At 43.7% G+C, this 141577-nt stretch overlaps 8 protein-coding genes across 12 annotated transcripts in view; 6 read left to right on the forward strand and 2 right to left on the reverse strand.

Annotated features, from left to right (window-relative positions):
* The first annotated feature begins 12393 nt into the window (after positions 1 to 12393).
* Positions 12394 to 22605, forward strand: klhl21 (kelch-like family member 21). The gene is made up of 5 exons (XM_071902630.2): positions 12394 to 12523; positions 17153 to 18237; positions 19548 to 19953; positions 20509 to 20581; positions 21169 to 22605. The coding sequence occupies exons 2-5, from the start codon at positions 17211 to 17213 to the stop codon at positions 21502 to 21504; spliced, it is 1842 nt and encodes a 613-aa protein (XP_071758731.1). The 5' UTR covers positions 12394 to 12523; positions 17153 to 17210; the 3' UTR covers positions 21505 to 22605.
* On the reverse strand, positions 22459 to 27844 carry zbtb48 (zinc finger and BTB domain containing 48). The gene is made up of 11 exons (XM_071902627.2): positions 27722 to 27844; positions 26399 to 27173; positions 25974 to 26275; positions 25785 to 25890; positions 25531 to 25623; positions 25322 to 25408; positions 25056 to 25210; positions 24682 to 24818; positions 24217 to 24381; positions 23944 to 24032; positions 22459 to 23864 (listed from the first exon to the last, which is right to left on the reverse strand). The coding sequence occupies exons 2-11, from the start codon at positions 27098 to 27100 to the stop codon at positions 23427 to 23429; spliced, it is 2274 nt and encodes a 757-aa protein (XP_071758728.2). The 5' UTR covers positions 27101 to 27173; positions 27722 to 27844; the 3' UTR covers positions 22459 to 23426.
* Positions 27845 to 27998: 154 nt separating this feature from the next.
* Positions 27999 to 35556, forward strand: nol9 (nucleolar protein 9). The gene is made up of 13 exons (XM_071902628.2): positions 27999 to 28329; positions 28730 to 29262; positions 29451 to 29661; positions 29807 to 29937; positions 30151 to 30286; positions 30456 to 30552; positions 31085 to 31182; positions 31557 to 31724; positions 31823 to 32075; positions 32687 to 32801; positions 33178 to 33352; positions 33540 to 33673; positions 34378 to 35556. Exons 2-13 carry the CDS (start codon positions 28789 to 28791, stop codon positions 34495 to 34497), a joined length of 2112 nt encoding a protein of 703 aa, XP_071758729.1. The 5' UTR covers positions 27999 to 28329; positions 28730 to 28788; the 3' UTR covers positions 34498 to 35556.
* A 2774-nt stretch (positions 35557 to 38330) lies between these two features.
* plekhg5b (pleckstrin homology domain containing, family G (with RhoGef domain) member 5b) lies at positions 38331 to 95616 on the forward strand. Of its 3 annotated transcripts, XM_071902636.2 has the most exons (21): positions 38331 to 38457; positions 53788 to 53864; positions 72732 to 72873; positions 73317 to 73416; positions 73672 to 73732; positions 74199 to 74290; positions 74438 to 74574; positions 75407 to 75573; positions 85523 to 85714; positions 87021 to 87191; positions 88510 to 88605; positions 89027 to 89227; positions 90080 to 90190; positions 90337 to 90486; positions 90643 to 90780; positions 90903 to 91022; positions 91239 to 91371; positions 91567 to 91682; positions 91859 to 92016; positions 92386 to 93462; positions 93672 to 95616. In XM_071902636.2, exons 1-21 carry the CDS (start codon positions 38376 to 38378, stop codon positions 93679 to 93681), a joined length of 3531 nt encoding a protein of 1176 aa, XP_071758737.2. In that variant the 5' UTR covers positions 38331 to 38375; the 3' UTR covers positions 93682 to 95616. The 3 variants fall into 3 exon arrangements, with proteins under 3 accessions (XP_071758737.2, XP_071758738.2, XP_071758739.2); XM_071902637.2 differs by lacking the exons at positions 38331 to 38457; positions 53788 to 53864 and adding an exon at positions 62954 to 63179; XM_071902638.2 differs by lacking the exons at positions 38331 to 38457; positions 53788 to 53864 and adding an exon at positions 64028 to 64135.
* A 3671-nt stretch (positions 95617 to 99287) lies between these two features.
* Positions 99288 to 113082, forward strand: LOC139914351 (ankyrin repeat domain-containing protein SOWAHC). The gene is made up of 11 exons (XM_078288363.1): positions 99288 to 99573; positions 101906 to 101967; positions 102967 to 103203; positions 104034 to 104138; positions 106114 to 106170; positions 106690 to 106791; positions 107023 to 107043; positions 110663 to 110755; positions 111561 to 111633; positions 111820 to 111915; positions 112056 to 113082. Exons 1-11 carry the CDS (start codon positions 99441 to 99443, stop codon positions 112226 to 112228), a joined length of 1152 nt encoding a protein of 383 aa, XP_078144489.1. The 5' UTR covers positions 99288 to 99440; the 3' UTR covers positions 112229 to 113082.
* A 5856-nt stretch (positions 113083 to 118938) lies between these two features.
* Positions 118939 to 120620, forward strand: irx7 (iroquois homeobox 7). Its single transcript, XM_071902646.2, has 2 exons — positions 118939 to 119160; positions 119651 to 120620. The coding sequence occupies exons 1-2, from the start codon at positions 118939 to 118941 to the stop codon at positions 120437 to 120439; spliced, it is 1011 nt and encodes a 336-aa protein (XP_071758747.2). The 3' UTR covers positions 120440 to 120620.
* A 1393-nt stretch (positions 120621 to 122013) lies between these two features.
* cd40 (CD40 molecule, TNF receptor superfamily member 5) lies at positions 122014 to 126566 on the reverse strand. Of its 3 annotated transcripts, none has more exons than XM_078288046.1 (9): positions 126438 to 126566; positions 125167 to 125254; positions 124688 to 124810; positions 124447 to 124593; positions 124235 to 124328; positions 123796 to 123851; positions 123131 to 123229; positions 123001 to 123032; positions 122014 to 122756 (listed from the first exon to the last, which is right to left on the reverse strand). In XM_078288046.1, the coding sequence occupies exons 1-9, from the start codon at positions 126468 to 126470 to the stop codon at positions 122475 to 122477; spliced, it is 954 nt and encodes a 317-aa protein (XP_078144172.1). In that variant the 5' UTR covers positions 126471 to 126566; the 3' UTR covers positions 122014 to 122474. The 3 variants fall into 3 exon arrangements, with proteins under 3 accessions (XP_078144172.1, XP_078144171.1, XP_071758727.1); XM_078288045.1 differs by having other exon boundaries at positions 125167 to 125257; positions 126438 to 126555; XM_071902626.2 differs by having other exon boundaries at positions 125167 to 125272; positions 126438 to 126555.
* Positions 126567 to 127221: 655 nt separating this feature from the next.
* The window catches only part of LOC139914344 (uncharacterized), a 22835-nt gene continuing 8479 nt past the window's right edge, over positions 127222 to 141577 (forward strand). The window contains exons 1-11 of the mRNA XM_071902633.2: positions 127222 to 127443; positions 128380 to 128508; positions 129585 to 129659; positions 129768 to 129941; positions 130138 to 130295; positions 130502 to 130690; positions 130989 to 131739; positions 132061 to 132223; positions 135788 to 135899; positions 137169 to 137259; positions 139611 to 139697. Of these exons, the coding sequence (XP_071758734.2) occupies positions 127369 to 127443; positions 128380 to 128508; positions 129585 to 129659; positions 129768 to 129941; positions 130138 to 130295; positions 130502 to 130690; positions 130989 to 131739; positions 132061 to 132223; positions 135788 to 135899; positions 137169 to 137259; positions 139611 to 139697 (2004 nt within the window). The 5' untranslated portion in view covers positions 127222 to 127368. The remainder of the gene's footprint in view (positions 127444 to 128379; positions 128509 to 129584; positions 129660 to 129767; positions 129942 to 130137; positions 130296 to 130501; positions 130691 to 130988; positions 131740 to 132060; positions 132224 to 135787; positions 135900 to 137168; positions 137260 to 139610; positions 139698 to 141577) is intronic.

Consider the following 141577-nt stretch of genomic DNA (forward strand, 5'->3'; position numbering starts at 1 on the left):
CATATTTTTCACAGCAAATGAGGAGGTTGTGGCACAGGAGGTCCTTGGTTTGATATGCAAATCATCTTCATCTGTGGCAAATCTTTCTGTGGTGACAGCCCGGTGGCTGCAGATGTTGAACTTGATTCATCGTGGCAAATGCATGACAAAGGGTTGGCTCACTCAAAGCTATGCTAATCAACATCAGCACTTCCAAACTTATCCTGGGGGAACTGATGGGAGGATTTCTATATAGTGAGTGTGTATCAAGGGTATGTGTGTGGTATATGTGTGTGTTTTTGCGCGTGTGTGTTTCATTGTCACAATGTGTTAATCAAAGGTTCTCAACTCTGCTGTGGGGCAATGAGAAAAAAAAAATTTCTATTTTGACTCATAGTTAAGCTCATTAGTAACAGTCTTAAATTGTGTAAGCGGTATTTGATGGATGATGCTCTGCAGCTACAATAGCGCAGATGAAGAGATGATCTGTGAACAAACACATCTGCCAATGAATATCGCACAAAAGCCTGTAGGATTTACAACTGAATACAGCCATGCTATTTCAGTAAGGTCCTCAAAGGGGCTTAAAATACTTATGGAGTCAAATCATATGTTTTCCAATAAGGCCTAACACTCAGCGCAGTGATGAACGAGGGTGACATTACGTCCAATATGGATAGGGATCAGCATATTTATTCTGTGTCCAGGTGAAACGTGCACGGAGCGGTATCTCATGCAAACATGCCCTGAATGTCATTGAGGTGAGGTGTTTAATTGAGCCCCTGTCAGCGTGGGCCAGAAGACTGATGGACTCCACAAGAGTCAATTCCCTGCACCCCGTGTCGCCCATATCAATCCCAGTAAATGTTAGCCATCAGCTTTTTTCCAATTCATTATGCTCATAATTGCTTTACACATAGAATACAGAATACATTCAACAGAAGGCACAGACTTAAAATTAAAAACAAATCAGATATTGTAAAATATATTCACCAGTTGAGCGTCTTAAATACAGCACGCCCTGCGGTATGTTACTACAGTAGATTATTGTGGCAAAGTAATCATTAGCCTTCAGATCTGAGAGCAAAATGAAGGCGGGGAGCATCAAATGATGTCTTTGATCTATTCTCTGGGTTTTAGAGAAAGACAGCGAGAGGTAGAACAAATCAAAAGGGTCGGCTTTGAAAGTTAGAACCTAAAGTACAGCAAAGTGTCGGCACAGCACATCCGCTGACACTAAGATGGGAGAAGACAAGGACGATGGAGCCAGTTTCACCTTCCACACTCTTGTCGACTGCAGATCAAAAATTCCAACATCCTGACCACATTGTTGAAATTACCACTCGCCTGTAATAGATTATCCCTGATTTCTGAAATTTGAGACATTTCACAAACTTTTGCTAACAACACAGTCTCATAAATCTTTCATTTTGAGTGACACACTTTAAAACAGCAGGACTCCAAGTTACAGCATAAATAAGTATTTCATGACAGAAGTCTAAAAATCTATTTGCGATATCAGCAGATACGCTGTAAGCCTTATTCCAGGCCGAGCATACCTGTAATTCCTTTAGAAACCGACTGAATAGAATCAATCTCAGGAGCTCTTCATTCAAAATGGCAGATGAATGGAACAATATTACAGCTTCTTACCTCCATATTAACTCTCCATTTCTCATTCTAATGGACATCCCTGAGGTACTACAATTACAAAGGGTATTAGTTCCCACCAAAACATGGGGCTTTGTGCAAAACGGTCTGAAATATATCCATTGTGCTTTTCAATAAAGAGTTTGAATCAATCTTATTATTTTTATACCCTGAGGTACAGGCAAGAAAATGCAGTTATAGGTCTAAGAATGCAAAAGAAAACCTCTGTTCCAAAAATGAAATATCAACCATTTTACAAAGTGAATAGGCTACTAAATTATTTTTTTTTCCGAAGTAAGACCTTTTTCAAAATCTTAAGACCTTTGCTTACAACATAGTAACATTTTATCAGGTATAATCATCTACATTTTAAATACCAAGCACAGAGCATCAGTTATTTTTTATCAAATAAATGTAAGATGATGCATTCTGCTTCCATTTGTGTATGAATGTAATGTTTCCATCCAAGATTAAAGGAATAGTCCCCCCCAAAATGTAAATTCAGTCATATACTCTCCTCCATGTCAGTCAAAACTTCACTGAAGTTCATAAGAGATGAAGAGGTGAATATTGGACTTAATCGTTTGGCTTCAGAACACTTGGATTATGCTGCACGAGCTGTTTGAAGAAATTTGATGGACATTTTATGTGTTGGGGCTGTAAAAAGATGGCCCTATTAACTTCAATGGTTTGAGAGAAGGCTGAGATGGAACTATGGGGGATAACTTGGGATGAACTATTCCTTTATTAAGTCTACATCATAAAGATTGCAATTGTCTTATCTGTTGAACATGCTGTATGTGTACAACCACAACAAAATTACAGAAGATCCCACTCCATATTATTAGGTTAACTCAGCAGGTAGAATGAACTAAAATAAGCCTTTTCATCACAAATTTGACTACAAATTGAAACTACAACTACTCTATAAACTGAATATTTTTTTCATATTTTGAATGTGGATTGTCCTGTATTTCAGTGTAGCCTATAATGGTCAACCCTAATAGTACACCGGTTCAAAATATGACGATTTCCATGAGATTAGCCTGGTTGTGGTGTAACATACAGCATGACAGACCTCTCAGAGCGTCCTCTAGAGTCCAGTGTACTGTGGGTATTGATATGGAGGCTGCTCCTAGATGGTCTCATAGGTGTGTGCTAGCAATTTAACATGTGTGTGGCCTTATATTGAACAGCTGCAGACACATACAGCCAGGAGATGAAAGACTAAATGAGCTTGTTTTCATTCCTCAGGAGGAAATGTGATCTAGTCGCCACGGCAACTGAACCCAAGGGTACATGCAGGATCAAGAATCTCAAATCAAGGGGTCCAAGAGCAGAAAGAAGGCTCGTGATTTGATTAGAAATGTGTCAGGAAAAGGGAATTATATCTGTCATGTGTTTCAGGCGTTTCACCAAATGAAATTGTTTCAGATGTGGTGGGTTTCATGCGATAAATCCATGACCATTATAGTCCTACTGTAGCCTTGAAAACACAGATATGTTCTCAGTCAAAGCCCCCATCCAACCCAAAGCAACCATCTGATTCAGCCAATTATCGTTTTGATTGAGGCTATTCAAATTCTCAGGGTTTAAGTGAGTGAGTCAAATAGCTCACGGATCCTTTCAACCATATATACCAAAGTGCTGTAATAACAATGTAGAAACTAACAGCCCTGGCAAACTGCAGAGCAAAACGCAGACGATGTGCCCGCGCTGCAACATGGGCACAGCAGGCCAGCTTGTCTGTCTGCAGAAGGCGCTGCCAACACAGAGTCCTTACTGCCCCTTCCCACCTGATATAGCCTCTCTAACCTCGGCTTCCCGGAGCATGAAATCGTTCGGGCAGAATGATAGGATGTTTGGCTGTGGAGCGGGAGCGTGAGATTTGTTTCTGTGCGGATAAACACAGCCTTCAATGTTGTCTCGGCAATTGAGAACACTTTTCATTTCAATTTCAAAGTGCGCTTGGCTAGAAAATAATCACACGAGGGGTAAACAGGTTCAACTCCTCGCCTAATTGGCCTTGGATATCTCAGCTGTTAGTGTTAAAAAATATATTTTAAAAGATTTCTTCTTCTTCTGATACCGCTCTGTCATAGCAACAACCATTTTCACAGAAATGATACATTATTGATGTATTGGAGAGAATGGTGCTGTGACCTTTTAAATGTCACTTTCACAGTCAGAAAGTCCTCCAGGTTAGCCTCTGTCTAATCCGAAGGTTAGACATAAGATAACCTCAGTGGTGTTTAGCTGAATCATACTCTCTTATCTATCAGACCAGTCTAGTGAGTGCGTTCAAGCAGCACACCAGCAGGCCGCCCTATTGGTTAAGCAGGCAGCGCTCTTTGTTTCCCTAATGACCAGTTGAGGTCGTCTCCAGCCCACCGAGGCTCAGCAGTCTCCATCCGTAATAACACAGCTGCCTCTGAGATGTGGCAGGAGGCAGGAGCGCCCAAATCTAAGCGCCTTTTGGTGAAGAGGAGGTAAAGCCGCTCTTCGAAAGACAGGCCGCGAGGAACATAAGGCTCTCCAGCCCCCCCAAGGTTTAACGTCTTATTATTTTCCGCAGACGGTACCAAAATGAACAGTTTTGGCAGCAGGGACGCTGGCGTGTTGGTGTCGCTTCCCCTGTACACGCAGCGAGGGAGGTAGCTGGCTGCTGGAAAAAACAAAAAAAATGGAAATCGGGAGAAAATTTCCCTTCTCATTATTAACTGTTCATTTAGCTGGCATCTTATATTCGAAAATGATTCGAGAGGATGATGGCGGGGGATCAGTCATGAACTCAGTGAGAATTAAATAAGGCAGAAGATTAGAATACACAAATAGAGAGCCTCGTTATCCAATTATTTTTTCCAAGTCCCTGTCACAAAGCTGAGTGGAAGTGTTGGCTGCATCTTGAGACTGTAGTGTCAACACATCAGTGGCTCTGCACCTCACCTAACACTTTGACTTGTTGAACTCCTATTTAACTCGTTGGGTCAGGGCAGCTTGTTCATTTTAACTAGATGAGTCACACGAAGCCTGGAGTCCAGGTTATCTATGCATGGTTGCATGATCCAGGCCTTACTGGGTTCATGAGCACAGTTAGCCTGAGATGCTGTTCTCAATTCCCTCCTTAAAAATCCATCCTCAAATTCTTCCTCGTCCCATCTTATATTTTTTACTTGGCCCACTGGAAGAGTTTGACGTCTTTGAAGGCAAATGATTGACTGACTGGAGCGGATTTTGCAAAGCGTACACGGTACATAATAATCATGTAAGACAGGATGAGTAATACATACTCCAAGATTTGCATACTTCAAGACCCACATGGTCCCAGTGATAATGAAGTATAATTTTTTGCACATAAGGCTAGAGCGGTTAACCTCCCCTGCTATCTTGTTTGAATGTATCACTCTGTGCCTGGTAACCCCGGGCCATATAGCACTCATGCATACATTGTGTGACAGCATGATTAATTGTGTCGTGTTAGAAGGCAAACTAAACCAGCGGATGGATGTGTGAGGAGTCTTCAGCAGTGGGAACTCTTTATTCCTTGTGTGAAAGAGAGAACTGGTATAATGATAAATGTGACTTCGAAAACCAGAGGAAACATTTTGCTGATGTCTTAGAAAAACGCTGTCTAGGAATGTCCACATAATATATTTTTTAGAAGGATAAATGGGTTCTAATGTTCCATTTAGGAGCTTTGATGGCCCCAGTAATGGCAGCATAAACTATCTTGGTCACATTCCATTTGAAAGACTGAGAAGGGACATCAGGCAATTTTACTGCAAATGCAGAGAGAATAGAGAGGATTTTGCGAATTCCATCTATATTTATTCCTCTTACTGTGCACTCAGCGGATGCAGATGTGCCAGCAGAGGTAATATCCACAAGTAGTGTCCCACTCATCAGCAGCATATGATTGGATTAGGCTGCAGATTATGATGTAGGCTGTGTGCACCAGGCCAGCAGATAACCATGCCTTCAGAAATTATTAATCACAATAAAGCTACACTAAGGTGTTTTTCCCCCAGTGAATACATCAGCAACAGAAAATAACCGCCTTACATACCGTATAAGATAAACCACAATATGCAACTGCAAGCAAAGCACAACCAGGACTGATGACTGGGTCCAAAACATTTGTGTGCGTGTATGTCGATAACCCATACAGTGCAAATTCAGAGCAACCAAGTCCTATAAGAAACGCTCTACAATTCAGTCTGAATTTCAATCTCATCACTGATTGCTGCTTCCATGATTATGCTACGCAATTTTGTTTTCCTTTGCAACTCACTAAGCAGAATAGTTCAGCAGCCAGAAAGATGGCATCCGATAATGATGATTTGCAGATGAATGACAATAATACAATGTAATAATTATGTTTTCCCATTTGTTGCGATCTCAACATGGTGTGTAAACACCGGTTGGCAGAGAAGAGAGAATATTGCAGGAATAGGGAGGTGGCCTCAATGTGTAATTTGGCATTAAACACGTAGTCATGGAAATAATAGGTGACAACGCCAAGGTTTGACAGTGAACAAGGGCAAAAGATTTTCAGACTATGATGGGATTGTACAGGGGGTCGCACAAAGGCTGACGCACTGATGCCTGATTGAAAGATGCTCTTTATGGCACGGTTGACAGCACATTGGCAGTATGGCCGGGCGCCGGCTACATGGAACAACAAACAAATGCGGGCTGATGTGGATCACCTTCTAGCACAGGACATTATACTGTGCTGCTGTGTCTCCTCTCCTACCGCCATGTCAACCATTGGGACAGCCGCAAGACGTCCAAATGTCAATGCAAACTGTGTATTCAGTGCAGTTGTAATACTTTTGGAGATATCTGTACAAATGGTTGTGAATTCAGTTGTATAAACCAGGGGCTGTGGATTAATTCCAGTGTTAACTGAACCTTTAAGGCATTATAGTTTCATCAGTGGATGCATTGTACGTGGGAATACAATTAACTTGCATAGAGAAATAATTGGTGTGTTCTTTTTGGCATGTCTATTTAGCTGAAATTCGGGTCCAGAGAAAGTAATTTAGTCGTAGATGTGAAATACGCCTCTTTCTCAGAGCGAAATAGTAGTACCGGCCTAATTATCATGGACAAACAAATGGATGGTGGGGTCACAATAAAACAATCTCTGAAACCAGCACTGCACCACCGACTGCAGATACATCTTGGCTGGAAAATAATCTGCTCTCACAGGTATATTTAGCACACGCTGTGGATAATCATAAATAATCCTGCAAGTGTAGGCATTCATTTTTCTACCAAAGGTCATCCATCAAATAATGACTTCATAAAACTTTGAATGCTTGAATAATAATAGCTTGAGAAAAGAATGCATATGAATCCACTAGGAACTTTTTTTTAACCTTTATATATCCAGGGAAGGCTTTGCTAACCAAGCCTGCTCTGTTTCAGCAACACACTCCTTTTCAATGATACAGTTAAACTAGGAGGAGAGCGCAATAAAGTTGAGTTTGTTCAATGTTTTAAGGCGCTACCGTGTGTTATGCTTTTTCCCTGACACCCGGATTCCCAAATAATTCAATAAACCCAGGACGCGTTATTACCGACGGCCTTCAAAGCTGCCTTCAAAGCTGCCACCGCACGGGGAGGCCGCTCTGTAAGACAATTTTCTTGGAATTCAATTAACCAAAGTCTTATTACATTATGTCACAACACAACATAAGGCGTATTGTCTGGTATCAAGGTGTGTTCAGATGTGACATGTAAGACTGTACATGCAGGTACAGCTCTGTTCTCTGGCAGGCACGTGGGGTTGACCTCCTGCCCCCAAAACTCTCTCTTAGAGTTCTTCTCTCTTCGTCAGCTTTCCTCTCAATTTTTTATCGCTCCTCTTCTTCTATCTCCATGTTCTCTGTCTCTCTCCACTTCTCTCAAGCCATCCCTCTGTCTCTTATCGCTCATTCTATGAGGGTTTCTCTCTCTGTCTGTCTGGCTCAAGGGGGATCTATTGACATTCAGGGCTGCAGTCTGTCATATCAATAATTTACACATTGACTGCGCTACGCCTTTAAATATGTGATGGAGCATCACAAGGACAAATATCCACAAAGCATAATCACTTGTACAGATGTAGCTACTGCGTTGTTGAGGTCCAGTTGATTTACTGCCACACTACTGCTCCACCCCCAAGAGGATTTTTTTAAACAAACTATTGTTCGCTTCTAACCCAAACATCAGCAGCATAATAATAAAGCAACCAGTTGACTGACTGACTTATTTCTGATGAAATACGTAATTTAAATTCAATTTAAAGATATTTCCAAAACAATAACTAGGCTACAGAATGAATGTAGGATAAACACAGAATACAGCAGATGCTTGGCAGGGACTTCAATGATGGCTTCTATTGTTCCATTTAATAGCATACAGTGTGTGTGTGTGTGTGTGTGTGTGTGTGTGCGTGTGTGTGTGTGTGTGTGTGTGTAGGTGTGCGTGCGTGTGTGTCTCATCCATGAAAACACTGATTGATCTTTAGAGAATATTGATCCTACAAAAAATGCTACAAATCATATCAGCAAATTCTAAGCTTACATCTTTATCTCAAGGCTATTCTTTTTTTTCTAGTTAACTATCAAAAAAGCTTTTTCATTTTATTTAGTTTCTGTTTTAGATTGATTTCCCTTACATACAGTAGCATTTCAGAACGATAAGAAAACATTTGAAACAAAGGTTTAATTGACTCTTTTGGTAAATGTATGGTCATACCACTTTTTAATAATGAAGACATCCATGTTGTTCATATACAGATTTTAAGAGAATATCATATCATAAGAATCATTACATACATTCCACTCTGCTAACATGACAAAATCCTTGAACTGCAAGTTATTCTGGCCTGGCTTTACATATATATATATATAGCAGTCACTAAATGTAGATATTAAAGTACAGAGAGAACAACACTTTTAATCTGCTCAACACACAACCTTACACACCAGTTCATTAATAAAGATGATTATTATAGGAGCAAAGTCTTGTTTACAGACAGGCCAGGCATTTTAGTGCCAAGATCATCTTTGTCCCATTATAAATTGATGAGGGAGAGATTATTTTTGTCCTAAGAGCTTCTGTGAGCTTTCAAGAAATATAACTGTGCCTACAAACCAAAATGTATAGAAGGTCTCCATCTAGTGACTGAACAGGGCCACACATGCCTGCCTGGCTGTCTCTGGTTCAAGGCTTGTTGGTGTTGCACTCATTTCTCCCTGGGATATTCTTTGAGCTCTACTGCCGCATGAATCACGCAAAGGAATCATAAAATCTTGGCCTGATCATAGCTAGATTATTTCACCAAAGTCTTGGAAACGACTTTAATAGGCAACAGGATGGAGCCAGTAATGAGGAGGTTGGCTCTGCACTGTCTGGGACGTTCCCTTTTTTTAATCAAGCAAATGCACATTATGTTTGTTGATGGTGTTCGATGAGCAGATTTAAAATTATTTATGTTAAACTGAAACTCTTGGAAATCCTTTAGAAGAATACGACTGGCCAAAATTGTAGCTCAGATCCCACTTTGTACACTGTAAAGAAGATCAAATTTGATAGTCAAGCAAAATCTAGCTGAAAATAATTTTCATAATTAATACATCTAAATCTATTTATATCATATTTTGATTACAATCTTGAAAACACTGCCTATGGGTAATTGGGCACCACTGGTGCAATGTCAGTGTGACCCCTGGAAGAGATGTCTGTCAGCATTTCCCTGGCCTCCGCTGCCTGAGGGACACAATGAGGCCACAGAAAGTTCAACTGCAGGCCAGTCATAATTACACTGCAAAGGGTAATTCACCCTTTATTTTCCATTCCAGCCCCCATCTCTCTCTCTTGCCTCCTCATTATCCCCTCTTATGGATGAGAGGTAGATAGATGTATGTATCCTCCATGGATTGAATTTTAAGCAGTTTTCTTGAATTAAACATGATGATAGTGTATAGTTCCCTATCATTGCTCTGCTTGTTAAAATCCGTGCAAGGTGACTGAGGACACCTGGAAGATGAACTTATTAATTCATACAGCAATCACTTCAAATTAAAAGACCAATCCCATGTCCATATTCTGTAACAGTTTTAGTAGTCCAGATTATGACATACCTTTCTAACATAATAACCTATAGGTCAACCTATGTAAAAACATGCTTGTGACAGTGTTGCAGTGTACTAGAATAGTAGAGTCGTCGTGCTTGAGGCTTCATTGCACAAAATTCGTACCTGTCAGAGCTATCAAGTCTACCCGGTCATTTCCAATGTAAAAGTAACACATGACACATTGAAGAGCAGAGGAATACCATCAGTGTAGTTGTTGTTCTTCAGGCCTGACAAAACAGCATACCGCAAGCACATATCAAAATCCAGCCAGAGCATTGATTAAATGCTTTTGACACATCCTCAGACATCACTAAGACAGACAGACAGTCTATCCCTGCATCAGGAAAATCTGAGTGGCTTTGACATGCAGTCTAGCTATAATGATGGGCGGTGGATTCCCCTTTAAGCAAAGTCTATATAAACAAATATTTGTCTTCCAAAAGTGTTTTTTCCAAAAAAAATGACAGGATGGCCACCCACTCCAAGGCATCCTGAAGGACAGGAGGGATTTAGTGAATTCATACCCAAACTGAAGAGTTACAAAATATGAGTTTGGCTCCCTGGTGCTGTCAGCAGCATTTGTCAACACTGTTGCTTGATGGATTGCATGAATTTGCCTTTTAAAACTGAAATGCAACAGACTCTTACCACAGTCTGAGAAGCTAAGCTGGCACAGCTCAGTATAACTTATTTGTTATGAGGAGGTTAATATTGTTGTGACTGGAGTTTGCCATCTGGAATGGAGCAATTGTGGATCCTGTTTGCCTGGCTTCTGCAAATATGTCACTTCCCTCGACGAGGATTGGATGTCAGCTGCCACAGCTTACTTGCAAATGCTTGACAAACAAATTAGTCATAAAAGTTGAGCAGAGTTTCATTGGGTGAAATCATACTGCAGACTACTGTGTTTTGTACCTGCTGTAGAGGCCTGTAATATTTGAATAGGTGAAGTGAGAGGAGAAGATACACTACTGACAGTCCATTGTTTTGCGGCTTTTCATGCAGCTGTTGTTACTTAAAATAGCTGTAGGTGTGATATAATATAGTCTGCTGTTCATTTCAGATGAGAAATCACCTTAACCTTTTACCAGTAACATCACACACACACTTTGTAAAGACTGGCATCGTTCTTGATCTCGCTATTTTTACACTCATCATCCATCAGGCTCAGCATGTCATAGAGTCAGCTGCCACTCTCCTCTTTGACAGGGCCTTCAGGCTGAAACTACACTTGAGGGAACATCAACTGCATTTTCTACCTATCTTTAATATAAAAACATATCAAACATTCATATTTTTATTTATAAATACATATATCAACTTGGATCCCCTCCTTTGATCTGCAAAGTATACTTTTAATGAAATTCATGTTACAACAAATGGCACTTTGATGACCTGCACCTTCCCAGATTCAACCCACATTCATCAGTTCTCCAGTAGAGGATACAGAGGATCTCAACTGTGAAATAATTATATTCACATTGGCAATGATTCAGCATCTCAAATCAATTTCAAATATAGTTTATGGCTTATCAGGGATCGCATGATCCATGCTTCTTGGAATTTTCTATTCAGCGCCTTTATTTTTTTCCCTTAAACACACACACGCATTGCGCACACACACACACACACACACACACACACACACACACACGCACACACACATACACACACACACACACACACACACACACACACACACACACACACACTTCCTTTCAGATTTTCTGCTGCAGGGCTATTATAATTAATTTTATTTCTCTTACTTGTCATTTATGCATTTTGACGTTGCTATATTGTTTTCTTCCTTGTTGTGTTTTGTTGTTATTTAGTTCCAGTTGGATTTTGAGGCAAAGGTTATACATAAAAAAATTACAAATGTTCCTCATTAAATTGTTTTTGAGTTAACATTTGTTGCTGCAATGTTACAATGTTATATGACTGCAACTTGCTAGCCAACGTCACTGTGTTCTAGCCAATGAGGAGTGTAGAAGGGCGTGTATCTAATGCTGCTTTCAAGTGCTCCTCGTAAGCTTCCACTTGCAACTTTGGAAGTACAACTAAATACAACTTGTTGTGCCTTCAAGTGCTTTTTGGTATTTTACTTTTTTTTATACTTTATTTATTGTTTGTCCTTTTATTTATTGTTTTTTTTTATCTTGTAAAACACTTTGTAACTCAGTTCAGTCATATACAACAACAACAACAACTGCCACTACTACTACTGCTAATAATAATAATAATGATAATAATAAATGGATCAAGGAGCAAAAGTAGTTTGTTGGTGGCTGTTGTTTATTTTACAAATCAAGTGCCACAGAGCTACTTTATAGCCTACAGCAGCGACAGACTGAGGAGCAAATACATATCAGTTTAGGCTATGTAGCCTATTAATTAATTTACTAGCCAAAATTCGTTGAATGTGTGTGACAACCAAAAGTTAAACAAAGTGAAGAAAGAAACATACACCAATACTAATTATTTACAAATACGGTCAAAAAACAACGTAATAATAAAATACATCCCTTCTACCATCAGTTGTTGCCACGTGCCCAGTTATATTTACCACTTTCTTGGCGTTTTTATTTTCCCGATATTTCCGACAGCATTTGAAGGCAGCATCTATTACAGTACAGAGAATCATGGCGCAGTGGAGACCGGAGATCAGCGGCATCAAAGTTTAATTTCAGCTTGACGTGTTAGATGTTTATGCGTTACACTCCATAAAACTATCATCCCAACGTGAAGTCAAGTTTTATATATTGGTAAGTAGACAAAATCTTATTTTACCCGTCCGTTTTGTCTCCGAAGAAGGTCGTTGTTTCCTCGAAGCGGAGCACAGAACGTTAGACATAAATAGCCTGTCCGATAGAAGAAAATAAGCTTCGTATGAATATGACACTAGTTATAGATAATGTTAGTCAGTAATGAACATACCATGTGTATGCTAATGCCTTCTAATCTTTTTTGGTACGTGGACTATCACCTATTTTTAAACATCTTACATGCGTAGTGAAACAGCGCTGTTGTAGCCCATAAGCGGGCATTTTGAATCACTGTAATTATAAGGAATGTTTTTGATTAGGGGGAAATGAAGTGAACATTAGGTACAACTGTCATCACATTATATTATTATTACACTATCATAACAAGTACGTGACATGGCTTTCAGTTAGACTGCATGTCTGTGTGTGGCTTTGGGCCTACATGTGAGATCTACTAGACTTGAATATTGTCGGGGGCAAAAAGCTTAGGATGTGAAAGAGTGAACATTTTCAAAGCAACTCAGAACTCCTGGTTTACTGTGCTCAATAATTTGGGGTTAGTATGGCTGCATGGCCAGAATGATACTTTATCTTACCATAACTCCTAACTCTCTAGCTGCAGGAATTGTAGGAATTCAGGGCCTGATGAAAGGACACATTACTTTGGCATTTGAAACCATCCTTGGCGGCAAAGCCTAAGTCATAACACACAGAACAAGCGCCCAAACTCATCCTGCCCTTTATCCCTAATATGGGGCCTATGATAATAATGAATTAAGTGCTACTTTATTGCCCCTCCCCCCTCCAGGCAGGTCAGAGTGTATGTTCAGCTACAGGACAGCACTCCTGGAGCTGGTAGGGATTCAGGGACACTTCAACAGGGAGGTGTTAGCTGACACAGGGCTTGAATCTGGGTTATCCAGTTGAATGACCGTCTTTTAAACCCACTATACCATCCTGCCACCTCAGATAGTTACTTCACATTCTGTGTGTGTGTGTGTGTGTGTGTGTGTGTGTGATGGGCTCTACAACCTACCAGGACGCTATCTGTTTAGTGGCATCAACATAACAAGGAGCGCTCCATTCTCACACTGAGTCCCCTTATCAGAGCAGTGTTGCTGCTGCATTCTGGGAGCCTCACGCTGGCCCTGCTCAGATGGAATGTGACGAGTGTGGCTGCCTGGGGTTGCCTTTTTAGGGCCAAGCCAGGCTGTGCTGTGGAGAACCAGGGGTTGTAGATCGCTCCACTCTGATGGTTGCCTTGGCCCCAGTATGCAGCCCGATGCAGGCTGGAGAGACCGTAGAGCAGCTGCGTTGTTGTGGACATCTGTCTACCAGGTGCAGCGTTAGACTGTATTTCAGAGTGGGTCACTGTGTTGTTGATCAGTCATCTGTAATAGTTGTTGCACAGAAAGAGCCCAGCTATCCAGCTTAGAGGGTACACACTGTTTTCTTACCAGCCCTAACCTAACCCCAGTGCTTTATGTATGCATGGTAATAACCAAGTTTCAACAGTAGAGCTACTATACTTTTACTGTTGATAACGCAAAATGCAAAACAATGCTGAAGCCTGTCTGTAACTTCCCACTGGTGGTAATTACAAGCTCATACCGGCAAGGGGCAACGCTAGTTGTTGTGTAACCAAGAGAACACACTGTAATAAGCACACAAGTGCAGTCTGTTTTTGATTTACCCTGTTCACTTGCACAGCTCCCAGATAAACATACTCTCACAGAATCCTTGGACTCCGAGAAGCCACATAGTTTTATGAAGTTGTGGCACAAAGTTATGCCTTGCAGTGATAGATTCAGTTCAAAATGTTGCCAGATGCCTTTACAAAATGAAGTTTTTTGGGGTTTTTTGTATTTTGTTTTTGTTTCTCTTCACTCTTTTGCCTTTGTTCTGTATGTTTCTTGGATTTAAAAAAATCGTATTGCTTCTTTTAGTCAGCGCCTTGAAGCCCAAGTAATCCCAAAGAGCGTGTTCAGACTGTTATCAGTGTCATGTCTTGTTTATACCAGCCCTGTGCTGACACTGTTGTCCGATTTGAGCCTCTGTGTGACGTACTAAAGTACTACCGATTACAGGAATAGACCTATCTCATCAGCCATTTTAAGGCGTAAACGTAACGTACAAGCCATCCTCTGAGTTTTGGCTGGGACTTTAGTAAGACCTCTGACTAACAGCGTTGTACCTCTGTAAGGGTTTTTTTCCTGATAGGTCATCCTCTGTAACTGTAGGTCATGAGTTCAGTTCCTGGGCCAGACAGGCTACTACTGTTACGGTACGTGGTGAAGGAGGGGGGGGGGGCATGTGGTTGCTTCTCCCATATAGCTAGGCTAGTCTAGGTGGGCGGGGTACTTGGCAGGTTGTGTCCACATGCTGGACGTCACACTGGTCTCTCTGTGTTCCTCACCCCGTCTCCACATACCAGAGAGTTTGTTCCCCCACCTCTGCTCCTTTCCTCCTTCTCTCATTCCCTCTTTCCTTCCCTCTCTCCCTTCCTTTGAGAGTATACATTTCTGTCAGCTATTCTAGGGGCCGGTTGGTAAACACACTGATCGTTAGTTGCGCAATACCTCAGGTTGTTGAATATATATATACCTACTCTCTGTAGAAGGACTTCTGAAATTCAGCGCTTTGCTGTTCTTTACTATAGTAAAAGTTAGGCTAAAACAGGGGCTGATAAAGAACAGATGTGACTATTCACATATTATGGTACAGTGCCCAGTAACACAGGGAAACCGGGGTCGGAGAGCACAGACGTGACTGAGTCAAAGGCATGGCTCATCATCTCTATGTAAGGAAATGCCATTATCCCCTGTAACATAAAGATAATCACTTACACAGAAGCGAGGGAGATGTGTGTGTGGTGCAGGTCTGTGCTGTGCAGAGCGGCTCCAGAGGCCCAGTCTGCCCTTCAGGAGAGCAGTCTGATCCCTCACAGAGCTACAGTATGTGGACCGCTGCATTGTTGAACCCCGGTGTGGAATGTGTGCTGGGCTCTTTGGCTCGGTGTTGCCGTTTCGACTGTGGAGGATCAGAGGCTTTATTACAACCTTTCAACAAATCTCTGTAAGGAGATACCTCTGTATTTTGAGATGGAATGATTATCCCCAAATCTTAACAGGGCGCTTGGATAGGCAGTTTTTTTTTTTTGTGCCTTTAATGGACGTTCCCTCTAGTTGACTAGTAGCTCATAAATACTGTTCAAGTGCTGTTATTTATCGATATTCTGATATGTCTTGCAATTCGATACTGCTATATATTGCAGTTTACTATTCTATTTCTCCTTTTCACTTTATTAACTGGAATGAAGAACTGAAATTAAATGCCTTACTTTCACAATTTTAAGCAATCTTATAGAGACCTTTTCATTTCAAGGGTCAACATTAGATTAGGTTAGATAGGTTATTAGCCTATGTGAGCTTTCATTAGCAGCTTCGAAATGCAAACAAAAACACCCACATCCAGCACCATAGTATTTAGTGTCACAGTACAATAACATGGGAGGAAGCGATGTGGTACTGTATCATATTTTCCCCTGCCTGTACTATCCCAGCACATTAAATCTGAAATTTTATAATCTCTTATACTATATATATTTATTTCTAAATATATCGTAAATTTTAAGTGGGTATAAATGCAACATGCAGTTAATATGACATTTATGTCCTTAACAGATACCACACTAATGGGTCATCCAGTGATTAACATAGCCTGCTAGAGTAAGTTTCTGACGCACTTTTAGCCCTCCTCATGCCTCTCTGTTTGTCTGATCAGAGCAGCTCTCTGCTACTGTGGTGCTTTTACAAGCTGATTGGTGGATATTATGACAGGAAGCTCTGTGTTTTGGTCTGCTGCTGTGCTGACAGTGGTGAGGAGGCCCGGGCTCAGCTGGCTCTTGTCTCAAAGACCAGTTACTCAGGGGGCTGATTGACCACAGAGACATGGCGGTGGGGAGAGAGTGGGCGGGGGGGTTGTTGCTATCCCCACAGCGCGTTAGGTGTTCTCCCAAAAACTCCCCCCCACCCCTGCCTGGAAATGGACACTGCCGGTATATTTATAGCCCCAGAGCACAAGCGAGCTCTCTTTCTTAAACACGGGTAAAGAGCTGGTCATATTCACCAGAGCAGTGCTGCGCTGTCGTATATTCTAGAACGTAGACTTGTTTTTACTCTGTCACTTTACTTGTGCAACACGCCTGGTACGGCTCCTCAGGTAGGGGGAACAGTTTTGGTGATTGGAAGTTGAAATCCTCTATTTATTTGCTGGTCTGTTATGTTTCTTGCAGGTTCGGCTGTATCATTACTGAAATAGCTGATCGTTGTTTGCCAGTGAAATTAATTGGTTGGAACTAATTGGTTGAAATTAATTTGACTTGTTTGCCTCTGGGATTTTCATCTGGTATTGGGGCTGTATAAATATCAATTTATGAAACATGGTAAGCCCCATTCCTTCAAGATTTAAATAATGCCTTGCTTTGAGTCTGTTTATCATCTGGGTATCGTTTTACCACATTCTATTACCTTTATAAAACACTGTGAATAGATTCATGTTTGTCGATGGCAAATAACAAATGTTACATTGGAATTGTTGACAAATGTTTCTTGTGTATATCTGTTGTAGATGACAGTCGCATTCTGAACACAACCACTAGAGACTGAGACACCCAGAGGGAGGAGAGATGGAGAAGCCAGTCCTACAGACGCAGCCATCCACGCTGCCTTTCTTCGACACGGCCCATGCCTTCAACCTGCTGCGGGGCATCCACGAGCTCCGCGCCGAACGCAAGTTCTTCGACGTCACTCTGTGTGCCGAGGGCCGGGAGTTCCACTGCCACCGCACGGTATTGGCTGCTGCCAGCACCTACTTCCGAGCCATGTTCGCCGGGACGCTGAGGGAGAGCGCCATGGACCGGGTGGTTCTGCACGAGGTGTCGGCCGAGCTCTTGGGCCTGCTGGTAGACTTCTGCTACACGGGACGGGTCACCGTCACACAGGATAACGTGGACCTCCTGCTGAAGACGGCTGATCTGTTTCAGTTCCCCTCTGTCAAAGAGGCTTGCTGTGCTTTCCTGGAGCAGCGGCTGGATGTCTCCAACTGCCTGGAGATCCAGGACTTTGCGGAGGCCTACGCTTGCCGAGAGCTGGCCAGCAGCGCGCGCCGCTTCGTCCTCAAGAACATAATGGAGCTGGCCAAGGGGACGGACTTTGAGCGGTTGCCGTGGAAGCGACTCCTTGAGTTTGTGTCAGACGATGAGCTATGTGTGGACAAGGAGGAGACGGCTTATCAAATCGCGGTGCGCTGGGTGAAGGCCGACCTCCAGCGGAGACTGCACTACTGGCCCGAGCTCCTCCAGCAGGTCCGACTCCCTTTCGTCAGGAGGTTCTTCCTGTTGGCCCACGTGGAGAGCGACCCGCTCGTGTACCTCTCGCCCACCTGCCTCCGTATGGTCAGCGAGGCCCGTAGCTTCCAGTCCTGTGAGTACGACCGCCACGACAGGCCCTGCCACCGCATGCGGCCGCGGCCATCCACGGGGCTAGCAGAGATCCTTGTGGTGGTGGGAGGCTGCGACCAGGACTGCGATGAGCTGGTCACTGTGGACTGTTACAACCCCCAGACTGGACAGTGGCGCTACCTGGCCGAGTTCCCCGACCACCTTGGAGGTGGCTACAGCATAGCCGCCCTGGGAAATGATATGTATGTCACAGGTAAGTTGATTGTAGTCATTCAAGCACTTTTCTGCACACTTTTTCAGTCATAATAAAGGATACCGACGTAGCATAGGATTTTTGGAATAGAATAGGTTTTTGGTAATTTTAAAGTATCAGAAGACACTGGATGGTATCAAAAGCCAAGTTTCAAAATGTTGAATTCTTACAATAAGAACTCCAATTTCATTCTTGTTTATGGTCATTTGCATTGAGGAAGTATGATGTGGTTCTATGTATAAAAGCAGATGGTATGTAACGTATAAACGCTGAACAGACTAGAGAATAGTTAACTCCATCGTATAATGAAATCAACAAAAGGACTGTTTTAAAACCATTTGAAAATATCAGAACCCATATTCTAATTTCCAATGACAGTCAGCCCTATTAAAGACATCACAACATTCTTATTGTAAGTTACTCTAACTTTAAGTTCGGTTACATGTGGTGTTCCACTTAAAGGAGAACAGGGGACAGACAGTGTGCAGTGGTTACAGTTGCTGTGTATATTACATTCACTGTAACTTGAAAGCTCCCATCAGTAGATTTCCAGTCCTGCTCCTTCATCTTATGAAATGGCAGTCAGGCAGAGTGCTTATAAATAAACTCCAGGCTCTTTGGCTAGTGGCTATATGTGTGAACAGGGCAAAGTGAGGCAGGACATGGTGTGCTGCCAGGACTGCAGTGATGGGCTCATCCACTAGAGACCATCATCATCATCTTCATCATTATCAGTGACCTGTCCCGGCCTGCAAAGAAGGACAGTATAATTTCCCTTGAGGAATCGTCCCAGGCCTTCACACCAATGACTGTAAAATCAGAAATATCACACAGCCAGTGATTGGGGGCCAAAAATTATTAGGAGTGCTCACTCTTTCCCTCCTTGACAGAATGAGCGACAGCAGCAGCACATGATAGGGTAATGTTAGGAAAAGTACCCTTGCTGACAGGCAGATTTAGTATTTTACCTTTGATACAATGTCCTTGTGATAATATTTTCACAGTGTTCATGGAGTCCGGGCTATTTTCAAGTTGAGCAAAGCCTGCCCTTGGTACAGTGAGTTTATTGTAGGCAGCAAAGTAGTTTGAAAAACGATATCCAGTTACTGTGGGACTGCACACAGGATAGTGCCATGAGTCAAGAAGATTGACTACGTACAGCTGCAATACAGGGGAGTCAGAGTGTTTTCAACTGTATACTTCTGAAAATACAGGAAAATAAGCTGCCCACAATTGAAACTGCTGTTTTGGGAACTCTGTATGCCTCATGCACGTTATACCACTAAGACTGTATTTCTGTGTTTTCCCAGGCGGTTCTGATGGCTCGCGCCTCTATGACGGCGTGTGGCGCTACAAGTCCAGCGTCAACGAGTGGACGGAGGTCTCCCCCATGCTGAAGGCCCGCGAGTACCACAGCTCCTGCGTGCTGAAGGGCCAGCTCTATGTGGTGGCCTCGGACAGCACCGAGCGCTACGACCACGCCCTGGACTGCTGGGAGGCCTTGCCGCCCATGCTGCACGCCATGGACAACTGCTCCACCACCACCTGCAGCGGCCGCCTGTACGCCATAGGCTCTCTGACCGGGGAGGACACCATGGCCATCCAGAGCTACGACACAGACACCAACCGCTGGGCCCTGCTCAACTGCGGTCAGCTGCCCCCATGGTCCTTTGCTCCCAAAACAGTCACCCTCAATGGCCTCATCTACTTTGTCAGGTGAGGAGAGTAGAGACTCAAGTAATGTCTAACCACATTTTTTGGATTCTGATTTGCCACCTATTGCCTCCATGGGCAATCTGACATTTATTTAGAGAGTAAGGAGAAGAATCGCCTTCAAGGATATATTAAGAAATGGATCGCCTTCCTTGGTTGCAGTAAGAACGGCAGCCTATCTAATAACAGTATATACAGTATAAAGGTAGCCTAAGCATAATGAAGGGCATTCTCTTGTTCTACCACGTGAGCGCGCCAATACACTCATGCTCATCCCTCTCTGCTCAGCCCAGTGCCCTCTTTACTGGCAGCAGAAAAATGACAGGAAGAAATCAATATGAGAGAATGGAAAAAATGTGGGACTTTTTTCAATGAAATGAATAAACAAAATATGCAGTGCTAAGTCTGCAAAAGCAAGTTGTCTTTGCACAGCTCAACCACTTGCGTGAAAGAGCATTTAAACAGCAAACAGCCTAACACCCTACAACCACTGCATCTATAGTCCCAAGTTATGTCATTAAACAGATTCTGTTTCTTGTGCCTGTTTCTTTTTTGTAGGGATGACTCAGCGGAAGTCGATGTTTATAACCCTCAGAAGAACGAGTGGGACAAAATTAGTCCGATGACTCAGGTTTGTATCTGACATCAAACGCTTGTCTTCTGGCATGCTTTCTCATGAAAATTGGATTGACAGTATTATCTGCTGGTGATTGCGTGTGCCAGATCATCGCTTATGCCGCATTCATGTCCTGTTGGATTTACTATAAATACTGTGAAAAAATGTTCATGTCAGCCTCCGACTGGTAATTACACGTAGGACGTGAGAATTTTAGGCTCAGATATCTCCCACCCATATTTTCCACCACAAACTGCTGAAATGTGTCAACACAGGTGGCAAACATGGCAGAAAATCCACCAATGTTGGCAGTTTAAGATAATAAAAATCCAAATTATCAATTATATTCACACTAAGATATTCAGCTGTACTTACTAAAAGCAAGCAGTATCTGCTGCCGTTCGATTATGGTTGATTTTAAAGTTATGAATAAAATGTTTTGGATGTGGGCGTTCCAACAAGTTTTAACACATGAATGCTTCCAAGTTTTAGCGACGAGATGTCATCCCGCTCTTTCGTTTTTTCCAATATGACGTGAAAGTGGCATTAACTACAACGTGTGTTTCCAGTCCTCTCCTGACTCAATTTACCCTCTCTTCCAGGTCCATGTTGGAGGTAGTGTGGCAGTCCTGGGCGGCAAATTGTTTGTGTCTGGTGGCTACGACAACACGTTTGAGCTGTCAGATGTGGTGGAAGCCTATGACCCGGCCACCCGCATCTGGACCCCCGCCGGACGATTACCCCAGCCCACCTTCTGGCACGGCAGCGTCAGCATATTCCGCCAGTTCATGCCCCTGGTGGCCAGTGCGTTTGAACCCGCCGACATATCCGCGTCGAACGCCATCCACCTGCACCGGCACCATCGTCACCAAGCGCTCCACAATCTCAACAACAATCTCAACCAAAACCAGAACCAGGATGTGAACGCAGCGCACTGAGTTTGGACTCGGATATCACAGTCACCCGTTCAGTCCGTTCTCCCCCCTAGTGCCATCGTCGGTTTACTGTGAATCCACGTTATCACGATACTGAAGCTGATAAGGACAGAAGAGAAGGCACTTTGTGACTGAGCATGTATACAGTTGCCTGAGCTCCTTGTAATCCACTTGCCTGCCATGCTGTCATACAGATAAGCCCTCATTTCCATGAGTGCGGCTATTGACTGGATGAATAACAGTGGCTAGGTGTTTCTGTGTATGGACATCTCTATGACAGCAGTGGATCACTTTGGATAGGTTTTCTTCATACAAAATCACTTTAAATTTGAATTGTTTCTTAATTTGTAGTCAAGATCAAGAGCCAACATTGGTCAGAAACATCATTATCCCGCTTACATTCCAAAAGCTAAAGCAATCAGAGTTTTTATTTAGCACTAACCAGGCAGATGGCTTAATTGGGTTCAGTAAGAGAGATTTATCAGGAGAGATAGCTTACACTCCAGGCTGCACTGAGGAACCTTCTGTTATCATAGTTGAGAACGGTTGCATGTGATGTAACTTGTACTGGGTTGAGATGTTCTATCGCTAGTGATGAGCGCTCATAGGCTGCACACCATCTCCTTGTCTCAATCTATACCTGGTTTCACCACTCCTGACCCTTCACAGGGCTAAATCTGAGTTTATAACCACCAGTCTAACGTGCATGAAGCAACATTTTCTTTGAAAATTGTTTATGAATGTTTTACTGTTTGATATGTTTATTTATGGATATATTTATGCCTTTGTTGCTTAAGATGTTACTGCTTCTCAGCTGCAACAACAACAGTGAAATGTGGTACATGGTGGTGGAGGGTCTGCAATCACAACTGGAAGTGCGAAAAATCTCTCAATTTGCTCTTATGTCAAATATTGTTTGGCTTTAATTGAAGTAGTATTTTTAAGTGTTTTTTCAGTAATAGTAATGCCATATTGTTTTCTTAGTTTTCATACAAGTTTGTGTTGAAACAATTTTGTAAATATATCCTCTCCCTTATGTAATGGGTTTGTATAGTGATAATGTCCTTTACAGTGTGGTTATCATAAATAAAACTGCAGGCAGGACTGTGAGTTTATTCCGCTGCTTCACATTTGATGAGTTGTCAACAGGCTATTTACATTCACAAATATTTCTCTTGTACTTGTGACAGTAGGGTGTACAGTGTGAAAAGACAAATGAAATGCATTAAGAATCTTTTTTTTGAAGATAGCAAGAGTAAGCCCTTATCAGGCTGCATATTTTAAAATACATCTGTTAAGCTTTCTGACTCCAAAGGAGGATGTAAAGAAGGCCCACATCTATGAAAAATATTCATGAGTCATGATCTACAATTGTTTTTTGACTAAGGACATTATGAAAGAGATTCTCAAGAGGACTTGGTCAGTAATCCTAGACCAGGACTCCTACATAGAAAAGATTCAATCAACACATATTGGCTCTGATAAGTGCTCCTTGATCAGCACTCTGCGGATGAGGGCCCAACCAGTTCATCCCTTCAGTGACAAAACTGTACAAAAACACCACTTGTTACAGACTTTCCAGAGTCCAGTTACACTTGGCCCATGGATAATAGGAGGCTCAATAAAACAAGCCGATAAAGGTAATTACACAACAAGCAACCCTCACAGGCATGCATTTCACTTATTTACAGCAACAAAAGCATAGGAATAAGTTCCTACTGTCAATTGCATGTCTGGGAATTTAACAGTAGCTGAGTTGTCTTCCAATTTCTGTGCCTTCAGATCACTAAGGCCAAATGCTGCAGGCTGAGCGTCACCGTCTCTTATATCACAAATCAATTCATTTAGAGAATGGTTGTAAGAACGACATTCCCTTATGGTCACCTTACTGCTGAGTGGGTTGCACACAGTCCCCGGTCTTTCACTCAGGTCTTGCTCTCCGTTATATTCTCTACAATCCCCTCCACAACCATCGTAGACTCGTACGCCCCGGTGACCAGCTGCGTTTGCTGCAGGACGTCCGATACGGTGAAGCTCTCCACCGCCTGGCCGTGCCCCAGGTTCTGGCTGGACACCACTTCCTCCATCACCGGGTCGCCCGCCTGGATCACCACCCTCACTATGCTGCTGGGATCCAGGCCCGACACGGAGACGGACACCGGGTTCGCGGCTTCCTGGATGACGGGGTTCTCCGGGACGTAGTCCGTCTCCTCGGTGACCAGGGAGGCTTCGGCCGTTTCGGTCGCTTCGGCCTCGCTCTGGCCTTCCTCCCCTTCCTCCACTATCACATTCCTTAGCTTCCGCTGCCGGGGGTTGTAGTTCTCAGTGCGTTTGTGGATTTGGGAGTGTCGTCGCAGGTGAGCCTGGAGGAGAAGCAGGTAGAGTTATGTGGGTGAGCGCTAGGGGCAAAGGGGGAAAACGCAGTTATCGTTCACAGCCTACCTGTCGAGTGAACTTGTAGCCGCAGTCTACACACTCAAACTTCCTCATGCCCTTATGACGACGCAGATGGACACGGAGCTGCTCCATAGCTGGTGAGAGCACAAGGAACACCATATTTTAAGGGATTGCATTCATATTAGTGTGTCCTTGACCAGACTCCATGTTGACATTGTATAAGGTGCTGATCATGTGCTCAAAATATGTGTGCATGGATTATGGACCACTTTCTGACCCAATGTGAACACAGCCCATCAGCTGCATGGCATGTCTTACCTTTAAAGGTTTTGCCACATATGTGACAGCAGTGGGGGCGGCCCTCCTGGTGCTTGCTGGCAATATGGCGGACAAGGGGGCCTTTCTCTGTGAAGCGCTGCTCACAGAACTCGCAGCTAAAGGGACGCTCGCCCGTGTGCGTCCGGTGGTGTTTGTCTAGACTGGCTGGTATCAAAGAGACACAGAGATTAATGCAATTGTGGTAACTTGAATGAACGTGTATAAAATGCGCCGCTGTCTGACAGAGAAAGAATGACATCGTTTTCGATGACGTTAATACTGAGGGGAGTGCGGGGGGGAACACTGATACCCGGTTACCACTGGATTTGGCGTAGCATTTTATAGGAATTATCATCCCGATTGGAAAGCATCTTTGACTACTCAGATTACTTGGCTGAAACGAATTGCAGTACAAAGCTATAGTCATTTTCATAGATGATGGTAGATGGTAGGAGGATGTATTACCTTGCGTCCTGAAGGTTTTGCCACAGAGGTGACACTGGTAGGGCCTCTCACCAGTGTGTACACGCAGATGCATGTTTAGGTTGGTCTTCTGGGTGAATGCATGGCCACAGTGGTTACACACAAATGGGCGCTCATTTCTGTAAGGCAGAACAAACATAGAAACTCACTCAGGCAGTCTGGACACATTCAGATTTTCCCCTCCCTACCATTCCTCCATACTCCCACATACGCCTTGGCCCCTCCGAGAAGTAATGGGGCTTTTTGCGCTCACATTATTAACTGTGACAGATTAACTCTCCCTTTTTCCAGATTGTTCAAATCCTTCTGATCTGATCGAACCTGTATTATAAAGACACAGAGCCTTGTCCCACTACCTGTGAATGGCTTTGATGTGCATCTGCAGGCCGTTTCGGCTAGAGGCTCGATGGCCACACTCCTCGCACACAAACGGCTTCTCACCTCGGTGCTTGGCTGCTTCATGCACACGCAGCTCTGTCCGAGTCAAGAAGGATTTGGTGCATTGGGCACACTAGAGATAAAACATTATTTTCATAAAATCAAAACTGCAGTTAAGATAGAGTTCAAATACAAATATACACATCACCAATCAGTCAAAAAATAAATAAATAAAATAACTTACTGCATGTGGTTTGGGAAAGCCATGGATCTTGATCATGTGAATCGTCAAGTCTCTCTTGTGCATAAATTGGTCAGGACATGACGAACACTAAAAAAGATATGACACAATATCAATGCAGATTTTATTTTAAAAACAACAAACAAAACAGCTACATTTTTAGATTTATTATAATTTTATTGTATTTTATGTTTATTATGTGTAACACATACCTTATTGGGCATATCCCCTGTGTGGGAGATAACGTGCAGGCGTAGCTCTTGTTTTCTATTAAATGTTGAGGAGCATGTCGGACAAGAGTACGTCTACAACAGCAACACAGCACAGACCCATTAACATGACAGTTTCACAGTTGACAATGAGGATAGAATTCATTGACTGCTAACTGAATTTAATCCAATATACACAAATGTAACTTGCATCAATACTGGGGACAACTGAGAGAGTTGGCTCTTTCCTCACTCACCTGCACTCTTGCGCAGTTTCTGGACTCATGTTCCAAAAGATTCTCTTTCCTGAAGTACCTCTTTCCACACTTAAGGCACACAAACGGCTTCTCGCCCGTATGCCGCCTACAAACAGGACAAAGCAAAATAGAGGCCGTTCTTTCCACAACAATCTGGGGGGAAAATGCTGAAACTAGTCTCAGTCATACCTGTTGTGGACTTTGAGATAGTATTTGCTTCGGAAAGCTTTGTCACAAGTGGGACAGTGGACGGAGCCCTTTTTGGAGTCTTCTTCCACAGCCTCGCCATTCTCCTTTTTGTCTGCTTTACTCTGGGCTTTGCGTCTCCTAGTTGTGGATGTGGACGGGGCTATGGAGCCGGGCTGGGCAATGGGTACATACTCCTCATCTGAGTCTTCGTTGAGCCCCTCAAAATCCCCATCGTCCTCTTCTTCATCCTCATTTGCTTGGCTAACACCATTGTCATTTATATCAATCTGGAGCTCAGCCATCTGAAAATAGCAAAATAAACATAAACATGTAAAAATAATCACCATCTTTATCCTCCAAATCATCATCATCATCACATTTGCACTTTCTTTTGTACTTTTTTCCCATATGCTCATGTATTCTACCTCTGTTTCACCAGTGGGCTGAAGTGGGCTTTGACCCTCCACAGCAGCATCATAGCTTTCTTTCTCCACAGGTATAAGCAGGGCCCTCCTGCTGGCTTTCTCAGCGGGTGTAAAATCTGTGGAGGGGCTCTCACCAACCAGTCTCCTGGGGCCCTTGACTTTGCGACCGGAGCGAGTGGTAGTTGTAGCAGCAGCGGCGCTGACGGCTGTGGCAGCATCAAAGCTGGGCTCATCTTTTGTGATTGCAAGCGATGTCTCTTCTTTAACTGGACAATGAGAAGCTGTGTCTGATGTGGACTTTTTAGGTCTCCCTCTTTTACGCTTCACAGGCACAGTCTCCGTAGAGCTTTCTGTGAACCGCTGACAGAGCGCAAGTGCTTCTGGTACACACAGGCTGGCCGCGGCACGCTGCACCTTCTCCAGGTTGACAGGATCCAGCTTCAGCTCTCCAGTGTAGACAAAGTTCAGCAGCAGTTCCAGGCCATCGTTGGGGCACTCCTGAAGGCAGACCTCCATACACGGTATGGCGGGCATGTTGGACTCTTGGAACAGTTCACTGAAACAGGCGAGGACGTTGCGATGGGCCAGGTAGACCACCCCACCTCCCACATTCAACATGGCATCACAAAACCGCCCTACCGCCCTCTGCTGGTTCAGGGAGGACAGCACATGCTGTGCATGGCTGCTCTCCTGGGCAGGCATCCTCACACTTCAGTGTAGACTGCTGCTACATGAGGCACATGGACGTGACTGCACAGTACAGAGCTGGGATTTTCTGAAAAGTCAAAAATGTATATTTCAGTAACTGATCAAGACAATAAAAAAGTGGTCTTGTAAATTGTGTGAATTAAAATTGATATGCAGTCACATCAAATAACATAACTGACTTTGAATCAAAAGTATAGATTTTTCTTAGGCAGTGTATTTGGTATAACACAACAACATAAATTACACCATATAGCCTATGAGGAAAATGGCTTTTGAATAAATTTGGGATATTCGAGAGCGCTTGATATCACTTAGCTATCTTGCAACTAATTGATGTTAAGTTATTCACCTTTAAGGCTGTTAAAGAGTATAAGGTTAGGTAAAGTGAGGTACACTCCCTTTGGAATATTTTCGATTACATTTTTGTCAAGCTCTGAATTTTCCATATATTATCACATTCATTATGTTAACTATTTAGAAGTTTAAATGCTTGTGTATTTTCTGGCAGATAGACTGCTGCGACTGGTTTCTTCAAATTATTGCAAACCCCTAGCTACCTCGACGTTTATTTCACAACACATATTTTTAAAGACGCTCCCTTAGCATTGTACGCACCCGACAGCAGCATTTTGAGTCTCGCAATTGCAGTATGATGAAAATTTGTTCTTTACCCTCATTTGTTGGGAAGCTGCATTCGCTTCAGTTGTTTAGTAAATAGGTTGAAAAGTAGCTAAGCTTAGCTACATGCACCTTGTTTCGAGCAGGCCCCTGAAAATTGCAAAAGGAAAAGGATGTGACGCTGTTGACTCGAGCGAACTCCGCGAAAAACGCCTATTGTCCATTATTAACCAGTTACATGCCTAGCAATAACAATAATTTTGTTACAAACAAAAATATTCTTTCAAGCTAAATAGTTTTTGTGTTAGTTTTAATTTGATGTTAGCATAAGTTTGCTGAGATACCATGATGATATCGGATAATAACGTTGTTGTAGCTGACTGCACTCCGTGTAAAAAATGGTCGACCATCTGGACGCGGCGTCTGTTTTCGGCTCACACATGTTAGCCAAGGTTAGCTAGCTAGCTTGTTAGCGCAGCCGGCTGTAAAAACGTGTCAATAGCTGGCCAGCTCCTTGGATTCACTTTCCGATTATAAAGGCTATCCACTCAGTATAAAGGCGAAGGGCGATCCCAGCAATTTTGCGTTGTTTTCCCAATCGGGGGGTAAGTGTTCTCCATCATGCCTGAATACAACCACGTTAGCAACTGGCTGTCTGAAGTTAGCCTCGGTAGCTTTGATAACGTTACGCCAAGTTTAACATTAACGTTACATTGTTGACTGACAGGTGGTTCCTTATTGTCAATTAATTCTAAACGTGTTGGCTATCCTAACATTTAGTCAACGTGTGTTGACCAGGTAACTGATATTATGCGTGTTAACTTGGCTAGCTCATCAACTGCTATAGTCTGGCTATAATATCAGTCTATTAACCCTATAATCCGCATTTGTTAGGACATGTTGGTGGACATTTTAAGGTACTTTGCTACCAATGCTTCGCTCACAGAGCCAGGTTGTGATGAAACTTGTCCTCTTAAGATTTGCATCTCCCCTCTCTCTTTCCAGGCTCCCCCCTTTGTTTTTCATCGGCAGCACACACAAGAACAGTTGTTTATTGCAGAATCATGAAGGTAAACAAACACACAAGTCAAGTCAAGGGCCATTCAAAGTCCCTGAAGTGGAAGGACGTGAGGGGCAAACGGTGCAGACCCCCCATCACCTCGTCTGAGCTCAACTCCAGCCCTGTCATGGCCACCATGATAAAGGAGCACCAGGCAGCTGTGAAGAAGAAGCCCGCTGTCAAGAGGCTGAAGAAGAAGGCCAAGTCTGTCTCTGGCTCTAAGAAAAGCACTCCTCAGCCTGGATTTAAGAAATCTCACACTCATGCTAATGGGAGCTCAGCGTTTACAATGGACAACGAATCAGATGACTCGCAGGACTGGAAGGCCTATGCCCAGTCCATTCAGGGCAACGGTGTGGAGACCTCAGATGGCCCGGAGACCGTCAGGTCAGGTAGATTGGAGGGAGAGTCTCTCCATTACTGCGCAGAGAGAGATGATCGTCGAAACCATGCAGTACTGGTCATGCAGAAGGGTCAGGTATGTGAAGCATTACAGCTACAGACTGCATCTGTCCACATTGTGTGACAAGAAATCACAAGCTTCAGTTTCTGCATAGGCCACCACTCAATGAGTGAGATGAATCGGGCTGCTTCAGCAACTATGAAGATGTACTTTTAACATGTGTTTGTGTGATTGAACAAGTGAGTTATACTTCTCTCCTCCAGACCCTGTGTTTCCGCGGGAAGTGCTTTTTGACCTGCCTGTACGGTCGAGTGGAAGTGATGGAGTTCACCATCGAAGAGGGCCAACAGTCATATCCGCTCTTCTCCCCTGCCTCCCATTGTCCGCTGACCATCACGGCACTGGGTAGCACCGACGACACCAGAGATGAGGGAATGGAGGCCACAGCTATCCTCCGCAAGTATCTTCCACCAGGTAAAAGCATAAGGCACCTCTGTCTGTCACATTAGCGATTTCTTTTCTTGGTGAGCATGGTGAGCTGCTTAGTAGGAAAAGATTGTACTAGGGAACTGAACATATTTTTCTGTCCTTCTACACCTTTTATATGCGTTTTCTCCAGCGTCGCGCAAGAAGCTGGTAAGAAGGATAAGCACAAACTCGACTGTGATCCTCCTGGAGCCTATGGAGACTTCTCTGACACGGTTTCTGTCGAGCTTCACAGATCTCAGTGAATTGTTCAGCCCGCCAATGGTGAGTTGACTGACCTTTTTTACGTGTGGCTGATGCTAATATTCACCATGTCGCAATAAATCCAACCACATTTCATTTGGAATAGGACCCGAATTAGCAGATAATCAGAAAACTAGCTGCATCATTTTTATAGGTTAATGTCGGGTTAATTTTGATAGGTTAATGTGATACTGACATGTCTGACAAAAGCTTTCCCTCCCTCCTGACTTGTAGAGTGAACTCATGTCAGCTGTGCTTGACACTCCACTCAATGGTCTGGGTATGATCCCACTGGTCAGCACCATCGAGGGCCTGTCGATGTCAAAGACCTACAGAGATGCTCTTAGTGCGGTGGTCAGCGCCTGCAGAGGTACACAAACACACAAAACGTTAGAAATTAGGTTTAAAATCACAAATGCCATGCACGGATTTTAGAGGCTCCATTACCATGTTTTTACTGTTTAAAACACAATGAAAACTTTTGATATTCGACGCTGCCCCGGCAACTTATTGGAGACGTGTCATTCATTAATTTATAGGGGACATGGATGGTTGTGCGGTGATCCTTGTATGTGGGACTAAGAATGTGGGCAAGTCAACGTTCATCCGCACCCTCATCAACACCTTACTAAATCAGTAAGTTCTCATCTTGTTAACATGAATAGGGCGCACATTTTGCACATCATGTATATCATCATGTAAATTCACGTATCTGCTTCTCATTGGTATATACAGTATTGCATGTATATTGATATTTTTATAATGTTTTTTTATTTTTTTATTTTTTGGTATATTTTTATATTGTACATATTTGCATTCATTTTTTCTTTGCTTCAGTAAGTTCTAATGTTGTTTTGCACATTCTAATAGCGCAGTCCCTACTTTTCGCTATGCGTTTCATTCATACATGATTCTACTTAACATGTTCCAGTGTTGAAATTGGTTTTTATAACCCCGTTTGCTATATCCTTGCTTATAGTCTATTTTTCTGTTTATCTTCTATTTTTTTTTTTTTTTTCTTAGTATCATTAAATTTTCATCTTACGACAGCAAAGCAGTGTGGTATACATGGGAGTGCTTTTGGTATTGACATGGTGGTATGCTCTGATGTTTTCAAAGTAGGCTAAGTGTGTGTGTGTTGTGTGTGTGTGTGTGTGTCTGTTTGCAGCACAACTAGTATAGATTACTTGGAAGCTGACCTGGGCCAAACAGAGTTTACCCCTGCCGGCTGTCTGTCTTTGTCTACTGTCAGAGAGCCACTTCTGGGTACGCTGCGTCCTCCCTGTTACTTCACATCACTTCTTTATCCTGTTAATTAAAACATAGATTCTTTTTACTTTATCCCATCATTTTTTACAATTATATCATTTTATCATGTGTTACTATCTTTTTATCTTTTAGTGCCTTCTTGACTTGTTTTAATATGAGTGTGATGTTCGCTGTTATTAGATTGTTAAAGCAGTTTTCCAAAAGTGCTATACAAAGCATTAATTATTGTTAATACACAACCTCTTTATAGATGGTGCCAGAGTATCTGTCAATATTTCTGTCGGAGATATATATATATTTTTTAGCTTATATGTCTGTACTATTTGTGTGGGAGGGAAGAAGTAGGAGACTTATGTTGAGTTATTTTCCAGGTCCTCCTTTCACACACCAGCGCACACCAGACCACATGATCTACTATGGCCAGTCGTCATGCGAGTTGGACTTGGACCGCTACCTGGAGTCCCTCAAGTCCTTATGGCGCCAACGCTCCCAGAGCAGAGAGACCCCCATCATCATCAACACCATGGGCTGGGTCAAAGGTCAGCTCTGCCCCCTTCCATGAACAGCTAAAAAAAATGGGTAACTTCATCTTTTTGTAAACAATTCCTAAGCATGTGTTTGTCCTGGCTTTCCACAGGCTTTGGATTCCAACTGCTGGTGGACATGATCCGCTTCTTCCCCGTCTCGCATGTAGTGCAGCTCGGTCACGGTGGGTCCACCCAGTGTCCCGCCCTCACCCCAGAGTTTCTGCGGACAGCACATGGGTGCCAGACACACCCGCCTGCCCAGACTGCTCTGGACGAGTTTACAGAGAGCCACAGCCCCCCCAGAAGCTACGTTCACATCATCGTACAATCAGACTTTCAGGGAGTAGGACGCCAAGGAACAGCGTAAGTATTCCAACCACTTCCTTATGTTGGCATGAACATTTGAAAGCTTTCATTATTCCAAACCACTAGCTCTCTTATTGGCCACCATTCCCTTTGTGATAAGCCAGTAGAGTAAAGACTGACAGATGATCCCAGCCTGAAAATATGAATATCTTGCAAACAAAGATCTGTAGTTGGTTTAGGCTACACTCAACGTTGATGATATTCCATAATGATTTATGCTTTTACAGTGTTATTATTGGTTCTTAGACTCAGGTTCACTCCTGCCCTCATTACAGTATCAGTTCCAGTAATTGTTACAGAAAGAATGGATTTTATTTGAAGATTTATATGGTGATATATGGGCAGTCATGCTATAATTGCAGTTGTATTAGGATTGTTTTGTTTTTGTTGTTTTATTGTAATTACATTTTTTTGCTGTGGGGGGCACTGCAGCCAAAGTAATGTAAAGGCAACACTGTTTTATGCCATATTTACTTTAATTTTGTAATGAAAGTCTTCACGTTTAACTTATGTAAGCTATACATAGGAGAATAAAGCAGATGTTTAGTTAAAGTAAATTTGTGTGTGTGGGTGCATGTGTGTCCTCTGGTGTGTGTTGCATCTGACAGGAAACACCAGCGCACTAATGAGCACAGAGAGCTGTCGCTGCTGGCCTACCTCAGTCAGATGCAGTCTCCTGACCCAGGCCCCGTCAGACCACTACACTGCCTCACCCCGTACCAGGTACATGAGAAGGCTGTGCTTTCAGCTGTGTGAGGTGGTCTTGATATGGAGTCCCAGAAAAATGTTGGATTTTCCCAAGGGTGGCACTGTAGCAATGAATTGAAAAGCCTGTAAGAATGCCTGTTTGTGCTTCATATTCATATTTTGTACACATGTGTAATTCACTATTAGAAAGAAGTTTCCTAAAGACCTACAAGCTACTCCCATTAGATTAAAAAAAAATTCTTCCACAATGGGAATTTTAAGTGTGTCACTAACTGGCCCAAAGAGGGAACTGCATCTTTTGCACAAAGACTGTAACTGTAGACTTACTCTTTTTTTTTTTTTCCTCAATCTCTTATGCATAATCCAATTTCATTTTTAATTTCCCCTATAGGTTCCCCAGTCAGCGGTGGCTGTAGGTGTGACCCATTGCGAGGTGGCTCCCAGTCACATGCTTTACGCTGCCAATGCCAGTCTGGTGGGGCTGTGCTGCCTGGGGGAGAAAGTAACGAGTAGGGGAGGCCCGGTCCTGCTCTCCCAGGCACCCATCTGCCCATGTGTGGGCTTTGGTACGTATCCTGCCTGACTTTTGTGTGGGCATAAGTCATCTTTCACTCCTCACCACCGAATGAATCTTCAAATGAATGCGCTTTGATCCTCAAAGTGATCGCTCTTTGTGGATTAAGTGATTGAAGTTGTATGGAATGTAAAGATTCAGCGTTGGTAATTGTTGTGTGTTGTGGTCTGTTCTGCTAGGTGTGCTTCGAGGTATTGACATGGTGCGAGGTCTGTACTTCCTGCTGACCCCTGTGGATCCCTCCATCCTTCGGAAGGTCAACTGTCTCCTCCTGGGAGCCATTTCGCTACCGTCCTGCATCGTCATAACACAGGTCAGAGGGCAGCTCTTTCATTTCTTACACAGTACACTGTAAACCAGGGTTGATTCATAAATTCATGAATTGAATTGAGAGTGCATGGTAAATTCCAATTACTCGAATTGGAATTGGACCCAGCTTTAATGAAAAGAGTTGGAATTGCATTGGAATGACAGGAAACAGAATTTGATTCCATGAAATTCCACTTCTAAGAGAGGTTGTCTTGACTTGCTAAACATTATAAATCAAACATTATGAATCAAATAAAAGACAGTTAAATAAATCAAATACATTCAATCATAATGTATGTATTATGATTACATGTTACCACCTGAAAGAAACCTTTAACATTTTATGATATCCAGTATTGATAATGTATAACACTATGTGTAATCTCAGATATGTGGTAAGAAAAAAACAAAAAACATGTTATTTCACTGAATTTCACTGAATTAAATTCCTTCCGAAATTTCAATTCTGTTTCCTGTAGGTTTTCTCAAATTCCAATTCCTCAGTTGAATTGAAATAGATGAGTTAATTCATGAATTGATCCCAACCCTGTTGTAAACACACAGGAGAATGTACTACTTGTCACCTTCCTGTTCTGTCAAAAAGCTATTCTATTACCTTTATATATTAAACTTGACTAGCACACGAACAGATATTTGTCCCAAGCCTCCTCATGCAGTGATTTATGGTTCCTTCTGTCTCTGTTGCAGCCGGGCTTTGAGGGAGAGATGCCCTACGTCACCACAGACTACAGTTTTGATCTCACTGGGGCAGGAAAGCTGCGCGTCTTCAAGGGATTGGCGAGGCCTGGTCAAATCGGGATGCGCTGACATTTTGTACACAACAACATCTGTTTTTTCTGTCGACCGGCTTGTCACACCAAGCCGGGATTGGCCTTTGAATGTGCAGAACTGAGGTTGAGTGGGAGGATGTTTTTTTTTACTTCAAGGTTCAGTCTGACAGAGTGGCCGATATTACAGACTCTGCTGGAGGCGGCCTGCTCCTTCTGTCAGTGGACTTCAGTTGGACATGCTCTGCTGTTCTCACCATGTCCAACACCCTGCTGAGTATGTTTCTGACAGCGGCGTCAAGTAGTTTTGAGTTTCTGTGCTTTCTATCACACGGACAATAATATCATAACTTGCAGTTAAAGCTCTTGTTTGATGTCTTTTCCTGGTAGGTGACATTCCAAAGCCGACGTTGAATACATAACGTGTCAAAATATTAAATGAGAAATGACTTTTGTTGAGTTTGTGCTTTTCTTGTCATTGACTCTAGCCTGTCTGAAGACCAATGTGACTGGTGGTCGTTTTTAAGCTTTGTTACAAGCGTTGTTTCTTTCGCAATTAAACTTGACAAAATGATGAATCGTCGTACAATCATGCATCAACAATTGTACATATCATACATACCATGGCCATCGAACCTGCTCATATAGTCTGTTTATAGTCGGTTTATCTTTGACAGCTGGATTATTGATATGATAAAATGTCCACTGCCAAGACACTTCGCTCTGTTTCTGCTTACATTCAACATTAAAGTAAATAAAAGTGCAAGGCAGAGTTTAGGGAGGAATTTTTCACATGACTTAATCTGTAGAGCTCATAAAGGAAGCCTGTTAGTGTTATTTCCTTTTTATACCAGTGAATGATGTTTTACTGGGTTGGCACAAATTCTGGCCTGGCAAATTCTGATCTTTATGCTGTTGAACTACAACTCTGCCTCAACTGTTATACATTTCTTATTGGGTTGAAAGGAGGTAATAGTGTTTCTGCACTTACAGGTAATCCACAAAGTCTTGTAAATGCAAAATGTTAGTTTTGTTTCATGATGGTGATTTCATGATTTTCTAGGCCTATGTGGAAAAATAAAGTTCACTTTGTTTCTTAGATGGTGCTCATTTTTACCATTTTTACCCTCCAGGGGGCAGTGGTGCTCAGATACACAATGCATGCTGGGCCTGTCTTCCAAACAGTAGCAGATTTTCTCATAAGCACATACAGTAGATGCGTATAAAGGACTAGAAGACTAGAAGAAGGTCTGTCATAAGAAGGACTTCTTATGACAGACAGGCCTGTATTACTGATGAATTGAGGAACTAGAGGATATTCCATAATTCTTTTAGCACCCCAAAACAACTAAACTAACATAAGAAATCATTACCCCATGTATGTGCCAGCATACTTGTCACTGCATGAAAACTGTGAACTTTGTCGTTATTTGCTCAGTTGACTGGAAGAATGAAGGAGGACTCGGTCGTAAACATCCATTCACGCTGTGGAGAATTGCTAATTTGTTAAGTGGGCTGTTTTAACATCCCCTCTCTGCCCCCTTGCCTTGCTTTGTTCACTGTTTCCCATCCCTTTGTTGAGGGTGGGAGCATACAAACAGAGCAGAGCTACACTAGCTGCGTCATTGTTTTTGCTTTGTCAGGACAGACGTTTTCCCATAGAGCTCATGCAACCCAAAGAGAAATCCCACTCGTTGGAGGTGCCATCCAGACAGTCCACATACAGCTGAATGGACTAGGAATAAACACACAGCACACAGCTGATGGAATCTATATCATTTGTAGATCAAGCCACCTAATTTATATGAAGGTGGATGCTGATAAAAGGAGGTATACAGTACAGTTGCATGTGGGTGTTGTCTTCTGGTTAATTTGTTAGGCCTTTGCCTAGATTTATTTGTTTTGCAACTGGAAAACAGGAGTCACAGAGGTTTTGAATGAATATACAGTATGTCTTCACTTCCCAGATTCATTTGGACTGCTGACATGTATTCAAAACCTCCTCCAAATGAAGGCCTGCAGTATGTTAAACCTATTTCTTGTTACCTGGAAACAAAATCTCAACAGTGATGAGAGAAAGCATGTGCTTAATGTATGGAAATGAATACACTTCATGTACTGTAGGTAAAGCAAAAAGAATAGGGTGGTAGTCCTACTGCTGTTCAAAAAATGAAAGCTATGGGGTATTTTTCAGAAAATGAATATTCCTCATATGGAGCCCCTGGCAGAATCAATGAGGCTTTTGATCCGGTTAAGGCCCTGAACATCATCCAAGAAAGTATGGAGAGCACCTGTCCAACAGACACAGTCATGCAGAAACTTCGGCCTTGCTGGTTTTATTCTAGGCTCATGGTTAATAATAGGTTGTCCACTGCTATGCCGCTGGTGGCAACACAAACCCTTGGTGACAACCCTATTTCTCTCAAGTTATTTATCTATGCCACACTGCCCAAATCTCTAAATGTGTTATTTTCCCAGGCAAACAGTGCAACTATATACTGCAAAGAGTGACTGCAAGTTTGTTGAGATTATGCTGAATAAAGGAACAATGGAGCGGCAGTGTGCCATTATAACCGCTCAAATTTGGCATCCTCCACTCAAAAATGCATAATGTAACTCCACACTTTGCAGGCAATTTACTGCCATGGTTAGACTATTTTCACAAACAAGTGTCACACAAAAATAACAGAATGTCCTATTTCTTAAACCTAATTATGAAGCTCTGAGTTGGATTTTACTTTTACTTTCTCCAGCTGTTCTCAGTGGGTTCATTGAGTCTTCAGATGGCAGGGCTTGCAGTTATGAGTTTATTCGTCGGCGTATGCCAGTTACTAAGATGGGGTTCTTGAGAGGCTTCCAGGGGGTCCCCAGCAAAATGAGGAATAGTTTAATTTCACTGTCATTCCCCTCCCTACAAGTTGGAACAAAGAGTGAATGAACAAAGATGATTATTTTGGATCATAACTTTCACTCTCCCACTGTGGTTCTCTCCCTACCTACAGTACAGACAGGTAGCCTATATCATTCTATACCAAGCCATATCATCTTCTCAAATGGGGGTCCTTGAGGCAAAATCTCATCAATTTGTATGATAGATATCTCTTTGGGGGTCCTTGATATGGAAAAGTTAGGGAACCCCTGGCCTATGCTGTTACATATAGATATGCACGCGCGTCTCTGGCGCCTCTAGCTGCCACATTGTGTCACCGCGCGCACAAACTGCAACCAGCCTTTGTAGCTCCAGGTTGTCTGAATGAATGGAGGAGAGCTGATGGTTGATCAGAGAGGGACTGACCGCCGACGGCGAGACGAGGCAGCGGGAGACTGCCTTCAACTTCAGTAGCGCGTTGAGTAAAGTTGATCCAGGGGGTTTCACCGGCGGACCAGCCGTGTTAGAGGCCCCGGAGACGGCTTTTATTAGTATCCCGTTCCCATACTTGAGCCGCACGGAGCTCTAAGACCGAGCCAAACGTTTTCAGTGGACGTCGAGGAGATTTGTTCTCGCTTGTGTGCAGCCAGCAGCAACAGGTTATTTACAGCTTACTGCGGCGTCCAGCTCGCCATTGTACCTCATTCGGCTGTTTCACCCGCTGTTCATTTTGCGCTGTGTTTTGACTGCGGAATGATATTTTTGGGGGCGACTCTTCTTTTCTGTTTCTTCGCCGTGATGTGAGCTGCAGCTTTGTACTCGCCACCGAGCAGATCTTATGAGCGCACCGCGTTTTGTTTTGGTTTTTTTTAAAGAAAGGGGCTCCACTGTCTAGCTTTTGAAATGAGGATAAATGACGAGAATGTGAGAATGGCATAGAGACGACTGTTGAACATTACCGGGGGAACCAGCATTGAGCCTGCCACACCGACAGACAGACGAGACCTGTGAGGAGGTGTCGGGGGAGATTTTAAGGCTTGCACGCATCGATGGTGCCAAACAAGTGGACCATGAATTCAGTTCTGCACAAATCGCCACCAAGGAGCTGGCTGGGTCTCCGATTACGACTCAGTAAGTAAAAATTTATGAAGCCATCTACTTGTCTTGCTAATGTTTTCTTTATAAAAAAAAAAAAAAAAAAAGATTCTTATACACCGTCAGCAGCTTAATTTGGCAAGCTGTTGGATCGGATTCAATATAAACCTGCAGGTTCATTACTCATGCCTAAGTCAGCATCAGTCACACAATTAGTCACAGCGTGCGTTGTTGTTTATGTGCCAGTACGTGGTGTCACCTAGAGTAACCGGTGTAATTCACTCTCAATTGTGCAATAAGTTGAACCAGCCTTTTAAACAGTCAGAAAGGAAGGGAAAAGGGAGGAAAAGGAGAGCAGCCCTCATGACTTTGATCCTCAGGCACCATAATCTTTGCTTCATGCTTTCCACCAGTACAGCCACCAAGGCCCAGACTCTCCAGTTATGACTGGATTTGGCAAAGTGACCTGAGGAAATTATCCCAGTTGGAAGCAGAAGTATTTCAGTCTGAGATTTTAGTCAGACAGCACGCTCTGATCCCAGAGTTCCCCTGGTGATGAAGAGCATATTGCACTTGGGACTACTCAGCATAGACTCATCATAGATCTTAGGCTATACCTCATGTAAATCTCCAACCAGCACTATTTATTGCATTTTTCCAGACCTGCCCCCCCCCCCTTCCCCCCTCTTTCTCAGCACATAATTCAAAGGTTCAAAATGAAATTTCCCTTTGTGATATCTGGACTTGAACACAATCAAGCTCAGTTTTCAGCTCTCCCCGTAGGCTCTGCAGGTGTAAGTATGCTGTAGATCTATGCAGTGCTGGCAGCCCCATGGTTAAGTACAGTGAGTGAAGTAAGCATGGAGTTAAAGTTGAGTGGCCCTAATTGGTTGAGTCTGGAACCCTTCAGTGTTCCAGGCCACCAGAGTCTTAAGCCTGTCTTAAACACACTGGTCTAATCTGGGAGCAGATGTCTCGTCTGGTCTCTGTCCACCACCAAAAAACGAAAACACGGGATAGAAACTCCGCTCCTCCTGATTGATTAGCCTAAATCACGGTGCTAAAAGTGTCACTCATCGTATATGGGGACATCCCTGGAAAGGATGCATGATCTCCCCGCTCAGATGAGTGATTGCATGGATAGGTTTCAGTGCTGATTTAGATAGCATAAGACTAAATTTGTCTCCAGTTATTTCGGTGCAGCACTGCAGCAAGAAACTTTTGAACAGAGTGTGTGTGGGTTTTAATCTGAAAAAGCTGCAAAGCTCTGAGGGAACATTTGGAGTGTTCAGTCTTCCAAGCCACAAGACTACAAAACTTGAGCCTCTCCTGACTGCTATAATCTGGGTGCATATGCCATGGGGTGTTTATATGTATGTATGTGTGTGTGTGTGTGTGTGTTAGGGATTTTGGCCTGGCTCGTGGCTCGTTACAGTTCAAACTTCCTTCTTCGGACTGTCTATCCATTGTTCCACTTTTTTTTCTCTCTACAGTAATTTCCTTTCTCCTTCCCCCCCTTTTACTTTTCTGTCTTTTCCTCATGGGGCTCTGGTGGTAGAATTTGCTCTGCTTTTTTTTTTTGTTTCTCTCTCCTGTCTTTCACTGCTGAAGAACAATTATCTCAGCTTTATGTGCGACGGTTTCATCTTATTGCAATTTCTTTGCATGACGCCCTCTATTTGTTTTATTAAGGCCACCTCCCTCCACACTGCACTTGATGTTGTTAACAGGCTCAGTAATAAGTTTTTAATTGCTGCAGTGGTAATTGCGACTATACAATCGGTGTTACAATACAATAAAGGCTGCTCAAATTGAGGCTACCATTTCTCGCCCCGCAGTGACGACTTCTACACCTTGTAATATAAGCAGCTTGCTTTTTCGTGACTGAATGTGATATGTGGTATTGAATGTAATGGAAAAACAAGTCAACACGCACCGATGCAACGACTCTCTGATCCTCTTCCTTCTGCCTGCCAGAATGTTCATTTCCTTCTCATCAGTTTTCTGCTGTACGTCCTGCATGTGGAAATCCCTACAGCAAAGGGTTCTTACACTTTTTCAGCCCAGGGCCCAAAATTGAATAAATCCTGTTTAAATTACTTTAAACGATCACTAACAATTATAAAGGGTTGTGCTCATTTTATCAGGGGAACATATACTGACACTGACCTATTCGGTGAAGACCAATATTGGCACATCACTATGGCTATAGTCCCAGCTCTTGTTGTGACTTGGTGGGACCCGACAGCGCTATGTAAGATTAATGTGGCTCTGACTCATTAATATCATAGTACACAGATATGATAGGTGTGCGGTTTATTGTGGGAAGATGTCATTCTCCCACCTTGTAAACCAGTACCTCACTGCAACGTCAGTTCCACCGTTATCAGTCACGGATGAAGTCATTTTCATAAACATATGCTCACAGCTGGAGGCCATTTTTTTCCTTCTCTCTCTCACGTTTCTTTTCCCATCATCCTTCACTCTTACAAAAGGACTCTCAGGACCCTTGGAAGTGGCTGCAGAAGCCGATACTGTTCTAGTGCTCTTCTGTCGTCGGCTCCTCTTACCCTTATTCTAAGTACTTTGTGCAGCTATTAGCCTCATTTTTGTGGGCCATCGCTTCGCGGCAGTAGACATGTTTCTTGGGTTCAAATTGCAGACGGTGCACTGCCTTTTTGCCCCAAGGGGTATTCTCTGTGCTTCTTGTATTCAGCTATTTTGTATCATCAGACAGAGAACCGACCACTGGGCTCTGCTTTGCATTTTAAGTCTAATTGAATTTGCGTATAGAATCCCTAATCTCGAATGGGCTTGTGCATGTGGTCATTAGTCAGTTTCCATTTTGACCGAAGTGTTGTTTCAAGTTGTGAAACCCCATCTGTCAAATGGGTTGTTCATTCGAAACACATTTAGATATTAATTTAAGATAACTAAAGCACCGTCACTGCTGTCTGTTCTTTGGATCCCATCATGTTGTAAAGGGACCAGTGATGTGCTGCTCCTCTGAAGACAGTGGATTGGATAATTAGATGCTCTGTCTTGAGGTTACATACACACACATACACACCTTCTTTAACTTTTGAAACATAATGACAAATGTTTATCTCTGAATGTATCCTTCCACACGTTGAACCTCCACCCTGGCTAAATGACTGTTTATGGACATTGCAGCTTTCCACATGACAATGACCGTACTTTCATGGAATAAGTGTTTTGATTTTTGTTGAGTCTGTTATTGGGGGGCTTCTGAAGGGCAGCCCCCCCCTGCAATTTGAACCAGATTGTTTCAATTATGGGATTATTCATATCAACAAGTTGCAGAGTGGTTGTTTGTCCCTCTGAAGTGCTGGTTTAAGGATGCACTTTTAAATTACATGTCTGATGGTGATTTACTTGGTGGGGATGGTCTTACACACCCTTTTCTTGCAGTAAAGGTTCTGATGGCTGAGATCTCAGTGCATAGGCTACTAATGGAAGAAAATATTAGAATACTTGTATTAGAATACTAACTTACTGTTACTAATCTGGCCACAGGTCTTCCATGTTTGTGTGAATAAGGGTCAAATGTAATCCACATGTTGTAGAGTTGGGTGTGTATTTTTACATTAGATAGAGATTCCCATTCACTTGCTGAGTTTTGTCATGCCAAGGCTTGCTGTCTGTGGCATTGTCATTCAGCAGCAAAACAGCGGTAATGTTGATGGATAAATTACCAGGCACAGGCTGTACTCATAATAATCAATACAGCCTTTTTTTTGTTTTTTTTGTGTGTGCAGTGACAGGCTGTGGAGCACATTGGGAATTAGTAATGAAAAAATGGGAGAAGAAAAGAAAAAAAGAAAAAAACAACTAAAAATTAAATAATTTTATCATATTTAGCTAATAATCTTTTTGTCAGAAATGTGATTTGAAGCTGACACAATGAACCAATTATATGGGCAATAACATTTCTGTACTGTATTATTTGTAAACGTATTTGTCTTTCCTTTTACATGGGGCACTAATGCGGAAAAGTCTCCAGCAACTCCTAGTCTTCGTCTGCTGGTGAAGGGTTAACCTCAGCCTATTTGATGGGCCACCTTGCTAAATATAACCCCAAACCTCCTCCACATGGGCACGCACAAGCCTTCAACTGCACTCTCTCTGTCAACACTCCGGCTCACACACTTTTTCCCCAGTGTGCGCACACACACACTGGTACAGACTCATTTACAGTCTAGTCGTACCCGCACTCGCTCAAACGCTCATTTCTCAACACCCCATTAATACTTCAGTGAGTGTGATTCTGTTGCGAAGCCAATTCATTCAGGCTGGGCTTACTAGGAGGTATCACCTGCTATTTCTGTCCTCACACTAATTTAAATTAGAAGTGCTTGAATATAATCTAATTCTTTCTATATTCAGGGTGTGGGAAATATATTTGAAACACCTGGGTGAAGAACCCTGTTTGTGATACAGGTTTTGTACTGGTGTAAGGTGTGTTTACTGGCATGCGTTTGCTGCATTAATTTCCCGGATGACAAGGCCAACGCTTTTCTCCAAAATAATGATCCTGAGGGATCAGCTGCTCCTTCCATCACCATCATGGCAGTGGAAGACACTGTTCCTGGCACTGTATCAACAGCTCCCAATAAATATCTGAATAGGTTCATAAAAGGCCTGATGGCAACATTTGTTATGCTTTTCAAACAAGTGAGTGATTACCCATAAGTTGTCAGTAGGGGAATTGTTATCCTTGAAGGCACTGCTGGCATCAGGGAAGAGTGGATCACGGGATGAGGGCTAGTGCCTGGGACTGTTCTGTTGAGAGGTGCATGATTTGATTCTGAGCATTGGTATCGAGATGATATTAGCCTATAATGCTGGATGGCATATTGGAAAAACACTTATCTGATCCATTGATATAAGTTGCTTCAATCAAAGACATGCTGTAAATGCTGCTAAAACCTATGTTTACAGTACATTTTTACATACTTAATATGAGAGCAACAGTTGAATAAGGTTAAATTCTACAAAACGTCATTAGTGAACTGGGGTTAATAGAAATAAGTAGTGCAGAATAACTCAGCCATGTTTTAGGCAATGTATTTTTCCCTTTTATGGAAGGTTAGTGCCATCATTATATTGCAGTTTGAGCACTGTGCTTTCTGTTTGCAGAAGGATAAGAACGATCCCATGCAGAATGGATTCATAGAAATGGTTTCTTAACACCTGTGTAGTAATTTAAGAGAAAAAACAAGTTTGCACCAATATTTGTATTGACAGATATACTCAAAGTTTCATACTTGGAATTGGCAATGGAAACAATGGTCTCACCTATGTGCATCCTGGTCGCGATTAGACTCTGACTGGCTCTCTAACAGATGACTGGACCCAAACCATGCCAAAAAATGCACCCTGTACCAACACAGAGCTGCCAGAAGCCTTCACCGTGGAAAGAATTTATGCTGGTGTTTTCGTTATAGTGTACCTTCCTGAATTGATATAGCAAAATTAATTTTCCTAAGATAAATATTTGATAAATAGATGGTGTATCTGTGGGTGAGGTCACACCAATTAAAAAAAAACACATTTGAATGCCAGTACTAGTGCCATTACAATGGTAGGCTCGTTTATGGCCATGTGATGCCTGTAAAAACTGTCTTTATTAAAGCGTGATCTGACGGAGACACGATGAAAGGGCGGCTGCCCCAGTACCTCCTCTGGTTCCCTCTTTGTTTCTGCAGTAGGTGGAAATTGGCCCTTGTATTTGCAGCCTAGTTCTCATGCTGCACGACTGTTCTCTTCATTAAAAGGGAAGCCGCGTGCTCAAAGCTGGTTCAGATTATTACCATATGTCTGCAAAGCCCAGAGCTGAGCAGCAAACCGGCTCCCATCCTACCCTCTAATTTCTTATCCCAAAATTGGACATTTGGGCCGTTGTGTGTGACGACGTCCCTCCCTTCCCCCGGCCGGCACAGCACATTCTCACAGTATTTCTTTTCCCATTTTAGACGCATAATAGCAGTGCATCAACCTTTAAGCAACATCGGGGAGAATATTATGCCTTGACTTGAGATATCTAACTGCATGTGGTTTTAACCCTTCAACTGTTTTACAACGACATTAGAAAAGTAGACCGTATTGTCTTAGTTCAGCATCTAGATCATTGGGTCTTTCTCATCTCCAAGAGGCACGGTTGTTTCCCAATGTGTGCATTGTACCTCCACAGAAATAGCTGAGCCCAGTTATCGCAGACTTGGTGCATTCATAAAAAGGAATAAATCTTTCGGGAGACATAAAGGGCGCGGGTTCTAATGAATGCAGAAAAATGTCAGCCTTTTACAGTTTGTGCAAAACATAAAGCAAGTCCACTCTGGATGTAGGAGGAGGTTTAAAAGAGATCTTTGTGTCACCCAGTCCAAAAGCCATTGGCCCAGATTGCCCGTCCCAGCATGCAACTCACCTCTGTATGAATACAACACTTGTCTGATGGAGTGGGTCGAAAGCCCCCCTATCGTCCAGAGATCCTACACAGGGCTTTAACATGAACAGCTTGCCTCACACTCAAGTTTTACACAGTTTGAGAAGGTTTACCATGGATAAAGTCGAGGCTCAGGGAAGGCGACAGCAAAGGGAATTTCACTTGCTTGTGGAGATAAGTTTGCAACACCTTTTGACAGTTTGAAGTCTATAGATTAGTCAGGAATAGGTTAGTTAAATGGATTAGAAGAGGCCAGTACTTGGTGCTTGACAGCACTTTGGGTGGGCTTTCAGTAGATGGTTACATTGGGACTGAAAAATCTATTGAATCGACAGGAAGAGAAGTCGAAAGAGCTTGAGGATTGTAGTCAAATGGATTGGTTCAGAGAGATGTATCAGTGTTTTCAGGAGGTTAGTGGAAAGGTTGAGTTGTGGTCAATCCTATCAAACTGTTGTCTACTTAAGTCTGCCTGTTAAAAGCCGGATGGCATTGGTAAAGCTTATTCCAGGTTTAGAATCAATAATGCGATCCCTCGGAGATGTAATGGATTCTACTTGAGAGAAAGCTGTTTTTTTTTGCTCTCTTGGACTGGAAGGACCCAGACTTGGAAGGAAGGTTCAAAGCAAGCGTTTCATGACCTTAGCTGGATGAGGTAATTGTGCAGGTGGAGTTTTTGAATGAACACATTGGCAGTTGGCAGAGTTTAGAGTTGAGTTGGACTGGCAAGTTTTGTTTTTTTAAAGATGGTTGATGAGAGGGCTTTGTTGAAGTTGCCTGGAGAAGTTCAGATGTGTTTTTTTGGGGCAGGTTAGGCTGATCAGCTGTGGGAGGAGTGAGAGCCTAACTTCAGTTTCAGGGAAATGATTTGAGAGCAGCCGAGGTAAAGTTTTGACATTTATTGCTATCAAGCTCAAGAGGTCATAATGTTCCTGTACTGGAAGAAGCGTGGTGCCTATGAGCTGGAGACACTGCCATCCTCTCTGACTCAAGTGGGAATGGAGCGCTACTCCTGGTCCTCATCTTTGGACGTCATCCATGATCTCTGTGGTAAGCTGGGGGATGAGGCGGATCACCTGACTAAGTGGTGGGTGGTGGAAATTAGGGCTCTGGGCTTATGTTTTTTTTTGTGTGTCCCCACAATGAAATCAGGAGGGCGGACAATGGATCGGTTTCCATCTGCTTGTCCATCCATCTGTCCATCATTTGCAGTATCTCAGATACCACTGGTCCGATTTAGATGGAATTTGGGGGAATGATGCATCTTGCCACTGTTTTTTCTGCATTTAAGAAATTATACAGGTTACAATTATTCAAAAGTAACACTTTCAACAAGCAATAATCTCCCACACCAGAGGTTTCATTAACATGAAATCTGGCGCACATATCCATCAGTGTATGTCATATTATATATTTATATATAATATATATATATTTTATATATTTTGAATTTCTTGAAAAAGATTTTTTTTGACTGATCAACACCAAACTAGGATTCACAGCCTAAGAAGCCTTCATTCATAACTACATATACCCGTTATTATTGTTGCTTGTTTACTGATTGGGCGTATGACATTAGGCATTACACATTGGATTAGGTGGATGACATGTTTACTGTTGTGTTTTTGCCTTGTTCGTTTTTTCTTTCCTTGTCAGGAAGAAGTGACAAGTTATGAACTTGGGTCTAGTTTTACCTGTCATGTCGTTAGGAAAATCTCCCTGCTTAATTTTAATTATTCAGCATCGTGGAAAATGAAACGGGAACCTTGTGTAAAGTCAATGTAATAATTGCAAAGAAACCTACTCCACTATGTCACATCCTTACTCGTCTAACATGAGATGGGCAATGCTGTGTAACATTTAATATGGATCAGACATTACTTCACATTGTTATATGAAACTTTACTGCAAGCAGATGCTCTGGTTCACTTGCATCAGTGATTCTGACCTAAGCATTTCAGCACCATCATGGAAAGGCTTTTTTTTCCATTGCTCTGTTCTTCCGTGGAAAGCACTCAGTGACCTGGCATGGAGCACACCTCACATGAGTGAGAAGAGAGGGAAAGAGCGGATGAGACCAGCTCCAGAGATGAAATATTTACCACCGAAGAAGTGCATAGCTGAACTGAAATGCCTCTCTGTCTCCTCTCAGTGCTTTTTGACGCGGCACAGGGGCACTCGCTTTCCGCTGCGCGGCCCGATTTATGCCATTAGTGAAAGGGAAGTGATAACACTGGGCTGGGGAGGAATGTTCTTTATCCTGTGCTCTCTGCCAGCCGGCCTCTCGGAGATCCGGCTACTTTCTGGCCAGCTTAGGGACGGTGCCCGCTGAGGCGGACCTGTTTGGCAGAGAGGAACAGACCGAGAAGAGGAATGCCACAGAGGGAACAGCGAGGCTTTGATCCCTACCTTTTCACCATCTCTGTAATTAAGCTGCCCGAGCTGCTACTGAAAACATTTCCCAACTCTGCCGGAGCACTCAGCCCTGGAGCTGCTGGGCTTTAAGATACTGTCCCTTTCCCAAAACTTCCCCTGGACCCCTAGCCTCAGCCCTAGTAATTACTCCCTCCTCCAGTCCTTATCTCAGCCCCAAAACTCACCATAACAGCCCTAACTCACCTACCACATCCTCAGCCTCCTAACACCACAAAACTCTAGTACTTTAGTGGCGCTGTGGGAAAATTCATCTCCTCACATCCCCCAAAAAGAGAAAAAACAACAACACAGGAATCGGACAGTTGTTCCACTTCCTCTACATTCAGCCAATCCTGGATGGAAGTGCATTTCCACAGTGTTTCAGATTTCAGGGGGTGCGCAACCTCGTTTTGACCACGACTATGTCATTTTGACTGCACACACTCCATGGCATTTGTTTCTGCTTGAAGCATGAACTAGCCATTAGCTCCACAGGCTCAGCCCCTATAGCCTCCATAAATGGGCCTCCCAGTACTTGCATTGTCCAGCAATGCTACCAGTCTCTCTTTATGCCTTTTTAGAATTACAAAGTTATTGATTTTTACCATTTTACAGTATGTTACCAGCAGAGACAGCCAAATATGTGTGAGTCGATATGCCTAAGATCATGACAGGCTAACAAGATTTTGAAGTTGATTGATTTTTTATTTAGCACCTCTCCGTCTGTCTCGGTTTTACCCACATTCCCACCCCAGCCACAGTCTGCTGCCCTGCGCTCACCAGCCCTGTCTGCTATAACCCCAGAGTGCAAGTACACACTGGCATTCCTCAGGTCGTAGTCAGCCTTGGGTTCCAGTAATAAGAGAACATACCTCTCTCATACCTCCGTTTATCCCTCAGCCCATAAAGCCCATAAAAAGACCAGTCTGACACAAAGGGTCATACTATTATATAATAATAAACCCTGAATGACCAATTACTGTATTCTCAGACATAAATGCCCTCAAAAATTCAAGCTATGCAACAATCCCCTCATGACCCCTCTTAAATATGGTGACAGAGTATTAAGAGTTAATACCATACCTTAATGTAACAGCCATGTAGACTCCACCTATTATGGAGCGACTTGAGAATATTGTCATTTTTTTTAATTGTCATTGAATGGTCTAAATTATCCAGAAAACACGTCAGTGGCGTAAAATCAGATATTTTTGTTTGTCTCCATCTTGTAAATTGATAATTGCGGAGTGTTCCTCCACCCTTCTCTGGAACAGTTTACACTTGTTGTTATGCGGTGGTGGGTTTTAAACATGGGAACCGTGGGTTGGCTTAGATGTGGTGGGTGAGAGAGAACAACGGAGCGAGAGGGTGGGAGAGTGTGCGATGCGTGTGTGTGTGCGATTTAACCACTATGGGGGTAAAACAACATCAACAGGATGGCTCTGTCCTGCCCCCACTGCCACTGAACACGCTGCATTAATAACAGCTGCAACCTGCCGCCTGACGCTGAGCGTCTGTTCAGCAGGCCCGGCCATGTTCACCTGCAGAGGAACACAATGGCTCTTCAATAATAAATGTTGGCTTCGTTACCTCACTAAACATACCTTTACTTGTTAGTATTCGGCAGATGTGATTTCATATTTAAAACGTAATGTTAGACATAAACAGACTTGGGACATGTTACTTTGTAATATGTGAGAATGTGAGATTACTTTTTTGTGGCAACTAGTAACTTAACTTTTAAATTATTTTAATCTGTTATTAGTTACATTTTAAAGTTGGAATATCGTTATTTTTGTTTTTCTTTCATATTGTTTAATTTTTTTAAATCCCCCAGCATCTCATACAGACAACATACGGCTAACTGAAAAAAATGCAATATAAGTTCCCTTGTAAATGTTAATGAGATTGGCTTACTGTTTTAAAAATAGACCAGTAGCGTGGCACTTTAAAACAATGATTGACAACACACTTGGCAGTACAAGCCATACTGCCACAGCATGTTTTAGTAAGTAACATTGTAACGTAACTAGTTACTTTTAAATGTAAGTAACAAAGTAAAGTAACTAAATGCCTTACTAACTACTAACTTTCCCTAACGCTGGACATAAAACAGACACACGGCACCATGTAGCGGCTCAGCCTTCCTGATAGAGGCTTCTCTTTGCCCCAGGGGACTAAATGTTGTATAGCCTTGTTCACCGTTTGTCACAGCGGACTGAACAGGCTCTGTTGACACACAGCAGAGCAATTGACCCGACTGCCTGCCTGCCTGCCCGCCTGCCTGTCTGTCTGTATCCCTGTCTCACAGCCCTCTTTGCCATCTCTTGTTCCTTCCCTCCCTCCCTCTCTCCCTTCCTGCCCAGGCCTGCAGATCTGTCTCTCTACCAGCCAGCCTCCATGCCTGCCTGCCCACCTGCAGGCCCTCTAGCATCACTCCCTGCCTGTCTTCCCGTCAAGGCTTTATTCCTCACCTGCTCGTCTGCCGCTCTGGCCTCCTGTCCTGCCAGCTTTTTTTTATGTCTCCCTTCACCTACCTGTCTTGTCTGTCTGCTCTTAGCCTCTATGTGCTGATATGGCTGTCTCTTTGCCAGGTTCCCCTGTCCGTTTGCCTTCCTGCCTGCCTGCCTGCCTGCCATCTGTGTTCGTCTCCCGGGAGTCTTTGCATAACCTTGAGGTGTATGTTACGTTGTCATCCTCTTAAAAAGCGGGGGAGGAGAGGGGATGGGTGGTAGAAGTTCTCACAAACATTATGTTATAATGAAGAAGGGAATGGAAACCTGAGCAAACACCCCCCCGCCCCCCGCCCCCCCACCTCACCCACCCCCGTGTGCCATGATGAGAGCTCACCAAATGGAAGGCAGACTGAAGCATTCTTAACATTCCTTGTAAAAACGCGTACGGTTGACTGTGCGCTCGGCTTGGCCTCTCCCTGCCTGAACATGGAGGGTGGTGGCAGTGTGACGGGAGATGACACGGTAATTGGTTGAGGTGATGTGGTGTATGGCTAGTGAACACAGTAGGGGGTGAGGTAGTGGCGGTGGGCCTTAGTCACTTTTTGTGAGTTTGTGGATCTGGTCAGTCTCCAAAACTGTGTGTGTGGCCAAAGTGAGGGAATTTTGGCCTGCTTCCAAATGTGCAGGTGCGTTTGTCATGTGAATGAGGCAGTGGCAGCCCGACTGTACGAATGTGAAGCAGGGTGGAGTATGCATGCTCAGCGAACCTTCCCTGGATAAATGAAGGTTTAAAGTAATAATCTGCCACCTTTTCATATAAATAAATGTTTGTTTTGCTGCTCTCTATCGCCGATTGATATACCAAAACAGTGATCCAACCTATACTCAGTTCATGAAACTTTAAGTTTGCTCTTCTAAACACCTGCAGTCTGGTAGGCCTTTCCTGAGAAAAATCCTCTGGCACACAGGAAGTTTTACTTTTTCCGGCGGCAGCAGCAACAGCGGTTTGTTCAGAATAAATAGAAGAAGGACTGGGTAACATGAGCAGTGATGGCCACCATGGCCGAACAGACAAAGAGAAGAAACGCAAACGTCATCAACAGAAAATCCAAGGAAAACAATGTCACAGAACTGGAGACACTGTTTGATTGCCAAGTGATCTCTGGGAAGTGCAGAGCAAAAACACAGAGAAGAAACACTGAGCACTTAGCACCAAAGATGTCGCCAAAATAAAAAAAAAGAAAACAAAAAAACCCTGAAGGATCTTGCTGATTTTCACTTTAAAATCATGTGGGTGCTTTATACCAACTTTTCCCCTGAGCTGTTCATAGATGCATTACAAGATGAGGAAGTGCAGTTTGAAAGGGGAGTATACATCTTCTGTGTGCGTGCTTTATACAAACTTTCTGTAGCTTATTTATGGATGCCTAATGGGTCTATGCCCCAGGCAGTGTCTCTCTCTGTGGAAAGCGAGCCAGCAAAGGGCCAGTGTAGATGGGATGCTTCACTGTCTCTTTAGTGTGCGAGCTCATTGTCTGCTGTCACGTGTGTGCTTGTGCAGAGTGTGTGCTTGTGTTTGTTTTTGGCTTAATCAGCAGTGCTGAGTTCAGGAATTCCTGTTCATCAGAGAAAGAGAGGGAGAGGGCGAGAGCCAGTGAGAGGGCGAGAGCCAGGGCCAGAGAGAGAGAGAAAGAGTCAGCAAGATACAAGTAAGTGGGAAAGAAGATGAGAGTTCAGCAGAAAAGAGAGTGACTCAGGATACAACAGGATGGTCAAGTGATGGAAAGAGGGCCTGAGAAAGTGTGAGAACGAGGGTGAAGGGCTTTGGAGAGCCTAGAGTTTAGGACAGTGCGTAATAGAGTGGATTAGAGGTTATGTGTTATGGCTCTATAATGTGGTCTTAGGAGTTATATAGTTTTAGGTGAGGGGTGACGGATTGGGCCAGAACTTAGATCTAAGATAAAATGAGGTCTTCACAAGGGTTAGAGGTGTGCGGGTTTGTTGGTGGGTGCTGAGTCAGGTTGTACGGCTGACGGTGCAGTAGCACATCTGTTTCAAAACAACAGGCTTATATAACTATGGTACTTTGGATGTGTGTGTATTTCACAATAATCTTCATACTCACTTTTCATTTCTGACATCGCAGCTTCACTTATAATCAGTGATGTAGCAGAAAAATAAGAAGGTGGCTCAACTATGACCTCCAGTCAGGAATCACCTTAAGGGAAACAACCACCTGAACAAACAAATATCAGTTATACTTGCATGGAAGCATTGATTTATGCTTTTTTCCTCAAAAGACCCAATCTTCATATAACTTAAATCAGTTTGATGCTACTTACTATGATGCGTTTACCCTCCGCTCCGTCCCTGCAAATGAGCGCGTCACCCGAAATCACACCGATGCAGCCAATCGGCTGTTTGTCTGTTGGAAGGCCGCTAAGCCTCGCTGCGGTAAAGAGGGTTCTGCCTCTTTGGGAAACGCTCCATAAAAGCCGGAGGCTCCCTCTGCAGCCCGCTGTCTTGTAAACCCTGAGGGAGCCATTAGCCTGAGGCCCGCTGGCAGAGGCCACAGTGAGAGCTGAGAGCGCGTCTCGGCTCGCTCCCAGCACAGGAGGGACAGGGCCAGAGCCAGGGAGGGAGGGAGGGAGGGAGGGAGGGAGGGAGGGAGGAGTAAGAGCTGCCCAGGCCCTCTGTCTGCAGCAGCTATGTAGACGTTTGACAACACACGCCCTGCCTTGGTGGGATCGCTGAGAGGTGTGCAAAGGGGGTTCAAGGCTTATTTTTCTACTCCCATTTAACAAGGTCGCGGTAGACAGCTTGACCCTGGCCAAGTTGAGGGGCAGCTCCCAATGGGGAAGCCGTGGGTTCTGTGGTATGCACCAATTATACTGTTTTTCCCTCTTCCCCGCAAGGACCCTTGACCTGTGAGTGTAACTGTGGCCAAGTGGATGACTCAAGGTGACTTGTTTCCGAAGGCCGGCTCTAACTCTCTTTGAGTTTTGCATGGCCTAACTTGGAGACAGGGAGCAGGGCCCCAGTTGTTTTCCCATTACTTTGGTGGTGACAAATCATTGCTAGAGATGGGCCTTTAAAGTTCAGTTAGTAAGTTGCTTCATTTTCCAGCCTGTTTTTAGTTTAACAGTAGCCGATCTCTAATAGTGATGATTTATTAATGATATATTTGTCACTGATGGGTCGGCCAAAGAGGGAGAGATGGCATTACAATGAATAGGTTGTCTCATCCGAGCTTCCTGGAAAGATTTTGCTACGTAGTCTTGTCATGTCTGGAAACTGGAGACTTTTGGCAACAAGGACCTTTACTGTCTCTCCCCACCCCCCAGCTCTCTCTGTCTGCCTTCCCCCGGTCTTACTTTCTCCTCCCTGCACGTGGATTCTCTCTGTTTTTCTCATTAGCCAGACAGATAAATATTGGTGCGCTCAGGGTCTCTGTTATGATATCTTTATCGTGTGTGTACATGTAGAAGATGTAGAAGTAAACACTGTCCTTTATCGTACCTTCAGTGCTGTGTCGGCCAAGCAGTCAAGTAGATTTGGAGGTTTATTTGACAATGGTGATTTGTTACACTGGAGTTGAGCACAAGCTTACCCACAGCGTGCACTTTGGTACAATACCAAAATGGGACTTCCTCTCATTTGCTCCATTTATTTCCCGTCGCTTTGGCCATTATTCATTTCTCTCTGATCTCCTCCCAGCAACACACCCCAGCCTCTTTCCTCTGTTTACCCTTCCTTCATAAAATCTCTTTTCATGAACTCATTTAATTTCATGAGATGGCCTCTTGGTCTCTTTTTCTATGCATTTCATTTACTCATTCTCTCTGTCTATTTCACCCTGCCCTCAGATAAACACTAACAGTGCATTCAGTCTTGATGGGTCTACAGTATGTTTTGACAGCTTTGAGAAAGGTGTGCAAGTGTTTACGGATGGGCGGTGGGTGGTTTTGGTTGTATGTTTATGTTTTTGCGATAAAGAGATGTGTCAAATTGTCTTGTTCTTTGCCGTTTCAGACGACAAGCCTGTCCAGGAAGAGGACTGGGTGGTGTGCCAGCACCCTGAGTGTCCTGAGCGCCGGCGGGCCTCTAAGGTAAGACCCTCCAACCTGCGAGCTGGGCCGAAGGACGGCCTGTGGGGACTGATTTGACTGACGGGATAGGAGAGACAGTCAGGAGGTTTAACTGAGTGTCTGCAGGTCCTGGAAAAAGTCTTAAAATGTCTTAAATCATGCTATCTAAAAGCAAAGCCTTAAAAGGGCTTGAATACAGTTAAATAATGCATTTTAAGTCTGACTGAACTTCAAATTCAGTTTTAGATGCCTTAAAAGTGCTGTGGTTTCTTGGTGTGCTGTTTTTCCCGTGAGAAATCAGCCCAGTCACGCAGACCTGACAGTTGTTTTCCTTTTCAGTTTGATTTCAGTTGCAAATCCGGCCTTATACTTCCTTTTAACTGGCAAAAAAGTTCTTAAAAGTCTTAAAGTTAACTTGATGAAACTTGCAGACACCCTGACTTCATCCTGACCCCCCCATAGGTCCCCCTAAGCCCTTGACCCCCCTCAGAGGTATAGCCAGAGACTATTGGATCTCTCAGATGGGGCCTCCACTGCATTACAGCACAGCTAAGGCGAAGCAGAGCGGGGAAGGTGTTAAAATGGGTGTGAGCAGCAAGGCTCTGTGTCTGGCCACTAGACTGTGAAATGAATTATTCCTTTGAAGCCACCGGTTTCTGAAAATGGGAGTCTGGCCAGATGACCAAGGGAAACCGGCACAGCGTCTGGCTGGTCGGTCGGTCGGTCAGTCAGTCGGCTGGTTTGGTTAGTCGGCTCTGCCCCAAACTCTCCTTCCTGCCACTGGAGCTGGGCATTGGCCGGATTTTCCCTTTGAATCGAAATGTTGTCCCCTGCTGTCCTCTTAATGGAAACAACGGAGAGAGAGCGAAAGGGACGAAGGAAAGAAAGTAACGGAGAGAGAAAAGATGGTGAATTCAGACGGCACAGGGAGAGCGGCGGTTATATATAGTTTTTCTCCATAGCAACTGAGAATAATAAAGTGGGGGGAAGAGGAGAGAGCTAAAGAGCTTAACCTGCCCTCTCCTCGCTGCCTCTTCCCCTGCTCCTCACATTATTGAGTCTTCTAACCCCACTTTCCCTGAAAGACAAAAACACTGCAAGCCCCGTCCTCCCCCTCTCAAAGGTTCCTGTTTTTTAGGATTTGTTTGCTTGAGTCGTGCATGAGGGAGAGAGTTAATGTACAAACTCTTAAAGTATGTGTGGTCATGTGTGTGGGTTTGTGTGTATGTGACCTGCTGTGGCACAGGGGGGGCGGCCTTGTGGGACAAAGCATGTCTGACACCACCTGTCTCCTTGGCCGGGGTCATGGCTGGTTGTGTAAGGAGATTAGGAAAAGACTTGCTAGCCCAGTGTGGACTGGGACAGACGAACAAATAGACGGAGAGAGAGGAGTGGGACAGGCTGACAGCAGATACAGATTGGGCAGAAAAGAGAGAGGACTAGAGAACCATGTTGTTTTCATCCAGGAGCCACATCAGTCTCTCTGCCTTTATTGTCTGGTCTGACCTTTTATCTGGTTGAGCATCTATCCACCAACAGATTGATCGTTGGTGGCATAGAAATCTTTTCAACTGTATGAAAGGAAAAATCCACCCTAAAACACTTTGTTTAAAAAACAGTTATTGGTGATGTACCTTAGGGTCCATTTTGTTGTTTGGTGGTGTATTTTCCTTTTTCTCATGGATAACTGGCCAAACACAGGTGACATGATGTCACATTGAGATATTTCCAGTGCAGCTACAATGGAATTTGATAGCAGAAACATTTTAAATTAAAATGTCAATGGTAAACGTCAGGTTTTGGTGTCAGTCCGGGACTGATACCAAAACCTGTTGCCTCAGTAGAACATAGTGCAACACAGCCACAAAACACTGCATTTTGAGTAAGGGGCACAGCTGGAAAAACTTGCTCTGCTATCACTATCGCTCTCTCCACCTACAAGTATAACGCACAGCCGAATGCAACAAGTTCATGCACGTTCTGTGGGGGTTGTCGAAAGGCATTCTGGGAAACGTAGGAATCGCTAACTGAAGTACAAGTAGAGGAGGCAGAGGCAGGCTGCGGGAAAGTGGGAACACCACAAAAGCAAATTACAGCACGTCCTCGCCAAATAACTTTGAATGCACTGAACATCACAGATTGATGATATAGAGAGTGAGAGAGTATGTGAGGGTGGATTTTTCCCGTAACTCTTGTCCTGTGCTTGTTGCTCAAGAGGTCCACATTTGTCTCCTGTGACAGGCTTTAAACAGCAGAGGGCAATGTCATAGCAGCCCCGTCCTAAAGCCCCATGTCTCATTGTTGCTTATTCTCCTCAAGGGCTTACTCTACATTCAAACGTTTCCAGGCAGAATGGGAACATAAATATATCCTTTGACTTATACCCCCCCCCAAAACAACAAAAAAAAAAAACAGATTTAGATGCGTCAAAGAGGGCAATTTTTCCTTTGAAAACGAAAAGCATTAAACTTTTATATTTCACTTTAAGAGTTTTTAAAGGACTCCGAGCAATCCCTTTGAAGCGCCGATGGTTTGGCAACAGGACACAGAGCAGACACAAACACAGACGGAGAAGAGAGAAAGAGAGAGAGAGTGAGAGAGAGAATCTAATGCTCCCTCCTTTCTCAGGCCTCCCCTCCGCTGCGTTTGAGCCAGTTTAGTCCTAGACAGGTCTGCTTTTGGTCTGCCGCTGCCGTATATCAGCTCCCAAAGGGGCTCTGTCTCTTCCAGTCACAGCATGAGCGGCCTGGGATTGCGTGAGTCCGCCCGCGCCATAATTCACTGAAATCGCACCAGGTGTCACCTTCTGTACTTCTGCTGCCGTAGCTCAAGTGTTGTCACCACATTACACAACAGCGCTCAAAGGTTACTATTAGGCCTGACACATGGGTTTCCAAGGGGGCTCGCTGGGGTTTTTTGAACCCTTTGCTGTGGGTTTCTGTAAGTAAGCGGGATTTTGATCGGCCTACAGGTGTCCCGCTGGAAGATGGGGGTTTAATCCAGAGGCACTGCTGAGCTGAGCGGGGTGTGAGTTGGTGGGTTTCAGTTTTGGTGTTGTTGGTGAGGGCTTAAAGCTAGTCTGAGCTTGCTCCCAGGATCTAGGCTCCCACATAGAAGAGCTAATTATCCCTGATCGCTTGCTCCCTCCTTCCATCCCTCACTTCTCTCCCTCCCTCCCTCCCTCTCTCGGTTTTCGCAGGACAGGACCAGACAAGGCTTGTAAGGTGTGGGTTGCCTCAGCGACGGGCCCCTCCCAGCCCAAACAGCTGGAGGCGCAGAAGGGAAGGGGATGATGGGTGGGGAGCTGGGGTTGACAGGAAGGAAAAGGAGGAGGAAAGGTTTCAATCAGCTGACTTGACTTTGGGCTCTCTCTCTCTCTCTGTCTCATGCCGTCACTCTCACCTACATTCTGTTTTTGGTTTCATTCTCTCATCCCCACTGTTTGTCTTTCTCTCTCTCACTCTTTTGTCCCCATTCAGTCACATATATTGAGTAATCCTTTGCTGATGGTTTAGAGGAAGCGGTGTCATATTAGTCACACCAGCACAGACGCACCTCTGTGGAATACCTTACACAAAATCATCTCATTATGAGCGATTGAATCATACAGCTTTGAGCCATGCAGCTCTGCTCTTTTTGTTTTGTAAATTAATGTGAGGTTTTCTTTCCTTAATTTACGTTCTGGACTTCAGAGTTTTGCTATAGTACGCTAATATGGAAAACTTTGAAAGCATTGGTATGCTATGCACGTTTTATTCAAATACAGAGGCACTGAATATACTGTTGAGTTTTCTGCTCAACTGACCTGAACTGCTTGGCTGAAAATCTCACCTAACTGGCACTGACAAGGAACATGCTAAGGTCTTTAAAGTAAACATTATCATTGGGCTGGATGCCCACAGTCTGCATCTGTCAAGTGATTAAAGTGTGCAAGGGATCAGGCTCCATTTCCAGGAAGAGATAGATTAAGTTCGAGGTGTGATGCAATTAAAGTCAGGTATCCTCTGGCCCGTGCGGCCAGAGCAGTCGGCACGCACGGACTAGAGAACTATTTGAAACAGCTGTATGTATTCTTATAATTTCTCTGCCTCTCCTCATCCTTCTTGTTTTTTGTTTTTTTTCGTCCTCGGCTAATGAGGAACATGCAGTCCGTGTTTGAAAAGGTCTTGGACTTGATGGCGGGCAACGCTGCCATGCAATTTATGGATGTACTCAAGAGTTATGGGAGATGGAAATATCTTCCCATTTGGTTGATGTGTGTGTGTGTGTGTGTGTGTGTGTGTGATCGTGTGCTCTGCTGTATCTGGCCTCTAAGGGGCCTACAGGCAAGATCTTTCTTACCGACTCAAACAACGACGACTATGACCACTGTAAAACTCAGAGAAAAAAACATTTGAGTTTTTTTGTTGCTTTTGTTTGGGTTATGGATTAACCGAGCTATTATGTTCAAAGGAAGTGATTCTACTTCTCTGGCTTCTTGTTTATAATAAGATTTAAATCCAGCTAACTTAATGAGCCCTATTGTACACCTGGGTGGGCTGTAGGCCTATAGTTTTCTTTTTTTTTCATTGCAATTTAAGGAACTATACGTTCTCAATTTTATGGCTTTTCAATATTCTCATAAACTGCATACAAATGGGATTGAAAGCAAAACAAAAATGAATACAGACACGAGTGGTCTTACTCTCTGGCTACTGACCATGTGTGTGTATGTGTGTGTTTCTTTCTTTCTGTTCAGCCTGTATGTGAATGTGCAACAAAATTTGAACAAGAATTGTGTTGTGTGTCCTTGAAAGCCATAGGCTTGTCTTTTCCTTTCCACGCAAATGTTTTCATCATCTCCAAAACTAAGCTGTAGTGGTTGATTTACCTCAGAGCAGGAAAATATGTGCATCATTTTTGATCACCATCCATGTATTCCTCACAGCTTGTATTGCTCTTTTGTACCATGAAAGAATGCAGATGCTTCAAATGGGTTTTCTGGGAAGAAAGTGGAAGCATGTGACCTCAGAAGAACTGCGAGCTTCTCGGAAAGTTTGTTGTATGAAGTAATGCAAGGATTAGCCTATTGATGGCAATGGTGTTCTGCAGTACTCTGATGATGTAGGACTTATTTGGACAGTAGCTGAGGAAAGTTAGTTAATCACTTTTCAGATGAAATAGACCGTTGACAGTCTGTCTTTTTTTTAACCTTTATTTATCCAGGGACGGTTTCAGCAACGCCCTGTTTCACATTTGCTCAGTCACACAGATTCGTGGGAGCTGCCCAAAACAACCACAGCCTTACTGGAGGACATTGATCATCTGGAGCAGTTGGGGGTGAAATGCCTTGCTCAAGGGCACCTCAACAGTGGTTGTTTAGGGAGAGGAGGACATTACTTATTCCCTTTCTGCACCCACATTTTCCCAGCCAGGGATTTGAACCGATTTCAGCCTAGCAAATGAACCAATAACCCTCCTAATGTTTGAAAAGTTGCTTTTCTCCGTACAAGGTATTTTGCACGGCAATGAAACTACACTTCTATACTACTACCTGCTTTGAAGGAGATGGTCTTAGAAGATAATTACCTTTTTAAAAGCTGAACGAATATTAGAGACTCAATTTTCCAAGTGTATTTTCACACATGCTTGACTGTGGAGCGATGGAATCACACTTGGAGGTTTTACTGCTGTGGTTCAGTCTGTTTGGGGAGGTGAGAGCATGTTCCAGTCAAAAGCTCTGATCCAGGCGCGTGTTGCGGCCCAGCTGGCTGAGGCACACACCATGTACCTGTGCCATCCTGGGTTTGAATCCGGCATCAGGCTGCTTCTAAGTGAACCCGAGAGTGTTTCATTTTGAGTAAAAATGCAATCTGGATCAAAGACTGACTGGCCCTTTCTTACATTTTAACACATTGTTCTTGATTCGCTGTTTGCCACCTCCTTATGAGGATCCAATATGTTTTTTCATGATTGACCAGTCTGCATGAACATAGTTTTTTGTTGCTTAAGTATGGTTCTGTTATTTAAAAGCAATGGGAAGCAAAACCCAAGCCCAACGCTAATAAAGAAAAACTACACCTGCGATTAGGACTAAACTGAATGCGCTACAAAGGAGAAAGCACACTGAAGTAGTTAGGGTAGTTAAAAAGGCATTTGCTATTTTAGTAGTGTGTTTACCTCACGTTTTCTCACACAGTAATCGGCTTATGCCTGAACAGTGTGAGTGTAAGTTGGCTTGATGTCCATGAAGTGATTTTACTAGACATGGGAAAGACTGAATTCATCGGCAATCTCACTTGACAATAAGTTGAGTGCCAGTTGGCCTTTGGGCCTGATCGGACTGTACAATGCAGTAGATGTAGCACAACACACCATGCTGTGTAGCTTATCTTTTAGTACATTTTATTTTCATTACCCAGACATTAGATTCCTATGTTTATGGGGCCATCAAGCCTCTGTTGGAGTGCCTCTCTGTGTATTATGACTGTTGCAGTATGGATCCCAGCTTCCCCAGCAGGCTACAACAGGCTCCCATTTGCGCACACACGGCGTTACAGTCATCCGCTGTGAGCCAATCAAACGGGTGTCTTCCGCCCCGCTGTACTTTTCCAGTCGCTTGGGATGTTATGGTCCAGAGAGAGAGGCTGATTCTGAGCAAAGACCCACATGGAGGGTGTTGTGGTGTCATTTTTCTCCAGGATTACTTGGTTTGAGACAGTGACTCATTTACAGAAAAACAGTAACCTAGCCATAATGGAGACATCAAAGGGATATACATGACACAATGTGGTTGATTCTAAGTAGGGATGCAAATTTTCAGAAATTTCCTTAATAAATCATCGATTAATCATTAACATCCCTAATTCCAAGGAAATGCAAGCTCTCAATCACAAAGTTTTGGTTTTTACTCGGAAAGTGGATTTCGTCACTATTTACCTGACGCATTTTGATAAGGCCTACCTAACCTAAACCTAACAGGCTAATACTAAATAAAATACTCAATTCAGTACATCAATTCTGCACATACAGTATAAACATAACTGCCATCCACTGGATTTCAAAATCAAAACACAGACCCACAGAATTCTGTAACACACCACTCAAATATGGAAAAAAGGGGGATGCCTGTCCGTCAGGGTTAGTGTATAGAAAAGCGTCCAACAATAACAAACAAGTTGGACACTGAGTTACGTGTGTCCATCGATAGAATGTCTTGTTGGGGAAGTAAAAGCTGTAGAAGAGGGGTCCCAGTGACGCCAGCTCCAGCCCCCAGGAGCATCCCTGTCAGGAAGCAGCATCGCGGCAGACAGGGGAATAACAGGAAGAGGGTACCTGACTGACGCTCCAATGGAAACGGCCTTGGTCGGGCCGACCAATATAGCCGGGGTTCAAAGACTGAGGAGAAGGCCCCCAGTGAGGAGCCGGGGTTGAGAAAACAACCCTTAATCCCTCGCATGCGAAGAGTCTCCTCCTGGCAAACCCCACTAATTGTTGGTTTGCTTTGAGTTTTCTGAGAGTGTAAACAACTGCCGCTTAATGAAGTGTTCTGAGAGTGGCAGTCTGCGCGGCTTAGTTAGAGAGGCGATAATAAGCTCGGAAAAATCTCCAATTCAAAACTTGTTATTATCGTCGTGGAAATGAGTAATGGCTGCTCCCCCCGACATCAGTCGGAGCTGAACCCAAACCGCGCAACCGTGGAACTTCCAGCAGCATCGCGGGCGAAATATTCAGCTTTAATCCCTTCTTATTCCTTCATTTTTCCTTTTCCCCCCCCCCTCACACTAACTTGCTCGTCCTTGTTATCTTCACACTCACATTTCCCTTTGTTTTTCCCTCTCATTTAACCACTCTCTTGGAGACCTAACGAAAGAAAGAATTTTTAGCTTATGGTCATTGAAGGGTTAAATGCCAAGGTCAGGCATCAAGGGAAGGTCGCTCCCCCTCCCCCCTCTGTCTCTGCCTCCAACAATGGCAGTGCCACTAGGGTCTAATCCTTCAGGGTAATTGCATCGCTGCTGTCCCTCCTTTTAAATATAGTCTTCCCTAATTAAGGCTGACAACGGGGGGCGGCGGGGCGGAGATGGATTCTGCTGCCGTCCTAGTCTTGTTTTGAAGACATAGGACAGGGAGAGGTGGGGATTGGGCAGTACGACCCCCCCTCCTCCGCCTTCCACTCCACTCCCATTCCCCACATGTGGCCCCCAGCCTCGGGGGGGGGGGGATATGTCTGAATTGTTTTTGTGAGCTAGCTAATTGTGGAGGATTTAAACGCGGTTCATCTAGGCTTAACCTGCACGACAAAAGAGCAGGGAGTAGTGGGCCGTCCCGCGTGTTTGTGGTCAGCACAGTCGACCCTGCCAAGGCATGTGGCAGGCACAAGCAGCCTACCAAACGACTGTGAAAAAAAGTCTATAATTAAAAAAAAAATGTATCCCTACACTCGCTTTGCGCCGCTGCTCGCTTTGGGCGCACTGTGGAAAAATTTTGCTCTCTTTGCGAGCGAAACAGCTGAAGAAAAGCGGTCTGAGTTATAGGCCAGACAGTGTGTGATTACATGGTATCATGAATGTATGCATGGTGACGTTGGAGCTGAAGTGTTGCTGTGAGGTTATGTCAGAACAGGTTTACTTGCAGGTTTGACAGGTTTAATCCTCCTATTTATGAGAACTTGTGTCTTCTTATAGAAAAAGACTACTCCACAACTTCCCCCGGCCGGTCAGCACTTTCGAAAAGGAAACAAACTAAATTCCCCTGATCTGACCCGGTGTCACAGCGGGGTCAAAGTTCAAACGAAGGGACAAATAGAGCAAGAGAGTTTAGCATAGAAATCAATAGGGGCAGATGTGACCGTGCTTGCTAAATGTAATGTTTGATTTACAGCAAGATAGTCAAAACATCAAAGAACTAATACAGATGGAAAACTTTGGTAACTCGTCAAAAAGCGTTGTTTCCTTGTGATTTTACATGAGTCAGCCAGGATGTGTGTGAGCCTGTGCGGCTGTGATTGAGAGGTAGGCGGGGTTGACGATTTTTTTTGTGTGTGTGCGTTCTCGTTGGACTGCTGTAGTAAACACTCAGCCTCTCGGCTCTCACATGTTCTTGCTCATTCGATCCCGGCGTCTATCAGATTAACAGCTGGTTGTTGTAGCCGTAAGACTGGGAAGTTTCAGGAACTTCAAACACACTCGCATACATACACACACACACTCCGCCGAGGGACTACAGAGGAAGCTCGGCTCAGGTTGGGATTTCAACCTTCACCACCTGCCATCTATTGGACCTTGGAACTATTAATCAATTCTTCCATTGGAACTCGGAGGGCTTGCCTTTCCTGGAAAGCGCTGTTTGTCTATGGTGAGTAGTGCTGTAGAGAACAAGCTTTCTCCTTGATGCTGAGCATGTGAAGGCACTTTATGATGTTGCAATGGGAATAGCGAAATGAAATCTGAATCTAAATTGTCTTGGATAAGCCTTGAGGGTGTTTTTGATTTGTGTTGTTCTTTACTAGTACTGCTGGATTTTGATTCTAGAAATATTCTGCATTAGAAGTTTTTTGAATTTGTCATTCATTCACTGTAAAAAGAAAGGATGAGGAGAGAGAGCAGGCACACATAGCTTGTATCAGAGCTGAACATTTAACAGTAAGTTAGGGCAGATTGTTTTACCCTGACTGATACGTTGGACAGGTTGTGTTTTTGTGATCTCTTTGGTTTCATTAATTATTTCACTTGGCTCCAAAACCCCCCTCTCTCTCTCTCTCTCTCTCTCTCTCTCTCTTCTCTAGCTCTGTCTCTCTTTCTCTCTCTGTCTGAGCTTTCTGCTGGCTTCTAGTTATGAAGATGGCACACACACACACACACACATCAGTGCAGTGCAGCCCGGCAGTCTTTAAGTCCGTTTTTCCTCCAGTGTCTGCATATTTCACATCTGCTTCTTATATCAACTGCCCAAGGTCCCCCTTGGCACCCGGCTGGGTTCTCTCCTTTCCATATTCTCTATACAGAATCGAAAGTTGCTTCCAAATAATCAATTTCCAAGTCAAATTTGGAACAGCTTGTGTCCAAATCAGCAGTCAGTGGAAGTTCTAATTTGAAATGGAGTACCCAGCTCTTTTTTTCCCCCTCTCACTTCCTCCTTTTTTGGTCTTGTACACCGCCCTCCTGTCTATCTCCCCTTCTCCTTCTGCCCTGAAGCTATGGATAGGAAGGCTGGTTGCGTCATAGTCCAGCCAACATTGCCCGAGACAGCCTCCAGTACACTTGACTCTGTTAGAAGAGAGAGAGAGAGAGAGAGAGAGAGACCAGCTGCTGGTGAGTGGTGCTTTTCTCTTGTGGTCATATTGATTAGCCTGGACTGTTGCTTGAAAATGTCACCTCTCATTTAACTAGAGTGTTGGGTGTCTTTCAGGCTCCATCTTTAGTCCTTCAGTTCTAAGAGGATTTAGTGGTGTTTCTCTACTTAAGCAGCAGATTCAGTATGTTGTTTTTCTCAGTGACAACAGCATGACAGTGGCATATGTCATCAGGATGTCATGTAAATAGTTGACTGTACTGCAGCGTTGACCTCAATTCTCTTTTAATGCAATCAGTCACGGAGTAGATGCTTCAAAATGTTGAAAATTAAATTCTTGTACATAAAAGTAAAGCTTTTGCTCTAAAAATGCCTCTAAATCCAATCTGTAAAGAAATTGACGAATGCTCTATCACCAATTAGTGAATTGTAGTTTCAGTTTATATTTGGAAGTTGGAATTGATTGACATGAAAGGAACCTGGTACCTGATCCCATCTGTGCAGTAGTGGGCTGTGTCCTAAGATGGGGAGGTAATACTTCTCTCACCTTATGCATGTTATGTTGCATTATGTTCTGCTCTCCATGTGCAGCGAGTGAGTGGGCAAAGCTTCTCCCTCCCTGCATGTTGAAACAAACTTTTCCATGGAATGCATAGCTTACTTCACAAGAAAGGAGTTATTTCCTGTGAGTGTGTCGTAGGGGTTTTGTTCTGGGAGTCTGTGGCTGTCTGTGGCGAACACACAAGCCTATAGTGCCTGCGTGCTGTTCAGTGGACCTTTGGCCAGTGTCAGGAGTTTGTTTTGGTTTTTTGTTTTTCTTTAGACTATTTTATGGTATAGCTGTATGCGATGGAGGCAGGAAAGAAAGACAGAGGGGATGATACGTGCGCTGCCAGGACTAACTTTCCACTGATGCGTTAACGAATAATAGGGCTCAGACTCAGCACCAGTCATTAGCAGTGTGAGTATTAGATAGAGGAGGAAATGCTATTATCTTATGTCAGATTGGTCTTGCAGCATGAATATAAAAGTGACGCTATCTGTTACTGACAGAAAAGGGGCCCCATTTCTCCTAAAATGTCTGTGGTGTGTAATCTGGGAAAAACCAGTCCTCTTCCTACAGTGTGTGTCACTGTGCAGAGGAGGATGACATTATGAAATGCTGCTTGCAGTTCCACAGTCTGCCTGACATCATATTAAAATGCGCATGAGCAAATGAGTCATGACCTGGAGTGTTTGATTGAGCATGATATGGTGAGTAAGCTTTGTTGGTGTGCAGTTTTTAATTAAATTTCAGTGCCTGGATATCAGTGTCGGGGTAGTTATTTAGCCTTTTCGGGATCGTTACATACACTTGCTTTGCTATCACCTGCAGACATTGGCTTTGCATGCGATGACATCATCCCCTGTTAATCATCCCTCTCCATGCCTGTATTTGATCCGTGTTCATGAATGAATGCTATTCACCAGAATTTACCAGTGTGGGTCCTTTTATGAACATACTCGACATGTGTTTGGGTAACGCACGCACACACACACACACACGCACACTTTGGTCTCTCCTGGGAGGATGAAACACAACAAGTGCCTCTGTTTGAGCAAATCCATATGTGTCTGAGGAGTGAGGACTGTACTGTACCAGAGTGAGGGAGAGTTAGTGAGTTAATAGGAAGCAGGCAGGCAGGCAGTGTTATTGCATAAGGCCCACAGTAAAAAGCCAGGCCCTGGCACTCCTCCTCCTCCTCGCCCAGCCAGAGGACAGATGGCGGCAGAAGAAAGAAAGCGAGCGGCGGCGGCTCCCTCTCCCCTGCCACTCCTCAACCGACGCACCGTTTATTTATTGAAAAATAAATCAGACCCGGGCCGGGCCTGACCAGGCTCCCCCTTTGATCTCTCGCAGCCTTTACTGGCCGCTGTTTCCAATCCCACCTACCGGGCCACAGCTAATAGCAACTCTGTGTAATGTTTAGGAAAGGAGGCTCTCTCTCCAGTACGCGCAGGGGGGCCCTGTGGGGTCGCGTGCTCTGCTCCCAAGAGGACCATGAAAATTAGCTAAAAAAAAAAGGTAGTGAAATAGTAACATGTTGCAGAGTCAGAATTGTCTCGGTTTCTGTCAGCTCAGCTTGATGGAAAGCACGCTCCCTCTGCAGGCATTTAGCTCTTAAAACGTTTTCTGTGCCGATCCATCATGCTTAATGCAGTAAAACCGTGAGCCGATGCTGTATTTTTAGCTGCAGTTAAGAATTCATCAGTGTCGTGGCAGCACAGCTGGATGCAGGACGGCGAGTGGCTGGAGAGAGCAAGTTCCTGCCAGCATGTGATTGGTGGGCTGAGAAGATGAGGAAGGAACCTGTGGATGTGGACTTTTGACTTCGAAAAACATCAGCACAGCACACCGATATCTTTGATTGATTTTAAGCTTTCAAAACAAATGAAAATGTTCCAGTCGGATTTTCTACTAGTCTAAGGTTCTATTAAGGTCTCATTCCACAAAAGCACAGAAAGTAATTTACACAATTGCATGGTGAAATGTGCTTGAAAGAAAGGTATTGTTTTATCAGCGTTGAAACTGGTTTGGTACACCTGTGTTTGTGCATGCTCTACACTCGTACATTTGTATGTGCCTGTACATGACTGTATTGATTTGTGTACATTTCAAAGGTCAGCGCGTTTGTGTATTTGACTGTGAAAATGAGACAGCGGTTGTCTTTTCTTTCTCAGTCACAGACTATGAACCACTGATGATGTGTACTTCTGTCTGACTTTTGGGTTATCTTTGATTAGTTAGATGTTGTAGACTCGCATGAGTTGGTCCGACCAAAGTCTGTCTGGGTTTGGGTGTGTGAGTGAGTTCACAACAATCACACTATTTGAACAAGACCGTGCATGACTGTACACTGTCTAACCAATCGTTTGCGTGTGTGGGTGTGTTTATTGGGATGCGTTTGAGTGTCTCTCTCTCTCTCTGTCTCTCTGTGTGTTTGTCCATGTTTGTGTGTGTGTGTGTGTGTGAGAGAGAGACGAGGCCAAGGTGTGTGTCAGAGAGAGAGAAGAGGGTGGGAGATTCAGGACATTGACTTGCAGCTACTGTGAGACAGCTGAGCTCACTCCTCCAATTCCTCCTGACTGATGAGGAGTGGAGTTACTGCTAACACAACTTACTGCAGAGGGGAATCTCGTCCAGTTGCCAAATCAGTGATGACTTGCATGTCAGGACAGGACCGTAAAGCAGCCTTTTCTGTGGGAGTGGAGTGATGGTAAGGATTAAAGTTGGCCCGCGTAATAAAACACAGTGTAGCTGGATGTCGCCCGCAGTCTTAACAACGCAGCCTGAGGACTGAAGTGCAATGAAACTTTTTAGTGTTGTACAGAAGGTTGGCCTGAACAATATGGTTTGCACTCAGCTTGCACCAAACATTATTAGCTATTGTCCTAATATGATGCATTAGTCAAGCCGTTGTGTTTTGTGTTGATTCAGGCTGGCTTTGATTTCATGTTCTCTGTTGTGTGTGTGTGTGTGTGTGGGGGAGTGTGGGAGCGAGCGGAGGTTGATGATGGCCTGTTGGAAGAACGGCAGGGAATTGAGTTTGCTCTATGGGCGTGGGCACCGCTAGGACAAACAGCTGTGTGTGTGTGTGTGTGTGTGTGTGTGTGTGTGTGTGTGTATTATGGTGGGGCAATAAAGGGGTGGGAATTACTAGAAAGTTCCTGTTATCACAATACATGGTTGGTGATATAAAAACAGTACAGATAAGACTTGTAATGTTTTGCAGTATGATACGGAAGTATACTGTGTTGCAGGCTGTTCAGTTGTTTTCATTTGGATGCAGTAAATTAAAGTGTGTACTTTAACCACCCCCACCACACACACACACATGCACACATGCACACACACACACACACACAGTAAACAAAACGCAATAAGGGCTTTATTAAAACCCCGAGCTGGAGCCTTGTTGCTCTCCTGCCACGTGTTCCTCTGTTATCTGTTTCTTCTCACCCATCATTCATTTCTGATGCAGTGATGTGACACTAGTAGGCCAGCCATTGTTTTGCGCTGACATAAATGCATCCACCATTGCAAAACAAGGGAGTAGTTATGACCTATTGTGCTACTTCTTAAGATACACTATGTTACTGGGCTGTATGAGAAACTGTAGCCCGCGGCTCATGTATCCTCTTTTTACCCCTCCTCTTACCTGATACACACACACACACACACACATAAACATGCATACACACACAGATGCTTGGTGTTACATAAGTGCTAGGTGTGCTCTGGCAGGACAAGCTGTTCAGGAGAAGGCTGAGGTCGGGGGGGGGGGGGTGATGCAGCCAGGTTGCAGGCAGACAGTGGGTTTGATCCAGCACTGTTTGGCTTCGCAACCCCATGAATTTTATCAGTGCGTTCCTCACGGACTGGGCGACGGAGACAGAAAGAGAATAAGCCTTATAATGCAGATCCACTCACCACGCTGTGATGGATATGTGTTGCATCACATTGAGTCAGAGCTGTCATCGGTGTTTGAATTTATCTGTGATGTTTTAGCCAAGCATATCCCTCAATGTATATTATCATTCCATAGAGAGAGATTGAACCAGCCTGCTAACCTGTGGCTAGTGTTCATTTGCCAAAACTTGTGTAAACTTGTCTTCAGTAGCCAGAATCTGGATGGTGGCTAATAGAGATGTCGAGAAGATCGCAGCCAAATAAAACGGCTCGCAATCTACAAGTTCCATCCTTGATTATAGATCATGTATAGACAAATTGAATCGAATGTGTCTAAAAAATTTGCCGCATCCCAGGTTGGTGGCATCAGCGGTCTCTACTGTTTCCATATTGGTCTTGTTTGTACCTAATAAGATCAGGCTAACCCTCACATGTGGCAGTAGGTACAGTATGTACTGTAAAGTGTGTTGTAATAGCCTTCGTATGTAGTTCATGCCTGTCGTTTGGAGGATTAAGTGTTAAGGTAATAATCCTGATTCACCTCAAGAGACTCCAGTCATTTTCTTTCAAACAGAACAGCCTTATTACAGCTGAGCGGCTGGCCTACTGCTCATCGATGACACAGCCTTGGAATGGGCAGGCCTGTGTCTGCAAGCCCATTTATGTATGAGTGTCTGTGTGTGTGTGTGTGTGTGTGTGTGTGTGTGTGGGCGTCAGTGCCTTGGCGTGTATACAGTATGCGTGGAAACAAGGGTGCATAAGCAGGTGCCACGTGGCAATGGATGTGCTAAGCCGGGACAAGGGCCGCTGTGGTGCCGGTGTGTGTTTGCAGCTGTCGGGTGGGGGGTGTGTGTGTATGTATGTATGTATGTGTGTATGTGTACGTGTGTGTGTGTGTCTGCGTGCTGTTTCATCTACAGTCACTGTTGCTCCCCCACTAATCCAGCCAGATCTAAGAGCAGGCGTCCGGGGGAGACACGAGACACACACACACACACACGCACTCACATGACACATGCTGTCTCGCACACACTCACTGTACACACACTCGCAGTACAAAGCATGCGCGGCTGCCCCTCAGCTGTCCTCCCAGCATCACCTTCTCTTTACAGTGCGCCTCGGCTCCGTCACTCACGCGCTCCTCCCCTGCCCAGCCCCGCTCCTGCTCTGCTCCGGTTCAGAGATATTCTAAGTGTATCCGGCTGGGAGAGAATATGCAGGGTAATGGAAGTCAGGCCAACCTTATACCCAAGTATCAATCACCCCCTCTCATTGATAGGAATGTTCAGAATTACAAAAATCAGTCATATCCTGAGCTGTTTGAATGTCAAAACGCACTTCTATTAGGTGCATATCTCCAGGTGTCTCAGCCCCGTCTGTCTCACTTGTCAATGGGAGCTTTTCATATATTCGGTACCTTTCTGGTCCGGTAAAAGAAGCCTTTTTCCTCCTCTTCTGACGCACTCATTTGTTTTGGCTCAAGCACCAGATATTTTCAGCTGCTTTAGTCGCAAGCAGGAATGTGAACGCCCTAACTTGTTAGTTAGGCAGGCCTACCTATCTGGGCCATTGTCTAAATATGGCATCTGATTTGCTCATATTTCCCTGGCCCGACCGTCTGTCTCCACATCTCATGCAGAACATGTCGCTCCTGTCTGATGGGACTTTGGAGTCTGTTTCTCTTCAGGAGTGAATTCGCTAGTCCGTGTGTTCGTGGACATGCACTTCAGAGGAGCATAGGTAACTGTTGTGACGTGTTTGTTTTTTCCTTGATGCTCTCACTATGGCACCGTGGTCATCAAGAGGCAAATTCATGTCGGTCAGTCAGAGGTGAGACGCTTCACTCCTCTTTGCATGTGTGCTATCAAACTTCAGCACAGTTTAGCACTTGAAAAATGTAATTTTCTACAAATCATGTCTGTTCTTTGAGCAGTATCTAATTCATAAATTGAAGTTAAAGTTGTATTACTATGAAAATTGAACTTGAACTAAATATTCACACATTCAGCTTCCACAATCCTCTTCTTATATTCAGAAAGAAAAGAACTAAACATTGTCACTGCAAATCTGCCGTGGGACTGAACAGGATCCGTTTCAAATAAAGAGAGCTCAAGGAAAGAGCTGAGAGTCTCCTCCAAATTCATTATCAGTTTAGTGTCACTTCACCATCACGACAATACTGAGGAAACAAGACCTGTCTTTGAAGTTTCGCATGAAGCTGCCTTTTCAACAGGCCGATAACATCCTATGTCTAATGACATGAAAGTACGCCTAACCTAATTGTGCTTATTGGAGGAGAGCATGTCATGCCTATCAGAGTAAACAAGGCCATTCTCTTACTCCATTTAGCTTCAGAACTCGCTCAGTGACTCTTGTCTCTCTCTCTGTCTGTCAATCTCCCTCCTCCCCCCTTTCTATTTAAAGCCTCTTGCAGGTTGGGGCTCTCAGTGTAGTGACCCCGGGTGTATGAGGAGGAAGGGAGGAGTCGGGGCTGGAGAGAGAGAGAGAGAGAGAGAAAAAGAGGAGAAGACCCTGGCTGAGCAGGGCTGTTTAATCTCTGCAGGACCGTCAGATGGCTTTGACAGAGCGCAGGCACCAATTAGGCCGCAAGATTAGGGGGGCTTTGTACTTCTGAAAAGCTTCTGGATGGACCCTTCGTTTTTTTTTTTTTTTTTTTTTCCTTCCTTCCTGCTTTGGGTTTATGTCTTTACTGGGACTCCTCACTCTGCTCACCCTGCTTTAACCTTATCCCTCCCTCCTCCCTCTGTCCTCTCCCAGCTCTCCGACCAGCTCCTCAAAATCGGCGCTTAACCTGGCTAGACATTGAGAGGAATAGGATTAATAAGGCAGCTCGTCAGTGTGTTTTCAGAGGTAGTAGGGTGCGGAGCTAGTCGGCGGGCCGGCGAGGCGGTGGATGGTTACTGGGGGTCCTGGGTGCCTGCTGGCAATGGATATGGAGCCAACCTGCAGGACTGGGGGAGATTCCTGCTCCCATCTGCAGACGCTGACGGTACCGTACCGGGAGAGGGGTGGGGGGCATGGAGAGAGACTGCTTCCATTGTATTTAAACCTGAGTCACTCGACTGCTTTCAGACACTGTGTAGCTGGTCAGACAGAGCATATGTTAAATTGGACAGCTGTATTTGGCATAGGGTAAGTTTATGTGTTGCAATGGTGTGGTTATGTAAGAAAGGCCTATATGATGCCATTTTACCAAGGGGGGTGATGTCTACCTCTAGCAGATCTGTGTTTGTTGTGTTTACATGAAAGCCAGACTCCCTGGCACGAGTTCCTCCCTGGCGTGTACACACACACACACACTCACTCACTCACTCACTCACACACACACGCACACACACATATATATATATACACACACACACACACACACACACATGCACAGACACACTGCTCCTCCTGAGTACATGGAAACAATCACAGGAAGTACATTAGCGGGACCTCCATTGTATCTCCCCATACGTCCTCGCTTCCTGAGCAGGGTGCGGGTGATGTTGAAGAGGGTGGTGGTGGTGGTGGGGGGGGGGGGGTGATACCCAGGGTGGAGATGTAGAAGAGCCCCCCTGGTGTTCCCGACCCTCTGCTGAGGTGAGGGATGGGGGGGGATGAAGGAAGGAGGAGGTGGGTGTGGGGGGTGGTGGTGGTGGGGGGATCTGTCTGGCCCAAGGCAGAGAGAGCTTAATCCCGCAGCCTTCTGCTGCCTGTCTGCTCGGCTCTGCGGCTTTGGAGCTTCCGCGGCCTGGAATTCGCCCAGTTGCTGACCCGTGGTCAGTTTCACTGTTTTACCTCTTATGGTCAGATTTTGGATTGTGCAACGGTGAGCTGGTCCCAGATCGGTACACCAGGTGAAAAACTCCTAGTGTGACTTGAGGCAACTTGGTTGTCGTCGTCCCGGGCAGGGGGACAGATGGAGGGAAGTGGGAGTCACCAAACCTCAGGAATGCCATGGCCAACAATGGCAGCCTCCATGGCCATTTGATGGCGGCAGAAACAATAGTCAGGGAGGGAGCTGTTTGTTCTAAATGTGTGTGACTGCTTTGCCCTTTTCACTTTCATCAAGTATTTTTAAAATGCTGTTTTTGTATGTCAATGCAGGGACTTTGTGTATTTTGTATTTTTGATCTATATCTCTCTTTTTCTGTCTCTAGGTTTGCCACCACCCAGACTGCCAAGACCTGAATAGCAAAAGCCCCCTTCACCTGTGTGAGTCATGTGACTCGCGCTGCCATTCCGAGAACACAGACAACATGCACTTTGACCGGCACCCCCGATTTGACTTGCAACCCCAAGGTAGACTTGCATCATTTCTTTATTTGGTATTGCCCCTTTCATGTACAACACGCATAGTATACACACACACGCATATGATGATGTCATACCAGTTGGCTCATTGTAGGATCGTGCAGCGTAAGTATCGAGTCATCTCAGTTTTCATTTTCCTTGTCTAAATAAGGCACGAAATCTAAATCTGTTTCCTCTTGAGCCGCTCAACATTTTCCTTCCCCCAGATGTTTACTATGAAACGAGTTCACGACCTCTAGATATTAGTTCCTCTTTCTGTAACCCAAAATGATGACTTGTGTGCTCGTGACGTGTTAAAGTCCTATAGTAATAGTGAAGTAAACTCTCTTCATGATGGTGACTTGCATGACTGGTATTAAAGCTTGATGTCAAAGCTCGCCTAAGCTGTGATCTAACGCATAGCGTGTCTGCTGTGTTTTCTTACCCTGCAGCCTCCATCCTGGCTCGGAACGTGTCCACGCGCTCCTGCCCCCCGCGCACCAGCCCCCCCTCTGACCTGGAGGAAGAGGACGAGGGGGGCAATGACCGCGGGTCGGTAACCCTCCGCTACGTCAGCCCTCTGTTACATCACGCTAGCTTTTCACGTAGTGCCGCCTGTCAGTGCGGCTTTTGTCTTTTCACGCCGGAGGACAAATTGTAGGCATGCGACGATGTGTCGCCTGACAGACATTTTGATCACTTAGAAAAGGCTTGGTCACATTAAGTAATTATGTAACCGCTGCTTAGATGTTTTATGAAGTGTTGGTATATGGAGGGGATGATAATTTGTGTGTAACTGTTTTGCAGGGAGCGTAAAACAGGGGGGATGAAGTTGGTGAAAAAGAAGCCACGGAGACGACACACTGATGTAAGTAATCATGCAGACACGTAGACTGCAGTGTGCAACAGAAAATAATGTCCTCCAGGGGACCACAGTCCCTTCTCTGTTCCTGGTAGCAGTCTACTACATCTTGCCCTTGAGAGACTATTATACAAGATTTGTTGGGGAAAAATGTACATGTCACTTGCTGTACGACTCAGATGTATAAGGACATTTTCTCACATACAGCAAATGGTGTGTGCTGCATGCTGAAAGTTATGCAATATGAAATCAGCCACCGCTCTCAGCAGACACTGTTATTTCTCTGCGATGGTGATGCAGCCTAGTGGTATCTCCCAGGCTGCGCTCTGTCTGAGCCAGGCAGTGTGGTGAGAAGGAGCCCCCCTGTGGCTATCCTGAGAGCACACATACAGCATGAGCCCAGGGCCGGCCGGCTCCTCAGAGCTTCAACCCCATCTGTGTAAACTTAACGGTGTACCTGTTTCCCCTGCAGGACCCTAGCAAGGAGTGTTTTAGCCTCAAGTTTGATCTCAACGTTGACATCGACACAGAAATCGTACCTGCTATGAAAAAGAAAACCCTAAGGTGAGAGGAGAGGGGAGGATCTGATCTGTCTCAAGTTTTAGTCTTATGTTTACACTAGTGATGGAATGGCCAGAAAAAGTGTCCTGTACGTTTATTATGTGAACTGTGAGCAACATATATTGACTTTCCACTTTCATGTGTCACCAGAGAGGTTCTAGGGCCAGTGTTTGAGAGGAAGGGCATTGAGCTGTCCCGGGTTGACCTGTTCCTGGATCAGTCCAACACTCCGCTGTCCCTCAACTTCGAGGCCTACCGTTTCGGTGGACACTACCTCAAAGTCAAAGGTAAAATTCATTAGGTCAGGGACAAAAACACTTGACCCCACATCTTATTTTGTATTGTGTATCTTAATCCATTAGTGAGACATAATGGTGCTAGTGGAAGTGATAAAACATATGGAAAAAACAGACTGTATTGTGTTTAGCTGAGAGATTTTCTTCTGTGGTGGCCCATTAATTAACAGTGACTGGGCAGGACAGTTACCAGGGTCCAGCTTCCTCTCACACCCTTGTTTCAGTCTAGAAGGGAAAAGGAGTGGACTGTATTCCTATGGAGAAACCATGCCACTGCACATGCCCTGCCCTCCACTCTGGCTGGACACGATGACACTGTCTGCTCCTTTTTCCTTTGCGGCTTCAGAGGAAACTGGGAACGGTGCCCCTCGTCTTGGATCCTTGCAGTTACACTTGTAGCAGTCTGTGGATCAAAGGCCCATTTAAGCCTGTCATAAAAGAGATCCTATGCCATGACTAATTAGCGCTCGCCATTCTTTTGAAATCGCCACCCTCCCGACTCGCACCTCTCGACCGCAGTCTGGAGTTACATACGGCCTGACACACAGAGGTCGAAGCATACAATCCACAGCTGTTGGGCCCAAAGTCAGTCACATGCTTAGAGGTGGGGGGGATGGGTGGGGAGGCTTTCATGAAAATGGAGATTGAGGGTGCTATAGCATTCTATTCTATTGTGTCCTATATTCTCAACAGTACATTTTTTACCCTATAAGCTTTAACAAATGTTTAGTTTGTCCTGCACTATCCCCTGCTCCAGTTTTACACGGGCCCGTTACAGGATTAAAGTTCCCCAGAAAGCTCAACCCCTCTGTTTGTCGTTTAGCGCGGCCCGGCGATGAGCTGAAGGTGGAGCAGGGTGTGAAGGACCTGCGATCGCTCAGCCTGCCCAACATGAAGCCCTCCGGAGGCCAGAGCCCCTACATCCTCACCCCCGGCAGCGAGAGGGTGGAGCACGGATCTCTGGGACGGCGTGAAAGCATAGATCTGTTGGTAAGTTACACCTCACCGAACTAGGATAGTGGCTTTACTAAACGTGTTCGACAATGGTAATATTTCATGTGACGCTCCAACTCATAACCATACAAAACAACGTCAGACTTAATCACCCCGCCCCTTCAGCCACAAACTGTGAGCAAGCACACACACACACACGCCCTGTGACTCCCATTGTTTCGCCACACCCTCTTCAGTTTTCCACATCTTCACTTCCTCCTCCAATCCCACGATGCCTCGGGCCAATGCAGCCTCTCATGGTAATCCAATCATGACCTCATCATATTCCATTACCTTTATCTGCCCAGAGGAACACTGGGACTGTATTTGTGGGTTTCCTCTTAAATCCACTGCCAGCTGCGTGTGTGTGTGTGTGTGTGTATGTGTATACGCACTTATGCACATGCCAGCCTGCTCAGTGCTGTGGGTTGAACCGTTGGCACTTGTATGATGAGTTCACTCAGGAACAGACTCTGCCGTTCCCGGGCTTCCTGCGACTACAGGAAGTGGTTGTTTTGCTGCTGATGAGAGGCGCTGAGAGGCCGGCTGCAGACTGCAGGATCCTGATCCACTTGGCTGCTGAACATGGGGCTTGGAAATAGGGCAGACAGTCATCAGGTTCACCTTGTGGCACATAAGGGCTGCACGGCCTGGGACTGTAGTAACTTCTGACTCCTGATGACGGTCAGACCTGCTTTGCTAGAGAACTCTGTTTCAGCTTGCCACTTTGGATTAGTAAGATTAAGCAATAAGCCACTAGTGGCTGACTGGCCATGCTTTACAGTGATTTTAGAACAGCTAAGAGGAGTTGTGAGACAAGACGTGAGGCAGGGTTCATTGTCTTATTGGCTTGGCTTATTGCTTTTATACAACGGTGGTAACACACCATTGTTTTATAAAAGGATATTTTACTTTTAACCAAATTTAACCCAAAAAAAAAAAAATGTGATTTTTTTCTGCCCAGAAATAATAGTTACTGGACAGTAACGGAGCAAAGTGGTTGCTTAGCAACTTACCGGCAGGAGTGATGATTTTTGGTCAGCACCTTAATATTTAAACAGTTACAGGGTCACTGGTGTGCATTTCTAAACTATTTTACATTGGCTTCAAATATAACTCCAATCAAAAGCAGGACTATCAATTTTATAATCACGCTTTCACCCATGGTGCCTTACATGAATAAATTAATTTTTAGTTTGTGTGGCCACAGTGTGTATCAAACCCCTAACTTGACAGCATTAGTGCCGTTCTCTGTCCTCTGAGCTGTACTGGCCTGAAAGAGGCTGACTACATGTAGCTGCTGTGTTCTCTTCATGTGAGCATGGACAGTTGAGTGTGTATTCTCATTCTTGTCCAGTGGTGCTCAGTGTTTACTTAAGTATAGGTGAATAGCTTGTGTGGACTAGTTAGGTTAAAACAAGTCAAAGGGTGTGGTCCACCCTTGAGGCAAGTCTAGACCTACTTAGAGGTTAAGTATGATTTTGTGTGTGTCTGTGTGTGTGTGTGCGCATACTGTAAACACAGTCTTGATGTCATCGTTGCCTTGGGCTAGGAAACAGGTAGAGGCTCGGAGGTGAGGTTGGTGTTGCAGCGTTTTACTGCCGTCTGTGGCCAAGTCATCAAGCACACGGCATCAAAGACGTAAACATTGGATTGGTTGCTGAGGAAGCAGGGGTTTAGTCATATCTTACCTCCTGTTGTTCTGTGGACATTGTTATTAGTGCCATGAAATCACAAACAATGTTTTGCAAAGAGCTTTAACCTTGCAATGAAAGCACCAATGTTACATGTAATGACTTGTCTGTTACACTGATTGTGAATGTGCTAAGAACCAAAAGTACCTAAGTGTGTAATGTCAGTGATAGTGACAACTCTTATGCTGTCCTCAAGGGGGCAATAATGGGCTGCTCCTGATACTCTGTTGAAAGCCGGTATGTATGTTGGAGATCTGGCAGAAAACACAACACTGAATTTCTGACTGAAGGCCTTTGTTCTATACATTGCAGCTGTATGGGGGCAGGCCAGGTATACTTACATACATACAAACCATTTTGTAAGACAGGGATTCTTAAACCATTTCAGTCTGGGGCCCAAAGGAGAAATTTAGTCTCTTGCCATGGAACCCAGGCTCATTTAAGCATATTGCTACTCTCGTCTGGTGGAGACTCAACAGCAGAAACCCTGTGACCCATTTTGGGTCCCAGCCCATACTTTATGAAAGCGGTTTGTAAGACAAAGGCTCTACTTGGACGTGTGGGCGCTGACTGCAGTCTTCGGGAGTTTCTATGGCAGCAGCTTTGGCACTTGCCATAAAATGCATGCGTGTCTGCTTTTTATGGAATCAAGGACTTTGCTGAAAGAAGTTTAGATATTTGCCTAGTGACCGGAATCACAGCTTGGCGTTGCGGAGGCTTGTGCCAAGCTTCAAAGGAAAGCAGCCAAATCCTGTCCTTTCTGTATAGAGCTACCCCTTTGTTTGAATGGGGTATTTCAAGTTTATTATTGCATGCGTGTTACATTTTATAGGCACTGGCAACATTGCGATAGGCTGCGGAGAGCTTTGATGATCTGGATTGATTATTTTATTATTTTAACGGGTCAGTTCAGCCAAGCAGTCTGATTGGTCAAAGGCACATTCCATCCCTGCTGATAGTTCCCATAAAGCACCGCTACTCGTCTGCGCCTCGTACTTATTGCACCACCAGCTAGTAATGTATGTTTTTACACCCTTTGCTTTTTATTACATTAATTACTCACAATATCTGCGGTATAACAAGACGCCTTTCAGATTGACCTAAAGCAAGTTCAACTTTTAACCTCCATGACCCATTGTGTGATTGAAAATTGAATATATACAGCATCAAAGGAAAATGTCAGGTCAGGTGTCAGGTGAATTGGGTCAACTACCATCATCATAATGACTATCATCCAGTAGTCATTATTTGCTGCAGGGTTAATATGATCAACTGCCATCACATCACTTGGCGCTCAATTCTCAAAGTCTTAGTCACATATCTAGTCAGGAGCCCCCTCTTTTGTGCGTTTATGACTCACTCTACCTGTTTGATATATTAAAATAATGAATGCCCAGGGTCAGTTATGTCCCCTATATACAAAGATTTAGTATATAGGAGACATACCAAATGTTGGCATTGCTGTTACTGTATCACAGCAGCTGTTAGAGATACAGATCTTTTAGATACTCGCTTGTCTTCCTTTTTCTTGAGAACAGAAACTGCAGCGGCATTCAACTTTTATAGTAAGTAATAAAGATAGCTCAGCCGTCTGAGACCTTGTGATCTACAGGAAGCACACGCGGTATCTTTGCACTCTTTCTTCTGGCCCTTTATGCAATATGCGTCCATCAGTTGCCATAGTAAAGCAAATACAACACTAAAGTGGCGGGCCAACTCTGCCGGTCCGTCACGCTCCACAGACAGTGTATTTGAATCAAGTTAAACTTCATAAAATTATACAATTCATCCATGCAACAGGATTAAGTCTATTAGCGTAGCTCTATTCGATCCAGTGGTTGCAAATTACCGTGACCAGGATCACATTACAGTTGGCAGTCTGACGGGTTGGGCTCTCCCTGGTCATTATTGTGTGGTAATGACTCTTCCACATGTGTCTCAGTGCTGAGTCCTCACATGCAGGACTGATAGGACACCTTCTCTTGTCATACTGGGGGAAACCAAATACAGTTCTCTATCATACAGTAACTAGTATCCCTGCTGCTTTTTCACTACAAGTCCTCCAAGGCTCATATATCAGAGAGGAAGAAAAGCAGAGGTCTGCTGGCATCGCCTCGGGGAAGGAAGAGTTTGTTATGTAATAGACAGGAGAGGTAGATAGTATTGTTACATAATAGACAAGGAGCCAGCGCTGGGGAAATAAGTGCCAAAAGCCTGGAGGGCTGAAGACACCATGGCGATGTATGAAGCCCACATCTCAGTTGATGAGAAAGTGAAGGGAGTGTCTGGTCTTCTCACTTCCAGTATACACTGAACCCCAAATAGAGGCAATACAGGCACCTTCTACCACTGAGGAGGGAACCATGGCTGTTTTGAATGATATTGTATTCATGCATGTTTTTTCATAGTTTACCGCAGCACATACAATGCATTTACAATGCTTTGTTTAGGAAGGAGGAAGAAGTTGGCAGAAGCAATTGTCATAATGAATTTCTTCTTTTTCAAACGGTGTCACTTGTTTTGTCCGCTGCATACACAACTGTGGATGGTAATTGACTTTTTGCCCCGCAGGAGAGATTGTTTCTCGGCCAGGCTATCAAACCACCTCTCTCGCTATCTGACCTCTGTGATGGCTCACAATGGGGACAATTGCCAATTAACACAGCGTCGCTTTGAATGACAATGGTTGAATCGGCGGCGGTCACACGGGTCTTCATTGCCGCATTTGATCTGAGGAGATTTCAGGAGAGCTGATAGACAAGACAAGAACCTAATTCAACTGAAACATGAGGTGTTCTATAAAACAGTCAGGATAGTTTGTTAACAGAGTGAGAAGTATCAGTGATTCAGTTGATAAGGTCTAGGGAAAAAATAATAGTCTTACAGGTGTGTTTCCAAGAGTGCATGCAGTTTAATTTAATCCCTGATATCAATGCTAGTTTCTAAAACATTTATTGGCTCAAATAAAGAGGCTATTAAAGAACTGACTGAAGGCTGGTTCGATTTAAACTGAGGATAGTGACATAATCCCAACAAGTGATTTATACAGTAATGCCATATGGATAATGTATGCTAGAATTTCAATGACATGATATGCGAGCTATGTGATTACAGCTAAAATAATAATCCCCATTATTACCATTTTCTAGACATTATAATCACATTTATTAATCACAATCATTACTCTTGATCATTTGAGGAACAGGATTATTTTATTGCACTTTTTGCATCTTATATCAAAAATACAATTATTTGTTATGGAAAATTAAAACCATGATACACAGTTAATTGTGCAGCTCTAATATTTGAATCTTTTGCTATCAGCCTGCTAAATGTTTATGCCTTATTTTGCCTGAGTCCAGCCTATCCAGCATGGATGCTTGCGTGTGTGTAGAAGTTAGCTGACTCATGTGTGTTTGTAACAAAGTGAAATCAAACTAATTATGCCGGGTGGGATGAGACTATTATTTCTTCCCCAAAGAGTGTGGGAGGAGCTACAAGCTTGTAGTTTTCTGCTAAGAAGGCTGTGAAGGTGTGTATCCGCGGCAGTAAGGTGTGTGTGTGTGTGTGTGTGTGTGCTGGTGCATGTGTCTGTGTGTGAGATAAAGAACTTCCCCTACTGCCTGAGGTGGCGGTTACCGCAGGGTGGATACACACACAGTGGTTTATGATTGGTGTGTGACTGTTGACCCACAGTACCTGCAGGATCAGCCAGTCAGTCAGGTAGACAGACAGTCATGGTGGCAGAGGGAAGGAAGTAGCTGCTATACTGACAATGGAACCTCATTGACTTTTGGAATTACCACTATCTTCTCTCCTTGATCTTTTTTTGTTTATGTGGACTGTGTTGGGATTTTTTTGTCCTTTTCTGCGGGGAAAATGGTGCGTTTTGGTCGTCTTACATCCTGGCGCAGCTGGGACCTGCTGCAAGTGGACTCAGAGATTCCTGAGTCAGTTCCTGACACGAAACAGACACCGACTGACTGTCAGGTGAGACGGCTTTGCTGACATCTTGATCCCTTGTGATTTTTTTTATGCATGGTTAAGAGTTTAGAGATATTGAGAGAACAGAAGTTAAGAGATATTGTAGAATAAGATGCCATTTCTGTTGGATTTGCTGCTTCTATTGGCAGCGGCAGTGATGTTTTTAAGCTTGATTCCTGCGCTAAATTGGTGCTCAGCCTATTTGTTTTATTTTCATTAACGTTAATCTGCTTTATGGTGAAACGTTAAGAGTTGAAAAGTTTCTGTGTGTTTATGTGAGTGTATGGCTGAGTGATTGTGTATTGGGAGTAGTGTGATGATGCTGGCAGGCCTTACATCCTGTGCTGACATGTTTGGGGTCTCATTACATTCAGCGGCCAGAGTGATGGGGGTCAAGTGATATTAGGATTGTTTTGGCAACTCTCATCTCTCACCTCAGGCTGAAAGCCTCTGTTTGTTCCACTGTTGGAGTGTTAGTTGGGCCTTGATTATTGGAGCAAGGCCAGTGTACTGACACGGCCTTGAAACGTGCAGTGCGTGCTGACCACCGGGGGCTGCTCTTCATTCCTATTTCCTGGTTGTGGACATGTGAGGTGTGTGTGTGTACGCACATGTCTTTGTGGGTGAGCATGAGTTGTGATGCGGGCTTGAGTGTGTGTGTGTGTGTGTGCGCGCTTGCCCCCTGTCTTAGTGTGTGTCCCTGCTTTCAGGAAGGTTAGTGTCACACTGTTTTCCCATCGTTAATCAACCCACCTGATCAAGGGGAGTCGTTATCTGGCGACCAACATCAACAAAGGCACTAGCAGGGGGGAAGAGAGAGAGAGAGAGAAGGGGGTGATGCTGCTCTCTGTGTGACCACTTACTTTTAATACAATCCCTTCCCATTTAAAGATTTTTTCCTCCCCAAGCCAAGGTTAATGCCACAAACGGCGGTGATAAGATAAGGCTGTGAGCAGACACAAGACTTGATATCATTAACCTGGCTGGCCCCCTCTCGCCCCACTGCAGCAGCCCCAGTTCCCAGAGCTGTCAGCTTCGTAACAAAGAGAGCTCCGGATCTCGCTACCCACTCTCCACACTGACAGGTTTACACAAGAGGCGCAGGGGAAACCTTGTAAACATGATTAGTTAGGGAGACATGACTGGAGCAGTTCAGTATTTACTCTTGGGGTATATTTGCTGCTACTTTCAGAAGGTGGGCAAAAGATAGAGAATATGCAACTGAACTCATGTTTTCCAGTGTCTGCTTCTAAGGAAAGTGTGTGCTTGATCTTATCTACTGGGCATAAGCAAGTAAACAAAGGGAATTTCCCGTTCGGCCATTATCGGGCATTGCTTTCCTTGTTTTGGTCAGCTTGCATGGCATTGTTCAAAGGCCTCTGGGCAAAACGGTCATTCAAGATATCATCAAGTATAACTGACCAGCTTCCAAGTCAAAATTAAGCTTCCCATCAAGCCCATTGAGAATCACCATATAATTTTTCAGCAGTCATTTTTGGTTAGATTTCAACTGGCTTCTGGGAATGGTACGTAAAGTCAAAAGTGGAACTTTGAAGCACTGCAAAATGAAAAATGACGCACACTGTTTACATCGTCGTTATCGTCAGTGGCACTGAGTGGTTAGTTACTGTCCATTCCCATGAAGCCTGCTGAGAGGGAACTGCAGTGGTTTAGGGAAAAAAGAGTTCTGTGGGGAGTATGTGGTGGTAAGTGGGGTTGGAGGGCAATATTGTGTGTATGTGGAGGGAGGGGGGGGGGGGGGGGGGTAATAAGGAAACGGGACGTCAGAGGCGGCTAAACAAAAGACGAGGCACTAGAAGAACAGTTGGCATCTCCGAAGCACCAGGATGTGTATCGGAGCCAGGGAGCCCCTACAAGCTGTTGCCCCGACTCCGCCTCCTAATATGCAGATCAGCCTCTTTTTTTCCCCGGGGCCCCGCCTCCTCTTTCCTGCCAAACACAATGGGGCAGGATCCTCCTGGTTGCTATAACATCAGGCCAGTGTCTATGTGAAATGCAGGCAGACTGGGCGGCTCAGTGAGTAGGCTTCAACTCTGACTGTTTGGACAGCGGGACAGGGCAGGGATACCTCTCAGTTCAAAGGGAAGCAGCGATCGGGGTTGTCAGGGACGGCGGGACGCACCAGCCAGACACTGTGCTGGTGAGCGACCGGGGACCCAGTCGGCTGGAACGGGACGTTTCGAGGCTGAAGTTCACGAGAAGTTTCCTGATGGGGGAATAACCCCGCTTTGTTGCAGCCGGCGACTTCTGGGACTGGTCTGCCTCTGGACACGCGAAGACTGTGTTGATGTGTGTGTAGTGTGGCGGAGGGAGAGAGAGAGGGGGAAGCTACAAGTTGAGAGAGCACAGCAGCTGGCTCCAGAATGGGCTGCTATCCATGAATCCAATTGAAGGATTAGGATGGTTTTTGTTACTTTTGACATGCCTCTGGCTTCAATGGTGAGTACTGTTATTATGGTGGGAAACTGTCGCTAGCCTCTGTCCTTCTATACTTGTATGACCCATAGAAAAGTACAACCTCCTCGTCTGGTCCTTGATTTGAGAAACTGGTTTCTTGGCAAAGGGATTTTAAAGATGTTCAAAGACATGCACTTCTGTAACTTTATACATGGGCATTTCATCAGGATGTGAGGTTTGTCGTGTGTGTAATGATCTAATCTACTTAAACATATTGTAGCAAAGCTCCAATATCTACTTTCTCTTGTCATTTGTTACTTTATCATACTTTTGTTTTAAATTTCAAAAGTCCAAAGCTTCTAATGGCTCACCTATCATGACCCATACCGTCGCAGTTGTCAGAAAATTCCTGAGCTAAGCCAATAGGGATTGAGCTCTATTAGTTTGCCCAGTGGTGTGTTGTCAGTAGCCCTGGGCCCTGGCTCTCCCTGTTTGTCCACAGAGCCTGAATGCTTCCTGACACCTGTGTCCTTGACCGATTGGCCCAGATTCCCCCGAAAACTCCCCCAAAAACTCCCTAGTTTCCCTTTCACTAAATTTGTGTTGTCCTGTTTCCCCTCTCTCTCCACTGCTTTCTTTTTCTTGGTTTATAACCAGTGTGCCAGTTTGCGTCACTTTAAGTCACTCTCCTCTGTCTTTCTCATTTCAGAAAGATTAAACGGCTGAAGCTGTTTGAAAGGTTGTAGGACCCCCCACTCAGATTTACTATCTTCTCATACGACCCTGCGTAGGTCCATTTGCGTGCCATTACTCTTGTTAAGTGGCTCCACAAAGGTCTGCTGATATTTTTCCTAAAATGGCAGTCAAAGGCAGCCTGTGCAATGTAGAACTATTTTACTAGAACTGTACATAATATTTACATTTCAGCTGATACACACACACACACGCCACACGCCCACGATACATTTCGATAAGCCTCAGGAAGGTTGTTTACCTCTGATACCCGTGATGCACAACCTCGCTGAATAATGTCGCACACGAGTGTTTAATTCCAGTCTGCTTGTGCGTGTACATTATCACTGCTGATCCTGTGACTCAAGAGGATGCATTTCTAAGCTGTTAAGATGGCTCGACTGTCCGTCTGTGATATTGAACAGGCTATCGGCTTTCCCCAGCTTGTTTTGAGCAGAAGAATTTCTTTGGTTTCGGCAACAGTCAGTGTCCTGGAATGCGTGTTCCTTGTCGCTGTGTTTCAAAGGGGGGTCAGTGGCGCGACTCTTACCGACTCCCCACCAGCAGATTCCTCGCCACTGACACTCCAATGGCAAAAACAACTGCTTCCTCAGATACTGAGGTGGCCCCTGTTTGTTTGCTTTGCTGCTGCTCGTAAAGTGGATTGAGATTGCATGTGTGAGGGCGCACGGCAGGGCCTGCTGACAGGGTAACAATGGAGGTAGAACAATGGCCAGACTCCGGCCGCCTGTTCTTATGGAACGACCTCTTTCCCCTCCCGCTCGGTCCTTGTGATGTAACGAGCGCTCGCTCCGAGGAAGTGGCATTCCTTCCCTCTCCTGTTTGTGTCTGACCCAACGACCATTAGGACGGCTTTAACGGTCGCGCTGATGTCACCCCTCGCGCCGAATTCCCCTCTGATTTCCTGTTTATCCTGTTTTTGTATATTTCTCTCTTTCCTTCATTGTCTCTTTCCATCCGTCACACTGGAAAGTTTTTTTTTCCTCCCAGGTGACATCATGACTTGTTCTCTCATATTCTTTCATTTTCTCTCTTGCTTCCTCCAAAGCCTCCTTTACTTCTTGTAAAATGTGGTTGTTTCCTCTATACCTTTGCAGGGTCAGGGGCGACAGAGGAAGAACATGACAGAGTTCCTGGGGGAGACGAATATCCCAACCCCGGACGCTCTGGGACAGATCGGTGGCTCTCTGCCCAGCGTCGGGGCCGGGCCAGACAGCTGGAAGAACCGCGCTGCCAGCCGCTTCAGTGGCTTCTTCAGCTCCAGCGCAGGAGCGGGGGCCTTTGGCAAGGTAAGAGAGACATTGATCAGACTTAGTGCAATCAAATGAAATAGTTCGGGATTGCTCTGTTTGGTTAAGCAGTGAAAAGACACTGGAGCACTTTCTATTTTCTATTAAAACATAGAAATGGTAATAGCTGGAGCGGACTGCCCGGACTTGCCTCAGATTTAAAAAACAAAACAAAACAGTAGCAAGTAGAGGTGGGAGGGGGTCGGAAGGCCATATCCACTGAGATCATTTCCCTTCAAAGTCTCCTGACTTGTTGGCTCACGCTCTTTCCTCCTAACAAAGAAGTCCAACGCCTCTGGAAGTGAGTAGGTGGAGGAAAGGCTATTCACTTAATTCTGCCCAGTGTGTTTCATGATGAAAAATCAGCATGTGCACAAAAAACCACAACTTCTGTATCTGAAAAAACAACAATTTTCAACAGTAATCCTAATGAAGCACACATGCATACACACACGCTTGCACACAGTCAAACAGGCACACACCCACACACACACGCTCCCATTGTGTCTTCCCTCCTTAGGTCACATCCTGCACAGTAGCAGATGTCAGATAGAGACAGTATCTGTCAGTCACCTGTCAGCGCCCGGCTCATCTCTATTCACCCTGTCCAGCCCCTTAACCCCTTCAGGGCCAGGCCAGGGACCCTGCTCTGCACCCTGCACCCCCTGCTCCCTCCCTCTATAATGCAGGGGTGAACCATGGCCAGGCCCTCTAGTCATATAACTTTTGAAAAGGAGTGCTAATCTGTGATCAGTTTACCTCTAAATCTGTTGTGAAATTTATATGCACGTGTGACCCAACCCTAAACATTGAGCCTACATCAGTGGTTTTTGAGAGGTTTCATGAAATGGGTCCAAACCATGAACCACTGGTCCCTGTGCCTCCTCCATACTATAGCTCTTGCCCCACTACCCTCCCCCCGCTTCTATTGTTCAGCTGGTCTCAATGCACAGAGCTCATTTTCATAACTACATAAGGCTCGCCAGACTGAATAAAAGGCTGAATAGCAGCTACCAGTGAATTTTAGAATTCAGGCGCCGGCAGGGAGGGGATTTATATGCTAATACATGGGCTCATCCTCACTTACAGTTTGAATGTAACAATAAACCCCCGCACAAAAGACAGAAATTGACAGTTGTACTCGCCTCTCTTCTCGCCGTCTTGCTGTTGACCTTGTTTAAACTAATTAGGCCTTCTGCATTTGAAACATTTGCCCCAGCTCTACATTGGTGCATGTTTGTAATTATCTCTCTCTCCCCCCCCCCCCCCTCTCTCTCTCCTCCTCCCCTCTCCTCCTCTGCCACAGGAGGCAGACCGCAGGGAGCAGCTCCAGAACAAGCTCCACTCCTACACGATGTTCGGGCTACCCAAGGTGCCGCGGCAGCTCTCCTTCCACCAGGACTCCTGGGAAGAGGAGGAAGAGGAGACCAACATGGCCCTGGAGGACAGTTGGCAGACGCTGCTGGACAACCCGGAGGTAGAGCACACACACACACACAGCCACGCACGCACACACACATGTATCCGGACAAACAAAGGTGTGAGCTTGTAGCGGTGAAAAAACATTTTAATAAAATGAAATGCAATAAAAACTGGAATGATTGAGAAAACAAAACTGAAGCGAAACTATATAACCAAAACCGCTTGAAATGAAATAAAAATATTCAAATATTCAAACCCAAAGTATAGGAGAGTATAGGAAATTAGTAAAAGCCACATCTATTCACATTACATTGATACTACATGCTATGAAACTCCTTCTTCCTTTCCTTTTTTTCAAAATACTAAAACTTAAGCTGAAACGAAATCAAGTAAAAACTCAACCTAAGCATTTTTGAAAACTGAAACTAAACAAAGATTGACCTCCAAGTTGAAAATGAAATCAAAATAAGAACTAATACAAATTGCCAAACTGTTATTACCATAGTATGTACACTAATAAACATTCACTGGCATCTAATTACCTACATGCATATACTTATACACACTGTAGCTGTAGACTTTTAAGCACTTCTCCCACACTTCAAATTCTCCCAGACAGAGCTGGGAGTTGCTCTTCTGAGCCTCAGCCATGCATCCTGCTGTTACAACGCTTCACTCTTTTCATTCCTTATTATCTTTGTCGCACCCATCCTGATGCATGCTTTCCCAGCATAAAACTGATAGCGCACTTTATGGCTGCTAATAAGGTCAATGTTGTGTTACATGAAAGGTGCCAGGAACCATGCTCCTCTGTGTAAATGATAACGCCCATTCCCAGCTGTAGCAGGCCCATTCCGACAGCTAGACAGAGCGGTGGCATTGCTTAACTGCCATACCTTGCACTCACCCCTACCAGTTAGTTATGTAACTCACTTTACCAGCTGGATTTCTTGCCATTCTTGTTTATGTGAGCGTGTGTGTTTGTGAGTGTGTAGGAGTTTTTGTGTGTGTGAGATAACATACTGCGTGATCAAGGGTTTGTGAAAACTTCAATCAAACCCACTCAATGTTTGATTGAGTTTTATCTTGATAGTACAAATAATGTATTTTTGCTCCAGCCCCCCCCCCTTACCTTGAATAGGAATGAATGGGTAAACAGAATGACTGAATGAATGATTGTAAACCTCTGAATGAAGTTATCATTGCAGTAACAGTGTGGTGACAATGAGAAGATAACTGTACTGAATCTTACTGTAACTATGTTATAGCTTCAGTATGTAGGCTTACTTTAACAATATCTATCTTTGTTCTGCACAGTGGCGTGCGTATATAATAATAATGTAATGTGTGTGTGTGTGTGTGTGTGTGTGCAGGCATTGACGAGGCGTCAGTTCCACCAGCAAGAGGCAATATGGGAGTTGCTGCACACTGAAGCTACCTACATCAAGAAACTCAGAGTCATCACTGATGTAAGTGCAAAGAGGACTACTGTACTGTCCTGCCACACACAAAGATAACGCACTGATGTAAGTCCAGCTGTTGTGTAAGATGAATTGGCTACTGTACTGTGCTGTACTATAAAACATAAAAATGTTTGTCTTAGCACATTTCAAGCGAGGGGCAGACACAATAAACCTTTTGTGTAGGTCTAAAAATAGAAAACGGCCTGCTGGAACTTTGTTTATAAGTTCATCACCACCCAGTAAGCTGTATCCTGAGTAGCTGTATTGTATTTTAATCACAAGGCTGATTACGTTTAGTTGAAAGGCTACTACAGTGCTTTACTAGTCCCGTTTGACAGTGTCAGCTTAGTATCTTATGAGTGTTTAAAGTCTGTGAGGATCCAATATTTAGAGGCCTCATATTCTCCTCTTATCGCCCCTTTTCCAGCTGTTCCTGTGCGGGCTGCTGAACCTGCAGGACAGCGGCCTGCTGGGGGAGGTGGAGGCCCCCAAGCTGTTCAGTAACATCCAGGACATCGTGCGCCTCCACACGGCCCTGTGGAGCCAGGTGATGCTGCCCGTCCTGGAGAAGGCCCGGGAGGCCAGGGCTCTGCTCGACCCCACCGACCTCCACCACGGCTTCAGGACGGTGAGTGGTAGATGCACAGTAAATGTGTTCTAAATCCACAGGAAAAATAAATAAATAAATAGAAGAACGGCTATCAAGAAACCCTGACCCTCCCAATTACATATAAAAAGACAAAATATAAGACATATAACAACCAGGCTAGAGAACAAGACACCTGAAAAGATTGTTGTGGTGTGGATGTAGGTCACCTCAGTAATAAGTAAATGAATAGTCTGATAAGGTAGATTCATTGCCAAAGTCAGATTACTGTGACGTATCATATTTTGTCTTGAGCCCTAGTCTATACTCCGAAGCGCCACAAGTTGTAGCTCAAAAAGAGTCAGCTCATTTTTTTTGGGATGCTTCAGTTCACTATTAATTTCATGAGTTGGTTGATGTAAATGCCATATACTGTATACAAGAGCCAAGTTCATATCCAGATTATGAACAACCTGACTATGACAGCTGAAATGTACCAATATTAGCCAGGATACTAAGACATGTAAACACCGTATTTCCTGTTGGGTTTTGCACTCTGTGTAACTGTTTCCATGGTAATGGCCATTTGTGAACAGGATATGAAAATGCATATAAACAGCTCATCTGTAATGGTACCTTTAACCAGGATATGAGCTAGTATCTGGAATGCCCTGTGTGTGTAAATGTACTAATTTTGGACTCAAGACAGTCCTCCTCATTTTAAATACCTATACAGAAATAGGTTTCTTATTTACTAATTCCTTAAAATTGCTGGTTGCCTCTAATACAGTAAGACAGACTACAGAGTGCGACGAGGCAAAAGTAAATATTTTTCCTCCTGTTGATGCCAGTAATATCTCTGACACACGTCTTTGTTTATGTCTGCGTGTTCAGTTTGGCTCCAGGTTCCAGCCCTACATCCGTTACTGCATGGAGGAGGAGGGCTGTATGGAGCACATGCGCACGCTTCTCAGGGACAACGAGCTCTTCAGGATCTACGTCACGGTCAGTTACTCTCCGCTTTCTGACCTACAGTGAACCCTAGCTACCTAATCCCAGTACTGACAAACTCCTCCTTAGGATTCTTCAAACTGTGTCTGTTCTGCCGGCTCATTAAATGTCTTTTTCTGTCTTTGTCTGGCTCCCATCAGTGGGCAGAGACCCATAAGCAGTGTAACCGTCTGAAGCTGGCTGACATGTTGGCAAAGCCTCACCAGAGATTGACCAAATACCCCCTCCTACTGAAGAGTGTTCTCAAGAAGACAGACGAGCCATCAGCCCGCGACACTGTCAACAGCATGGTAAGGGCGAATATTGGAAGCGATGTGGATGAAAATACATTTGTGTTTTAATCACATATTGATGGGGTTTCTTTTATTAAAGTATATGGAGTATGTTTGTTTTGGCTGGTATCTGCCTGTGCTCTGAAATGTATCCGTGTGTGTTTTCTCCTCAAGGTGGCCACAGTGGAGGGCTTCATCAACAGCGTGGACTCCCAGATGCGACAGCGGCAGGAGCAGCAGAAGCTGGCCACCATCTCCGCCCGCATCGACTCCTATGAGGCTGTAGAGGGCAGCAGTGAAGAGGTGGAGAAGGTGAGGGCAACTTGTTTTCTCAGGACCCTCCTAAATCTTCGAATGTGTCTGTAGTTCTCTTGGTAGGAAATGAGATTTACTTTGAGATTTTTTTGTCCTCATGCTTTCGCCTTCCCGTTCAGATCCTTAGGGACTACAACCACTTTGACCTGATGGCTCCCATGAGAGGCGTCTCAAAAGAGGAGACCCGCCAGCTCCATCTTGAGGGAGCGCTGAGAATGAAAGAGGGCAAAGACAGTAGGGTAAGACTGACTCCCATAAAAGACTCCTTATGACTGCTTGTAAATACCATGGGCCATGATGAGATCTTATCTTTACACTCAACTTAGCAGTAATGCCTCTGATTTCTCTCGTTTGCCTTATAGTCGCTTTATGTTCCACATAAAATGGCATATACAGTTCTATAAAGTACTGAATGTGTTTCTGTCAGCATTGACACGAGTGTATTTCCCCTCTAGATGGATGTCTACTGTTTCCTGTTCACGGACCTGCTGCTCATTACAAAGCCTGTGAAAAGAGTGGAGAAAGTCAAAGTCATCCGCCAGCCTCTCCTCATTCACAATGTCGTCTGCAAGGAGCTCAAAGACCCTGGTGAGTGGTCAGATAAGAAGCTGCAGGAGTTAAAGTACCTAACTGTAGCTGCTAAGCACTTCAGTGGGAACTGAAATTTTAAGTATTAACTGCTGCGTAGAGTCAGCTACAAACATCAGCAAATATCAAACTGTGCCATGCTGTGTCTGTTTATCTAGGTAATGTTGACCCTTTTTTTGCTTTTCGTCTCTATAGGCTCATTCGTCCTCATCTACCTCAATGAGTTCAAGAGTGCAGTTGCAGCCTACACTTTCCAAGCCAACAGCGCCACCCAGGGGCGAGGCTGGATAGATGCCATCTGCAATGTCCAGGTTGGAGAGCCAGTTCATATTTCATATTTCACTATGATGCCAAAAGATTGGGAGATGAGATTTGGTGACAACAGTGTACTTTTTTCCAGAAGAGACCGTCGTAATTATTCACCTGCAATATGAGAACCAGGTGCTGTGTGGTGCATACTGAGTGTGGTTGTGTAATTGTATTTCAGAACCAGCTGCAGAGGCTTTGTACTGAGGAGGTTCTGCGGCAGCAGAGCAGGCTGAAGCATCGTATAGGGGGAGAGGAAGAGGAGGAGGAGGAAGATGAGAGCAGCAACTCCACCACAAGTTCCCCTTGTCTGAGACACAAAGACCAGCAGAACACAAGGTACTAGAGTGTACACAAGCAAAACAAAAGCCAGACAAATCACCATTTTAAAGAAGAAGTCATAGTGTATAAATTTACTTCAGTTGTCCCTGTCTTTGCAATTGAAAAGAGTAAAGCTCCATTCATACGCATTTTATTGACAAAGTTTTGATGTGATGTGGACCTTGGCTCTGATCTCGCTGAAAAGATTGACCTGAAGAAGTTTGACCTGAAATCCACACCGACTTAAAACTGTGTCAATTAAAGGTGTATGAATGGAGTTGAGCAGTTGAGCGGATTGCACTCCTCACACCCTTACTTATCTAGCTCAGCACCACACCTTGGTGTATGTATAACTATCAGTCAAACTAACTAACCCTCTCTTTTCAGTCAATCAGATGGTTCCACTGAGACCCTGTCGGTGATGGACATTGACGAACCAGGAGAACACCAAGAGCCGCCCGCCCCCAACACAGACCCTGGGGGACCCACTGAGAAGGCCTCCTACTCGGGCATGACCACCCTATCTATAATGCCTGAGGTCCAGGAGTCCGAGTCCACCAGCTCCCAGAGCTCACACTCCAGCATTTACCCAGAACAGGACCAGGAGGCGGGGCCTGACGATGTGGAGCTGGACCCCCAGTGTCGCTCTCTCTCCATGGACAGCGCCTACGGTACCCTCTCCCCCGAGTCCCTCCTGAGAGAGCTGCAGTCACGTCCCGGCCAGAGTGAGGGAGAGGAGACCGAAGAGGACGAGGGAGAAAGAGACGGCCAGGAGGTAGAGCGGGAAGAGGCAGGAGTACAGGAGGTAGAGGAAGAGCAGGAGGAAGAAGAAGAGGAGGATTCGGCGTCGCTCGGCTCCCAGCTGTCCGTAGTCCAGTCCTCTAAGCCCCGGCGGCGGCCTCACGTTCAGCCGCGGCTCCACTGCCTCCAGAGGCCGTCCACTCTGGCCCTGTCCCGCTCTGAGGACAATCTGCTGCAGCGCTTCCACGGCAAAGCCCCCATATCCCGCGCACATACACTCAGCTCTGAGGCCCAGGACCAATCAAAATGTAGGGACATGGACAACGCCCAATCACTGGCACACAGTAGGAGCCTGTCAGAGCTGGGCCAGAACTGCATAGAGCTGTTATCGTGCGACCTCGACCAGTCCGACGACTACCTGAACATGAGCATGCCCTCAGAGAAACTCTGTGCTACGCTGAGGAGGGCGGAGGCCAGGCACGTCCAGAGGGCCCTCGCTGGGCCGTGCGAGGAAGGCAACGAGGCCCAGGGCAACGGCTCAGATGGGGAGACGGCACCGCCCGCCTCCCTGGACGGGAAGTGCGAGTTAGCAGCCGGTGGCGGTCCAGGGGAAACGTCGCCCAAAACCAGGAAGTCTCCAGCCCAGCAGCACAAGAAGCTGACACTCGCCCAGCTCTATAGGATACGCACCACTCTGGTCCTCAACTCCACACTCACTGCATCGTAAGTAACACTGCAGCATGTTAACATTTACATCAAACAGAATAGAATGTAATGCTCTCAATATTTGTCTCCATGTGTTTTATTCAATTTAATGTAGAGGAGTTTATATTGGAATTTTGTTAAGTCTGATAATGTTTCAATCTTTTTTTTTTTTGTTACTTGAGGCCATATATTGATTAAGTTGGTTTGTGTCTTTTCTTTATTTCTAGGGAGGTATAACCACTCTGGCAGACAGCTGATCAGTAGCATGTGGCCATAATAAGGAGCAACACTTGTTTTGAGTCTGCGTGGATGGACTGAATTTCTTGACACAAATGCACTCTCTCTTGCTGCCCCCTCCCCTCCCGTTGCTTGTTGGACACTGTCTGAACCATTTTTGCATTTGAACAAAAACTTTTTGCTGTTGCATTGGTTTCTGATTCTTTTTTCGCATGGAGGGGAGAGGCAGGGAGACATTAACTGCTTGCACTTTGTAACGGAAGTAGCATTAAGGGGCCGGGACCTTAAGGTGGACTGGGGCGTGTACAAGGCGCGGAGGTGCTACCCCAGCAGAGAGAGGAGACGGACAGGCAGAGACGGGGCCTTTAGGCAAAGGTCTTACGATCTCTCCCCTCTCTGGACTGGAGAAGAGGTTGAGCTGAAGGGGGGCAGATGGGTAAACTGATCACCCTCGCCGTCTCCATCACCGGAGTAGAAGAGGAGCACCAAGTCTTGAAAATAACCTCTAGATGTGGTTAAATAGCAGCACCTAGGACGTCCTAGTATTTGTACTACTCCTGGTTTGCTTCAAGAAAAGAAAACAAATGAATATTGCACAGTTGTTATCTTTGTTAAGTAGAAGAATCACTAAGGAGTGAATTTACATTTACAGTTACACAATGAATTTGAATTTATTGTTTGCTGTTTGTGTGCGCTTGTGTATGGGTGTGTGTTTGCGTGTGCGTGTGACCGTGAACGTGTGACTGAGTGAGTGTGTCTGTGTGTGAATGATACATGGTCCTTGATTCCTGACTGAACCAAACTGATTTCCATCTCCTGTGAATATGCTAACCTGCCCAAAGATGGAAGACCTGAGTAGCCAGTAGATTTCCAACAAAAAAGTGCATCCAAAGACAAGAGATCCAGCAGCCAACAAAAGAGAACATGTTTGCAGTTGCTGTGATTGTCCCAGCTTACAGAGCACCTCAGAACATGGCTGCATTTCAATCAGTATAGAGATCACTACAGAGATGGACTTCTTTACTGTTTATCTTACGGTTGAACTAATGCCATTTGGTATGATGAACTAATAAGAAGATGAGTTGGAAGAAAATGACTCTTGAATTGACTGAATATGGGTGACTAAAGCTGTTTTGAGGAATTTTCTGCACTAAAGTATACTATGGCTTGAGCGTGCAGTCACCCCAGAGGCCTCATGTATCAAAACCATCACATACACAAATGCACAAGTAAGAACGTGGTCATGGGAAAGAAAAAAAAAAAAGAAGTCTACACTTAAGTAATCCATGTGTTGGAGCACCTTGCTTGGAGACATTTCATTTCTTGTGTTTCAGTAATAAGAGATTGAACATTGGTTTGGGTTGGATAATCTGTGTAATGAGTGAATCTGCAGAGCTGGCTTTAGTTGAATGGCTTTCTCCACATCGGCCTAACAGGAGCAGATAAAAAAAAAAAATAACTTGTTGGTAGGAGTTTTGATCACCACAGTAAATTAACATTCACACTGATGTTCAGCTTTTTCAGATCAATGATTTAGTTTCAAGTCCTATAACCTTATTCCAAATGTTGCCCAAACCAAATAGGTTAACTTTGTTTACTTTTAGTTTTGTTTATGTGTAATATTTATTACGCCGGCTATGTTTTATATATAAGATATTGTTTATATTGTTTGCTCTCATGATTTGTACATTTTTTTTTGTTGATGTAGTCTTAATAATTTGTTTTTCTTGTCAGGCATACATGTGCTATGAACCAAAATCATTTGTCCCCCCTTTTCAGGAATGTCTCTAAAGTGTCTTACAAAATAAAAAATCCTAAAATATTTTATAATCCTTCTTTTAATGTTTTAATCCAATGTAATGGAGTGATTTGAGGAGAGAGCCTGAATCAGAATGGCATCACATTAAAAAACCTTGACTGGTCATACCATTCTCATCTGTCTCATGTTTTTAATACAGACAGCAGGTGGCGAAAGAGTCTCTAGTGAGGTGAGAAGAGGGTGCAGCCCTGTTGGGAATTCATTTCTTGCATCATCCTTATCACAGCATGGTGTCAAGCTGTACCTGTTGCTTTGGCTCAGATCAGTAAAGCAGCGGGTGTACAGCCAGGCCAGTTTTCCACTGAGGGCCATATTGGAAATAAGTGATTTAATACTTCTGTGTGCATATTTTAACATGCATACTTCTTTTTGCCCTAAGTATTTAAGATAATTTAATTTAAAATCAAATAGCTTGCTTGTAAGTTTGGTGCAGAAGCACTGTAATAATCTTTACCTACAATACAAATGTAGCAGATGGATTCATGTATACAGATGTCTGCAGACTGTAATATATAGATGTTTATATTAATATCCCTCCACCTAACTCGTTTTAAGCCTACCTCTCATTTGCACATATTTTTCCCAAAATATACACACAGTCACTTAGCAGTTGGTCTTCTCTTGTTCATCTTCTAAAATGGGTCTAAACATCCCTTTGTAAAGTGCTCTCTCATAGGACTTATGGTAGAATTGTTTAAGGGAGTTAAACAGCATTCATCTGTTGGGTTTAGTTACAGGGACAGTTTCTGGGACAGGAACTGGCTGAGATCACATATCGTGTACAGCTGTCTGTCTGGTCCGCCTGTCTGGGCCGACTGCCCTCCTCTGCTTCCCAGGAAGTGCAGCTCACGTCAAATCTGGTTTTGTCAGAGGAACCCATCTCAAACACACTTGCGACACATCCGCCCAGGGCAGAGCAGGGGCCGATGGTCCAAGGTAATGCCATGGCCAAGGTGTATTTACAGGTGATTATATCAGCTAATCGGTGGATTACAGCATGTTGAGTCCACACAAGCCCCTAATCTGCAGGGAAAAGACAGTGCAGTCCTCTGGGATTTTCCCTTTAATCTGGCCCAGAGCGCAGTGGCCCCGCCCGTTCTCACATCTGGCCCTTTGGGATTTACTGTTGTAATCCTTGATTTTAAAACAATTTTATTATGCTTTATCGCTGATATGCTGGACTTTAATTATTAAAATGCAGCTTTCTATTTTAGCAATGAAGTAATTACACATCCTTGCTCTATTAGCCTCTGGTAAGTAAGTAATGAGGTTGTGCCACACCCAGCTGTAGCCCCATGATGGCTTCATGCTGGGTGCAGCCTCACTCTTAATAGGTTCTTGTCTGGTATAAATACGCTATGATAACGCACAGCAAGATGTTATGCAACGGTAGAGCAGTTGTCAAAATGTCTAAATTAATTGCAGCACTTTTATTTTAAGAGCTTCAACACAAAACAGCAAATTTTCTCTCTGGAAAGTAAAATCAAATCCCATGACATTGTTTTCATGATAGAAATGTATCATTCCCCCTGGACACTTCTTACTCAAGTGGCCTGGTTTAAAAATCCTGTTTTTTTTTTACTGTGAAACAGGGACAGTTGACGTTACTTAGGAAAATGTATGCATATCTAAAATGCAAACTGTTCATGTTTTGCATCCTCTCCTCTTGGCATTCCTCATCCTATTGCAGTAGTTATATGCCTTGTTTACTGTGCACTTGAGCATTGTCTGTTTGAGTTCTGATGAAAATGCCTTCTTTTTTTTGCTGTGCACTTCATGCAGCTGGGGCAATGGAGGGTTAACACCACTTGCTATGGCAGATGTCAAAAACCATGCTGTAAAAAATGTCCGATTAACACAAAGGGGCACTTTGGCAAATCCCGATTATAGGAGCACTTTCATTTATTAAACTCTGCCAATCCCCTGTACTCTTTTTGAGCAGGGATTAAAACCAGGTAGACACCATTGTCTGTCTAAACAATCCCTCTCTAAGCCCTGGCCGTTTCCTGCTGCCCTGAGCCCGGGCCTGGCTGGCTGGCTGGCTGGTTGCCTGCCTGTAATCTCAGTAGGGGCTTATAGGTCACTACTACCACTACACATTCCCATTAATCAACATCATCCCCTTTAGAGGGACGAGGTGATTGGATTTGGGACATGTTTTACAGGGGTAGAAAAAAGAGAACAGGGAACTAAAGCGTGTTTACAAGGGCTGTGCTGTGAAAAGGCCCATGGACAAGTGGCAGCCATATGGAATGGATAACCCCGTGAACATCTGCCCTCTATCAGTGGCACGCACTGCCATTAGGCCGGCTGCTTTGACCTTCACATGGTGCAGAGGGCCGCTGCCGAACATCTGGCCCTCGTTTGCTCTTATGGCCCCCAGAGAGCAGCGTTTAAGCAGACAAGTAGCTACGAAGAAATATATATGTGTGGAACTCTTCATGGTCGTGGATCTTGCAACGCACCGACTGCAAGGATGCCAGATTGATTGGGTTTCCAACAAATTAACTTGAGACAAATTTGTGTTTTATGCATTCTTAACCGTTTCTGCTGTGTGGAACGTGTTAGTAATTAACATACTGAAGTGACCATTTAACATTTACTCCTTAAATGTCCCAAAAAGTGAATTTGCACTGCTGCCACAATTCTTTGGAAGGCATTGTCTACCTGGATGGCTTGAGAAAATGAATCACGATTGATGCTTTTGCTGTTTTTTTTTAATCAATACTGGCAAGGTGATAAATGTATTGCCAGCTGCTGTCTGGCATAAATTCATTCCACAAAGACATGACATATGTTAGGGGATCAAATTTCTTTATCCTGATAAAAGTTGTGTTGTTTTCTAAATCGAGAGAGCATAAGGTCCCACTTTCACGTGACAATGTAAATTCCTCACCTCAATAATTGTATCAGCCTATAAGAAGCTTACTGTAATTACAATATTGTCTTTTTTTAGGGTAGTAAAACATGAAATAGAAAATCACTCATTTCTTAATTAAATGGAACACTCATTCATAGAGAAGGTATAGCTACTAGTGGAGGACAGAGGGATTAAAATGTAGGTCCAACACATTTAATATTCACAACACACTGACACAATTAATCTGACAGTATGTGCTGTGCCATAATAGCTTACTGGCCCCTCCACTCAGGCCATAACAGAATGGGCCCTCTTGCTTTGGATTATGCTGACTGCATTGCAAACACTGACCACAAGTGACCCCCATAATGCTAACCTAAGACCTCATTCATTTACAAGGAGGAAGGTTTTTTTTTGCCATTTGTGTTGTGAAATAACAGCAGCCTGGTGTCATGCATTTATACAATGGCTGTTCACTTTGAGTTCATTACTAGTATTCCCATAATACATTTTAAAAGCAACACGTGCAAATATTGCCACAAAAAAAGTCCCTATTGGTATAGTATAGGAATATTATGGGTCATTATGTCATAGTGATGCCATAGCAGATAGAAGAAATACCATAAAGTATGATAAGGTCACTATAAACTCACCATTGTGTACCACGGACACACTATAAGTCCCTATAGGAATTATATTATAGGGATATTATAGTGATTTTTCGCAAGGTCAATAGACTACTGACTGAAAAATAATCAGTGAAAAAATGTACAGTTAATTAAGGAGAAGGTTTTGATTGTACTGATTATGTGAAATAGCCCCATCCACAGAACCTGAATTTGGGGGAAAAACAACACATCTGCTCGTGCCCGCTTTGAAAGGGTTAACAGGAGGAGGCGCAGCAGCGGTCTGCTCGCCTGGGTGGAGTGAAGTTGGACATGTACTACTATACATTTTCTCCCAAATTAGCCGAGAGGACGGCATTATGCCTGAATAAAATAAAAAAGACCGCAAGAATTACCCCCGAGGAACTGAAAACCACTCAGGTCGTTACAAAGCCGTTATAAACATCCAGCTGAAATGAGTGATGTCAGTGAAGAGTCGCTGCTGGATTATTTCTACTCTACCGGAGGCAATTCAGGCAAAGTCAAAAATGCAGATATATTGAAGACATATAAGCCTTTTATTGGCCATAGTGACTTGCAATTACGTGGTAAGTAGCGTTCAATTGTATCAGAGATTCAGCTAGATTAAATTATTTCCCCGAAAATGGGAAAAATGTGTGGTCATACACCAGACTGCACCAGTTACAGTGCTGGTCGACAGTAAACTGGCACGAATATCACTTGACCTCGTGTTTGTCTGACCAGCTCATATTTGGGCTATAGTCTATATCGTTCAAATACGCCTTTTCAACGCAGTAACCGTACAGCAGCCCTGTTCCCACAAACGGCTTTTCAAATAAACGCCGTTTCATTGTTCTCCGGGATAAAGCAGACATCTGGTTTGCATTAAAAGCCTCTGCAAACCGATACAGTTTCAACAGGAATTCTGTCATTTCCTCCCTGAGGCCAGTTGTAGCTGCCTGGCAGTGAGTAATACTGGACGAGCCATCACCAAAACATCACAGTGTTACCTGCAGGCCCTGCGGCTCCAGTTGTTAGCCTGTATAGACTGTTTAAACCACAGTGGTTCCCAATCTGGGTCCTGGGACCTGCGGGGGTCTTTCCAGCGGGTCCCTTAGCAAAATGAGGAATAGTTCATTTCACTGTTATTTTCCTCAGTTATTTCCCTCAGTGGGAGAATGTATAAGGATGTTTATATTATAGGCTTCACTCTCCCCTCTGCTCTTCTCCACCCACCTACAGTACAGACAGTTATGCAATCCTGCCCTAAATCATATCTAACAACTAAAATCTTCTCAAATGGGACAAAATCTTATTCCCAGATAGTCCAAATAAAATCTCAACCCACTATATCCCATTAAAACCCTGTAACACTACTTTTGTGTGTGCAGTTAAAACACCCTTCATGAACTAATCTCAATGTACCTGTAGTGTGATTGTATGGATTTATTGACTTAGAAGACAAATAATGAGCTCGTAACGATGTAGTTGTCTATCCAGTGCATTCTACAATGCCTTTATCTCTGGCACCAACTGCAATACAAGTAGGCTTAACGTATTTTAACCTCTCCAAACGATTATCCAAAGTGACCTTGTATTGCAGTCGTCAGCTTGTACTGTCCAGATGCTGTGTCAGCACTGCAGTTGTTGACAGAGGTTTAGGGAACTGCTCTGATAGTGTGCCATCTGACATGGCTGTCCAATTAGGGAAATGCTTTCCACATACTTAAAGTCTGTCATAGCATGTGCTTGCAGCTTTTCATGTCATAATTGTGGTGATAGTGTTTTAATCATAATTAAGTCCACATGCATGACTAGATCTGGAGCTCTAATGGGGAGCTTTTTCATCAGGATTGGGCAAAATTGGGACGTGGTGGGAAATGTATGAGGTGCTGCTTGTGTGTGTGTGTGTGTGTGTGTGCCTGCTGTTTGCGCAAACCTCTGGCTAATAAATAACTGGACATGCATACCGTGTTACCCTGCATGGTAAGCAAGGAATTCGTTTGTTGAGACAGATGTAAGTGGCTGCTTCCTTTGGCTTTCCTGTTGTTGTGAATGTGAACTATGCGACTGTCTCACTACAAATGTTCTTTCCCCTCCGCGTCAGGAAAAAGGAAACACTTCAATTGTCCAGAGCTGCATACCCGCGCACACCTAGGCATTAATGAAATACCTACGGCTGGAACGTTTCATGACCAGTCGTACCGTGTTTGCTTAGCCGCCTGGTCTGCTTGATAACCGTGGGCCTACACTGACAGGCAGCTCTGAGTCACAAGTCTGAATATCTGCTGATCGAATGGTAGAAACCAGCTTTGTCTGATGAGGCGGAGGTCTACCAGCTACCCAACTGTAGTCTGTTTGGTTCCCACAGGAAAGACTCGGCCTTTGGAGATGCAGTGGAAGCTGTTTCTATCTTTGCTCATGCTGGAGGAGGTCTTCTTTCCCCTCTGTACCTTGTTTTGCAGTGACCTTTTTTTTTTTTTTTTTTTTTGAAATGACTGTTTTGCAATGTGAGCTGTGTTCGGCCTGGCCAGCCAGTAGTGTGTTGGAATGGCCCTCCTCCCTCCTAGTGCCTCCAGATGAAGAAACAGGAGAGAGCAGCTCAGTCCAGCAGACCTTAGCTCATAGACTACACATCTATTGCAAACAGACACCATCACGACTGGCTGGGTCTGTGTGTGGGAATGCTTTAGGTGTAACACAGAGTGGTGTAAGACAAATCTAATGCTGAACACCAAGAAATGAAACTTTATTCCAGTTCTGTTTATTCATTTAGTGCTGTGGTTTGTGTCTTTTCCCAGTCATTTGACATTTTGTGTATCAAAACCCCTAAGGTGAAAGTTAAGTATTATGTGAGAAATGAGAAGTTATATTTAGTTTTTCGATTTTTCATGCCAAACTTTTTTTCCCCCCCTGCAGCTAAATACAGAGAGGAATTCAAACTCATCATCGACAGAATTGCTGTAGTGAAGTCAGAGAATGTAAGTAAACTAGAAACTGTTTTTACCTTTTGTGGAAAACGCTCTGCTGCAGTGTGTACTGTATTCATATTTCCACACTGAGGCACACACACACAAATGTATCAGTGCTATAATGAGGTTCTCATGGCAGCTAAACTATCTTGACTTAACAAGGAGCTGCCCCATCTGTTTGCTTTGTTTTCTACAGTACTGTATGTACCCGCTGGTTTCCCCCAAGGGACTGCCGCCTCAGTTCTCCATTTCCTTGTAATGAGCTATTTTTACTATTCAAAAGTATTTTCACATATTGACTCTTAAGGTGATGAGTAATACTGCAAAATCAATTCAGTCCAAATTCCTTCCTACACAGAAGACTGGGTTTATATTGAACTTAAACTTATATTTTCATCATCATCTACCTTTTATTTAATCAATCATCTATCCTTTATTTAATCAGGTAGTCTCATTAAGATTGACATCTCTTTTTCATGAAACCTATAAGAACAAAAAACATTCATAAAATTGACAAAGTCACACTTTCCAGCAGCCAAACAGTCAGTAATATACATACAAAAACATTATTTAACATAACAAATACTACATTATACAAAGCAATTACAAACATCATTGAAAACATGAGATCTTATTACTTTAAATAACTGAAGGGGACAAGAAATTTTCATTTCAAATTGCTTTGCAGTCTGTTCCAGAAAGTAGTGCCAGAAACCGGTCTTGCCACGTTCAGAATTGATATGCAGAGTATTTAAAACTAACTTTGTCGAGTCTTGTGATCTGGTACCATAATTACTGGATTCAAAATACAGTAGAGTAACCCAGTGTTTTTATATCAATTACAATGTTGAGTGTGAAATGTATCTCCTGTAATAGAACAAAAGACACTGTGGTAAACTCCATCCAGTAGTTTCAAAGAAGAAGGGGCAGCATGCAAATACAAAATCAAATACAGACATGACTGTGGTTTTTTCTATCTTCTAAAGACTTTCTGTCTCTCTCTCTCAGGGTGAGAAGTACCTGGTCCTGAAGAAGAAATACAGGCAGCTGCTACATGAGCGAGACGCAGAGCATCATGGGACGGACAGGGACGGACAGAGACATTCCAGCCCGGCCAGAGCGGACGCCTCCTCTCCTTCTCCTCCCCAGATGGAGCTCCAGGACACTCCTGCTGCGGAGAGGAGGCCTGGTCAGGTGATGTGGTGCGGAGGCTCCAGCATCGCCGCAACAGAATCCACTGACCAGGTGAATTTCAAATCATCTGACAGGTCTATTCTATTCTATTCTATTCTGTGAAACTGAAACTGAAACTGTGGGACGAGCTGGGATGATTCAGCAACAACATGGGATGTTACAATGCATCTTACTGTATCTGCTGTCAGCTCAGCACAGCACATGTTTACTGTTCATGTGGATGACGTATCTCTCTCTAAACAAGGCCCTCTTTGTTAGTGTTACTCTGCCATCCATTGTCTCTCCGAGCATGTGTGAGCATTTAATGGCAGTGCTGTGGCATTGACATTTAGACAAGGGAACAGTGTGGAAATGAATGGGCTCTCATATCTCATAAATATTTTCTTTCTCTGGGGCTGATCGAAGTTCGCTGCTGTGAGAAGAATGGGAGGGTCAAACCAAAGTGGTTATGTCTTTACATACAGGGTGGAGCCGTTTAAAGCTTTTTTGCACTGCAGCACTTGACTGCTGTAAAAATAAACCCTATGCACTGGTTAAATGCAGGATAATCCACCCAAAAGTACTTTTACAGGGCATATTGTTCATGTGAAGAACTTGAGCGTTTAAGCATAGATTTGAAAGATTAACGTATCCTCAACTGGTCGAGTGTCCATGCACATGATTTGCGCAGACAAGCCCTAAAGCAAACATTATCTCTCTACACACAGATGGTGAAGGGAGGAAAAGAGCAAGAGCACAAAAAAAGGGTTTTACGCAAAGTGTGAATACTGGCTGTTAACCTCAACTGGCAGTTAGAGCAGCTAAATGGTTAGCCTGTGAACACTCATCAGCACTCTTAGATAATAGTAAGCTTGACTTTACTGTGTCTTTTCCTCTTTTAGGAGCAGCACACAGGGAGGACCGCCACTCTGAGGGAAGCTCCTGTTATCCGAATCGAGGAACATAGCAATGGGGAGGATGAGCTGGACAAAGATTCGGGGTCAAAGGTGACGACTGGACTGGTTGAAAGGGCCGGGTTCATTTATTTTAAAGTGTTGATAATTCTTGTCCTTCTATCACTGAGAGGAATTCAGGCTATAGGACTCCAGAGCATATAATGAACAAATCACTGTGGGTGAATTTCCAGCATTTAATTACTGTTTTTGGTTAAGGGGAAGCCCACAACTTGCAGGTAACCAGCTTCCTGCTTCCAGTTACAAAATCGAACTTGTTGTTTTATGGGAACTATAAGCATTATCACACAGTTTCACCGAGGTCCAGCCAAAAACTCTCCAGTAAAAAGACTCACTTCCAGTTCGGAGATTACACACCAGTGGTTCCTCCAGCACCCACCAGGTGGTGCTATAAGTAAATTACCTGGATTTGAAACCAATGCTGAACATTTGAGTGGGAGGGGGAACAATATGAAAAGGGGGGTTGACGGGGAGGGGGCAATCTGCATTTAAATAAAGCCCTCTGTTATTATGTTAAGCAGCAACATGTTGGAACTCATTAGAAAGATAATAATGATTTGTGCCCATTAAAGAGATTGGGATTCATCCCAGAGAAAGATATGTGGCTTTCCTTGATGGCCTGAACGATAGACAGATGAAATATGTTGGAGTGTGTTAATATAGCACTACAATCAGATTAAGTGTGTTTGCTTAAGGTATTAGTCGCACCGTTGAACTCTGTATTTAGGACACCCGGTGAATAACATGACAGTTTTTCTGCGTTGTTGAATCTACCTGGCTGGTTCACCGCAGCGTCACACACCATTTTGAATTAGAACACCTTAGACTTTTTAATTATTCTTCGTGCAGCACCCAAAGCTTGGTAGGACTTGTCATTTACAATTACTTTAACCTTAAATTTATATCAAATATAGACATCAACATCCTCAAGTATCTTATGGCTGAGTACAGCACTTCAGAACTCAAAGGTTTTTCACATATAGGATGGCAAAGTGGTGTTAGGTTTTTCATTCTGTAATGTAAACACTGGTGTGGAAAGAACCTCAGAAGAAGCCTGGTAGTATGTAGTGATTCCCCTGTGTGATTTCCACTTTCAATGCAGTCTGTTCACCAGTAGTCAGAGGAATCTCCCCTTTACTTTGAAAACTCTCTCTTGAAATTTGTTTTGGTTGTTGGAGTGCAGCATCACTTCACTCTACTTCTCCACACGCCATGTCTAATGCAAGACAAAAGCACTAGAATTACCGTTTATGAACAACAAAATTAAAAAGCGCTGAGAGGGTGCTTGCCAGAATTCTTGTAACCAGGATCCAACTCTTTACTTCATGCCCAACAATGTTTTTCTCTCCTTCTTATTATGGTTTCCAGCAAAGTGTGAAAAAAAAAAATGGACATGTGCCAGTGTGGAATTGGCTGGATAAATACTATCCCTCCACTTTGCCTGTTCAACACAGTGACGTGTGACAGTTGGTGCAAGAGACATGAAAGGGCTGAGTGTTTTAACGTCGTGTCCCGGTCTGATCTGAGAACAATTTGCAATCAAGTCCTCCTCAGAAAAGGCCAAGAAAAAAAACACAATCTCCCCTCTCACATTAATCAGCCAAAGTGACACTTTTGTACACTCTGAGAAGGGCTGCGTTCGCTATTTTCAGAGTGTTTCTCTTGACCCCTTCGACTGAAACGGTGAGAAAAACACATGGCCTGGCTGCAGGCGTGTTGTTTTTTGGTTAATTGTTAATTGGATTGTTATTCATTACCCCTTAAGTGTGAAAGCGTCACCTCTGTCTCGCTGTCTCATTACCTCTCTATCTGTCTGACACCCTTTGGTCACTTCTCCTCAGCTGAAAAACATCACAACGGTGTGACTGTAGTTGTGTGTGTGTGTGTGTGTGAATGTGTGTGTGTGTACTGGGTGATGCTGGATCATACTGTATGAGTGTATCACAGTTTATGCTTATTGTCACTTTCCAGAAATAGTCATATGATTCTTCCATCATCTGTCTTTTAGTCGGAGTCGGAGCAAGACGAGGAGTGTATGGGCAGCATGGGCTCCACCGCAGTCGCTGTAAGTTCTTTTCTCTTTTCTCTTTTCTTTTCCTATGCTGTTCTGTCTCAAAGGAAAGGCTTAGAGGAGCCTTAAACAAAACTTTTTAAGAGTTTCCACAGCAGAGATCAAACAGTGGCTGGGGAACCATGTCAGTGTAGTAGTATTTCCAAAATCGATGTTTTTAGATGTCAGTTGATGCCCATCAAGGGACTGGTCTTGGAAATTCGATTCAGCTCTACACAGACGTACAAAACATCAGATGCTGTAGCTGATATGGTATCACTGTTACTGATGCTTGTTCCTTTTAAACAAATAACAGAAGTAAAAGTGGAAACTGTTGTATCAACTTGCTGCCGTTTCATGGGTGTCTCCCAGACTGTCAGTTGGCTGTGACTCAGTCAGCGGTGGGAAATGGATTAGAGGGCTGTAGCTTCACTGCTATCAAAAGCCCACAGAACAGGATGTGGATAGTAGAGGGTGTGTGTATGCGTACGTGCACGTCTGTTGAGCCCTCACCTCCTCCCCTGCCTGTTCTAGCTGGACCCTATAGAGAAGGAGTGGATCTACTCAGCAGCCTGTGCTCGAGTCCCTGACCTGTCCCAGCTGCTCAGACAGGACCCCTCGCTGGCAAACAAGAAGGTAGCGCCGCTCTCCGCCCCTGTGCCTCTAAATGTAACACAAACGCCACGTCAACAAAGTGAAGTTTTGCAAATAAAAACTCATGCCATCATAGGTTGCCTTAATCAAACTGAATCAACAGGTCTGTCCTGGTAGTCTGTTGGCTGTGTGTAGTGGGATTCTGATGGTTTGCATTGTATAAGTAAGCCTCTCTAATATTTGGTTTCTGTCTTTTTTGTTGGGTCAAACCAGGACTTCACCTCAGTGAGTATTGTCTCTAGCATTTTGAGAATTTCTTTGTCGATTGTATGTAACATGTTGCATCTTGTGTTACAGTATGTACTATAGGTGTAAATATTATTAGTATAAAGTATTGTGATACATGTGGTGTATTACATGACTTTTGTCTGATTTCAAGCCTTTTATTTGCTCATTTTAATGTGCTGTGGCTCCTGACTGTGACCATGACCATCCTTCTCAGGGGGTAAGTTTATTGATACAGCATGCAGTGATATCACTAGGTCATAAACCGATTCACGTCTCTCCTCTAATGTCTATTCATGTCTAGCCTGTTGGGCTTGTTGAACAAGTTCATATACAACTTTAGCCCAGGTTACCTGCATTGCAACTGACCATATAGCAGAACAGTACTTCTTGATTTATCAACTGTGATTGCATGTTTTAGCATGCTATACAAAAAAAACCCTCACTCAGATCCGTATTTTGCTTGCATAACTTTCACAAGCTCATTCTGTCGAGATTTTCTCCCTAATTGTATTCTGAGAACCCTGTGTAAAAACATCCAGATCATGCATTTCAAAGGTCCACTATCAAAAGGATTATGAAAGATAGCTTTTTAGCTCCTGTGCCCCCCTGACAACCCAAATCCTTTTATTTGTCTCCCTGTGCGCTTAAGAGATTTGAGCTCATGTTTGTTGTCCCTCCCCTGTGTCACAGTTCTCACACCGTCCTGTGGCCATGGCAGACCACCTTCTAAGAGTAGCCCTAAGCCTCTGCCATCCCCACCCGGACAAGATAGCACGGCCGCCATTGAAGTGCAGGGAGATGGGGGGGGATTAAGGAGAGTCTTAATGCGCCACAAAGACTTCACCCACTTAAAGATAATCTGAAAGTAATAGAGCAGGCTGGGATTAATTGTAGAACAATGTTGGTCGTGTCCCCGGGAAGGTGCTAAGTCCCCCTCAGGCCTCTTTGATGTTCCCTCTAGCCTTCAGCCTTTCCCTGTTCAGAAGAGGTGGATGCCTTTCCACAGATAGGCTGCAGAGATACCTCACCTACAACCAGAAGTAATAGGAAATCGCAGGGTGATATTTAGGTTTGTTTTTAAAGCCAGGAGTTATTATTTTTGGTCTCTTGGTTAGACAAATCTTGCTCCATTGCTATGTCAGTATGTTCGGACTTTGCTCAATACCAAAACCAAAAACCAGGTAGCAAATCAAATGTTTGACTAAGACTGAAGGGATTACTCATTGCTTCCTTATCCTGGCAGGACTTAAGCTTTTCCTGTTCTGACCAAATATTGAGGAAAACTTATGTCCCTATACAGATGATTGTTTGGGATTATGCGGGTTTACATTGAGTTTCTAGATATGCCCTAGTAGCTTAAACCAAACAGTTGTTTGAAGGTGAAATTGCTAACAAGGGAAGACATACCCATATAAACACCCACATCTCACCCAAGCCAAGCGCTAATCACTCCTAGTCTCACGCTCTTCTTCTCTTCCTGTTCTCTTGGTGACGCGGGCCACTGTTCCTGCTGTGATGGACTTCCTCTCTCCGTGCCCTACAGTTTGTAAGTACATCATTGGCCCATCACTCCTCTCCGTCTTCCTCTAGATCCAGGAAAGTGTCGGGCCACACTGGCCATTGTGTCCCCTGCTGATTTGCGCCTCAGCCCTTTAGCCACCGCTCCCCTCAGTGGGGAGTGGGTGGCAGGGACAGAGCCGTCCCTGAGTGATCGGACAGGTGGGTGGGGGGGCCGCGGCCACCCCAGTGGGCAGGAACAGAAACGAGAGGCGCAGGAAGGGAAGACGCCGCATCCTGTTCAGCCTCGTCCATCACCCTCGCCCACTGGGAGACCCGCCGAGCCGCCTGTCAAACAGCCCTTCGGCCAATCTGTCTTTAGGATGTGACAGAGGGGGCAGACAAAAGAGATGGAGATACTCCAGCCAGACGGCATCTATCACAATCTGTCTCCCAGACGGCCCTTAGACAGAGGGATGTGTACCTACCTTTTCCCCGTTCCCTTCTTTGGATACAACGTGGAATATTTCTAATGTCAGCTGTTGCGCAAGCTCATTGTGTTGTGGTTTGATTAAGAGATTATGGGGTCAATCCTCAGCAGTGTCGTGGCTTGACACCCAACACAAAATCTGTCTTCAGGTAAAGGACTGGTGTCCTGTTCAGGCAGTGTACGTATAAGTTGAGATGAAAGTGATGGAATGGAAAGGATCTCCAGTTTCATAGATAAGAGTTCAGAAGCTCTGCTGTTTGTGTTCTGAAACCCCATGTTATGCTTCAAAACACCTCAACACACTATGTAATGTATCATGTATGTGTCAGAAAACACTCACTGTGGAGTATTTCAGTAGACTGTGTCATCAAAACAACAATGCTATGCTATAGTTTTGATTCTTTCTAGTTGTCAACAGCTTGGTTTCCACCACATTTTGGATTTTAGAAAACTTTAAAAATGCAATAGTACATTTTGGATTGCATAGTTGGCAACATGTGCTTTCACCAAACAAGTCGTATGTATATACTGTATGTATCATAGTTATTGAAGAAAGGTATCATTGTAGAACTGGTATTGAAGTTGAAGTATATTGGTTTTGAAAAATTCCTAGTAATGTCAACTTTTTAGGAGCTAAGAAGACTTGCCCTGTTGTTAGCTTGATCACCATAAGTTTATCCAGTTGGGTTTGAAAGGGTAGAATTTTCTCAACCCATAGATGAGCATGCAATCCTTCAATTGAAGTGAAAACATGAAAATGAGGTTACAAGTTTTTCATCTGACCACAGCGATATGTAATTCTGAGATGATTACCGTTTGATTTGCTGTGTTAAGTCCGGGGTCACACTCAGAAGGAATGGATGTGGTTACTTGGCTGACATCTGCACCTACGCTGTGCTTTCACCTGTTGATAGCCCATAATTACCCAGCCTAAAGTATGTAGCCCTGACAAGGGAAACACGCTAGATCACAGTTGTGCTACTTAATAGTCAGACAGGTGGATGTGGTTGATGCGGTTTGCACGTGACTGTGTGTTTGTGCGTGTGCGTGGTTGTACGTACATGTGTGTCTATTATTTGCACTCATGTATGAGTATCAGTGTACGCGTGGACATAAGTGTGTATCTCCAAGGTTTGTGTAGCGGGGGCCCTGCTTTCCCTCTGTCGTGTGCTGACAGTGGTGTGGTGATGCCTGGGTGGGTCTACCCTCTGCGGGTCACACCAACATCATCAATCTTCCCCCGGGTGACAGGCGGCCGGGCCCCCCAACCGTGGGCACAGTGCTGTGTTGTTTTGTAATTAGGCTCCGTTAGATGGCAGGAAACCATCTCTCTCCATCCCTCCTTCTCTCCATCTCTCCATCCCTGCACTCCCCTCTGTGCACAGCTGGCCCTCTGCCCTCAAACAGCCAATGAGAACCTCTCAACCTGCTCTGCTCGGCTTAGACAACTTGTAAGCACAGTAATGATGCTGTGGCAATTACTATGACAGTACAAAACATAAGGATGTTGGAAAGAATGTGGTTGGTCATGTTTCTCTAGTTTGCATTTCACAGGGAGTAGTTTAGAAAGAGTGAATTTAAAGACATTATAGTACATTTTATGAATAACTTAGTCTCCCCTCTCTTTATTGTACACAGACAGCTCTGCATTGGGCAGCCAAACATGGAAAAGAGGACATGGCCGCCCTGGTGGCTAATGCTGGTGCCGATGTCAACACCAAATCAGTGAGTGCTTACTTTCATTTTTAGAAGATCATTTGAATTCTCTGTCTTCATCAATGCAAAATCACTGACTGATTCATGCAATTCTTTATGTGTTCTCTCTTTTCTTGCAGCATGTGAGTAACTGCTCTCTTATCAAACACGTATACGAGCAGGAAGTGATTGGTAGGTAAGTCGTTTGATTTTAATGGATAATAATAACCAACAGAACGGGGCCCCTTGGCTGCTGGTTTGAGTTCAGGTTTCTTCTGTTGTGCCCCTCGGTGATGTAATGCTCCTAAATGATCTCTGTGAAGATCCAGCTGTGCAAATGCATTACAGCAGCACGTGTTGCAGGGAGTACTCTGCTAATAAATCATGTCATGTCATGTTAATTGTTTCCCAAAACAGTGTCTGAATGTGCCAGCATGCCAAACGCTAGAACTATGCAATTTTCAGCGAATTACCAACCAATTACGTTTTTATCATTATCTTGTGTTTCCATAACCTTTGCTAATTTGTATATTTTCTCCCTCGGTGTTTTCACTGGCTGCGTTTGGGCATGGGAAACTCTAGGGGGTAGGTGGTAAACCTTTCCAGCACTTTTCCACAGTTATTCCTTGAACTCTCTACACAGTAAAAATGCCAAAGGTGATGTTCAGACATCTTGGACAGGCTTAGCCCTTTATGTGTGAGCAAAGTGTCAGAGTGTTGAGGATATGCATGCCAGGTCACAAGTGTCTTCTTTTAGAACACACATATCAGTAATTAAATTAAATTAAATTTTCTTTATGCATGTTTTTCCTTTGTTTTTACATTTGTTTTTGTCCTACAGGGATACACACCTTTACACATCGCAGCGCTACATGGTCATCGGCACATTCTTGACCTTCTCATAGGGACATATGGTAATTAGATGACTTGCATTTAACTCATGGGTTGCAGGGGGTGGGGTAGGCTTACAAGCATAACCATGAATCCACAATAGCAGAGTTGTATAGCCTTAGGCTTTAGGTATAAGGTGTCAACGAACTAGCTCAACTGCTGCCTTCCATGACCCGTTTCCAGTTTTCAGAGCTTTTTTCCCTTATCAGGTGCTAGAGAAAACTTAAGGGACTACAGCGGCCGTCTCGCCTGCCATTACCTGAACATCAGGGAACCCGAGGGACCAGAGGAAGACAGCGAGCTACGTGAGTGTCTCTTACTTTTGCTGCTGCTGAATTATCAAATGATTTGAATGAAATGCCGAGCTGCAGTGGCTAACAATGGAGCGTTTATGGGTATAATGAATTCTCACTGGCCTTTTGACTTTTGTTGCATGTGATCCCAGAATTCCAAGTGACCCAGGCCAGAGAGCGGAACAGGAACAGGAAGTTGACGTCGCTGTTCCAGTCCAAGAAGAAGTGGGGCTCAGCAGAGGAGCTGGCTCCCATAGAGGAGGAGAGAGCAGCCCCACATCAGCTCATCCTGCCTGCATTCAGACCCAGGAAGTTCTCCCGCTGAAGAAACACAGAGAGACTGTTCCTAACACACATACAGACTCACATGCATACACCCAAACATACATACATACACACATAATGCAAGCCTAGGTGTTTGTGCACACACACACACACTAACAAACACACTATGCTTACCTACACACAATCACATACAAGTTTACACGTGGGCACACAAACAACTCATCTAAGCACTGAACACAGATGCTTTAATATTGAATAGGAGCTGTTGCAGTCGACGCTTTGCTTAGACACTATCAATATTTATGCTTACTATAGAAGTATTTTATGAAGCCATTCAATTTAATTAAATGTTGCAAAAGGTTACTGATAGAGCTATTTGCCTTACATTTTCAAATGAGCTCAGGCCACATAGATTCTCCATGCATGCCATTCCCTTTGTTTATGTGTTAAAGTGAACAACGGCCACATCGTAAGCGTTTCTAGATTCCCTTTCACACTCACAAATTAATTCTGAGCCAATGACATTCCAGAGTAAATCCCAGTGCTATGTTAACTTTGAAATTTGCACTATTGAGAATCAGTGTCTTAAGAGTTATTTTTTGTTCATCGGTTTATAAGGGATTCAGTATTGTTCTCAGTCTCGTCAGTATTCGCTTTTTGCATTTGTTGTATTTGTGCTGATAACAAGGCAATGACAAGGTTGAGGAGGTGGAGGATTCTCAATGAAGTTAGTCATTAGTTCCTGCAATGCAGTGCCATTGTACAAGTTACAGTTATGTTTGCTCAAGCTAATTGTATAGTATCATCTTTAAAAGAACCTGCCTCCGTTACATCTTGTTTTGCACAATATTTATATTTTGAAGATATTTTGGTATTAAACTGTATTTTGTATCAGACTGTGTATGCCCATATTTTATGCCACTCATATTGTTGTCAGGACTTTTCTGCATAGTTCAGCCTACACACAATACAGTATATAAGCCATTTTGTGTCTGTTTTTGCTGTATTGGAAAAACCTAAAAACATTACACCTCATCAATTTCCCATCTCTGGACTTTTTCATTCGGTCACTCACATGGCAATTCCTCCCTAAGCAGCATTGACATGGAACTTGTGATAATGCTTTTTTTTTTTTTCTTTCAACACAATATCCCTCCCAAGTTTCTTAAGCTGCCTTTGATCTTACTTTAACCACCTGACTTTGTGGGCTACAGATGGAGTAAATATGGGCCCTGCTTACTCTCCATACGGCTTTAGACCTTAATTCCTGATTAGCTGAAAAGGGCAGCACTTGCTTTTGGGTCTTGGATATCAGACGACAGAGGGGAACAGAGGCAAGTGTTTTTGTGCTTCATTTTTGAAGGGGGGATGTTAGGGGGGGATAAGAGGGAGTTTCTGTAATAGATACTTATCTTACTGCCCTCAAGCCCCTCAAACAAAGTCCCCCTCTGAAGAGATTATAACCCAGGGAGGGCACATTAACTCTAATCCGATGCTTTGAGGCCTGGTCCCCCCATACCACCCTCTGCCCCACTTATTTCAGCCCTTCTGTTGTGGGGGACTACCTTGTATCTGGTGCATGTATGAGGAGAGCCTGTGGCTACACATTAGGTTTGTGTGTGTGCATGTGTGTGTGTCTGTGTGTGTGTTTGTGTGTGAGTCAGGGGGGTGGAGTGACTGTTTCAATAGCACGCTGACTCTAATGAAAAGCATTGAGGGGTGCATACTGCTGTGTAACTGATTCCTCTCTCTGAAGAGATTAGGCGCTACATTGTTGGTTCGGTTGCTCATTTCCATGAGAGCACAGCCTCCCACCAGCGGCTGCTTGGCTTTGTTATTTTGAGTTGGAAACACAGAGCCCAATGTCCCGGGCTTCCTTGTTGCCATTGTTTCACAAATAGGCCGAAATGTAGATGTCACGTCACAGATGCCCAATAACCTCATTAGCTGCTCTCTGTGAGGCTATAGAGGGAAAATAATAGACGCATGAACTTCAGTTTGTTCAGTTGTAACAGTTTCTGCATGGTAACAGAATCCTACTCTTAAAAACTAATGGTGAAGGAACCTAATTGAATGGCAGTATATTGTTTTACTGAAAATACAAAAGTGTCCACGTGGTAAAACAAGTGAATTTGATTGAGAAAAAGATAAATATAGGACATTTTTCATAGTTGTTTTTCATAGTTTCACAGCTAACATCAATTACTCCTCTGGAAACCAATCCCTTGTCCTCCTCTTTGCCACTGTTGCACTCATAAACGCTCCTTGGCAGCATGCTGGGCAGGGAGAGGTGGTATCCCTGCTTTGTCTATCCCACATATGTGCAGAGGAAACTTCTGGACTTCTCCGCAGTGGGTGTCCAAGTCTCTCAGGGTGGACAAGCTGATGTGCAACAACGAGCACACCGGGCGCAGGCAAACTGGGCCAGGCTCTAGCTGGGGGCTCCTGGGGCTCCTGCACCCACCGGGGCCCACGGGGGTCGAGCGGGGCCCGACACACAGAGACACAAGCGGCGGCCCCAGCTGTCACACTGGCCGTCGCAGCCTAACCAACGCCGCCTGTCACTCACCCAGCGGAGGGCCGTCAATCAGGGCGCACCCAGGAGGGAGCTGGGAGGCGGGCCACTGCCCGGCCCTAAACAAAGACATACTTACATTTGCAAGCGGTTTCAGCGCCACTACTACTTTAAAAGAATGATAGAGTGGTCCTGATAAGAGTAATGACAAAGGACAAAGAGTGGAAGGGGGTCTGAGAAGAGGGGGATAGATAGTAAAGAGGTGGGAGAGCTTGATAACATTCACACTTTGCCTACATCTCTCCATTTGTGTTGGTGTCCCAGGAAAATCCCATTATGGAGGAAAATTGGAGCTCTGGGGGGAGACGGTCATACATTTGTTGTCAATTGACTCTCCCAGCTTTTCAGTATAATGATATGCAAATTCTCCTCATCGAATTACTGCATTATATTTGTCTATTGTTGGTATTTTGATCGAGGGCTATTTAACTGCTCTGTTAAAATACCGTCTTTAAAGCCTGAATGAGGTATATGAATGCATAAAGGTTTCATTGTTTCATTTCATCATCAGATATGAACAGATGACACAGTAATAGTAAACACCACAACACAAAACTAAGCATTTCTAAATACTGGAAAAAACAATACATCTGGTTCATTTTTTTGCTTCTTTACTTTTCACCTTTTTTTAAGCAACTTCCATACAGACATATAACTTAACATCATTTAAATATCCTTAAAATGAATAAAACACTTTCCCCTCTCACCATGCAGTCTTCCCCTTGCCAGATTTTTATGACTCTCTGTCAACTTTCCCCCCTTTTAGTATCTGGCGGAGTAAAAAATAAACTAACAAGGAATAGGTGTTGAAGACTCTGTGGATTCTCTTTAGGCTTTTGTTGTCTTGTTCACACCTACCTATGAGCTATTCTAATTACATGCTTAGTCCCTTTGTCAGCTCACAGGCAGGTGATGGCCTGTAATTGAGGTCACACCTAAACCTATTGTCCTGACCAGCTCATTAGCCCCTTGGACCGCCATTCTGCATTTTATCCAAAACCAGGGCCGCACTTAACAGTCCGTTTAGTGAGTTATAATGTAAGATACGCACAGGATTTGTAAATAAAGGACGCTGCATTGTTTCCATACAGAGGAATGGGGCCTGGCCTTATCAGAGAGAGAGATAATTTCATCCTCTCTGTTATCTTGTACTGCATCTCACTGGGGACTGAGGACAATCGTCTTCCATTTGGTCACTTTTCTCTTCTGTAAACAACTGACATCCTGAGAGCAAACAGCACAACCCCGACCTGTCAGAGCAAGACCAACACCTGCATTGTGGCGGAGCTGCCAAAAGGGGAAGAGAAAGAAAAGAGGTTCTACAAGAGGGACAAAAGCCTCTGCCCTGAGCTGTTTGTGTTGGGAGATGTAGACTACTGATGCCATAAGCCTCCCACTCTTTGCGCTCTAGTCATCCCATTGTAGCTGCTGTACAAATTTGCTCTAGGCCCTTGTGGACCGCACCCAAATACCTCCTTCCCTCCACCTATGCCACTTTTTATCTCACTCCATCTACCCCCAGCATGGCTTCTCTCTCTCTCTCTCTCTCTCTCTCTCTCTCTCTCTCTCTCTCGCTCTCTCTCTCTCTCTCTCTCTCACACACACACACACACACGAACAAACATTTTCTTCAAACTGGGGGTTTGAGCTTTGGGTCATTGGCTGCATCTTGTTAGTAAACACAACACTATTCTGCTGCACCAGGGAAATCAATACATTATCTTGCACAGTTGAACTTTTTCTTATTATGTTTGCAAGCCCAATAGTTTGTTGATATTATTAATAATGCATTATTCAGATAATAATGAAATTGTTGTTGTACAGAAATAATACAAAGGTTACAGTGTGGCTCCAACTACTAAAAGTGAAAAAAGAAAAGACAGATTTATGCACACAGATACCAGAGAACTCATAATAATCAGTCAATATGTGTGTGTGTGTGTGCGTGTGCGTGTGTGTGTGTGTGTGTGTGTGTGTGTGTGAGAGAGAGAGAACATCTTTAGCTAATGTGAGGCCCAGTGTCAGGTAGCAACATTGAATTATTATTAAATATAATAATATAATAATATAATTAATTAATTGAATTATTATTATTATTTCTTTAGTTCATGAGACAACAATATATCTAGCTAGGCAACATATGTATAAAGGCTATTAGCAATGTATTTTCACAACAAGCTATATGATGTATATTGCTTATAGAAAGAACAATGTGTCTTGTGCTCCATCTCTTTGATCAGCTTCTTAATAAGAAATTTCAGATTTGAAACTTGATTCATGCAAGGTATAATTGAAAAAAAATTGAAAGAAACTTAAAGATGATTAAAGGCAACTATCCCATAACTAGCCTAAATTTGTTATCATGAGCCCTAGTGGATCTGATCTGGTTGCTATATATAGCATTTGGCAATAAAAAAAAACAGTGTGTCTAGTCTACATTTTGGGTTGAAATAAAATGAAACTGAAGAAAGGATGGGGGAAACAAATATTAAAATATAGGGAAATATAGGGAGTATCAATTTGCAAAGATAGTGTAATAAAATCATTATTCCACACAAATTGATGTATTAAAATTGTTTCAGGGAGTAAAAAGGGGGAACCAATACATGGAAAAAGTATATATTTTAAACATGTGTCTAGTTTTGACATATGGATCTTGTCTGTTGCATAAATAATGAGTACACAAGCACACTAAGGAAGGTTCACTCTGGCTACACAATTACTATTAGTACAACTAATACTTCTACTAATACTATTGCTACTACTACTACTACTACTACTACTACTACTACTACCACTACTACTACTGCTAATAATCAAAATGATGCAGAGAAGGGAGTGTGCTGCTTTGAGCACAGACTCTTTTGAAGGGCAGAGGGGGACAGTGGAATAAGAAGTGTAATCTTCTCCTCTTATCTTTAACAATCCCTCCTGCCTCCCCCACATTAGCATCTGTTATCTCACAATTATCATATACATTAGTCAACACCTGTTTCACTTAACCGCGTTTAATTAGAGCCATTGAAACGATGTGCTTTAGTCAAAACAAAACCATCCGACATGTAAAGGACAGTTTGTTATTGTTCAGTCAATAAATTAACAAATAAAAAAGGTATAGTCCTGAGGCAGGTAAAGTTGAATCTATTCATATGATGAGTTAGGCTATAAAGCATTTTCGGACTTTCTTATATAGCTATCGTTTTGAATGAATGGAATAAAAAATATTTTGGATGAGGTCTGTCCTTTTTCATCTAGGCCTAAATATGGATTGGCCGAATGCTAATAGGATTGAGGAAAGAATTACGTGGTGTTATACTTTGGAGAATCCAACGCACATTAAATTAAATTAAATTAAATTAAACTTGAGCAAATCTTTATCACTGCATTTAAGACACTTTCAATGGGCCTGAGGTAAAAACGCTTAACTTATTTATTAGCATAATTTGAGGCTATTCAGTGGGTTAATTCAATTGACGGACAAGCTGTAGAGATCAGTAGGCGACGCTAAGTGTCAGAACAGACATTAGAGACTGACATGATGTTGTTAACTGAATTCAGGTGATTTTCTAACCAGTGCTAGACATGAAGGAGTGTTACATTCAACATCAAATACAATTGAATATATTATGTCACCATGAGATGTGCTACGAATTAAATTAAATTTCACTCAAATTGCCTTTCTTGTTTATAGGCCTTCTGACAAATGTGTATGGCGCTCTAGCTTTGAATAAAAAAAGCGCTCATATCAACATTAACAAAGAAGCCTATGAAAGTCTCCTTGAAAAGTCTCATTGCTATTTTTATTTTAGTAAATGACAAACATTATTGATATTTGTTACATGGAGATGGGGGATAGTTTTAGCAGGCTATTCACCTTTTCTAGAGAAATGGTTGAATTTGAAGTGAAATTTCAATATTCTACAGAAATGATTGTGTGGAGATAAGTATCACATATTTAGCCTCTTTACGACAGCGTTAAAAGGAACAGCGGAGGGCTCCTTTGATGGGATTTGCGGCCAGTGAAAGCTGTAGGTCTTTTGAACGTAGCTGTCAGTCAACACTAGTGGGACCTCCCCCCCTCCTCCCCACACACACACTCTCTGGCAACTGTGTATATAAACGGATCGAGGAGGCGGGATTGCCACTCAAACCCGAATAGCTGGGACGCAGGAAAGATGCCCGCATCACAAACTGGATTTGGCAACTTCTTCTTGGAGAGAAACAGCATCAGCATGCCGACTGGATACCAGATACCGCTGCTGGGATGCCCGGCCGGGGTGCAGCAGCAACAAGCTCAGCATCTGGCAGCGATGGCAGCCGGGGTTCCCATAGCATATTCAGGACTACAGGGATACAACTTCATCCCCTACCCACACCACAGACACATCTCACACATGGTAAGTTGTGATGCGATATGATTCACATAGATTACATTGTAATTTAGCCATTGCATGAAAAGTTAAAAGGGCTTCATAAGTAATAATGATGTAGTGATAAATAAAAGGTGGGTAAACAATGACCTCCAGTCAGTGAACACCCACTAATATAAACAAAAGTCGATTGTATTTTCAGACAAGCATTAAGTAATGTTCTCCCTTGAAGGACCCTAGCTTTGTAACTTACAACGGTTTTATAATAGTTAGAATGAGCAATGAATTCACATCATAAAGAGTTATGTTAGCCTAAAAAGGGGGATAAACTCTATTCCACACTCATTTACACAGGTGAAAATGAGTTCAGGTGCGTCAGTGCCTCCACTGTATCCCTGCCAATTAGATGTATCAATCTTGGAATAGCGCTCTGCGTCGGTCGCCAACGCCGTGCGTAATTACGCACGGACGCGGTTCCTTGTCACTGGCTCTAAACGTTCCTTCTCTCTATTTTCAGAACAACGGTTTCGACTTGAAGGCTGCATCTCCCTACCATCACGCGCTCCTGGCTCGAGGGGGGCCGTTCTACCCGCCGTACCGGCCGGGAGCAGCCGAGGACCCCGGTAGGATCGCCAAGGTGGCCACGCGAGAGAGCACCGGCGCGCTCAAGGCCTGGCTGAACGAGCACCTGAAGAACCCGTATCCCACCAAGGGCGAGAAGATCATGCTCGCCATCATCACCAAAATGAGCCTCACGCAGGTTTCCACGTGGTTCGCCAACGCCAGGCGACGACTGAAGAAGGAGAACAGGGTCAGCTGGGCGTGTAAGGGGAAATCAGACGAGGAGGATGAGGAGCAGGAGGGCGAGAGCGAGGAAGACGAGAGCTCCCTGCACATTCATCATCATTTGGACGAGCGGGATGAGACGGAGCCTCAAGGTGACCGCGCAGACGCCGATGAGGACGCCGGGGACGCGCTGGTCAGCTCAACACCTGTGGATGCGCGTTTGGAGATGCCGCAGCAGCCGCACGACGAGCATAAAGACAGTGAGCTTGCACTTGGGAAGAAAGTTGACAAGAACGACTCGGAGCACACGCCATCAGCTTTGGAAAGTAAAGAGAATATTACCAGTCAGAAACCCAAAATCTGGTCCCTGGCAGAAACCGCCACGTCCGAGACTGTGAAGAAACCCCTGGACAATACTTACCACCCCGCTAGCTCGCAGGTTGGAAAGCTGTGGGCTGACTGGGCTTCCAGGAACGGACTGTATGTTCCGTCATGTTATGCCACGCATGAAATTCTCTAACCGGGTATTTAGACAGAGATCAGAGACATTTTCCGCATCTTTTGCACTTTAAAGTTTTCAAACCTCAGGAATTTGAGTCGTTAATTCCCGAAGTTTGCAGTGAAATGAGAAACAGCTGTGTTCTGAGACCAAAGACTAAACATGTTGTATGTTGTTGTACATAAATGTAGATGTATTTTTCCATCGCCACTGTAAATTATATTTCCTTTGTCTTATCATGAAGAAATATTTTTGCTTAAATAAAATTCAGCAAATGATCTAACGAAATTTTGACGTGCTTTACTCATGCATTATGTAGCATTTGTACTTATTAAGCTGGACATGACGTGTTCTCCTTCCATATGATAGAATTTGATGCAAAGCCTTATGTTTTATTTATAGCCTAGGCTATATACTTTGGGCACACATAAGAGATAGTCCATACTGAGCTTTGTTTCTTACTGAAAAATGACCAAAGTGGTGTGCATCTATTCAAGTAAACTGCCTCTTTAAGGAAAAAAAAAGTGCTATTATTATTACTTAAGGCCCAACTCCATTAAATGCAGAATTAGCATTTTCTTGCAAATTAATGCATTTAAAATACTTCAGAAGAAAATATGAGGTCAATTTATCTACCTAGTTAGGAGTTTAAAGAAAGCATTGGCCTTACTTTGCATATCAAACCCATGTCTATTAAATGTATTACCACCTTGTTGTTGGGTGGCGGTCATTACCTTTGACACTTTGATGACATCATGCGCTTGTAGAATTAAGCAAAAACATCATTTTCTTTCACTAGTTGAGGAAAAGTTATTGTATAGCCTATATAAAGGCTTCAAAGTTGGTCTCAGATGTTTCTTTAAACCAAATTCTCCAATATGAAATTCTCTCTCTTTGTGTCCCTTCTGCTAAGATCAGACAGGAGCACCAGGCCTCAGGTCTAATAAGGCTTTAGTATTGTTTAGGGGTTGACAGAGGGATTCTCCACTATACCAGTCCCCCAGGTTTCCATGTAAATTCAAAGGGCTGTACTTCCATTAATCCAGGGATAATGAGAAAGCCCCTGGGAGCAAAAGGCCTGAAATGCACAGTCGCCTTGTCTTCCCGCCTCACCTCTTCAAATCCCCACAAACAGAAACACACAGAGGGCAGATTAGCTCCACCTGAGCCCCTCTTAGGTGGCCCAAATCCCATGGTAAACAGGTGAATACAATGGGACATCAGCTGTCTCAAACTACAAAAAAAATGTTTGGAGGAAGAACTGATTAAATCAAATACTGGCATGCATACGCAACTCAATGTCCTTTTGATTTTTACCTTTTTTAATTTTACTTAATGACATTCTATACGTCACTGCAAAGACAACATTAACACTGTATCAGAACATAATATATTTCCAGTTTGAGTCTTTAAGGTGCCATGACATCATCCAGACTGCAACAGTTTCCGGACTCTCAGCAGACTTCAGTGAACCACTAGCTCCCCCTAGAGGATGACATGTGGTACTACAGCACCAATTATGATTTTCTACTGCCCACGAGACAGACAGCCCCTCAGAATTAGGAAAAAATAACAAACACTCCCATGATGCAGAATTCCATTGGCATAAACTTTAATGCAATACAAAAAAAAGAAGAAAAAAATGTTATTGCTATTTCCATGTCCCATCAAGGTGCTTTTTCCATGTCCATTAAGTTGGGAATGTTTAATCACCTTGTGCAAATATGAACAAACAGTCTTTTGTAAATAATGCATGTAAACCTCGATGACTACCTGCTGCAAAATTACATGCTGACAAAACACAACTTAAAAAATGTCACTGGATTGAAGCGATACAGAAGGAAGTAGGAAACAATAGAACACATGCCACTATCTTCCAAGCCATCATTAGACTATAACTCTACAGTTTAGGCATATAAGGTTTCTTTAACAATAAAGGCAATGTACAGCTTTAGTCTCACATAACTATAAGTGAAATCTGAGGCAATAACACACAAGAGGTTACATTAACAACAATTACATGACAAGGAGCTTAGCGGCCAGACTCAGGTTAGAGTCATAACTGAGTGTTTATTGACTCCTGTCGAGAGAGCACTTCTCTTTTCCCTTCCTCCTGTTCCACCAGATTTCCATTTTCAGTGAGACCTGGATCGTCCGAGATCAAAGGCTGGCTCGGTTCCTCATCAAGCCCGTCCTCATTTTCCTCCGGAGTCTTTGCACCCCCTTCTTGTTCTGAGGATCGCTCCTCATACGATAGCAAGCATGGCTCAGCTGTCGGGTTTGCTATTGGGTTTGCTTCCCTCTCTGGCTTGTTTGTTCCATCCTCCATGATGCAGCCCTACAGAGTGAAATACTGTTAGCATTACAGTGCTGAAAACACTGAATATGACATTTTCAGTCACTGGAAATGAAAAATATCAAGTACATTGCTAGGAATCCAGTGCAACAGTTTCAGTTACAATTGCTATAATTTGCATTGTTTGCAGACCATTACTGTTTACCCAAGTATATATTATTTTATATATTCTGTAACACAGAATAATATAACTAGGACCAACAGAGCAAGACAAAATCAGATTTACCTTAATCTTTGCTTTTGCAGCTCGTACATTACCTAACACAAAAGGAACAAAAGATACAGGATCTTTAGTACATTAAATCAATTATTATTATTGTTTATTATTAGTGTCATTGTTTGAGTTTATTGCATACCTCTTAATTTATAGAGGCCTATACAAACTCCAATCAAAATCACGACGACTGCAACGCAGATGCCAGCGATCCCTCTTCCTGACAGTCCTGAGCTTTTTTCTGCCAAGACGGGGAAAAGAGAGAAATCCATTCATAAAATATAAATACATCCAGTAATGTCTATATTTGCCTGTGTATTCCACTTTCACAACCAAAGTCAGATTTTCACATCTAACAACATCTGAAACGATAAAGGACAATATTTGAGTAGAATATGGACATTTCTTGTTAGTTTAGAAGAATACAGAACTCAAGCCCCTCTGAGATGTAACATAATACAGCATTATGTAACATAATGCATTTTAGGGGGGGGGGGGGGGGGGGGGCACCTATGAGACGTGTCTCTGGAGAGAAGGGTTTCAGTGCCTTTCTTAGGGGCCATCCTTACTGTTTAAAACTAAAGGTGATTCTTTAGCCACTACAACACAGTGCAGTTTACACACGAACAAAGTGTGAACAATATAGCTGTACTTAGGTGAAAGCTATCAATCCCACTGAAACCACAGAGGCCGACAGAGATTACAACTCCAGCAGTCACACGCCTACATAGTTTCATTTCAAACTGGAGATAGCTAAAACTGAGTATTTAAACAAAAAAATCAGCGGATATCCTGTACAGTACTTACCACATTCGGTGTCAGATGTGGGTGTCCCACTTTTAACTTGTGATCCAGGCTTACAACTGCAAAGATGTCAGACATTTAAACATGTATGTCAAGCAATGTTTACAGTATTAAAGGATAGTTCTTACTTTTTTCATGTGATCAAGATTTTACTAAGGCTAATGTTAAATTAATGGGAGGTATAGGAGCAACCAAAACACGCTGTATGGTCAAATCACCTTGAATCAATCAATCATTTTGTTTTTTATGCTATATTGAGGATTTTGATGTTTGATGATTACCACACACTGCAGTTTCACCAGGCTGCTCTTAGTCTAAAGAATCATTCATCTATTGTATAAAAGTAGATTTCTTTTAAGTTAGCCGTGATGTTGGTGGAGGAATTGCTTCTGAAATATAAAAGTATGATCCAATGTTTTTTTATTGGGTATCCTATACTCACACTGTCCATTTCATGCAAGCCTGGTTCTCTGAAGTCGCATTAGAAAATGTGCCTCCAGGGCATTTTTGACACACCGTGTCATGGGTGTGATTGCCTGAAAGGGTGTGACAACCAATATGGATTCAGTGTCACTGCACATAGCAAAAACAAAGCAATCTGTGCTTTACATTGAATGTAACTGACAGCGTTTTGTATGTGCATTTGTGTCATACCTTTGGACTGAACCCCGTCTCCCGGTCCGCACTTGGTGTGCAGTACACAGGTGATGCATGCTTCACTGGAGCAGTGGTGTCCCGGCTTACACTTGCAGGGGCTCAGACGTTCCTTGCTCTTATCGACCTCAAACTCAAAGTTTTTATCTGTAAGAAGAGACACAAGTTGTAAGTTGTGCTAATTCAAACAGAAGTCTATCAGTGTGTTAATGGTTTAGTTGAATTTGTCACAATGTCTCACTTGGGTCGCAGTATGGTTGACGTTTACATATGGTGTTTTTTGTGTAGGCGTCCTGATACTCATTCCCCTCGCATTGCTCGCACCGAGGATCCAGACACCGGCCCTCCAATGACATCCTTGTCCCTGTAAAAAAATAAATAAAAATATACAGATATTGCTATATAATAAAAAATATCAATTTTCTTACGTGTATATATAGTAGTGTGGTGGACACAAAAAAATTTGATTAATGACCGAAAGGGTGCTGGTATGAATCCTGGTACATCTGGGTGGGGAAAGTCACACACTTCCTCATGGGGCAGCTCCCAGTGGTGAGTGTGTGTACAGCATGTGTGTGTGACACCCCCACCACCCCGCCCCCCCCTCCCCTCCCCAACCACTCCCCTCCTGTTCCTAGTAGTTACATTACATTCCTAGTTCAATCCATTAAAGGGTTAACATCATGACAAACAATAAGAAAGGTCAACACTGGACTGTACCTGGCCCGCACATCTTGCAGCACTGCGAGCCGACATCACTTTCATACTGTGTAAGTGGATCGCACGGGGACACTGCACCGGTCACCACCTGCTGAACAATGTCAACCTGCGTTACACACACACAACAACATAATAATAATAATAATCTTTATTTGTATAGCGCTTTTCAAAACAAAGTTACAAAGTGCTTTACAAAACATGATAAAAGAGTACAACATACTCAGGAGTCCAACATTGTCATAAATAAGATAAAAATAAATAAAACATGAAGCATAGACACCAAATAAAACAAAGTTTATAATAAAAGTAATAAAATAAAAGTGATAACAATGGCATTGGGAATTGGCAATGGCAACAAGGGCTTTAAACGTAATCAGTAAAATCTTAAAATCACATCTATACCTAACAGGTAACCAGTGAAGAGAGGCGAGGATGGGTGTGATATGGTCTTGTCTCTTGGAATTTGTTAAAAGTCTGGCTGCTGCATTTTGTACGAGCTGGAGACGGGAGATGGCCTTTAGGCTGAGCCCTGAGTACAGGGAATTACAATAATCCAGTCGCGATGAAATGAATGCATGGATGACTTTTTCAAGGTCCGTTTGAGACAGGAAAGTTCTAATTTTTGCAATGTTTCTAAGTTGGAGAAAGCATGATTGAACTACCTTAGTGATTTGTTTGTCAAAGCAGAGCTCGGAGTCAAAGATTACTCCCACATAGACTGTAGAGAAGGCTTTGATGGCGAGACTGTTCTGAGATCAGCTCACTTCTCACTTCCCCTGACTGAAACCACCAGACCGAGAGGGGCGCGGCGGAAAGTCCCGAACATTCAACATGTTATGTCGGGCAGTTTCATGGCAGGTGCATTTTCTTACACGTTTTAGTCTATATGCTATTAACAAAACGTGCGTATCGATATTAGCCTATAATAAGTTAAAACGGCTTCCACCACTACTTCTACTGCTAATTCACTACTACTCCGTATAAAACGAAACTGAAAGTAGGCTCTGGAAAAGATGTGCGTAGGCTGTATGCCTTCAAAAATATGGAAAATGTCGACTTCTACATCGGATAAAGCAATAGCCTATTTCAAAGGTGGATAATCAACTAGGCTACTGCATAACACGAATACATTTAAACGTGCTCCAAAGAATGAAATATTACGGCGTGACTTGAGGTAGTGCTCTGCTTTAGTCCTTTAGTCCTCAACAAGGGCAAACATCTTTATAATCCTGTCATCTCCTCCAGTGAAACACAATGATCAGTTTACTCACCGTAAAGACCGTGCAGATTATCAGCAGAAGCATCTCGGTGACTTGTGTTCTGTAGCGCAGAATATCTAAAGTGTCTTGTGTCAGCTGCAGTCAGAGCGCGAGACGAGCTACATTCTTATTCAGAAAGAGGAACGCGCCTCCCGCACGGGGGCGTGGACGCGCCAGGGGGAATTTCCTGGTCCTTTTACCGTTTCCTGTAAATCCAGCGCAACTGAATCCTCAAATTCTGATGTAGTAGTCTCCAAAATGTCCCGAAATTAAAGTAAAGTAAATAAAACTGTGTATGCGTCAGTTTATGAAAATGAAGTACAGTAATGGTATATTACATCTTTAGAAGGTAGGCTATATAAAAAAAACAAACTAACAAAGCTACAGGTCGAAACACTAAACCACACAAAATCCAACAGTAATCCAACAGAGGGAAAACAATGCCATAAAGTATTATGGGAATATGATTTTTCGTTAGGGTAATTTCACTAGTATTGACAAAACCTATTGTTACCTGTTGTGAAGGGATTCCCCGTGTATTTTACATCAGGGACTTTCCCACAGCACAACATGGTCACCCTCCAATATTCAGTTAAACTGCCCCTCCGTGGGAAATAAGAATAAGCTCTACAGCGCCCTTCCCTGGACAAAATGGGAAGAGCAGACCTGCATGTGGAAACATGTTTGGTGACAAATGTCCAGGGTTGAACTTCTCACAGTGGGCGTTGACTGAAAGCAACTCACCTAGTTTACCTAGAAGAAGTGAAATCTGATCTCTGAAAGGGTGGTAGAAGGAGCAACGCAAACCACTTCAGTTTTCCTGGAACTTTTTCCAGTGAGGGAAGTAGTACTCTGTGTCAGTCTTGTAAGACAAAAACTCTTCATATTTTAGCTACAATCAGAGGAGCACTTGCATGGATTTTTGCATACAATCTGAAAAGTTATGATGCCAAGTTTAGGACCAAAGAAAAAAGACAACTTATCCAGGATGGATAGAAACAGTGAGGATTTACCACAGGTAAGATTTCAGCTTGTGTACTCAGATAAGAAAACAGCATAACGACATCACTCAGACAGTACTTGTTCTTTAATAGCAAGTGTCATGCTGCAATTTACAATGTATTTGAAAAATCAGTGCTTCTGTAGATGAAGAAGAGCCATGAAACAATATCAGCTTATATAGCCTTGCTTCAGAGCCACACTCCACTTACTTTCAGTGACCTCAGGCTGTGTGCAACAAGATGAGACTAACCTGTGGTTCAGTCTACTGCTGGGGAATCTATCACACATGTTTTACTTCCTCAATTCAGTCTGGCTTCCCTGCTACTCTTTGTTTCTCACAGAGGAACTGATATTTACTCAGAAATATGATAGACAATGACTGATTTGTATAGCGTAGGCAGGATGTTCCCGTAACACCATTGGTTCAGCAGATGCAGGTGTTGATTGCACTATGCAGCCTAGTGGTTCCTCCTCCGGTCCCAATGAGTCCAGACCTGATACATGCTGCCCTCTCTTTCTGTTTTGGAATCTGTCGGTTTAATCTTGTTTTTCGTATTGGGAAAACATGCATATCTCAAAGAACATGACAAAGCAGCACTTCAATGACATTTTGTTTCAATAAAATGTGAATGCTGACCAGTGGGAGGCCCTGAGAAGGTCTGAAGAAGGTCCAACAATCTAAAAAAGGTTTTAAGTCAGTTTAAGTCATGATGTTTATTTGCCAAAAAGCAAGGCAACATTAAAGTGGCGGGTTTTGGTCTGGAGTTTGACGTGACATTCTCTGCCATACACAGAGGAAAAAAGAGTGAACAGCATGTAGTCGGCAACATGAGCCCAAACTGTTCAGTTGGATAAAATAGGGATAACCTCACAAGCCATGAGTGGATATAACAAAAAAACCCCTACATGCACATAATTTATCTTTTCCTTCTGGGTTGTTGCTCCTGTTCAGCTGAGCAACGAGATGCAGCTGAGCATCATGAACAAGGTGAAGAGCGGTGAGCTGTCCATCGAGGATGCTCTGAACCTGGCCAGAAAGGACCGAGAGCAGCTGCTCAAACATCAGAGCCAGGCTGAAGAGGTAACTGCAACCTGCCTGTAAAGATACTGTCTGGGGCTTTGTTTGGCCATCTAAATATTTGTGGATCTTCACATTATTCTCTTGAGGAGTTTGGCTTGAGTAGATGGAACATAACGAGTTTTGGTATGTTCTTAACACTTTACAACACCTCAGATTTACAGATTTTACAGCCTTAAAATTGCATGTAAAGCTTCACATACTATCAGTACTTGTATCAAAAGTTAGAGTGAAAAATGTCTAATCCAAGATTAGATCATTAGATCATTATGTAGACAAAGCTAACAATGGGGTGTGTCAGTAAAGGCCACCATGCTGCAGTTCTGGATTAAGCCTTTAAGGTGCACAAAAATATTTAGATTGGAATTAGGTCATGTGAGGTCATCCAACACACATTTAGAAGATCAATGTAAAAGTCAGCTGTCATATTTTTTTGAAGTGGCACACAGATCTTGAAAATTTGTCTTTGTTGTGTAATTAGTTTAAAGACATTTGTAGTTTGCACCCTCCCCTAAGCCTAATAATAACAGAGTAACACTAAAGGACTAATCACAAATCGCTAACCAAGCTATTGACCTTGGGTATGCACACAGTGAGCAGTGGAATTTTTACCCATCTAGTGCAAAAACATTAGTCAAACTTGTGGCTTTATCTATACACAATAACTAAAAATGTAATTATTCAAAATTCCTCCATTTGTGATTGACCTACTTGACTACTCTGAAGCTGGTGAAAACCTCATACGGCTCTGTCCTCTAAAGTACAATCTTCTGTCCCGTGTGCAGCCTCTTCACCTCCTTACACTCTGTGGTGTTACTATGCTGCCCATCCTGCCAGATCAGTTTTAAATATTGTATCTGTCTCATGTAGCTGGTTTGATGTGCTCAAAGATATTTTTAGGAAGGAATGTGGCAGGTAACTTCTGTTCCACGCCCTAGCAGGAAACAATCACATGAAAATACTGTCCTATATATGGATAACACACCCTTGTTAATGTTACTAGATGTTGTTCAGTAGAATGCGTAATCCCATTGGGTATTCATGTCTGACAGTGAGGTTTCTGTGGGCTGTTGTTACAGGAAGAGAAAACCTCACAGTACAACTTCAGTGTTCACAAGCATGGGCGCTACAGGTGGCAGAAGCGGGTTCTTCAGGTGAGCTTTTTGCATAAAAGAAAATAACGTTTTACTGTGCTGTGTGTGGGTTGAATTTACCCGACCGCTCGAGTGCATTGTCTCAAGATGCGAATCCTGTACATCCAGATTGACTTCAAGACCAAAATGCTGTGCAGCATCGAGAAAGGCATCGTCAAGCGGCAGCTCCCCTTCTCACGTGTCAAGAGTTGTGATGATGGGGTCGGGTCCAGGTTCTCCATATCCTTTAAAGGGCATCACGACTACGAGTTGGAGGCTACCTCACTGGAGGACAAACACAAGGTGAGTTTATACTCGACTGGTGATGAACCTGAAAAGTAAAAAGGTCTCTTAAAACTGTAAAAGTAAATCAACAATACATGGAAAACTTACTTGTGTTTAGCCTGAGTGGAACTCTGTTGGGACTTTGGTTATAGGTGTTGATGCCTTGAATGAGACTTTTCTTTTACCTTGCTGGTCATTTCATGTTTCTGTGTAGATCATGCAGCTTGTGAATCAGATCATCTATAGGAACATATATAGTGACCCTGCAGAGGGCAATGCAGAAACACACCAGCCGTCTCCAGGATCGGAGAGCCTTCGGGAGGGCGTCTTGCTGCTGCACAGAGGGGGCTTGGCATCATTCAAATGGGTGAAGTATGGATGTGTCCTTATTACACTAGTGCTACTACTGAATCACAGCTAATGCACAACAAATTTACAGCATAGTTACTGATCAGGAATGATTCCTGACCAGTACTCCCAGTTACAAAATATATCTTAAGCTATCTTTGTATTAGTCAGGTCCTGTGACTTGGGCATACATTCGGCCAAAGTATTATTCAAGCTCCATTTTGTTCCAGATATGAGGTCCAGCTCCACTCAGGCCAGGTAACTCTGGCCCCCCTCGGGCGGCGAGGGCCCTCCGACGGTGAGGTGCCACCCACAGTGAACATGTCCATCGTCATACACCTGTCGGACGGTGACACCAGCGTAGAGAAGCCTCACAGCCGTGACACTTTCACTCTGGTCACCCACAAAAACGAGTACCAGTGAGTAAAGATATTACAGGAGGCTGTGGGAATATCACAACAGCAAGTGGTTGATGAATTTTGTCGAGAACATCTGCTGTATTTCTTTAAGCATAATTTACAGCCTAGTGTCAACAGTCTTTAAATCAAACTCTTTTGCCATCCATATAGTTTTATTGTAACAGATATGCACAGTACAGCCTTGTTTGAGTGATAATGTCATAAATACAGGCCTAGAGTGTTGGTTCACTGATTGTCAAAGTTGGGTCACACACAGCTAATAAGGGAAGTTGAGTTAAGTTATGTTGATGTGTTGCAGCTTCCGCGTGCCTGTCACAGATCAAACAAAGGGCTCCGAGGCTATCCAGAAGGAGCGGGATGCTTGGGTCAAGGCCATCGACAAACTGTGCTTGGACTGGAAGAGGAAGTCCCAAGTTGAACACATATATGCGGAACCAAATTCTCTACGAATCGCCAAAGACACCGAGGACACGCTGTCAGCAGGAGCACAAGCTGATACAGATCTCAAGTCTAGTGGTGGATTTCGTTTACCAGGTGCAAATATGAATCAGAGTTATCCTCCCTCTGATTATGCAAATGCAGATCCCATCTCTGTTGGTGGTGATCGTTTATCAGCTGGCGACGGGAGTCAGAGTCATCCCTCAGCCGATTATGCAAAGCCCGTGGCTAAACCGCGCAGCTCTGAGAAGGCTGCTGCTCACGTTCTCGGGCCCGACACTGCGCTGACATCCCCTGGCCCTTCACCGACTGCTCCCGGTCCTGCCTTGTCCTCACCCGCCTCCCCTGCACCCTCACCTCCCCGCTCTGCCCGCACACCCTCCTATCTCGTCTCCTCGCCCTCCTCCCCTGCCCCCTCACCCATCTATGATGCCCCCTCACCTTCCTCCAGAGTCCCACACTCTCCTGCTCCTGAGTCTGTCTCCTCAGCCCAGATGGTTCCTTCTCCCCCCATGATCCCAATCCCTCCGCCTTTACCTTTCAAATTCAACATAGATCCACCAAAACCACGCACCAAGGCCTTCCACTGGGACGTAGTTGGCTCAGATAAGGTATTGGTTAATGTTTCATTTATCAGAAGACACTACATTCACCACATTTTCAGAGTTAAATATCAAGTTTACAAATGGTCTCATTAGGATATATTTATTCATATTTATTTTGTTTGTATATTGGCAAGTAAATACAAATACAGAAATGTCACTTTCAGTGTAGTTTCACTTCATTATTCTTGTATCGCATCATTGTCGGGAACTATTCCTTGTTGTGTCTTGTCATTTGTAGTTTCCCCTGTTTAGTTCTCGTTAATGTGAACATTGACTTCCACACAAAATAGATTTGTCCCAATACCGATTTCATTTGTTTCTTGGCAGATTGCGAAATCATTTTGGATGCGAGGAAGTGCCAGGAGGATTGAAATTGACACGTCACGCTTGTATGAGCAATTTGCTGTTCAAGATTTGGGAACATTTGGCCCGGTCGAGTCGAGTAATACCCAGCATATTATGCTCAACCAGAAGATTGCACACAACTTCAGTGAGTAACAGTGGATGAGTGTTGAGGTGAATCATACATAAGGCCCTCGATGTCGTCTACTGCCACAGAGTGCTTTCGGCATTTTATGATGGAGGCTTTCTTACCAAAATCACAACATAATAACAGTCATTTCCGTGTTATAATGAAAAAGCATGCTTCCGGATTAGTCAAATAATTGAGCTTACTCTTTCAATGAATGAGAATTTTGGTGTGAAATGAGTTCAGACTGTTCAGCCACCAGAGGGAAGCACCGCATAGAAAGAGTGATAAAGATTTCTGCAGAGGCAGTGTTAAAATCAGACTATTTATTTTCTGAAGTTAGACTTTAATTGTCCATTTAAGAGGAAGCTGACTCAATGACTGTCTAAGGGAGTGCCTATAAATAATGCCATTTTGTTCCTTCTTTAGTGATAGCCACGGCTGTAATGATGCCACACTGGTTGTAAAACAGAATGGATTTTCCTTGTCTGCGTCTGCAGGGGGCAGTGTGTCACTAATCAGTCCGTCCCCATATCTGCCCATGCAATCTGCAGAGCTATTGTGAAGTGGAACATACTCTGCTTCTCATCTAATGGCTTTTCACTTTTGATTAACAGAATGTATGTGTCTTGCATATTTCAAAGCCCAAGCCGAGAGAGAACATTTCAGAAACTTCCTCTCGTAGGTCTTCCAAGTGGCACAGAAACTGTGAAGCGATACAGATATCTCTGATGTGGCACTGGGCTGCTAAATGGAATCAGTACAAGTGTGCAGACTGGCAACATAATTAGAGTGCACATATTCATAAAATATGGATAGGGATCTGTGCGTCAACGGCAGCGATTTCCTGTCTGATACAGGATACCCGAGCATTCCAAGTTTACTCCTCTCTGACCTGGAAACTTTGGTTCTGCCAGGAATATGAGCTCAGTGATGACAGCCTGCAGGCAACCCCCGGCCATGCATCTTTCCCGCCGCAAGCTTTAGAGGAAGTTAGAGGCTTGAGGAACAAGGGAAGCTCTCTCTCTCTCTCTCGTGCTCTCTCTCCCGCTTTGTTCCTATTAACACCGATGAAACACGTGGCTTTATGCGTCTTCTGGCTCTGAAGGAAGCTCAAACCGATTGGAGTCTTTTTGTGATATAAACAGACAGAATCAGAGCAGAGGTGGTGGACTGAAGCTAGATTTGAAGCCAGATTCTGTCTGTTTACACAACAAAAATAACTCCCCTTGGATGGAGCTCTCATTGAAGCCAGATATTAAAAAAAAAACACTTTAATGTGTTAATAGGGCATCTCTCTCTTTCTCTCTCTCTCTCTCTCTCTCTCTCCCTCTCTCCCTCTCCCTCTCCCTCTCTTTCTTTTTTCTCTGTCTCTCTTTCTTGCATACCCCCCCTCCCCATGCGCGCGCGCACACACACACACACACACACACACACACACACACACTCTCCTTGTGCTTGTTTGCATGTTTATCATCACAAACTCGCCTAAATTTGAGCTGTTTATTCATCTCATATCTCATTCTTTGCCACACTATTTATTCATCTGATCCCATTACACTGGGAGTCAGTATGCATGCAAAGTCTTGCATTGTTTTAACAAAGATAGCAACAGCTCAGTAGATATTCAGACTCCACCTCAATCAGATAATATAACAAGTGTGTGATCAATAATTAACAAACAATCTCATAACTGTTAATTAGCATCAGGCAGAGAGCTGACACTCTTATGCGGAGTGACATTAAGTACATAGTGGTGCGTGCAATTGCACACAGAGGCAGATGGATTTAGACAGCATAACCAGGTGGTTCTATTACTGTAAGTGATTAAGAGTGGTTTCCTCTGGCAGTGAACTTATAGTCTCTGTGGGCAAGCAAGCACACCAATGGCTCTCCCTGCTACATTTCATAGGACAGCGCTCCACTGATCCATGTACTGTAGACTTATTATTTACAGTATTGTAAGTGCGGTACAGGAATGCAAAACGACCTTTTGCAATAGTGCTGTAGCTTGTATTGGCATTTTGATTGCATTCTTTTGGAAAATAGCTGACTTTGTGAGCAGATGAACGAGACAGAGATACACTGTGTGTGTGTGTGTGTGTGGGGGGGGGGTTTGATGGTGGGAATCTATAACACTAATGGCCTGCCGCCTGCATGTCATTGCAAATTTTAAATCCGTATTGCTTAAAGTGGGATTATGCTTGTCTTCCCATTATGAGTGAAATGCTCATGTCTTCACACAAAATATCTTTTCTTATATGTTGGTCTCAGTTACAGTCTTGTATGATCTGATGCCTGTTTAAAATATTTGTCTAATTAATACGGTTATTTACCATGAGATCCCGGGTGCATGCTGCCTAATCAAGGCTGTGTAGAGAGCACTGATCCAGTTTGTCTATCTAATGACGGAAAATGTCTGACTTGTAATTAAAAGTACACCTGTGGCTCCCTGAGCCCAGTGGGATACGCTCTCCATCTCCACAGTCTAATTTGCCGGGGCAATGGCCAGTTTGTCCAAGTGCCAATCAACAAAGGGCTTGATTTGCACTCGTGGCTTACTTTTTTTTTGTCCGAGTTAAGATGAGACAGCCGATCCCTTTCTCTGGAGGACGTCGGTAGCACTCTTAACATTTTTTTTGCCGTTTAATCACAATGTCGTGAGTGGAAGTTGAATATTGTGTTCCCTCATTTGAAAATGTGACATGAAAGCCTCAGCTGGCCCTAGGGAGGGAATTATGTCTTAGCTCTTTTGTGTCAAGGATTTAGAGACGCCATGGTTAAAGCCCTGTACCTCCAAACTGTTTCTCATTTAACATGCTTATTTTATCTGCTTTGTCATGACTAGATTTTCAATCAGTTTGATCATTTTAATTCAGCAATAGAACAATGCGACTCCTATTCTGGATTTGGAAATGTTGAAAGTCAGCCTTCACCTACCGAAACCAGTGGGTGGTTAGCATGTGCAGCGTTTTCAGAAAGCATTTGCATGGTCGAAGGTCAGGGGAGGGAAAATATTTGCTGTGGCCTGACCTTGAGGAAATACTCGAGTATTTGAATTGTTTGCTTTGTGAACATAACACAACAGAAGCAAAAACACAATGTGAAGAAGAGAGCCATGAGCAGCACTATCAGAATGGGTGGGAATGCAAGTTAGTCCGCTGTTAGACAACCTTACAAATTAACAAAAGAAAGTTGGACGCTTGAACAATGCTGCCAAAGATTATCCTTGAAATGTGTCTCACCCAATCAAGGCCTGAGTCTCTGACTGTCATAAGTATTTCATCCCATTTATTTTATAAGATTCTTGTAGCAGCCTCCTTGTGAATTCCGGTTGTCACAGCTCCTGCATATGCAGAGGCTTTTTTTGGTAAAACAAAAATTCACATCACTTTTGATTTGATAGAATGCAAATGAGTGCATTCCCCTTAGGCGTTTGAGGGAAAGTAATTAAGCAAAGCACCTTTTGTCTTCAGAATGCTTTTTGAGTCATTTCATCGCCGGCTAAGGAGACTTTCTGTCAGGAGGAAAGCTTTCATGTACTATTGAGTGAGTTGATTTTTTTTTTATCTATTGTTTTTCTAGATATTTTCCTCAAAAGTTTTCCAGTGCAACCGGGAGAGCTGAAGGACAAACTGTTCATCGTTAATGAGGATGACGGAGGCCTGTCTGATGAGCAGATCACCTCCCTCAGGAGGTATGACACTGTGCCAAAAGATACCATCTTTACTGATTTTGTATTCCTTCCTTACAGAGTCACAATAGCGGCTGACAGGTGAATATCATTTTGGCTTGTGTCCACGGTAGGCTAGTGTGTGTGGAGACAAAAGCTTGTACACGAGCAGTTCAGTGTGTTGCAGCAACAAGGGTTATGACAATCTGGAACAAGGGAAGCCGCTGCCAGTTCATATGAGGAAGAGGAGAAGTTTGCACAACAGTCTTCACAGCATTCTAATACTAAAGAGCAGATGCCAGAACCTTTTACCAGAGCAGCATACTTATAAAACTTTTATCTTGGGTTATTTGCGGAGATGGAAACTATTGACTTGCCCCCGGGAATATAACGCTGAAAGTGGGTAAAATGCTTTCCGATTCTCACCCTACAGTTTACTCAGTGGCTTTAGAGGCTGACCTCCTGGAAGGAGCGGGTGATCTAATGTGCCGTGTGGAGGATTATATTTATTCTATGAAAACGTAATATATATTTTAATGTGCCATGGCGTGGGCCTGAGGAATACAATCTTGAAAGAACCACTCCCAACAGGGGCTGCAATATTAATGATTGGCGCTACTCTACTGGCACATAGCCTGGCTCATGAATGAGTGAATGTCTTTGGTTTGGGGTCAGAATGCACTAAAATGACAGAGGGAGTAAGTCCATTTTAAGAGGAGCAGGGTTCAAATGCAGTGCAAGTGAGTGAGTGGCTTTTCCCATCAGCGGTCCTGCTGCTTTATAGAAACTGACGAGGACCATCAATGCTACTTGGCTTTTAATCACTTGCCTTTCTCCGGGCCACTGGAAATCAATGGAACAGCGTATGCCTCACTCCAAGGCACTAAGCTCGAGACCATGTGGTATAGCATAAGAGCCCTCCTCTTATGCTCTCAGAATGGAAAACTGTGTGTGGTGAAAAATGAAAAGTACATCCCAAAATGTCACTTTCTAAAATGTGGTTATGTATGATCAAAACACTGGAACTATCAGAGATACCCAAATCAAAGCAGAGGAAGCAGCTGAATGTACATTAGGAATGCAATGATTTTACAGCCTATTGGATTTATGCTCGCGGCTTTTCCTTGATGAAACCAAAGCAGAAAACCCATCCGTAACTCGAATGAGTAATGAAGACTGTCACAGGTTTGAGGAGGCCTTATATCACAACATGCATTCTTTCCCCTTCGTGATGAAATATCCGCTATGAATCTAACAAGAACTATGATATTGTGTTTGTTTTTTATGTTCCAGGTATGTTCCGACCTTGGATGACGTGGAAATGTATAAATCCCACAAGGGACCCGTGACTGAACTGCACATTGTGGACCAGTACATGATGGAGGTACAGTTTGTATTATCCCACCATAGCAACCATTACAATTTCCCCTTGAAGCTGACATGCATTACCCTGTAACACATGCAGAATAGTGTCAGAAAGGAACTCACTGCACATTACAGTTTTTACTCTCAGCAGCTAGCTCTTCCTTACAGAGGCTTCGCTGAATCTCCATTCACCTGCCTCCTGTTTCACACACTGTGGGCGTTGTGGCGGGCTCTCACCATTCATGTGGTTATCACCTCCCAGCATGCCTGGCAGTCATTTGACCCATGTGGTTGACAGAGGGCTGCAGAACGGGTAGCAGACGAACAGCAGGATCAGCCCACAGTGCTTTGCAGGAATATTTAACACCAGGAATACGGGGTATGATAATTAAGAGACGGTGTGAGATCTCCTATGGTAAAACACTATGTACATAACGCTGTGCCCTGCTCGCACGCACAGGGAACATAAAAGGCTTCTGGAGGCAAATGACTCCTGCGGTTTAGCTGTATGGCGTCTTAATGATTCAGCAGCCCCAATGCTACTGAGGAGACGATTCAAAACATTCGCAGTCCTCTCTACCACGTCTAACTAAAGTGGGTGTGAAAATATTACACTAAATAGGAACTGGGATGCCGTAAATTGCAACTCCTAACGTTAGAGGATGATTGCTCACTCCCTTGAGGATTTTTTTGTTTTTTTTTGCCAAATCAACAGTTCTGCAATGGCCTGCGATTATGACTCTTTCCACACGTTTACCACTGAAAACCCATGTAATTACTAAAAATGACAGGGGTCGCATTTTTGATGAATCGTCACAATTTCACCATCCAATCAAAGCACTTGAAGGAATGACTGCTGCCAATCCCACCCAGTATATTTTAGCATTATTATTACTTGGACAGACCTGCACAATAATCCCATGTCACCCGATAAACATGGCATGAAAACAGAATATCCAGTCTCTACTGTTTACTTACCTCTCTGTAACTGCAATACTGTAGATTCATGCTGATGCTGAATGTACAGGGTGTGGTCAAAATAAATTAAACACCAGCATACAATCCTTCTGCAGTGAGGAAATCTGTACCAGCAGAGCTTTTCTTCCCATAGTTCTCATTATCAGCTAATTATTCCTTAGAGAGCTGAACATAGTCTGATCACCTACGTAAGAACTGAGTAATCACTTTCATCACAGGATACGTATGGAGGACACCGGAGCTGCATCTGAGAACACATTTCCCATCATTAAAGACAGAAATCAATATATTTGTGTGACCTTTCCCTTTAGGAGATGAGTGAATCAAATCATGATCACGCCACACATGCCATCATACTATAATAATGTATAGGAATGGTCGACTCTATGTCTTGTACATCGTCTCCTTTCACTATATGTGAGGTGTCTGTATGTTCTGTTCTGTGAGAGAGTAATGCTTTTACTGAGAACTTTAATTGTGTGTCTTAGCACAAATCGTACCACGGTAAATTCCTTTTTTCTATCTTAGAACAAGCTTCTGATTGTGACTCTGAGAAAAAAAACCCAAAAAAAACCTCTGCAGAGTCCTGGAGGAAGTGATTGCTTCCAACTTTGTAACAAATGTGCGAACGCAATTTTAGCCCAGCAGGAATTAAATTATGATATTGCTACCTTGGCATGGGACCAGTGCGATCTGTTGACCTTCAATTAAAAACTGGAAACGTGTGAGAAAATGTGACAAGACGACGAGCGGCGTGGTGCCGGAGAAGACCGCGGAGGATGACACAATCTGGGCGATCTTCAAAAATAGCCAAATGATTACATGGTCTGGATCTCTAACACTGATCCTAATATCTTTCCTTAACCATCCATCAGACCGAGCGCCCTTTGGCTTTTGGGAGAGGCACCTGAGCATGAGCGAGACGGTCTGACAACTCGGAGTGATTTATTAGAGGTTAGCACCAACACAAAGGTCGACTAGGCAGCTCAGCCAATCGTTTCAAGGTGTCAAGTCTTCAGTTTCTCTGTTAAATCAGCCTGTCGACAGGCCCGCAGCACTCTACTTGAGGCCGAGGCAATCTGGACTCTCCATGCCAAAGAACGGCAGTCTGTAAGAACAAGCTGCAGCCATCCAGCGACTAGATCTCCCTCAAGTGTCTCCCAGCAGCAGCGCTTTTGAAATAAATCTGAATAATCACATGGAAATAGGTTGTGAGATGCTATGATAATTGCACTGTGTGTGTGTGTGTGTGTGTGTGTGTGTCCGCACAGAAGAGAAAACTTGTTTGCATGTTTTAGTGGGTGCATACACACACACGCGCCACACACACAGACCCACACACACACACACACACACACATCTTATTGCTGTTTCTTCTCCTCCCTGCTGCAGATGTGCAACATCCCCTACCTGAGCACACAACTTGACCTGCTGCTGACTCTGAGAGAGCTGCCGATCAGCATGGACGACCTGCAGCCCGTGAGTCTCTTGTTCGCCGGTGGAGGCAAATCAAAAGTTGTATCGGAAGTTGAGCGGTGTGAAAGTTTGTCCCATTCCCACAACCGGAAAAGGTTAAAACCACAATCTCCACGAGACAAGATGAAACATGAAAATGCAAATTTATTCTGTAATGCAAATGCTAATGTTGAGATACATCATGGCTTTAGACATAAATGAAAAGGACATCGGGGAGCAGAATGACATTAATACATGAAAGCTTTTTCCCTCAGTTTGACTTTTATGTTTGAAGTGAGGGGCGAAGTCGTTTCTATTCTATTTGCTGGCTGGTTAAAAGTCTTCAAAGACAGAGTGGCATGAGAGGCACTTTAAGACACCTAAGACATATCTTAATCAAATAAACTTCCTTTTCTCTGTGGATGCCATAAAATATACAGCACTGTCAGCTCTAACAGAAACCCACACACTGTTTATGTGTTCTCTAACCACTTAATTTCTCCCCGTACCACTGTAATGTTACGCTTTCACTACAGCTTAAAAATATGCCCGCAAAGTACTTGACTCTCCTCGGCCAAGACAAGCACTCTAAAACTGATATAGCTAAAAAATGAATAGATAAGAAATGTAAAAATAAAAATGATATTTTACATATTTTCTTAACCCTTATACACATAGCGAATTATTAAGGCTTGTGCTGTGTGTGTGTCCAGACAGTCCAGGTCCATCATTAGTCAGACTAATCGTTAACACTCTTCTAGAGCGTTAATGTTTATTGCCAATGGGGACTGCAGGGTCTGAAGATATTGCAGGCAGACAGGAATACCTCCCAGCTCCACACTTTGGTTTGTTTGTTCTTTTTTTTTAATGTGATTCTCTCAAGCTTCTGTTTCTTTCAGCATCAGTGCTTGCTTTCCTAATCTCTTGTCTGCTGACTGTCTGAGAATGAATCGAAAGTATGGATAAGAATGATTGCACTGTAATCCATTGACTACCACAGTCATTTTTCTTTGTCTGAAACTTAGAGACGCACATATTGTATGCTGGCTAGATGACACTGCCGGAAAGATTAGCAATTTCATTACGTTTAAATTTACTCTTGGCTTTGTCTTTTGGCTGTTGTTTCCCCTCCCTGCTGCATTGTAGCTGAGATTTGTTACAAATGGATCAAACTGTGGAGTTTGTGTGGAGGTACTCGTGTGACAAAAGGTATGCTGCCCTGTAATCTACAATCCACAGCTGATGTAGCTGTCTTACAATACAATGTGTTCAAACACGGAGGCGTTGGGTCTTCTCTGTTGCCGAATACTCTAAATCCTAGGATTCTCTGACATGGCAGACTTCATAAGCCTTGAACATTAAGGAGGATTTACTTGCCATCTGACAGACAGGGCTTGAGGATAGAAAATAGAGAAGTCACCACCTGGGGAATGTTTCCCTCACCTGTAATGCGCTTTGTTGGCGCCCAATTTTGCTGCTGGAATGACAGGTTTCATTCTGCATGGTAGACCTGGCTCCTTCTTTAAACTGTTTATTGTGCTCTGTGTGCAGCCATTTACACATATAAATATGAGAGTGAAAGAAACAAAACAGAAGACAAGTAAGTCTGGCCATGGAGGCATCTTTTTACTTTATGGTAACAATAAATTTAGTATTTGTGTTTCTGTAAGGATCCATCTGTTAGGATCCATACAAACTAGGTCTCCATGATGGTAAGGAAGCTCCTGTGCAGAGCTGGTTTATATAATGTAGCTGGATTTCTTCTGTTTGTTCTGTGTGGTTGTAGCTGTCCCACTGGTAGATGCTAGGAGGTTATTCTTAAAACAGCAGCATATGGCTGGAGTGTTGCATCTGGCTGGTATAGACCTTTGGAAAGGCTAGTTGTTTGTCAGGGACTATGGCTC

This window comes from Centroberyx gerrardi, chromosome 14 (genome assembly GCF_048128805.1).
Source record: "Centroberyx gerrardi isolate f3 chromosome 14, fCenGer3.hap1.cur.20231027, whole genome shotgun sequence".
Lineage (NCBI taxonomy): Eukaryota > Metazoa > Chordata > Actinopteri > Beryciformes > Berycidae > Centroberyx > Centroberyx gerrardi.

What these genes read in the sequence shown, in the direction of transcription:
- nol9 (XM_071902628.2), top strand. Translation starts at nt 28,789, where the DNA reads ATGAAGGTAAACAAACACACAAGTCAAGTCAAGGGCCATTCAAAGTCC. An exon ending in ATCAACACCTTACTAAATCA is followed by an intron (nt 30,553 to 31,084) that starts GTAAGTTCTCAT and finishes GTCTGTTTGCAG; the next exon opens with CACAACTAGTATAGATTACT. An exon ending in CTGCCCATGTGTGGGCTTTG is followed by an intron (nt 33,353 to 33,539) that starts GTACGTATCCTG and finishes CTGTTCTGCTAG; the next exon opens with GTGTGCTTCGAGGTATTGAC.
- LOC139914351 (XM_078288363.1), top strand. Translation starts at nt 99,441, where the DNA reads ATGAGTGATGTCAGTGAAGAGTCGCTGCTGGATTATTTCTACTCTACC. An exon ending in TAGTGACTTGCAATTACGTG is followed by an intron (nt 99,574 to 101,905) that starts GTAAGTAGCGTT and finishes CCCCCCCTGCAG; the next exon opens with CTAAATACAGAGAGGAATTC. An exon ending in CTGTAGTGAAGTCAGAGAAT is followed by an intron (nt 101,968 to 102,966) that starts GTAAGTAAACTA and finishes TCTCTCTCTCAG; the next exon opens with GGTGAGAAGTACCTGGTCCT.
- cd40 (XM_071902626.2), bottom strand. Translation starts at nt 126,470, where the DNA reads ATGCTTCTGCTGATAATCTGCACGGTCTTTACG. An exon ending in GCTTGCATGAAATGGACAGT is followed by an intron (nt 123,852 to 124,234) that starts GTGAGTATAGGA and finishes ACATCTTTGCAG; the next exon opens with TTGTAAGCCTGGATCACAAG. An exon ending in AGGCCTCTATAAATTAAGAG is followed by an intron (nt 123,033 to 123,130) that starts GTATGCAATAAA and finishes CTTTTGTGTTAG; the next exon opens with GTAATGTACGAGCTGCAAAA.
- klhl21 (XM_071902630.2), top strand. Translation starts at nt 17,211, where the DNA reads ATGGAGAAGCCAGTCCTACAGACGCAGCCATCCACGCTGCCTTTCTTC. An exon ending in AAATGATATGTATGTCACAG is followed by an intron (nt 18,238 to 19,547) that starts GTAAGTTGATTG and finishes GTGTTTTCCCAG; the next exon opens with GCGGTTCTGATGGCTCGCGC. An exon ending in AAATTAGTCCGATGACTCAG is followed by an intron (nt 20,582 to 21,168) that starts GTTTGTATCTGA and finishes CCTCTCTTCCAG; the next exon opens with GTCCATGTTGGAGGTAGTGT.
- irx7 (XM_071902646.2), top strand. Translation starts at nt 118,939, where the DNA reads ATGCCCGCATCACAAACTGGATTTGGCAACTTCTTCTTGGAGAGAAAC. An exon ending in ACAGACACATCTCACACATG is followed by an intron (nt 119,161 to 119,650) that starts GTAAGTTGTGAT and finishes CTCTATTTTCAG; the next exon opens with AACAACGGTTTCGACTTGAA.
- plekhg5b (XM_071902636.2), top strand. Translation starts at nt 38,376, where the DNA reads ATGGTGCCAAACAAGTGGACCATGAATTCAGTTCTGCACAAATCGCCA. An exon ending in GGGTCTCCGATTACGACTCA is followed by an intron (nt 38,458 to 53,787) that starts GTAAGTAAAAAT and finishes TTGCCGTTTCAG; the next exon opens with ACGACAAGCCTGTCCAGGAA. An exon ending in AAGAGGGCAAAGACAGTAGG is followed by an intron (nt 91,023 to 91,238) that starts GTAAGACTGACT and finishes TTTCCCCTCTAG; the next exon opens with ATGGATGTCTACTGTTTCCT.
- zbtb48 (XM_071902627.2), bottom strand. Translation starts at nt 27,100, where the DNA reads ATGCCTGCCCAGGAGAGCAGCCATGCACAGCATGTGCTGTCCTCCCTG. An exon ending in TATCTCAAAGTCCACAACAG is followed by an intron (nt 25,891 to 25,973) that starts GTATGACTGAGA and finishes TCCTGTTTGTAG; the next exon opens with GCGGCATACGGGCGAGAAGC. An exon ending in ATGTGGCAAAACCTTTAAAG is followed by an intron (nt 24,033 to 24,216) that starts GTAAGACATGCC and finishes TGCTCTCACCAG; the next exon opens with CTATGGAGCAGCTCCGTGTC.